Genomic DNA, 143,453 nt, shown 5'->3' with positions numbered 1-143,453 from the left:
CTCTAACTCCACTGCATCTCCACTGCATTTCCAGGGGTAAGCTACAGGGCCTCTCTGACCTTCAGGTTCCTTATCTGTCAGAGCCCATCAGAGGCCTGTTATGGGGATTCAATGAGATAACCACATATCAGGTGCTCAATAAGTGGCTGCAATTGTTATATCAGTGTCTCACTGGTCAGGGTGGCTGTCTAGGGCATGGCCATTTAATAGGATGCCAGAGTCCAGAAGAAAACTTGAGAATAATGGACATATTCCCCATACATACCTGCAAATGAGGAATCTAAAACCCAGGGTCACACAGCAATTAGGCAAGGGAGCCAGGGGAACCACATAAGGATCTATTAAATTCCACAGGGATCCTTAGTCCACTGAACCAGCTTTGTCACATGGGCAGCTTCTTGCATAGCCTTGGGAGGGAATATGCCGAAGGAAGAGAGGCCTCGTGACTGGGAGGTAGATGGAAGGATGGGAAACTCCCTGGGGCATGTGCACACACACACACACACACACACACACACACACACACACAGACACTCTAGAAGTAGCCACGGTGGGAATCCTGTAGCTATTCACTTCTAGGGTTGGGAAATGTAATCTGGAGCCATCAAGTGCTGGACAGAGTGGGGGACACAGATGAAACATCCATGACTGCCACAAGCTTCTGGGTGACTCAGACTGGAAGAGCCTTCAATCATCATCGGCCTCTACCCTTTATTATGAATTCCGCTCTTTTAAATTATGGAATATTTCAAACACATAGAAAAACACAAAAATAATGTAACAAATGCCCATGGATTCCTTGTTCAGCTCTATTAAATTCCAACATGTTGTTGTTTCCTTTCTCCTGCTCCTCTGTCTTTGAGGATCATGTTAGAGATATAGCAGGAACCCCTGGGGTACCTCTCACTGACTGCTCTCCCTCCCTCCCAGGGGAGGTCACCCCCTGAATCTGGAGTGTAACCTTCCCACATTTGTTTTCACACATACATCTGCATCTCTAAACATTACTGCTGTTTGCTTGTTATCAAACTATATAAATGGGGCTATACTGTGTGAGTCACTCTGCAACTTGTATGTTTGACTCAGCCTCAAGTTAGCGAGCTTGCTCTGCACTACTCCACAGAGCTCGAATCCATCCGCTGGCAACCTCTAAATAAACTGCGGTTCATGAGCTCTTCTCACATTGATGGACGTCTAGGCCTTCTCCAATCGCTTGCCCTCACAAATCAGCTGTCCTGTGGGCAAATGTTGATCTGGTAGCTCAATGGCTGGGCACAGGATCCGAGCATCTTGGCTCCCCTAGATGATGCTCTTTGCTTTCCGAGGTGGCAATGCTACTCCACAGTCCCATAGCTGCATGTGAGAGATTGCACATCCTCACTAACACTCGAGGGCAGACCAAAGCCTCACTTCTTAAATGAGGAGATTGAAGTCCACGGAGGAAAAAGATCTGAGATCCTACAGTCAGTGACCAAGGGAGTAAGGACTTGAATCCAGTTCCCTCCATGTTCCAGTTATCTATTGCTAGGTAACAAAAAATCCCAATACTTAGTAGCTTTTAAAAACACATGGTGATTGAGGGCAGCTTAGCTGGGGATCAGGATGGAGTCCTGGTTCTTCTCCGAAGGGCCTCTTCACGGACTGCTTAGACTTTCTCAGGGCTGCTAGGTTCCAAAAGCCAGTGTCCCAGAAACTGGCACAGTGTCATTTCCTCCATATTCTCTTAGTCAAGCAACTAAATTGTCTATGTTACACCTTGTGCCTTAATGGAATGAGTGTCAAAGAATTTGGAAGTCATGCTTCAAAATTGACGCACTTGACTTCTGTAACATGCCTTTAATAATGTGGGTTCAAGATGCTCTAACTTTATTATCAACATTTTTATTTGTTAGTTTACTTTCAAAATCCAGATAACCAGAAAAATGATGAAGTTTGATAACGTTGGGCCCTCATTTCCACATGGCCTCACTAGCTGAGGTGAGGACAATCAACTCTGGTAAATCCTGTGATTGTCTGCAGTCCCCAGCATTTTGAACTGACCCTTCTGGACTCTTAAGTTGGCAAAGTGTGGATAATAATGGTAAGACATTAGAAGGACATTGGGGAATAATCACTCCATGGGGACTAATGTGAACACAATTTGGAGTATATGTATGGCTGAGAGACAAATGTGGGGTACCAATACGAAGCCATTGAAAGATGTTCAACTCTATGGGGAGAATAATCCTGGAAGGCTTCCCAGAGGAGGTGACACCAGAGCTGAATCTTGAAAGATGGGAAGGATTTATAAATGTTCAGAATTCTAGAAGTGTGATCTCCAGTTGGCCTCTGAACATTGAGCTCAGGAAGGACATATCAGCAAAAAGTCTTCCCTGGGTGTCCAACCTACAATCCCCAATCCAGTCTCCTCATTCTCAGGTAGGAAAGAAGAGCAAAAATTGAGGCTCTAAGTAGGTGATGATTTGAAGGACACTCAAAGACACCAGACCCTCAAGATACTGTTCTCATTGGCCAGCCAATGCTGCTTTGAATCCCACCATCAGCACCACCCTGGAGATTGCAACAGTCTGTAGGAAGCACATGTTACTTGCGAGAAAGGACATGTGTTCACATAAATTACTCCCTTGCCAATTAATCCGAGGTGGTACGGATTAATGAACCCAACAGATTAAACTAGCAGAGAGAAGGAGTTCCTGGGAAGGAGGCTGGATGAATAAGAGTTGATAAAGAGAAAAGAGAGAGCGGGTATGAAAATCCCTGGGTGGGGCCTCACAGCTGGGAGCCCTGAGCATCATGAGGTAGAGGAGAATCTGTAGTTCACTATGGAAGGGTGAGACAGAGGCAGGAGTAAGAGGGTAAGAGCCTCAATGGCCACCATTCGGCAGGGCTTACTGCATGCCATGTAGTATCTCTTTTTGGACTGCAATTTTGTCCTCTGCCAAAGAGATCTGAGACAGACCTCTTTACACTGGTGTTCTGGGAGTCTAGGATCCCACAAATCTAATCTTCCAAGACCCTCAGATCCCAAGTTCACATGGATTCCAAGAATTGTGTGATTATCTTATTAAATATTTTCTTTCTGTGGTATTTTTGAAAATATAATCAAAGATACTGCAGCTCAAAGACCACTTCCAGGGCTCCAAAGAGTTTAAGATTTGATGTTTTCTAGCGTGTAAGCATTTAAATCCAGTCATTCTAAGATTTTATGAATCCATCATAGTTTCTCACGTAGACTCATAATTTGTAATGAAGCCAATGAGTTATCTGTATGCTGGCTGCACTACGAGTTATCTTTAAAATTTAAGTTAAATTAGAAACTTTTTCTTTTAATTTAAACTGATTCTAAATAATAATAGCATCTGTGAAATCATGAATTTGAGGGACAAACAACTATTTTCCTAAAAACAAGGAAATAAACTTTGGTAATATAGGGCCCAGAAGCTCCTCAAACCATCTCAGGCACTATCAGCAATTTGGGTACCACATTTCAGAAGCCACTGCCTATGTTGGGAGGTTGGGTGCTCTTCTCTGGAGCTCCCAGCAAGGAGACCTGAGTGGACAGGAAGCACCGGGAGATACTATGCAACATCACCATCTAGTGGACAAAACGCCAGACATGGAAGGAAGGAGCAGAGAGCCGGTGTAGCCCCTGGGCCTGGGAAAGTTGCAGATGAGATAAAATGACAGAGGACTCGAGAAACAAAGCAAGTTGATGGCTAATCAAGTTCTACATGGGCAGTCTAAAAACAGCTTAGTGTCCCTCCATGAGGACTTCTAAAAAATTAGAGTACATCATATGGAATAGAACACGGTCATTGCCAAGGATGCTATAAAGAAATATTGATGATATGGAAAATATGCTCAGTTGAGAAAAGAGCACTGATTAAAGCAATTCCATGCAACTTATGTGAAGTGTGAGTGTAAATTTACTTTGGGTGTCCATCTAGAGAGGATGTCTTTTACTTCCCATCTTTCCCATGGCAGTAAATGAACCTCATCCACACAGCTGCTCAAGCCAGAAAACTAGATATCGCCCAACACTTCCTCCCCACCCCAATCCACCCACTTCTCTTTCTCCACAGCTGTCACCTTGGGCAGAACCAGCATCATATCTATCCTCAGTGACCCAAATTCCAAATTTGTCCCACTGCCTCCTCCACTCCATAGTTGTGTAGGAGAGCTATCCCAAACACCAGCCTCCCTGATTAAAATCCTCCAGTAGCTTCCCATCTCATATAGAATAAAAGCCAACCTTCTTCCCGTGACCCTCACGTGCCAAACTTCTCTTCTACCCTCTCTCACTCCACTCCTGCTTGCCGAGCTGCTTTTGCTTCCTCAACTCCCTTGAATCTTTGCATGTGCTGGTTTCCTACCCTGAAATGTTCCTGGCTCTGCTCCATCCACTCCTGCCTCATTACTACTCAAACCTCAAACCCGGGCACAATGTCACTCCCCTGAGAAACTTTTGTGGATAATGGGATTTCATCTTTATATTTTGACTTGCCTGGGAACAAATATTATTATGATATAATCAGAAGAAAGCAATCAAATTATATTAATTTTAAAATAAAATCAAATGTAGAGACCATTGACACGCAGGGAATTCAAAGAAGGGGGAGGTCTGTGTGGGCTGGAAGGCCAGGTAAAGTTTCCTGGGCAGGTGAGGATTGTAGGAAGGGAAACACTAAGCCTGGGAAAGAGAATATTCCAGAAAGAGAAACGTATGAACAAGGCATGGACGTGGGCAGGTGCAGCTGGGGGAGGTGGCACCCAGTGATTTTGCCTGCTTGGCACATTTAATTCTAGTTGCACATCCTTTTCTCCTCTCAGAATTCACCCTTCCCACATTCTGAGACTGTGTGAGGAGCTGATTCTTAATATGGGTGCGGGAATTAACCTGGGCCAATGAAAGCCTTTCCTGGTATTTCTGCCTCATCTATGGAAAAGGAGTGTTGTGTTTTCACTGTAGCTACCAAGCTGGGAGGATATATGCCAGATCTTCCTTGCCATTGTAAAGGAAGAGCTTGTCTGAGAATGAGCCCATACAGGAGAAACCAGAGCTAAAGATGGAGAGATAACAATGTCTGAGCACCTGGACTTTCCCTCTAGACTTTTCAGATCTGTGAACTGATAAATGTCCCCTCTTTTGAGGGTTGGGCTAGTTTGCCATCTCTCTCTGTCACTCATAACCCAAAGCTTTCTAATTTCCACACTGGTCTGGCTAGGGCAGAGAGTTGCTATGGAAAGCGGGTAAGGGTACCCTAGCAAAGGCAGCAGAAGCAGCAAAAATGGCAGCCCGTCTTTGAAGGAAAGGTCTTTATTCCCAGTAGTTTGAGGCGTCTAGCCTGGGAATTAGAGAGCTTGAATCTTTGAGCCATGCCAGAAATCTGAAACGATAGGCCTTCTCTCCTGACTGCCCCAGAAGCCACAATCTCTCTCATCTATCCAGAAATCCTTTGAAAGGAGATGCAGAGACAGAAATGGCCTGAGGCAGCTCCCGTTCTTGGCTTCCTAGGGCTCTGGAAGGAAACTTTCTAAGTCTTCCCAGACCGCACTGGGAAGGCCAAATATCCACAAGACAACTAGGCAGGGGATGAAATGGGTGAGGGTGGGGATCATTTGATGCATTTTCCACTGCTCTTTCCCTGTTTGTACACAGTCCAGCTGCTCCCAAGAGCCTTTGGTCCCTGGCAGGGAGATGCTGTGGGGGTAAAGGAGAGAGACACAGACCCGCTGGTTCTAGCCCAAATCTGGTTCCTCCTAAGAGCTGCATGAAAACATGACACATGATAGCCCCCTGGGACCCCCAGGGCCCTGGCACCCCCAGGGCCCTGGCACCAGTGTCAAGAGTTGCCCCATGATGCCTAACATAATGCCTGGCACAGGGTTGTATAAAACGGTCTAGTTTCCATTCAGAAAACAGATCCCAAATGCTTGCTGGGCAGAGCAGGAATCTGTGAGGGCTGAGATGGGTGATCACATGTGTCACTGACTTGTCTCTTCAAGGTACCTCATACTCATGCCCTCCTGCAATTATCTTGTCTGGCCCCCATGGGGCCCCAACTCCCTCAGAAACCTCTGGCCTGGTACCAGTCACAAACAATTTCCCACATTTTGAGAGCTACAGCTGTAGATGTGCGCTAAAACCAATAGATACAGAAAAATATTTGTTAAAATTCAATGCCTGTTCTTGATAAAAATCCTCAGGAAAGGGTATCAAACAGAATTTTCTTAATCTGGTATAGGGAATCTGCCAACCATAGAGACACACACACAGAGGCAGACAGACACACACACAGACGCACACACACACATACACACACAGAGCTAACATTATCATTAATGATAAAATATTGAATGCTTTTCTCCTAAGGATAGGACCAAGAAAAGGATGTCCCCCATTAACATTTCTACACAACATCGTAGGGTGGGACCCAGTCATTTCAATAAGTCAAGAAAAATAAAAATAAAACATATAAGGATTGGACAGGAAACCTACAAACTGTCATTATTTCAGATGATAATACTATATATAGAAAAATCCAAATAATCTGCAAACTATTAGAATGAATGAGTAAATTTAGCAAGGCTGCTGAATATAATCAACATACAAAAATTAATTGAATTTCTATATACAAGCAACAGCCAGAAGTGAAAAACTTTAAATATCATTTATAATAATCCTAAAAATCATCAAATATTTATGAATAAATCTAATGAAAGAGGTACAAGATCTCTATGCTAAAAACCATAAAGAGAAACTGAAAAAGGCCTAAATGGAGAACTATACCTTAGTCACTGGTTGGCCAACTTAATATTATTAAGATGTCAATTCTCCCCAAATAGATTTGTATATTCAATGTATATGCAATGTAGATGAATATCCCAGCAGATATTTTTGAGGACAGTGGCAAGTTGATTTTAAAATTTATAAGAAGATTCAAAAGTCCTAGGCAAAGCCAATCTCAGAAAAGAACAAAGTTGGAGGACTTAACACTACCAGATGTCAAGAGTTTTTATAAATTCAAGGGAGTAAGACACCGTGATATAGCATAATCCTGTCAATTAAGCCAGAATAAGAAGCTCAGAAAGAGACCCACACATATTCCAGCAGCAGATTTATAGTAAATATGCACTACAATTTGGGGGAAAGATGATATTTTTAGCAAATAGTATTAGCTCAATTGGATTTCCATATGGCGGAAAAAACAAACCTACCTCATACCATACACAAATATTAACCTGAGATGGATCATAGGTCAAAAAAATAAATAAATAAAGTAAAATGATAAACCTAGAAAAAGAGAAGAATATCTTCACAACCCTGGGATAGGAAAAAATTTCCTAAACAAAACAGGTTGAAAGAAGATGTTTGCAGTGTATCTATGAAAAATAACTCATATCCAGACTATATAAAGAACTTTTACAAATTAATAAGAAAAAGATAAGGACACCTGGGTGGCGCAGTTAGCTAGGATTGGACTCTAGGTTTCGGCTTGGGTCATGATCTCAGGGTTGAGATGGAGTTGGTTTGGCGCTCAGCATGGAGTCTACTTAAGATTCTCTCTCCCTCTCCCTCTGCTCCTCTCCTCCATGTTCATGTGTGCTCATTCTCTCTCTCTCAAAATAAATAAATATTTTTTAAAAATAAGAAAAATATAAATGGGCAAAAACTTGGACAGGCATTGCACAAAAGAAGATATTCAAATGGCTAACAAGAACAAAAGCATCATGAGTTATCATGGAAATGCTAATTAAAATCTCATTGGATACTATCACACACACACCCCCCCCCCACTCAATGGCTAGTGTGCATGTACTGGATCCGAGAGATCTCTCTTTGAGGGAGGGCCTGGGGACGAACCACAGGGAGTGTCTCTTTGAGGGAGGGCCTGGGGATGAACCACAGGGAGTGTCGTCAGCAGGTAGCTGGCAGCTCCTTCAACACCTACCCCTGCTCTGGAGAACCACCTTGTCAGGGACCATGGCCCTCCCAGGGTAGTCCACATCCAGGGACTGAGTGAGACAGGGTTCTAGGTCTGCTGTTTCCACTGAAGTAGTAGCTGGGGCGGGCAGTGCTCACCTGTGATGCCTGCATCACAGATCAGCTTCTCCCTCTGCTGAATTCTGCTCCACCTCTTTATCTTCACAGGTGCTAACCCCTTACAGATACCTTGCAACCCAGACTCCATCACAGCATCTGCCTCTGGAGAAACCAACTGTGACAGCGAAGATATAGTATGAAGCAACTGGGACTCTCAATTATTGCTGTTTGGATGGTAATTTAAAACCACTTCAGAAAACTGTTTGGCAACATCTACTAAAACCAAAGATGCATATACCCTATGACCCAGGGAAATTCTCTTCTGGATAGATACCCAACTGAAATCAGTGCTTATGTCCACTAAAGCCTTGTTCAAAGAAGCTTTAATCATGATAGCCCAAACTGGCAACTGACCGAATGGCCATCAACAGGAGAATGGATAAGCACATAATGGTAAGTGTGTACAATGCCACACCACATGGGAGGTTAAAAGAAAAAAGCTGCAGCTAAACACAACATGAATTTTCACAGGCAATATGTTGAACTGAAGAAGCCAGACATGGAAGAGTATATACTGTATAGCTTCATTTATGTGAAGTCTGAAACCATGGACAACCAATCTACAATGATAGAAGTCAGAAGAATGGAGACACCGATGCTTCAGGGAAGCTAGCAGGGAGCTGGAAGTGCCCCATCTTGATCTGGGTGGTGGTCACATGCATGTATACACATGCAAAAATCTGTCAAGCTCTACAGGTAAGATCTGTGTACTTTATTGAATGTTACACCTTGATAAAGAAAATAAAGTAAAAACAAACAAAAGTTCCAAGTTTTTATGATGACACACATTTATTGAGAATTTACTATGTTCTAGGCCTGGGACCTTACATGCACTAGCTCACTGACTCCACATACAGACACACATTGATATACACACAACACACAGCTACACCAATACATACATGCCAAACATATATGCTAATACACACACACATACAACACACACACACACACACCAACACATACACTGTGTGTGTGTGTGTGTATACAGCAACCCCCCCAAAAAAAGGACACACCATGTGGTACTTGGGAGAGGTCTGGGGCAGACAGCGGTGTAAATATTTGCATATTTACATTTCAGTTTGCAAATCCCTTTCAAGCTTGTGGGGGTAAAGGAGAGAGACACAGTCCTAGCCCAAATCTCATTCCTCCTAAGAGCATTTCTTCTTCTCTACAGCTAGGAGACCATCATGATAATTTTGCCTCCTGAGAAACCATGCTCAGCATGGGGAAAGGAGATAACCAATTGCATATTGGCTCTTGTCCTTTGTTTTTTGGAAAGTGAGGAAAATTGTGATTTTTTTTTTCAAAGGACTGGCAGATTTGGAACTCAGAGAAGCCTTGAATCACTAAATTGGAAAAAGTACAGCCAGGTGAGGTATTTGAGGCATAGAGATGGCAAGTGGTTGGCCCCAGGTTACCCAATGAATGAGTGATGGACCAGAAACCCGTTCAAAAATAAGATTTTAACTAGCTCTAAAACAGGCAGTGCAATGGCAAACCAAAGTGGGGGTGGGAGGAGAAACAAGAACCAGCTCTGCTTCCTCCCCAGCTCTTCAAAGATCCACTTCCCTGTCAACTAGAATCCTCGATGCAGCTCCTATTAGAACAGACACCGAGTCCTGGCCTCTTTTCCTGCCAGAGGATTTCCAAAGATGCAAACAAGAACCACACTCAAGAATTCCTCCACCCACACTCAGAACCACATCCCAGCCAGAGAGAACGGAAGAGAACTCAGAACTCATTAGTGTCACCCCTGGGACCCAGGCAAAACACATTCCTAAAGGTCTAGGGCTTCAGACGGGACCATCTGGGAACAAAAAGATGGAAAATCCCAGATCTCAGGGCTGTGCTGTCAGGCAAGTATCAGCCCATAGAAGGGGCTGTGGGCACAGCCATCCTGGACACTAAACTGAGGCATGGCCGGCATGTGGTTAGAGCTATCCTCAAAGGAAGCTGTCTTGGCAGTGGATGAGAGAAGTTCTAGCAAAATCCACACTTGGTGCCATCCCTTAAGTTTTGAATTGGGCTGCTTATGTGATGATTTAGTAGTTAATCCACTCAGTTGAGACCCCGGGCTTTCTGGCTGCCTGGAAGGAATGGGGGAGGAAGGAGGATCTTGGTCTTGGTTGTTCGGCCCAAGTTCAATGACCATTGGGACATTGTGTAACAGACGCACACCATGCCCGCCCACGGATCTTTCCAGTACACCATCCCCAAGAGATCCTCCTACACCTTTGCTTAATTCAGTCTTAACCCTGTACCCAAGCAAGCTCTGCTTTCTAAATGCTTCTGGGCCCACTGGCACTCCAGTACTTTCTGATCTGAGCTTCCTGATTTCACCACTCCTCTGTCCTGTATGACAGCACAACTCCCCAATGGAGGCAGACAGTGCCCCCACTGGTTCCTACAACCAAGACCTGATGGGTTGGCCCAGGGCTGGGGCCACTGTCCCAAACACAAATGAAAGGTGTAAGAATCTTGCAACACCCTTGAATGCTTCCTTGTAGGAAAAATGAACTGATGTGTCAGCTTGCCCAGTTGATCCTTGCCTGCTGGACACAGGTGTGGAAGATTGGAAGATGAGCCTGATGACAGCAGGTCCCTGCTCTCTGGACACTCTGTCCTTGGGGTGAGGATGGCACACAAAGAACAAATAACCACACAGTTTCGGGGGGTGGGGGTGGGACAGGACTTTTAGGGCTGCACAAGGAAGTCAGCACAAAGGAAGCAGGTCTTCACTGGAAGCAGGCACAGCTGGAGGTTGGAGAGATTCAAGGACAAATATGGCATCCAGTGGTCCCTACAGAGATGTGACAGTGAGTGGTGAAATCCTGCAAAACGGCAAAATGGCTACTTCGCTAGGGCCACATACAGTAATCTAAGATCCTTCCCTTATCTCTCTCTCTCTCTTCCTCTCCCTTCCCCCTCCCCCCTCTGGCTCTTTATCTTTCTCCCAGTCTCTTTTGATCTTCCTTTGTCTGTCTCTCATTTCTCTTTTCCTCCCTCTCTCCATTCTCTTTGTGTCTCTGCTTCTTCTTCTTGCCACCAGCTGGCTTCCTCTGCTTTTATTCGGTTTCTACTCCCCTACAACTCTGCCTGGCCAGTGCCCAGACCTCTGGATTCCTATCCTAGTGCCCAAAGGAACTATGAAAAGGGGAACAATTACCCCAGAATCCTAAACTCAAGAGAATTAGAAGGATTTTAAAGAGAATCTAATTCAATGCTTTAAAAAAAAATTAAGGTGTAATTTGCATGCAGTAAAATGCAGACATTTTAAATGTATAGTTTAAACATATGTGTACATGCATGTAACTGCCACCCAGGTCAAATATAAAATATTCCCAGCTCCTCAGAATTCCTTCACTTCTCTTTCCAGTCAATTCCCTCTTCACCAAAGGCAACTGACCACTAATCTGAATCATTTCACCACAGTTCCGTTAAGTCATCCCAGAAATTCCTTTAAATAGAATCACACAGTATGTAGTCCTCTGAATCTTATATGCTATGAGATTCACCTATATTGTTGTACATATCAATAGTTCACTCCTTTTATTGTTGGGATGCTAAGTAGTATTCTCTTATAGGAATTTGTTGTATGGCTACATCTCAATTGGCTGGTCCATTCACCTGCTGATAGACATTTAAGCTGTTTTTCACTATTATACAGATGTTTTGAGTGCTTACATAAAATCTTTGTGTGGACACATGTTAATCAACAAAGGGCACATAAATGAAAACTCAAATGATGGTCAAGGCTTCAGGCATGGCATGGCTTGATCCAAAGACTCCTAATCTCATTAGCCTCCATTCCATTTCTCTGCTAGGCTCCTAACTTTACCTTTCCGTATACATGGCCCTTTCTCAGACCGTTTGCCCTCTCTTCATCCCACTTGTAACTCAACCTTTCACTGTTGCTTATCCAATCAGCAGACATTTATGGAATCAGTGCTTGCCAAGCACTGAGTTATGAGTGAGAAAACAACAGATGAGTGAGATCTATCCTTGTCCTTTGCCCTCATGCAACCAATGGTCTAGTGGGAGAAATGGAAAGATAGGGACACACAAACCCACAAAAAATTTATATGTAAGCCAGGACCTCCAATGGCAAAGAGGAATTCTGGAAAAGGAAGGGAAGAGATGTCAGTGACTATCCTATTTGGGAACAATAGACTAAGGCCACACAGGTTTTCCTTGCTTTTAGCTCTGTGTGTTTCTCTGTGAAGTCTCTCTGCTATCCAGATGAAATCTTCCAGACATCAGATGTCCACACAGGGGCTGTTTGTTTGCCTCTGATCACAGAGTTGTTTATGAAGGAAGGCTTGGGGAAGCATTCCTTATTCAAATAGATGATTAAAACCCTGCAGGAGAATTCTGTGTCCTTGACGTTGGGGAACTCAATGTTCCACATCAGTGTTAGTCTCTCCTTAAGGACCTTCCCCTCAGCCACCAAGGCTGGTGGGATAGATTATTTATTGTCTGGATTAAATGCGTCCTCTGGCTATAAAACTGGAGCCAGAGTCCTGAGTGACACTTCTAGGGCAAGGCCGATTTGTCCCTAAGGAAGAACTCTAAAGATTGTGGCTTCTTTCTCCTCTCTTTCTCTCTTGTCATTTCAGGACAGAGAGATTCTAAGTGAACATGGATATTCTGCCCCAAAGGGTTTTCGCTCAAGGGCATCCATTCATTTTACATTCATTTTGTTCATGTCTGCTACACATCAGGCAGTGGGCCAGGCTTTGGGCATATATATGAGCAAGACAGACGTAGCTGAGCTCATAGTCTGGTGGAGAAGATAGATACCCATCAAATCATCACTCCTATATTACAAATGCAAAAGTATGAACCATAGCAGCTGCCATAGAAGAAAAGCATAGGGTTTTTGGTAGATATTTCATGGTACTGTGGTTTAGATTAAGGATTCAGAGACATCTGAATTAAAGGAATTTGAAGGGTGAGCACAAGTGACACAGGAAAGAAAAGAAGATGATAGAACAGCATGTGCAAAGGCACTGAGGGGGGTGGAGCAGAGTGAGAATGAGGGAGAAAGATTCAAGAAGATGGAAGGCAGTCAAACCAGGCCCTATAGAGTTACTCTAAGGGTCATGGGTGCTATGAGTCAGAGTTATTCTTAAGGTCATGGGTGCTATGAAAGATGTAAAGAGGAGGTTGACATTGGCCTTTTCCCTCCCTCAGCCATTCTTTTTCCCTGACCCTTCCTGCTTACTGTAGGATCTTTCCAAATCTATTGGTGGTTCTTCACAGTGGACATGAAGTCAAATCTCCTTAGAAGGGGCTTGAGGTCTTCATAATTGGTCAAGACTTTGAAGAATAAATAAGTGAGTGGAAGTTCATTGGAAGTCATTATTTGTTGCCTTTTTTTTTTCTTGTGAATAATGTCCTGCTATGAGCTCCTTTCAGGCAGAAGTCATGAAACTACCTTTTCTTCTGTTCCCAACAGTGGCCCAAGCATGGATACTGTTATTATCACCACTATCATCATCATCATCATCATCATCTCCATTAATTCAACTGATTACTGTGCTAAGCATTTTACATGCTGTATTGGTTAGCTTTTGCTGTATAACAAAACACTTAAAATTAGTGACCTATACCACAATAATTTATTTGGCTTAGAATTCTGTGGGTTGATAATATAGGCTGGGCTCAGTTAGGCAGTTCTGGTATTGACTGGATCTCTAGCATGGCTGTGGTTAACTGCAGGCCAATAGGCTGACTCTGCTTTTGGGGACTGATTGACTGTCAGCTAGGTCAATAGGGATGGCCAATCCTATACCTCTTCTTATTATTCAGGTTAACTTAGAGCTTCTTCATATGATGGTGTCAAGGTCCCAGAGTAAGAAGTTATATTCATTGGCCAGATCAATATTTCTCTATTCATCTCATATTCAAGGGAAAGGAGAAAGAGACTCTATAGCTTGACAGGAGACATGAATATAGGGGAGGGTCAGGATTAGAAATTTCATTAGGACAGGGACCACTGTACTCATTTTGATATTCCCCACAATTAGCACGATGGATGGCACACAGTGCATACACTCTCACCAAATATTTGCTGATTGAATGAACAGAGGTCCAAGGGGAATAATCATTATTAGACCAAGGTCACACAAAATAGGACTAGACCTCTAAATTCTCCAGCTTCCTTCCCCTGGCACCCTCATTACCTGGCTTCCTGCTGCTTTACTAAATTCCCCAAGCTGGGCAAAAAAAGAACAAACAGAAGATTTGAGATGTGCTTCTTTGACTTCTGGAAGGTGCCCCAAACCAGACTCAATCTCCACAATGTACATCTGAGAATACCTGGCACCTGTATGGCACATGGTAAGAGCACTAGGTTCAGAGAGAGGTCCAAGTGTGTCACCCAACTGATGTATGGTCCTGTGGAAGCCACTTAAGTAAGACCCAACTTTCTTCATCTGAAATGTAGGACTATAAATCCCTGCCTACATCCCAGGGCAATGTCAAAGATCAGAGGCATGATGGAAACTGTCTAAAAAGATTGTACCAAATTCAACTTATGGTCCTCTCCAGGTTTGCCCCACTCCATTGGCTGTGCCACCAACCCAACCTCATTTGCTTGTTCAGTGGAGCTCTGGCCCACCACTAGTTCATCTCCTAACTGCTGTGGGCTCAGCCTCCCACACAGTCCTATCTGGGCTTTAGCTTGGCCTCTCCTCACCCTCCACTCGCAAGAAGCACGTGGCCTCAATGTCCCAGTCCAACCAAACTGAATGCACACAGTCTCTTATTTAGACTCAGATGAAGCACTGTGCCCTGGGGTGTCCACACTATGGGGTGTCTTGTCTGATTTCCCTAGCAGCTGTCCAAAGGGGCCATATAACACATTCAGGGGGGTTAAGACTCCCATGGGGCAAATCTAACCCAAGAAAGACAGGAGATAGAAAACCATCAGTGGATAAAGTCCTCTTCCTTCCTTAACCATATACTCTTCTAAGATGTCTAGTTCCACATGGCTTCTCTAGAGACATCTCATAGCTGAGTAACATACTGTGTTTTCTTGTGTACCCGTGATTAGCTCAGCAGTGTACCACCTTGTGTTCACTTTCTCTCCTTCCCTGTTTCCTTTCCAGTTTTCCCTCAATCTGTACTCCCCTCCCCTAACCTGCAATGAAACATCAGTACCTAAGTTACGCCTTCACCTCTCTTATATAGACAACTCAAGCCTAAGATAAAGAGAAGAAATTGAGAAAGCTGTCAAATTGCAACCACTCAGAGACTCATAGGAGGACTGGCTGTACTAAGTATTGGTGAGAATAAAGAGTGATGGCAACTCTCGTACACTGCTGGTGAGAATGTAAAATGGAACAGCCACTTGGGAACAGTTTGGCAATTTCTAAAAAAGTTAAATATACACCTATCATGTAGCCCAATGTTTCCACCCCTAAGTAACATATATCCACACAAAGACTTGTATATGAATGTTTAGAGCACCTGTATTTATAATAGCCCCCAACCAGAAACAACTCAACTGTCATTCAACTAGTGAATGTATAGACAGATGGTATATTCATACAATGGAATTCTATTCAGCAATAAAAAATGAATGAACTGGTGATACATTACACGCAACATGGATGTATTTCAAAATAAGTAGGCTGAGTGAAGGAAGCCAAACAAAGAGTCTATACTGCTTGATTCCGTTTATATAAATTCTAGAACATACAAATTAATTATAATAGGAGAAAGCAGATCAGGGTTGCTGGGGACAAGAGTGGAGGAGGGGTGGATTGCAAAGGGGCACAAGATAATTTGGGGGGGATGTCACCCATTTAATATACAATCCAGGACTGATCGCTTGGGTAAGACTTAAGGCCATGTTGATTGTGGTGACAGTTTCATGAGAACATCTTAATAAAGATGTAAAAAAAAAAAAAAAAAAAGAAAGAAAGAAAGAAAAAAAGAAATCACCAGGTCCATCAGTGAGCTCAACCAAATCCTTAGAGAAACTATAACTTCAATGCTATTTAAAGCATTTCAGTGCACAGGGAAAAAAAGGAAAGCTTCCAAGTTCCTTTTATGAAACCAGCATAACTTTGATACCAAAAATCTGACAAAAATAGCACATTAATGAAGAGTTTGCTGCTCTGTGCACACTTGTGGAGTTATTATTAACTCTGTAAATTAGCTATACTGCATCTGACCTAGTTTCCAGATTTTTGTCTTTGGTTTTCAGAAGTTTAATTACAATGTATCTTTGAACAGATTTCTTTGGATTTAACCTGCTTGGAGAAATTAGCAACCAGGTAAAAAAGGGAAGAGGAGGCACATTGGCCTCTAAGACACATTGGCCTCTAAGAGAAGACTACTCACCAGAGGGGTACAGGGCCAGGCAAGAGAGTTCACACACCCCAGTGTGGTCTCCTTGATGCCTCTCCTAGAACACCTCTCCTCACCTTGACCCACTATGGCTCCCACCTTAGATTGTACTCTTCATCATCTCCTGTCTTTTCTCTAAAACCCTCTGGCAGTCTCTGAGCCTCTTCTCCTTGCAATCCATCTTCCATGATGTGTAGAAATCTAATTACATCACATAGCTGTGATCCTGTCACTGCCCACTCACTTCTTTCCACAGACTCTGCTCCCTTGTGGCCCACAGGATGAGGTACAAACTTCAGTGCACAGCCTCATTCTCCACAACGCTGTCAACTAATGTTATATATAATATTCTGTCCAGTGTTCTAATCGTGCTAAAGGACACCACATGGTTCATGTCTCTGCATCTTTGCAATGCCATTCCTCCTGCCTGAGCAGTCTTCCCTCCCTCTCATCAGCAGGCAGCAGGTCTGCTCCCTGGGTCTGACTTGAGCCTCCATCACCTAACTCAGTGTAACACCTGCCATCAGGCAAATAACATCAAAGATTTGTGGGGAAGAGACACCCCCAGATCTCACTCTATGTGTCTCTTTGTTTTGCTGGTCCTAATCTATACCCTTCATAATACAACTATAATAATAAGTATAACACTTTCCTAAGTTCTGTGAGTCATCCTAGCAAACACTCAAACCTGAGGTGGTCATGTGAATCTCCCAAATTTCCAGCTCATTGGTCAAAATAGTGAGTGACTTGGAGACTGCCGTAGTGTGGCTGGCATCTGAAGTGAGGATAGTCTTACTGGAGGCTGTGCCCTTAACCAGTCTGTGATAACTCTAGGTGGTTAGTACCAGAACTGCATTGTGATATTGCAATAGGCATTAAAATTTCTTAGTGAAAAAAAATGCATACAGAGAAGCCACATCCTTATAATACAATGCCAACTAATACATGTAGAATAGATTATTGAAATGAAGAAATGGGGCAACATGAAGACACTTGTTGCATCTGGGTAAAGGGGATATGGGAGTTCCTTGTATTATTCTTACAACTTTTTGTTAGTTTGAAATTACTTTATAATATAAAACCCAAAATGAAATCTACATTTAATGTTGTTCTATTTGATTTTAAAAACAGATGTACGTATATTTATGCATGTGTGTGTGTGTGTGTGTATATATATATATATATATATATATATATATATATGCAAAATAAAAGACAGCAAGGACAAGCACCAAAAATTTAATAGTCCTTCTCTCTGGTGGTGGGATTTAGGTTCACTTTTTATTTTTCCTCAACATTATTTTCTCATTTTTCCTATTATGGCTGTGAACTCTTCATAATAACAACAACAAAAGAAATAATAAAAGTTACACACAATGAAGAAAATCACTCTTTAAACACCAAAAACACACCAGAAGAAGGTACAAATGACTCATCCCCCCCCCAACCAGCCCCTCCATTTTCTATGTTGTATTGCTGTCTATAAACCACGGTCATCTCTGTCCATATTCATGAGTCCCCTTGGGGCAGACAGCACCATATGGTCTTCTCAGTGGCCTCACAGTGCTGCTACAACAGCTCCATGCAATGTGGGCACAGATATCCCACGCTCAGACAGAAACCAAAATGTCCTAGAAAGAGACTTGGAACAGAATAAGCTGGCAACTTGGGAACATCAATGGGGACAAGGAAAAAAGCCCCAACAAAAGCCTGCTCTCTCTAGCCCAATGGCCAGGAAAAGGGCAGCATAGCAAGCTAGAAAATTTTTAGAGAATAACTGTTCTACCCTAATTAGACATCACTGCAACCACACCAGAAAGGTAAAAGGGAGCTAGATTTTGACATGTGTGAGGCTGTAACAAGGCATCCCAACATCCCTGCTGGGGAGTGTCAGAGAAGGCCAAGCAGGGATCTGGGACTTTCATCTCTGCTGGCCATTAATACCTCCCTGCTGCCACTTCAGTAGGGAGCCTGGAATTCTACCTCCGCCTGGGACTAATTAGGTATTTCTCCCAGTCTCCACCGGGGTGGTGTCAGAGGAGGTCTAGTGGAGAGTCAAGGCTTTCACCATCTCCCAGCAGTAATGAAGCTATCTTCACAAAGTGCCAGTAGAGACCACATAGGGAGCCAGGCCTCTCATCTCAACCTGGCAGTAATGAGGAGCCTCCCTCCTTCAGTTTCAATGGAGGCTGAGCAGGTAACCTGGACTTCTAGCTCCTAATGTCAGTAATGAGGATGTGCCCCCCCCCTTGTCCTGTGGAAATGCTGTCAAAGCTAAACAGAGGTTTAAATAATACAAAAGTATCCAGATTTCAACAGAAAATCACTGATTATACCAAGAACCAGGATGATTTCAAATTGAATAAATAAAAAAAAAAAAAAACAATTGGTAGATGCCAACACCAAGATGACCAAGATGTTAGAATTATCGGACAAAGATCCTAAAAGAGCTATCATTAAAAATGCTTCAACAGTTATGAATAAATTCAAAATAACTGAAATAAATAGAAAACCTTGACAAAGCAATAGAGAACATAAAGGAAAACTAAATGGAAATTTTAGAGATTTAATTTCAAATACAATAAAATAACCTAAATAAAAAGCTCAGAAGATGGACTCAGCAGAGAATAGAGGGGACAGAGGAAAGAATCAGTGAATTGGAAGACAGAACAAAAGAAATTAGCCTATTTGAACAACAGAGAGAAAATAAAAAGGAGAGAACATCAGGGGTCTGTGGGACTATAACAAAAGATCTACCATTTGTGTCATCAGAGTTTCAAAAGAGGAGGAGCAAGGGCATGGAACTGAAAAAGCACTAGAAGAAATGAAGGGCATTATGCACTTAAAAATTTGTTAAGAGGGTAGATCTCATATTAAATGTTTTTTTAAAAGATTTTATTCATTTATTCATGAGAGACACACAGAGAGAGGCAGAGACATAGGCAGAGGGAGAAGTAGGCTTCTTGCAGGGAGCTGGATGTGGGACTCGATTCCAGGACCCAGGGATCATGACCTGAGCGGAAGGCATATGGTCAACCACTGAGCCACCTAGGTGCCCCTTGTTTTAAGTGTTCTTACCACAAAATAGACAAGTAAACAAATAAATCAACAAAAAAAGAATCACAAGGAAAATTTTAGAAGTGATCACTATGTTTATTACCTTGATTGTGGTAATGATAATCCAAATTCACCAAGTTATATACATTAATTAAGTGTAGTTTTTTTTTTTGTAGATCAGTTATACCTAAATAAAGTGGGAAGGAAAGAAAGGCAATAACAGCTGAAAATTTCACAAGTTTGGCAACAGAAGGAAGCATATGGATTTAAGAAGCTTGGTGAATCTCAAGTAAGATAAATCCAAAGAAATCCAAAATAAGACACATCATGATCAAATTTATGAAAACTAAAAACAAAGGAAAACATCTTAGAAGCAGTCAGAGAAAAACTGTGCTTTACCTATAAAGAAAAAGGAATTTGAATGACAGCAGATTTTTCATCAGAGATAATGGAAGCCAGACAAGGAGTGTAGTATTTTTCCAGAGCTGAAAGAAAACAACTGTCAACCCAGAATCCTATAACCAGTAAATATATTCTTTAGGAATGAAGAGGATATCAAGTCATTTTCAGATGAAGGGAAACTAAGAGAATTTGTCACCAGTATATATTTACTCGAAAGAATGGCTAAAGGAAGTTCTCTAAACAGAAAGGTAATCATCATCATCATCATCATGATCATCAGCATCATCATCATAATAGTTGAGAACTTTGAAACATCAGGGGAAAACAAGAAAGAACACAGTAAGCAAAAATATGGGTAAATAAAACAGACTTTTCTTCTTCTCTTGACTTTCCCAAATTTTGTCTGGCAGGTGAAACAGAAATTACAACACTGGTTGCTATAGTTCTACATGTATGAAGAAGAAACATTATAAATAGGTGAGGGTAAAGAGACATGAAGGGCTCTAAGGTTTCTATACTTCATATAGAAGTATAGTTTTCTTTTTCAACAAAAAGTTTTCTTTTTCAACAAAAAACTAGTAAAATGATGACATCAATAGATTGATACATTATGTAGGTACAATTCATTATGTAGAACAACCAATAAAAAGTCTATACAGGGATACACTCAGAAACACTATTGATAAATCAAAATGGAGTTCTTAAAAAATGCTCAAGTAACACACCAGCAGGTAAGAAAAAGCAAACAAATAAATTGAAAACAAAATAAATAAACAAGCAAAATAAAATGGCAAAACTAAGGCCTATAATATCATTTACATTAAATTTAAATAACTATACCAATTTAATAGACAGATTGGCAGAATGGATTAAAAAACAGAAGCCAACTCTATGTGTCTACAAGAAACTCATTTCAAATACAGTGATATACGTAAAAGCCATATGTGAAAAACCCACAGCAAATATCATCCTCAAAGGGGAAAACAGACCTTTTCTCCTAAGGTCAGGAATACAACAGGGATGACCACTCTCACCACTGTTGTTCACATAGTCCTGGAAGTTCTAGCCTCAGCAGTTAGACAACAAAAAGAAATATAAGGCATCCAAATTGGCAAAAAAGAAGTCAAACTTTCACTCTTTGCAGATGAAAGGATACTCTATGTAGAAGACCCAAAAGACTCCACCCAAAAATTGCTAGAGCTGATACAGGAATTCAGCAAAGTCGTAGGATATAAAATCAATGCACAGAAGTCAGCTGCATTTCTATACACTAACAATGAAATCGAAGAAAGAGAAATCAAGGAATCCATCCCATTTACAATTGCACCCAAAGCCATAAGATACCTATGAATAAACCTGGCCAAAGAGGTAAAGGATCTGTACTATGAAAACTATAGGACATTTATGAAAGAAACCAAGTTGGAGGGACACCTGGGTGGCTCAGTAGTTGACCATCTGCCTTCATCTCAGGGCGTGATTCCAAGTTCCTGGGATCAAGTCCCACATCGGGCTGCCTCTCCCTCTGCCTATGTCTCTGACTCGCTCTCTGTGTCTCATGAATAAATAAATAAAATCTTTAAAAAAAAAGAAATCAAGGAAGACACAAAGAAATGGAAAAATATTCCATGTTCATGGATTGGAAGAACAAATATTGTTAAAATGTCTGTTACCCAAGCAATCTACACATTCAGTGTGATCCTTATGAAAATACCATCAATATTTTTCACAGAGCTGGAACAAACAATTCTAAAATTTGTAACCAGAAAAGACCCCAAGTAGCCAAAGGAATATTGAAAAAAGAAAATCAAAGCTGAAGGCATCATAATTCCGGATTTCAAGCTCTATTACAAAGTGGCAATCATTAAGACAGTATGGTCTGGCACAAAAACAGGCACATAGATCAATGGAACAGAATAGAGAACCCAGAAATGGACCCTCAACTCTATGGTCAACTAGTCTTCCACAAAGCAGGAAAGAATATCCAATGGAAAAAAGACAATCTATTCAACAAATGTGTTGGGAAAATTGGACAGCCAAATGCAGAAGAATGAAACTGGACCACTTTCTTACATCATATACAAAATCAAACTCAAAATGGATGAAAGACCTAAATGTGAGACAGGAATCCTTCAAAATCCTAGAGAAGAACACAGGCAGCAACCTCTCTGACCTTGGCTACAGCAAATTCTTACTAGACACATCTTCAAAGGCAAGGGAAACAAAGGCAAAAATGAGCTATTGGGACTTCATCAAGATAAAAAGCTTTTGCACAGCAAAGGAAGCAGTCGACAAAACCAAAAGACAACCTACAGAATGGGAGAAGATATTTGCAAAGTCTTATTGAATAAAGGGATAGTATATCCACAATCTATCACTTATGAAACTCAACACCCAAAAAACAAAAACAAAAACAAAAACCCAAAAAAGTCAGTCAAGAAATGAGTAGAAGACATGAACAGATATTTCTCCAAAGAAGACATACAAATGGCTGACACATGAAAAAATGCTCAACATCACTCAGCATTAGGGAAATACAAATCAAAACCATAATGAGGTACCACCTCACACGAGTCAGAATGGCTAAATTCAGAATGGCTAAATTTAACAAGTTAGGAAATGACACATGTTGGTGAATATGTGGAGAAAGGGGAACCCTCTTATCCTGTTGGTAGGATTGTAAGCTGGTGCAGCTACTCTGGAAACCAGTATTGAGGTTCCTCAAAAAGTTAAAAATAGAGCTACCTTACATCCCAGCAATTGCACTACTAGGTATTTATCCAAAGGATACAAACATAGTGATTTGAAGGAGCACCTGCACCCCAATGTTCATAGCAGCAATGTCCACGATAGCCAAAATATGGAAAGAGCCCAGATGTCTATCAACAGATGAATGAATAAAGTAGATGTGGCATTCCATTGTATATTCAATTGTATATATACAATGTATACTCTATTGTGTGTATGTGTGTGTGTGTGTGTGTGTGTGTATACTGGAATATTGGAATGGAATGGAATATTACTCGACTTTCAAAAAGAATGAAATCTTGCTATTTGCAACAATGTGGATGGAACTAGAGGATATTATGCTAAGCAAAATAAGTCAGTCAGAGAAAGATAAATATCATATGATTTCACTCATATGTGGAATTTTTTAAAAAGATTTTATTTATTCATGAGATACACACACACACACACACACAGAGAGAGAGAGAGAGAGAGAGAGAGAGAGAGAGAGAGAGGCAGCGACACAGGCAGAGGGAGAAGTAGGCTCCATGCAGGGAGCCCGACGTGGGACTCGATCCCAGGTCTCCAGGATCACACCCTGGGCTGCAGGCGGCGCTAAACCACTGCGCCACCAGGGCTGCCTTCATATGTGGAATTTAAGAAACAAAACTGATGAATATAGGGGAAGGGAACAAAAATAAAATAAGATGGAAACAGAGAGGAAGACAAACCATAAGATACCCTTAACTATAGGAAACAAACTACTGGAGGGGTGGTGGGTGGGTGATGGGGTAACTGGGTGATGGGCATTATGGAGGGCACTTGATGGAATGAACACTGGGTGTTGTAGGCAACTGATGAATCTCTAAATTCTACCTCTGAAACTAATAATATGCTACATGTTAATTAAATTGAATTTAAATAAAAAATATTTTAAAAGAAAGCAGAAATAGGCAGAGACTAGGATGTAACTATAACTTAATATGGATTGCTAAAAATGGTAGTTAAAATTTTTTATTAGCCCAGAATATGTCAATAACAGAGTTTGAGAAAAAAATCAACAACACATTTCTTATACTACCTCCAAGTAGAGATATGAAATCTCTATGTTGTACACTGGAAATTTCTGTAACATTGTGTGTCAAGTATACTCAAATAAGAATAACTAAAAAACCCAAATATAATAATAGAGACAGGTTGAAAGCAAAAGTTTGGAAAAAGATAAACATGAAAACATTCCTTAAAACTAATGTCCAGTAAAAGTAGACACCAGGAGAAAGAAAATTACCAGAGACAGAGTGGGACATTATATAGTGATAAGACAACAATCCACCTAGAAGGCAGAGCAATCCTAAATGTGTGGATACCAAATGAAAGCTGCAAAAAATTACTGAACCAAAAAGAGAAACAGACAAATCCATAATTATAGTTGGAGACTTCAATACTCCTCTTTCTTTTTTTTTTAAAAGATTTTATTTATTTATTCATGAGAGACACAGAGAGAGGCAGAGGGAGAAGCAGGCTCCATGCAGGGAGCCTGATGTGGGACTGGATCCCAGGTCTCCAGGATTATGCCCTGGGCTGAGGGCGGTGCTAAACTGCTGAGACACCCAGGTTGCCCCAATATTCCTCTTTCAACAATGGCTAGTACAACTAAGCAGAAAATCAGCAAGGATGTAAAAGAATGCAACACCACCAACCAACACTCTGCCACCACCAGCAGAATACATATTATTTTCAAGTGCCCATGGAACATATATCAAGATAGACTCTATCCTGTGCCATAAAAAAATCTCAACAAATTTAAAAAAATTGAAATCATACAGGTATGTTCCCTGACTACAATGGAATCAGCTGCAAATCATAACAGAAAAATAACATGAAAATTTCCAACAACTTGGGAACTAGAAAACACATTTCCAACCAATCCATGGGTTAAAGAGAAAGTCTCAAAGAAAATAAAAAGTACATTGAACTGAACAAAACCCCACAATATATCAAAAGTTATGGAAAAGAGCTAATGCAGTGTTAAGAAGGAGATTCATAGAATTAAGTGTGTTGTTATAAAAGAGGAAAAGTCTCAAATCAATAATCTAAGTTTCCATATCAAGAACTTATAAAAAAAGAGCAAAATAAACCCAAAGCAAAATGGAAAGAATTAATAAGTAGCAGACATCAAAGAGATTAAAAATAGAGAAAATCTATGTTACACTTCTTAATTTCGAACTATATTACAGAATTATAGGGTCAACACAGTATGGTATAAGCATAAAAACAGACACATATGTCAATAGAACAGAATAGAGAGCCCAGGTAAGCCCATGTATATGGTCAATTAATTTATGATAAGAGAGCTAAGAATATACAATGGAAAAAAGATACTCTCTTTAACAAAAAGTTGGGAAAACTGGACAACCACATGCAGAAGAATGAAACTGGACCCTTATTTTACACCATACACAAAAGTCAACTCAAAATAAATTAAAGACTCAAATGTAAGACCTAAAACTATAAAACTCATAGAAAAAAAAACCCACAGGGAGTAAGTATTAAGGAGAGCACTTGATGTAATGAGCACTGGGTATTATATGCAACTGATGAATCATTAAACTCTATCTCTGCAACTAATAATACACTCTTAATTAATTGATTTTAAGTAAAATAAGATAAAAAAAGAAGACCTACAATGACCAAGAGGTATATAAAAAGGTGCTCGACAGCACCAATGATCAAGGAAATACAAATCAAGCCACGAGATAGCACCTCACACCAGTTAGAATGGCTAATATCAAAAAGACAAGAAATAACGAATGTTGGCAAGGACGTGGAGAAAAAGAAACCCTTGTGCACTATGGGTGGGAATGTAAATTGGTGCAGCCACGGTGGAAAACAGTATGGAGTTTCCTCAAAACATTTAAAATAGAACTGCCATATGATTCAGCAATTCCACTTCTGAGTATATATCTGAAGGAAGCGAAACCACTCTCAGAGATATATGCACTCCCATGTTTATTACAGTATTATTTGCAACAGCCAAGATACAGAAACAACCTAAGTGGTCAATGGACGAATGGATAAAGAACATGTGATTTACACACACACACACACACATACACAGACATATAGGTGTATAAATGTATAAAATGTGATATATACCCACATACAATGAAACATTGTTTAGCTATAGAAAAGAAAGAACAACAACATAGATGGACTTTGAGGGCATTATACCATGTGGAGTGAGTCAGAGAAAGAAAAATACATGATTTCACTCATATGTGGAATCCAGAATCTTAAAAAAAAAATCTCAGGGCGCTTGGGTGACTCAGTGGTTGAACATCTGCTTTGGCTCAGGTTGTGATCTCAGGAGTCATGAGATCGAGTTCTGCATCAGGCTCCCCAAAGGGAGCCTGCTTCTCCCTCTGCCTATGTCTCTGCCTCTCTCTGCATGTCTCTCATGAATGAATAAATAAAATCTTTTTTAAAAATCTCATAGAAACAGAGGACAAATTGGTAGTTGTTCCTGTAGGGGGTAGGGAAATGGGTTAAGAAGATCAAAAGGTACAAACTTCCAGTTCCAAGATCAGTAAGTTCTGGGCATGTAATGTACAGCATGGTGACTATGGTTAACAATACTGTATTGTTTATTTGAAAGTCGCTGAGAATAAATCTTAAAATTTTCATCACAAGAAAAAAATTGTAACTATGTGAGTTGATGGATGTTAACCAGACTTACACTTCAGCATATATCCATACATCAAATCATGTTGTATACCTTAAACTAATATAATGTTATATGTCAATTATCTCTTTTTTTTAAGATTTTATTTATTTATTCATGAGAGACACAGAGAGAGAGGCAGAGACACAGGCAGAGTGAGAAGCAGGCTTCATACACGGAGCCCCACGTGGGACTCTATCCCAGGTCTCCAGGATCACACCCTGGGCTGAAGACGGTGCTAAACCACTGAGCCACCTGGGCTTCCCATCGGTTATATCTCAATAAAATGGGGAGGATGTATTTTAAAATAGAGAAAAATCAATGAAACAATGATCTGATTCTTTGAATAAGATAAATAAATTGTCAAGCCTCTAACAAGACTGGCAGGGAAAAAAAGACATAAATTATCAACATTCAGAGTGAAATAGAGGATATAATTACATTCCTTGCACTTGTCAAAAGAATAAAGGAATAGTACAAACAATCTACCTATGTAAATTAGGCAATGAGCCAATTTCTTGAAAAACACGAACTATCACAGCTCACTCAATATGAAATAATTTCAACAGCACTATAACTATTAAGGAAATATAATATATAATTTAAAAAACTCTCAGAAACCTTCAGGCTCAGATCATTTTACTGGTGAATCTACCAAACATTCAAATAGAAATCAACTCCAATTTTACACAATCTTTTCCTGAAAATACTGGTGTGTATCAGTCAGAATTCAATCAGTGAAAAAGAATCCAACAAATAGATGGATTTATTGCAAGGAATTGGCCTGCACTATTGTGGCCAATTATATTTTATCCCCCTTGATAACTTAAATACTATGATGTAAAGTTAAATATTATTAGTACATCTTATGTTACATGATAGGTAGACATGGACCCATAACCAAAACAAAATATTTGCCTAATAGATCTACACCAAACATATTCATAACAAAATAAGGAAGAAATACTCATAACTATAACAGTCTTTGTTTCTGTAACTGGTCAGGTGATTGCAGCTGGTGTTTCTAACGACCTACTTCTACTAACCATTCCATATTCCATTTGCCTTCAGCTGGTCATGACTCTTTATCAGGTTGGGTGACCCAAGCCTTCACTCCTGAACCATCTGGGCCACATGCAGTTCTGCCTGAATTGGATTGTTGTCGTTTTCCATTTACTTTCATCACAGGATATGGTAGCCCTAAGAGATGCCCTCATGGATCTCTTGTATTCCGGACATACTTTTCCTTGTATTATGCAATGGTCATACTTTGCACATCGGTAGCCACATCAAACGATGGTCTACCACTGGAAATAGAGTCATTAATGTTTTTAAATACAATCACATTAGAGAACCATTTTTGGAAAACCCAGAACCAATTCAAAAACTTCCTTGAGATTGTATTCCCCCAGAACCACTTTTGGTTCTGAAGTCTATATCAGTTAGGGTTTGACCAGAGAAACAGAACCATATGTCTCAGTCTGTCTGTCTGTCTCTGCATTTATTGAAGGAATTGGCTTACACATCTGTGGAAGTTTGGAATCCGAAGGGCAGGCTGTCAGGATTTGGGCACAAACCAAGACTGCAGTCTACAGGCAGAATTTCTTCTCCTTCAAAGAAACCTCGGTTCTGCTTTTAAGGCCTCTCAACTGATTGAGGCAGGATGTAATAGATTAAGATAATCCCCTGTACTAAAGTGATCTGATTATGAATGTTAATCAGATCTACAAAATACTTTCACGGCAACATGTTTGATCGAATAACTAGGGACTGCAGCCTAGCCAAGCTGACACATAAATCTGATCATCACAAAGAGGGAACTCTTCCCAATTCATCTTTAAAGTGAGTATGACCCCGATACCAAACCAGGCAAAGAGAGTACAAAAACGTCCTGGGAAGAGCAGGAGCACCATGGGGTTGGACTCCATCCACTAAGCGGCCTCAAGAGCAGGGTCATATTTTTCACCTGAACATTTGGCTGCCCGGCTTCTATTTCATAGGGGAAAATTTAGCACATTGTGTCAGTTTCAAATTACTTGTGACTAGTTTGGGAACTCCATGCTATGAATAAGAGGACTCCTTTTTTTGTGTTTGTGTGTGTTCATTCATTCATTCTAGTTAACACTTATGCTAAGCTTGTCATGCACTGGATGAAGGAATATAATGTCATGAGATTGTTTTATCTTCCCTGTAATTTGACACAGTGGATACTCTTGGCCCTATTTACAAGTGAGGAAACTGAGGCTTAGCAAGGTTATATCAACAGGCCTGAGGATACTCAGCTGGTGGATTTTGACTTGACCCCAAAGTCTGACCTCTTCACCTCTATTATAGGATTTGGTTCCAGGACTGCTGACTATCCCCTGAACTTGGGCACCTAGCTGCCAGCTTTAAGTTCCTTGAATCTCTGGGAAAGGTGCCCAAAGCTTTCAGTTGGCCAAGAAACACTGTTGATAAACTGTCTGTTCTCAATCTTGCCTTTGCTCACAATGTTTCCTCCGACTTTCCAAGGGCTGGGCAGTGGTAACAGTGCAGTCAAAATCCTAGTTGTTTGGCTTGAGCCAGGTAGCTTCACCTCACTAAATCAACTACTTATCTGTCAAATGGGCTTAATTGTCTTTACCTCATTGGATGTGGTGTGGATAAATGCCACAGTGCAGGATGCCTCAATATGAAATGTGCCTACAAGTTATCTGGCCATTTTATTAAAATGCAGATTTGGATTCAGCAGGTCTCAAGAGCAGCTGGATATACTACATATCTGATATGTCTCCAGGTGATGGCCGTTGCTGCTGGTCCAGGGACCACACTTTGAGTAGCAAGGAGATTTGAGAGCAAATAGCATTGGAATGTACTTAGTGCGATGTCTTAGTACATAATAAATGTCCCATGATGGTAGGTATCGTTAAGATAATAATAAAATTCACCTGTCTCTGGAAACCCAGCCCAAGTATGTTCCTTGTCCTCAGAGGTTTCTCTGATAGAAGGAAATGTACCAGTTCATTAGAAGGGACAAATTTGTTTTTCTTGGCATTGACTTCTAAGAGAAATTTATCACCTAGATCCTTGTATAAGGGACTTGGATCAGGATAAGGTATCATGTCTTCTAGAAACAATTCTGTTGCAGAAGCCAGCAACATGTAAGCAAAGAAAAATTGTCAGACCCGTGTCGTATGCCCAGCTCTGTGTCTGTGTGACCCCAGGGAGGGAGTTCCGCCTCTCTGACTTTCGGTTTTCCTACTGGCTGGCACAGCGTGCACACTTCATGAAGGCGGCTGTACTGCCCTTCTACTCTCTTGTCTGTAACACAGGCCTGACAGTACCCTCTTTGTAAGATTATTGTGAGGACCACAGATATGTATATCAATAGTTAACACATACTTAGGAACTTTAGGTTAAACTATACAAAATTGCTGATGGCAATATGTTCTGACCTGTAAAAATGGCTTGAGCTAATATGTGTGATCCTTACAACAAATCTTTCAGGCAGATATAATTTTTATCACCATCTCCCCTGTTCTACAGATAAGAAAAGTGAGATCCTGCCAAGGGTCACAGGGCTTGTGAGTGGCAGAGCCGGGACTCAGTGCAGGGAGCCTGGCTGCAGTCTCAAGCTTGCTCTGTCACTCTGCCCCACTTTTCCCTAATGGTGCCACAAGGAAGACCCTGAATATGTCTTTCCTCCCACTCAGTTTTTTCTAATGCAAGATCCCTATAAAAGCCAAGGGCCCATAGCTAGTTGTTCTTTTCTGGCAGCATTTCTGCAAGGAGTTGAGCCAATTCATTCTGGGAATGTTGCTTTCTGGTGATCTGGCTGGAGCTTGAGAAGCTGAAGAGGGAAATAGGCTTGACTGGGCCTTTACAAACAACCCTTGTCTGAATAGCTTCTATTCCAGGAGCCCAATATGGAAACCCAGCATCCGTTGTGCATTCAGATCTGGCCTAATGACTATCAACCTGGCCAAATCACTAGCCACCCATCTACACCTTACCCATCCCCGCATCCTGGTTCTGAGATCAGCTTGGGCCCCCTCATCTCTTCTCACATAAGTCTCTCCATGGAGGATGTCAGGTATCATTTCCTGGGCCAGGCACTGTGGTGAGCACCAATTTAATCATGCCTATAGCCAACAAGGAAGGTATGATGAATACCCAGCTTATGGCTGAGGCTCAGCGAGAGGACAGTATTTACTCAAAATCACACAGTGAGTGACTAGCCAAGCCCACTGAACTACCATGCCCTCACATCCAAAGATCCCAAAGAGCCAGTGCCTTCATATCATCAAGAGGAGCTGTGCTGGGGGATCTCAGAAAATGGGGATGAGGACCACTCTCGGTCCATGTGGGTTGGGTGAGTTTACTCAGTAAAAGTCCTACTGGACAGCCCTGGTAGCCCAGCAGTTTAGTGCCACCTTCAGCCCAGGGCCTGATCCTGGAGAACCGGGATTGAGTCCCGCGTCGGGTTCTCTGCATGGAGCCTGCTTCTCCCTCTGCCTGTGTTTCTGCCTCTCTCTCTCTTAGTCTCTCATGAATAAATAAATAAAATCTGAAAGAAAGAAAGAAAGAAAGAAAGAAAGAAAGAAAGAAAGAAAGAAAGAAAGAAAGAAAGAAAGTCCTACACTCATGGCTGCAGGGATTGACTCACTTGGACCAGAGTTAATCCTGGGACTTTTGCTGGAACTATTGGGAAAAATTGCCTTCCTTCTGTTGAGGTGACCAAGCACATACAACGTTAGCCTGGAGCTGCTGGGGGCACCCTGGCCACTCCATCAGGAAGGGTCTACCTGATATGGAAGCCAAACTGGGGGCAAGGGAGCCAAGACATGGAGAGAGACTAATTTCTGACAATCCTTTGTGGCTCTGGATCCAGCCATGCCTCTATATGTTCCTACGTACACAATGCACTTCACACACAGCTCTTCACTTTCCAAAGTAGTTCCTTTTGGTCCTAAGCTGAAACCTACCTTGCTGAAACTTAAACTGACTGGTCTAGTTCTACCAATCTGCGGGGCAGCAAAAGACTCTCATGGTTTCAAATCCCAATTCCAGCACTTATTCTTCAAATCTCAATTTAAAATTGGAATGATGATACCCATGTGAGAAGGATGTTGTAGGAATAAAAGAGCTATTACAAGTGCTTTGTTTTTGTTATCTTGTCATATTGCTGCTGTTTTATTACCAGATTGTGAGGCCCCAGAGAGCAGGGTCCTCGTTTTATTCAATTCAGATTCCCCAGCATTCAGCCGTGTTTGGCGAAGAGTAGTTGCTCAATAAATGCTTGTCGAAATAAATTTGAAGTACATCCTGCCCTCCCATCTATAGTGAGCTACTTAGGGACAGCTGTTCTGTCACCCAGAATCTCCTCTTGTCCCTGCCCTCATCTTCACCATTTTTTTATATAACACGAATGGTTTTCCTCCTGAAAAATGCACTAACTCAATTATTCTGTGAATATTTATCAGTTACAACCAAAGGAATGAAAATAAGCTCCCATGGTACAAAGAACCCAGATGTTTGGGGTTAGTTTTTTTTTTTTTTAACACAATGCACAACTATTTCACTTATTTGATGTTTTTCTCAAGAAGCAAAACAAAACCAATCTGCCCTAAAATTTGGAAATGAGATCCCTTTCTCACAGTGTCTCTTGCTCTCTGTTGGGAGTGGTGTGGGCATGCTTGGCAGTCACAACAGGCTGCTGAAATGGGACAAGCAGGTAATGGGAAACAGCTGCTTGGCCTGCACTGTCTCTAAGCCCCAAACTAGTGACGAGGTGCCGCAGACAAAAGACAGGCAGTTATGGTTTGGGTGGAGGCCCCATGAGCAGTGATTAACTCCTCTTGCCAAGTTCACCAGGCGAAGCAGAGTCTGCTCAGCTGGCCACAGTACACCAGGCACCGGTCCCTGCACAGATATCATCTCTGTCTTTAGAGCAGTGTGCACTCAGAGAGAAGAGTCCACATATCCTCCCTCTCTCTGATGTTGGAGAGAACATCAGCCAACAAGAACTGATGCAAAGAAAAAGCCTCACCTGGGGTCCCTGGGTGGCTCAGTCAGTTAAGTGGCTGACTTCAGCTCAGATCATGACCTCTTCTGGGATGGAGCCCTGCATTGGGCTTTGTATTCTGTGGGGAGTCTGCTTGAGACTCTCTCTCTCTCTCTCTCTCTCTCTCTCTCTCTCTCTCTCCTCTTACTCTGTCTCTCCTCTGCCCTGCTCTCTCTCTCAAATAAATAGAAAAGAATCTTAAAAAAAAAAAGGTCTCACCTTCCTCTGTGTCCTGTAGTACCTTGTAGCTTTATATATGGCCTATATATAGGCCTATATATGGCTTATATATGGCCAGGCTAACCTTCTGAAAATGTTAGTCAGATGAGGAGTCAGCATACTACTCTGTAAAGGGCCAGAGAATAATTTTGACTTGACTTTGCAGGTCAAGTGGTCTCTGTCCCAAACAAGCTCTGTCTCTATAGCATGAAAGCAACCATGGACAATATGGAAATGAATGGGTGAGGCTGGGTTCTAATAAAACTTTATTTATATAAAAAAAAAGGCAGCAGACTGGATTTGGCCCATGGGCTGGAGCTTGTCACTCACTGGTGCCTCTGTTTTAAAGCCTGTATAGGCTTCTTATCTCCACTGAATAAAACCCAAAGTCCTGTTTTTTGTTTGTTTGTTTGTTTGTTTGTTTGTTTTTAAGTAGGCTACACGCCCAGTGTGGAGTCCAACATGAGGCTTGAACTTACAACCCTGAAATAAAGACCCTGAGATCAAGATTCTGAGATCAAGACCCCATCTGAGACCAAAGTCAGATGCTTAACCTACTGACCTGCCCAGGCTCCCTATAAAGCCCAACCTCCTAACTGGGGGTGTCAAAGAGCTACCTAGTCCCGTACCAACCCTTTCACTCTTATTTGGGACCCAGGCCTCATTCACCAGCCCCCACTCGCATGTGGGCATTTGCACTGGCTGTTTCCTCTGCCTAGAACAGCCCACACCCATCCCCACTCCACACTGTCACATGACTCACTCATTCCCATTATTTAGGTCTCAGCAAGAATGTCACTTCCTCAGAAGGGCCATCCCTTCAACTCTCTAATGTGACCATTGCCTCCTGCCTTAATCACTCTTTATCTTAGCACATGTTTTATTTTCTGCAGAGCATTTATACCAGTTTGAACTTATCTCTTTTCTTTGACTACTAAATTTTGTTTTCCTTCTCCCCTTCCGCTTTAGGAGGGTAGGGAGCCTTATTCCCAGTGCTTTCTGCCTGTAGAACTGGAGTACAGCACAGACCAGTTTCTTGCATCCACTTGTTCCTACAGTCCCTTAGCCACTCTGCTGACAGAAGCATCTTTTAAAAATGAATTTCCGATCATGGCCTGTCACTGCTCTAAACTCACTAATAACTTCCCATTGCTCAAAATTCAAACTCCTCACCATTGCCCTGGAGGCCCCACAAAAATGGACTCCTGCCTGCCTCTGCTTGTCTACCTCTTCCCTTGTGAAGAGCAGGCTGCCCAGAGGGTCCATTGATGTGACCCCAAAGGACACCACTTGGCGCTGAAGGTGTTTTTACATTGATATCAGAAAACGGGTTATGTTCCAGGAATTCACTTTGAACAAAAGAATGAGGCCATGAACACCTGACTCATGAGAGGCTGGGAAGGCATCCAGTTTCCTCAAATCACCCCACCCAGGTCAGGCTCTCTCCTGTGACATGCTCTGGGTAGAAAGAGAGAACACGATCTTTTCAGACTGATGCCAAAGCCCAATGGGCCTTGACCTATTGGCTGGGGTGGGGGAAGACTACAGAACATAGAGCTTTTAGTGCTCCTTCTGGCCTGACTGAAAGCTACATTTGAATCAAAGTGAACAAGGTTAGGGATGGGGCCGTCAAGAGAATATGCAAGCTGAGTGGGTAGGATTAGATCCGTGGGCTCCTTACACAACCATACAGTTTACATAGCTTTCTTCACTGCTGCAGTTCAACTAGCTGAAATTCTACAGGAAAGATAAGATCACGTGGATGGCCCACATGGGCCTAATACAGTTTATTGCTTGGGCTATATTGAGATGAAAGATTGGAGAGCTGCCACTTTATGGCTTCTTCTCCAATGGGCCTAGAGAGTAACACAAGTGGCTAAAAGTAGTTCGGATTCTCCAGCTGATGTTGTATGGGAGTTAACAGCGGTATTTTTATTTTAGGTATGTGTGTAGAGGGGGCGGTAGGGGGAATGACTCTTAAGCATCTCCGTTTTTCTAAACTGGCCTTCCTGAACAGGTGCTCCCTGGTGCTCCAGAGTGTGGTGTTAACGACAAGACACAACAAGCACTCCACTACTGGGCATTTTTAAAGCCAGGTGAACATACCAGACATCACATCCAGTCAGGCTTATAAAAGTGACCAGTTAATATTTCTGTCCTCTAATCTTATTTGATCTTGACTTGTTTTCACTTTATCTCATCTCCCCTGTTGTGAATTCTTCTTTTCCTGCCCTGAATTCTCTCTTTCTGATCATCTCTGGATTTGGCTCCTTCTTGACACTTGGGCCCTAGCACTCCTTCTAAGGATTATCCTAGTATGCTCTCCTACCTCCCTTTTGTTCCACTGCCTCCCATGTTCCTAACTGATGATGCCTAGTAGATAAGCCTTGGTCCCAAACCTCTGAGCAGGGGGGACAGGTGCTGCACAAGGTTATGATGACATCATGGAGAACAAGACAGACATTGTCTCTCTACTGGGTGCATCTGGAACCTCTTCTACATCCTATCCATGGCCAGGAAGCTCTCAACTTCCTAGGACTGTCCTTTTCATTTTCTGACAACCTTATCAGAAAGCTCAAGCTGTCAACAAGCTTGAGAGCTGCCCTGAAGTCATCTGTTTCCTGCAGAGTGCTGACGGTGTGGTGTGAACTCCAAGGCAGCTGTCAACATACATTCTGCCTATCACTTGCTAAGACCAGCACTGGAGCATGCGACATAAATTAATCACTTCCACTTCTCAACAGCACAGGCTCCTTGTGCTTTTTCTGCCTCTGGTCATTCATGCTCAGCAGATAACCGATAGCCATAGCACTCTGTGGAACATGGGCATGATTCCGGGCGAGCCAGATATAGCCCATTATCATCGCAGTTACAGTGTGTGGGCTCATTGAGAAGTTACGGGACACTTTATCAATGAGGGAGGTTGTCCCAAAACTCTGGCATTGGGTTTCATGTGAAGGAATGGAGGTGAAGATGAAGGTTGCAGAGATAGCAAGGCCTCCTTATCTGACATATTTTCCCAGTGAGGTCAAATATCAGTGCCATGGCCATCTTCCCAGGCGGAAATAAACCATAGAACACCAGAACTTGGAGGCTTTGCAGAGGGAGAAAATGAGACCCAGCAAGGGGACAGGACTTGTCCGAGCTCCTACAGGGAGATGGTGTCAGAGACTCAGGTCTATAAGAAAAACAAGGGCCCCTTTGCCCTCTGCAAACGAGACCAGGCTTTAAAGGAGAGCAAAATCTTTGAGGATGTGAATGTTTTGCTTTTCTGCCTTAACATATAAAGGAGTGAGCAGGGAGTCAGGGATGAGCTATTTCTGTAGAATCTCAGTTGAGACATGACTTTTTTGTTTATATCAAATGTCTGTATTTAAAAAATAATTTCACTCATTTTCAGTTTCATGGTTTTTTGTATGTGTATGTACACATGAAAAAGAATATGACAATGATATCTATTAGTTCCATTAGATGAAGAACATTGTGGAACATCTGGCTGGCCATTTGGTGGAGCATGCAACTCTTGATCTTGCGGTTGTGATTTTGAGCCCCATGTTCGGTGTAGAGGTATTTAAAAAAAAATAAAATCTTAAAAAAAAACATTGTGAATGTTCATAGATTTTTTGTTTTTTAATGATCATGGTTTTTTAAAAAGATTGTTTATTTTGGGCAGCCCGGGTGGCTCAGTGGTTTAGCGCCACCTTCAGCCCAGGGTGTGATCCTGGAGACCTGGGATCAAGTCCTATATCGGGCTCCCTGCAGGGAGCCTGCTTCTCCCTCTGCCTGTTTCTCTGCCTCTCTCTCTGTGTCTCTCATGAATAAATAAATAAAATCTTTAAAAATTGTTTATTTTTAGAGAGAGAGAGAGCATGAGTGGTGGGTGGAGTTGGGGGGTATAGTGTAGGGGGGGGAGTGTAGGGGCAGAGGGAGAGGGAGAGAGGATCTCTCCAACAGACTCCATGCTCAGTACAGAGTCAATGAGGTTTCAACCTCACAACCCTGAGATCAGAATCTGAGCTTAAATAAAGAGTGGGACGCTCAACTTACTGAGCCACCCAGGTGCCCCAAATGATCATAGTTTTATGTCAATGACATTACATGATTCAGATAGAAAAGTGCTTGGTTCCAATGTTGTTGGCTTTTTAAAATCCAATTCATTGAGTTTCGTTCAGCCAAAGGTACTATGTCTGACATTGTGAGGGCCATTGTAATTTCAGTTTCAAGTTCAAATCTAAAGAAAATGTCATTTATTTTTCAGGTGATAATACAATACTTTTCTGGTACAAAAGTTCAATTGGAGCATAGCATCATGATAAAACAAGGTTTTTACTAAATAAAAATAAGCAAAATAAAGAGCCTACAGAAGGGGTGCCTGGGTGGCTCAGTTGGTTAAGCATCTGCCTTTGGCTCAGGTCATGATCCTGGGGTCCTAGGATCGAGCCCTGCATTGGGCTCCCTGCTCAGTGGGCAGTCTGCTTCTCCCTCTGCCCCTCTCCCTGCTTGTGCTCTCTCTCTCTCTCAAATAAATAAATAAAATCTTAAAAAAAAAAAGCCTAAGGGGAAGTGTACTTAGAATTAATTGTGGTACACACATACTTCATATTTGTCTCCAAAATAAGCTGCAATATTAAATACACAAGTTTGTACATCCCCATAGTTAGAATAACAGAACTAAAAAGAATTCTTTCTTTCTCTTTCTTTTTTCCTTTCCTTTTTTCTTCTTCTCCTTCTTCTTCTCTTCCTCCTCCTCCTCCTCCTCCTCCTCCTTTTGTTTTACAAAACCTTTGTGTCACATGCTGACTTTCAATAGATTAATAAATTGCAGTAAGGGAGCTGCTCTGCTATGTATGAAATACAAAATATTTTCATGACAAACACATGATTAAGAAAAAAAGAATCCCAGGGCAGCCCCGGTGGCTCAGCGGTTTAGCGCTGTCTTTAGCCCAGGGCCTGATTCTGGAGACCCAGGATCAAGTTCCGTGTCAGGCTCCCTGCATGGAGCCTGCTTCTCCCTCTCCCTGTGTTTCCGCCTCTCTCTCTTTCTGTGTCTCTCATGAATAAATAAATAAAATCTTAAAAAAAAAAAAAAAAGAATCCCAGGTCACAACTCTGGTTACTAGATGAGCTCCTTAACATATTCCTGAGGTCTACACGAGAACGATGATAAATCCACTTACTCATTGATTTACGCTATAAATATTTATTGAGTGCAGCCTCCTTGATTCCTTTAGCAGGCCCTGCTCCAGAGGGCTATGGAGGTGAACCAGACATTTAGCTTCCATTTTCATGGAACTCACATTCTAGTCCTGGGAGAGGAGAATGGATAATAAACAAACCAGAATATAAAAGGCAGGGAATATAGAACTTAATTAATATAGAGAAAATAGAATATTAAATATAAAGAATATTTGATGGTGATAAGTGTTTTTGAAAAAATAAAGCAGATTAAAGGCATAGGAAGTTCTGAGAATATGGGGTTGTCAAGGAAGGTGTTATAGGAAAACTGGTATTTGGGTAGAAATCTGAAGAAATAAAGGAGCAAGTCTTGGAGGTATCTGTGGGGAGTACTGCAGGTAGGAAAGAAACAGTCCAAGAATCCTGAGGCAGAAGTGACCTAGGTATATTTAAGGTCCATCAGGGAAAGCAGTGGGGCTGGAGTCAAGGGAGAGAAGTGAAGAGGGGTAGGAGGCGAGGGGAGAGAGATGAGGGCAGATCAAGCAGGGCCATGTGCACTGTTGGTAGGACTTCAGATTTATTATAAGTAGATAAGAGTAGCTGGAGTTTTGTGAACCAAGAACTGACATGACTGGACTCATCTTTTTAAAGGTCATTCAGGCTGCAGGGTTGAAAAGGACTATAGGAAGGCAAGAGCAGAAGAAACTCTCACAGTGCTGATGGACTGGATGTAGGGAGGAGTCAAGGGGGACCCCAAGGTTTTTGGCCTGAGCTAGTAGAAAGGTGAGGCTTCCATTTGCTGAAGTGGAGAAAATACAGGAAGAGCAGGCTGGAGTGAGGAGAGAATTGGGAGTTTGGTTTGGGCATATTAAAGTTGACAAAATCTACAATTATCTAAATGGAGATGGTAAGCAGGCAGTTGAACAGGGAGTATGGAGCCCAGAGAGGAGGCTCAGGATAGGGATAGTGATATTTTTATGCTTGAAAGGGAAGGAAAACCATCAGAAGGAAGAGACAAAGCTTTCTTGAGGGAAGGAGGACAGACATGGTGTGTCTTAGCCTGGGTTCCCCAAGAAGCAGGTCTTGAGCCAAGGATTTGAGTGCAAGTAATTTATTTCATGCCAAGAAGCACCTATAGGGGAGTAGGAACTGAAATAAAGAGGAAGGGAGCTAATAAAGTAGATGGTATCACACAAGTTACCACTGTGGGCAACTAGAGCTTAATTTCACTGGGAACCCTGGGAGCCAGCATAGAGTACAGTGATATCCTGGTATCTTTAGTGATATCCTACCCAGGAAGGGGGAGCAGCTGAGGGCTACTATTAGGGGTAGGGTATTATTAATACTCTGGTACTTTTAGACTGCCATGCTTGTGGTTAGAGCAGGCTCCAGCAGCCAGAGAAAGCTCCCAGGTAGAGATGCAAGTGCTGACAGAAGTCAGGGCAGCTTGCTGTAAAATGCTAAGACTTAAAGAGATATGAGTGGGGCACTGATGCCCTACATTATCCTTGTTGATACTGATTCTTCTAGGTGGTTGCCAGTTATACTTTCTACAAAGAACACAAAAGAGTTTGTGGGACAAGATAAAGGCCCCACTTCTGCAATTGTTTCCAAGGTCATGATTGGTGTTCATCATCTCCTTGTCTCATTCCAGACACCCTCACCCTTGAACAGCACTCACTGCATATTGAGGTTGCTTCTCTGGTCGGGTAACTGGACCCACATCCCTGGGAGGTCTGAGCTCCTGGTCACTATGCACTGGTCAAACTATAATTGCTACAATTGCCCATACTGTTAGTCTCTGTGCAAACACCAAGATGAGCCCTAATGAATCCCCTGAGTTCTAGGCATATTTTTCCCTGATCCTATTATCTACCAGCAGCCCTATCTTTCCATGATAATCAAGATCTAATATCCCTTCCAGTATAGGAACTCCTTTCTTGGCCTACTGCTCTGTTGGCATGAGGAGTCTAAAGTGACATGGGGTAGCCATAGCTTTAGGTGGTACTTGGGATGAGTACCTCCACCTCATTCACTACCAAGCCATGGCCAGGAACAAGACTACTAGTCTAGCAGAGCCAAAATTTAGAGATTCCTGAAGTGAGTCATTGGGCATGATGGTGATAAGGACCCTTCTACTTCCACTCCTTGGTTCCTACGTACTCTACTTGATGGGGCCCCAGCATCATATAATGATAGCTATTTTGAAGTATACATTGAATCTTTTTTTTTTTTAAAGATTTGTTTGTTTATTTGAAAGAGAGAGAATTAGTGGGGAGATGGAAGCAGACTTACCACTGAGCAGGAAGACCCCAACACAGGGCTCAGTCTCATGGCCCTGAGATCATGACCTGAGCTGAAACCAAGAGTCAGATGATTAACTGGCTGAGCTACCCAGGAACCCCTTAAAGTACAGATTGAATCTTAAAAGACAGCACCCCAGAGTGAAAATGCCAGAGTAAGAAACTATAAAATCTCATTCTTCCATAAAAGGAGCAAATAAACTGGCAAAAGTTTTGAGAATCAACTTTATTGGGACTTGAGAAACTAATGAAAAGTTTACAGCAACCAGGAGAATGCTTAATTGAGGAGGAAAAAAACACATCAGAATCTTGATAGTAGAGCTTTGGGGTATGTTGACTGCCCTGACTCAACAGTGGCCTGGAAGACAACAACCTACATTTCTCGTATAGGTGTTGCATACATAAGGGAGCAGAATGGATCTAATTCTCAAAGAACCCTGGTTGTATTATCTGTCTTGTTGCTACCTGAGAGACCAATCCAAAGAACTTGTTTTTATTTCACCTACCATTAAACTCTCAAGACTGAAGTGACCACCCAGGGGGCATTTGTCAAAAATATTTAAAGGCAAAAATATATAACCTGCTGCCAGTTGAGGCAAGTCAAGTGAAAGGATGGGAAAAAATATTCTATGTAAATAGTAACCAAAAGAGAGTTGGAATGGCTATACTAATATCAGACAAAATAGACTTTAAGACACAAATTGTAACTAGAGACAAAGATATTTATCATGATATAATGATTAAAGAGTCAATATAGTAAAGATATAAGAATTATAAACATATATGCACCTAACAACAGAACTCCAAAATATATGAAGCAGAAACTGACAGAATTAAGGGGAGAAGTAGACTGTTCTACAATAATTGGAGATTTCAATACTTCACTTTCCATAATGAATAGAACAACCAGAGAAAAGATAAAAAAGAAATAGGAGATTTGAACAACACTATGAGCCATCTAGAAAAAGAAGGCAAACAGAAAAGAAAATAATGAAGAGCAGAGATTAATGAAATCAAGAATAGAAAAAGAATTAATGAAATCAAAAGTTGGTTTCTTAAATTTTTTTTTAAATTGACAAACCTTTAGGAAGACTAAGGAAGGGGAGAGAGAGAGGGAGAGAGGGAGAGAGGGAGAGAGGGAGAGAGAGAGAGAGAGAGAGAGAGAGAGAGAGAGAGAGACTCAAATTACCAAAAGCAGGTGGAAACAACAAACATAGGATGGTAGTTAAGATTAAGAGTCTGGACTGTGGAGCCAGTAGGGACATTACAAACAACTTTACAGAAATAAAAAAGGATGATAAGAGAAAACTAGGAACATTTGCATTTGCTAACAAAGTAGATCATCTAAATAAAATGGACATACTCCTAGAAATACACAGATTACCAAAATTGACTCAAGAAAAAACAGAAACTCTCAACAGATCCATAAAAATTAAAAGATTAAGTCTGTAATTTAAAACTTCTAACAAAGAAAAGCTCAGGACCAGATGGCTTCATTGGTGAATTCTACCAATGTTTTTAGAATTAATACCAATCCTTCTCAACTCTTCCAAATAATCAAAGAGGAAAAACTTCTTAACTCATTCTATGAAGCCAGCATTACTCTGATAGCAAAGCCTGACACAGACATCAAAGAAAACTAAAGACCAATATCCCTATGAACATAATTGCAAAAAAATACTCAATAAAATACTCATAAACAGATTTTAGCAGCATATACAGAGGATTATATACCATAACCAAGTTGAATTTATCCCAAGAATGAGAGTAGTTCCACATACAAAAGTTAATCAGTGTAACATACCATATTAATAGAATGAAACAAACAAACAAACAAACAAACAAACAAACATAAAACAGTGATCATCTCAGTTGATTCAGAGAAAGAATTTGATAAAACCCAGCATACTAGAGCACCTGGGTGGCTCAGCTGGTTAAGCTTCTGCCTTCAGCTCAGGTCGTGATCCCAGGACCCTAGGATTGAGCCCAGCATCAGGCTCCTTGCTCATCAGAGAGCCTTCTTCTCCCTCTCTTTCTGCCTGCCTCTCCCTCTGCCTGCTGCTCCTCCTGCTTGTGCGGGCTCTCTCTCTCTCAAATAAATAGATAAAGTCTTAAAAAAAACCCCAGCACACTTTCATGATAAAAAATACTCAACAAACTTAGGAAGAGAAGGAAAATTCCTCAACATAATAAAGGAAAAATTAAGGGCATTTATAAAAACCCACAACTAGCTTCATACTTCATGGGGAAAAACTGAATGCTTTTTCCCTAAAATCATAAACAACACATGTCTACTCAGTACTTCTATTCAACATTGAAGTTCTACCCAGGGAAATCAGTCAAGAAAAAAAGGCACCCAAACATGGCAATACTCCCCAAAGTAATCAACAGATTCAATGCAATCTCTGCCCAAATTCCAATGGCCTGATTTGTAGAAATTGATGCGATGACCCTAAAACTCATATGTAATTACAAGGGACTCAGAATAGTCAAAACAATCTTGAAAATGCTACAAAGTTGGAGAATTCACACTTCTCAATTTTAAAACTTACTACAATGCTACAGTAATCAAAACAGTATTCAACCAGCATAAAGATAGACCTAACAATCAGTGCAATAGAATTGAGAATCTAGAAATAAATCTGTACATCCATGGTCAACTGATTTTCAACATTCTAAGACCCTATTCCAAGGAAGAATAGTCTTTTCAACAAGTGGTAATGGAACAAATAGATAACCACATGCAAAGAATGAAGTTAGATCCTTACCTCACACAATATTCAAAAATTGACTAAAAATGGATCCAAGACCTAAATATAAGAGCTAAAACTATAAAATTCTTAGAAGGAAACATAGGGGTTAATCTTCATGACTTCAGATTTGGCAATAAATTCTTAGACATGGCATGAAAGCATGAGTAACAAAAGAAAACAGATAAATTGAACTTCATCAAAGTGGAAACTTCTGTGAATCAAAGAGTACAATCAAGAAAGTTGAAAAAGCAACCTATAGAATGGGAGAAAATATTTGCAAACCACATATCTGATAAGAGGACTAGGATATATAAAGAGGTCCTGAACTGAAGATGGAGACAAGGATCAGGAAACTGAAAGAAATAGAAGGAACTAAACGCATGTGCCCAGGGTCTCAGCCTCACATCTGCTTTATTTCCAGGAAGAAGCAAGTGACTCAGCCCTGGCCAATTAGGCCCAGTAATTGAAAGGGGCACATGTCCTGGTCCAGACTTATCATGAATCCAGGGAGTTGGGTTGGAATTTTGGGCAAGAGGCACAATGGCTAAACTGTGGAATGTCCACTTGGTCCTGCTATGGCCATTTTGCCACCATGAAGGAAGCACCTGGCTGAGAACGGAGTCAACAGCAGGTAAAGCAGAACCAGGGATGGAGCAGGGTAGATTCCTGGTGGTCTTGCTTGAGCTCCTGTATGCAGCCATATCTACAATCTGCTGCCCCTGCTCATTTTTTCCCCCTAAGCCAGCTGGAGCTGGTTTTTGCCAATGAAAAAAATCATGTTTAATACAATCCATTTGTCTTCTATGACTATTCTTTGCCTCAATTATCACTAAAAAAATATGCCCTTAATATTCTGTGTAGACTAAGCATCTCTTCACTTATCTTTGCCCTAATTTATTTATCCCCTCCCCTAATATGACTACTGCATGCCTACCTATAGGCGCTTCCTGGGCTATCTGCTCAAACTCCTCCAGGGTTTATGAGAGATAGTTGCTAGGTGAACCTCTGTGTGTCTTTTGGAAAAACTCTTTTAAGACAGGAACTGTTAATGTTTGTTACCCCATCCTCCCTGTGAAGAAATCATGGCATCAAATCCTCTGAGTGCAGTGCCAGGAAAATATAGGTCTATTACTATTTCCTTTTCACAGTGCGAAATAGGGACCCTGAAAGATAAAGTTTCTTGTCCAAGATCACACTGTTAATCCATGATGGATTCAAACCCATGGCATGTGACTGGGCAAGTAGACTGCCCCCATTCAGTAAGTGGCTAAGATTGCTATTACAAACAGTAATAATCAGTCACTCCAACAAGGCTCATGACGTGATGGCTTTCTTGTCCTGATCACTGGCCCTGCCTCATCTTCCAACTACTCCAAATTTACCTTATAAAAAGTCATCTATAGCTGGATGAGAGGCTAAAGTAACCATGTTAGTAGCCCTATACTTCCAAATGGAGAGAGTTGCTTAGGATGAACTCAAAGCTGTCTTGTTTCATCAATACAATAAGCTCCAGAACCAGTTTATTTGGTACAGTAGAAGCTAGGTCAATGTGGACCTTTTTACCTGGCTCTCTGTTCCAGCCATTTGCCAATCTAACTTGGGCCCTGTGGCTAAGAATTGTGAGCCTAGGAATGAAGAAACATAGGAGCTCCAGGCCTACCTAGCTCTGCCATTAACTATGTACAACTGCAGGTCACTTTTTTCTCCTCTTTGAACCTCACCTCTGCATCCACAAAATTGGTCGGTGTGCTATGGGGGGTTTTGACTACAGTGATATTTCCCAAAGTGTCTTCCAGCAGGCATTTGCCAGAAGTTTGAAAAAAGGAGTTACCACTCCTCATCCTACCCTGGTCCAGTAATTTAGGGGAACACTGGGTAGGATATCGTTAAACAAAAGTATATTTACCACCGGACTTCTTGGAAGCTTCAGTCTGCCCTTGTGCCTTACAACTCTTCCAAACAGGGAGGTAGAGACCAGAGTTCCCAAATTGACTTGACACAGGAACTCCTTCTGGGTGCACTGTCTTGTGGGGGAGTTATTTTGTGCAACAGAATTTAGGAAAAGTTAGACTAGGGGATCCATAGGATCCCTGTCAACTTTGGGAAGTCTTAATTCAAAATTCATTATTTTGACTTAGGGCTCTGTGAGATGCTAAACTACATCCTGAATCATGAAAGCAAAAAAACCAATTACAGTCAGTAAAGTTTAGATGGAGTTCTGTTGTAATTTGTAAAATTCCAGTTGCTGAAAATGAGAGTTTGTGAGTGGAATGGATGATAATGATCCAATAAACAGAATACTCATGAACTTGGACCATCCTGGGCAACAGAGGGAGCTATATTGAAAACTGACCCTGCTATGAATTTCCTTTATGAAAATTCCAGGATGCACAGATTACCCACTCTGTACCACAAGAATCTGGGTTGAATATAAAGTCACAAATTCATGACTGGAGGACAGTGACTTAGAGATTCTGGGTTGTAAAATCATAACGGCATTGAAAGGAAAAACAAATGCCTGGTGGTGTACATGTTGTCTGTAGGAAAGCAAACAAGCAAAAAAGAACTAAAAAGCACCTCACTGAATCTGGCCAGGGAAGAAATTAATTCCATAGCAGCCCTTATTACTCATTGTAAAACTGTGCACAATGAAAATGGCATTCTCTTCAGGGAGCTTTCTTTATTTTCATATTTTGGTGAGTGTGAAAAGTACCTATAGAAATGGACTTCATGGAGGCGGCCCGGGTGGCTCAGCGGTTTAGCGCCACCTTCAGCCCCAGGGTGTGATCCTGGGACCCGGGATCAAGTCCCACATTGGGCTCCCTGCATGAAGCCTGCTTCTCCCTCTGCCTGTGTCTCTGCCTCTCTCTCTCTCTCAATCTCTCTGTCTCTCATGAATAAATAAGTAAAATCTTAAAAAAAAAGAAATGGACTTCATGTATTCATTGTTGACTGAAGTCCTCCAAGTGTATTTTCACTCAAATCTGAACTTTCCCATCATGGGAGTTTTCAGGAGGGAGTGAGGTATGTGGCATTGGAGTCAGACATTGTATTAATCAATGTGTATTGGGTGACCACTATGTGCCAAGTGCTGGGAATACAGTAGCAAACAAAAGAGTCTAAAGTCCCTATCCTAATAGAGCTGCCATCCTGTTCGGTTACTTATCAGCTGCGGGAGCTTAGGCAAGTCACTTAACCTCATTACAAAACCATCACAGGACTGCACCCTATTCAAGGATTTCTGGGAAATAAATGTCAGACTTTACAGGTAGAGTGTCAAGCCTAGGGCCTGGCATTTAAGTGGTTTCTAGAAACAGAAGTCAGTATTATGGTTCTTGCAGCCAGAAGAGGAGAAAGGAGTTCAGACAAATTCAAGGAGGCTTCACACTCGCTACAAGCAGAGCCTTTCGTGAAGATGCAGGGGCATCTGAGAAGAATGGCTTATCTCCCCAAATAAAGTGCTACTTTTGTTGTCTGCCCCTCATCTGATTCCCTTCAGTTTTCCCAGGTTCATCAGAGTGGGCAGCTGCTGGGCTGGTGACCTTGATCCCAGGGCTCTGCCTGCTGGACCACATCCTCACACAGGGAATCTGCTTCCCTGTCAGACATTCAGGTCCTACTACCCTAGCCTCTTGGATATCCTCTGAGATAACAGACATGCCTCCATCCCCAACCTCAGAGCAGGGCATCCCTACCAAGCCCAAAGACATCCAGAGGGGGCTCAGCACAAATCTACCTGAAAGCAATTCACTCAGCACATCCTGGGAGTCTAAAGACAGGGGTTCTTTGTCCTGCCTGCCCTTGCTTTGCCTTGTGCCCCTGAGCTGCTCACTTCCTACCTCTGAGTCAGGATGTCCTTCATAGACTGAAGGGATGCAGTAAGCCAACCCCAGAGGCAGTCCCCCAGTTTTGGCATTCTACAAAGTACAACTATTCCTCTCACAGGCCATCTGGCAGAGATTTGGAGCCCATCAAGCTTCAGTTTGTCTGATATTACCTCCACCTTCTCAGTTGTTTTTCTATCAGCAAAAATGGAATTAATAATGCCTATCTTTATTTTATTTTTTTAAATTTAAATTCCTAACTTTAAATCAAAGCTAGGGACACAATGGAAAGAACATGAATCTTAAGTTGGACAGGCTCGAGTTTGAATACTGGCACTGCCATTGGCAGGACGAGGCACTTCCTCTAGCTACGTGCCTCCGTTTCCCCATCTGTCAGGCAGATAGCACCTAGTTTGAAGAACTGTGCAAGTGGAGGAAACCAAAACATAGCAGATCATCAATAACTTGTAATGCTTATTGTTACTGTGGTCATTATTTGTTCTAAAAATAAGTGCCTGATTAAAAGCTGATACTGCTCCAATGTCTACCACTGTGCTCATCCTCTCTAGATCTTTGACGGTGGGAGTCCTCCTTTAATAAGTGATGGGGCTTCTATGGCTTGAAAGCTACATCCAGTGGGAGCTCAGTGGCCACACCAAATTCCTTTTAGGCTGGAATCCATGGTCCATGCAGCATTCTCTATTGAAAGGTGTGTCCTCAAATGCACAATACCCTACTTAGACTCTTCTAGAATCCTAATTCTGGTTCACGCTTTGTAGCAGATATAAAGCCATCCTTTCTTTGCATAATATGAATCTCAAATTTACCTATGATCTCACCTGTCACCACCTTCATCTGCATGTGTTGTGGCACACACAGCTCCATCTATTCAGAAGAGTCTGTGACACTGAAAGGGACCAAAATCCCTGAGTCTCAAGGTTGGAGGGGAATGAATGTTACTTAGTTGAAGCTCTCTCCTGAGGCTTGAACTTTCTCTTCCCCACCCTCTGCTGAGAGCACATCCCGCCTGTTCTTACCTCCAATGATGGAGAACTTACTAAATGCAAAGGTGGATCATTTCATCATCCACTCAGTGGTCAGTTAGCTGCCCAGCTCACTTGAAAAAAGGTCACCCTACAGCAACAAAAAAGCTTCTCATGGGTAGCCAATTGTGAATCGTAGTTCCAAAAAACAGTGCTGTTTTCTTGTCTACCCATCTCCCCAACTCTGAACTTTGTGGCCACAAAAAATGGAGATGTGACATTTTCCTTTGGAATAACAAAACTCTGTTAATGTGTCTCTTCTATTCACCCACTGCTAGACATTCCCATAAGGAATCTACTTTAGATGCCCACAGAGAATGCATTTTCAATTCTAAACCTCATTAGTTAATTTCCAGAAGGAGAAGAAGAGCATTTATGGGCATAGATAAATCATATCCTGGGCCAAATAACCTCTTCTACTTTCCAACAGGGAACCCAGAGCAATTTCAGGACACGACTCAGGGGGTAACATTGTTTTCCTTGTGTAGCTTCAGAAACCAAGGCAGAGAAGCGAAGGTCACCCAACAAACCAAGGGCAAAAGCATGCACTAAATCCCAGGAATCTGAGACCTCCCAGCATAGTAATTGATCCTCTAAGATAAATGTTTGTCTTGCTAACCAGGGAAATTTACTGTGGTCCTTACAGAGGGATTCTTGAGGCTCAAAATTATAAACAGGGAAATAGGGCCTGGTAATGAGTTGAGTGATTAATTGGCAAAGAAAGCTTTCAAGGAGGGAAAGGATCAATGAGCTGAAGAAAAATTAAACACCCTTCAGGAAGTTTTCCCACTCCCTTACATTGTTTTAATTCTTCATGCTCAGTCTCTTCACTAAACATTTTTTGAAGTGGGTTTTTATTTTGTTTCTTAGTTTTTGCTTTTTTGGTTATTTTTCTGACAAGGTTATTTGATCACATCTCCAACTTAGATGATTTCTCAGGCTGAATTTATCTTGACCTTTGTCCAGTGAAGCAGAACAAGCTCTTGCTTATCTGAAGTAAATGGGACCAAGAGGCCATGGAATAATAAAAAATGTATCAGAAATGGCTGAGATATAGCACGCTCTGTTTCTGCACCGATGAAAGGGGCACAGTGAGAATTAGAGGACACAGGTGGTGTGACAGCTCTGAGGGAGCCACCTGAGGAGTTGACTGACTCACAGAAGCTTCCCTCCCTTGAGGTGGCTTGTCAGCAGCAGTGGGAGAGCTTGGGCTTTGGACTGAGACGTTGGTCACCTTTCTAGCTGTCCCTGTGCTGGCCATGTGATTACAGCAACTTGGGCAACCTTTCTGAGCCTGGATTTTCTCAGTCAGCTCTTGCTGATACACCATGACTGTGAGTAGGGCAGGTGATTATTGTGTTAATCAGTGTTTTCTTTGAGCCTATAGACAACTGGCACTCAGACTGTATCTGCCAAATGAATCAGTGGAAAAAGGTACCATCACCAGTGCTGCAGGATCATTGTGGAGATTAAATGAGAGATTAAATTATAAATAAAAGCCTAGGGCATTTTCACGGCACTTGTTTGCCTCAATCAGTAGAAATGCGACTCATTATCTTGGGGTTGGAGTTTGAGCCCCGCATTGGGTCTGCAGAGATTACTTCTAAAAAAAATCTTAAAAAGAAAAAAAAAATAATAAATAAAAAAAATCTTAAAAAGAATAAAAATTAAAAAGTAAAAGCCCAGGACCTTTTGATGCTCATTAAACAGTAGCTCTTGGGCAGCCCTGGTGGTGCAGTGGTTTAGTGATGCCTGCAGCCTGGGGTGTGATCCTGGAGACCTGGGATCGAGTCCCATGTCAGGCTCCCTGCATGGAGCCTGCTTCTCCCTCTGCCTGTGTCTCTGCCTCTCTCTCTCTGTGTGTCTCTCATGAATAAAGAAATAACATCTTTTAAAAATAATAATAATAAATAAACAGTAGCTCTTACGTTGCCAGATTTTGTCAGTGTCCGGGCTAGGAAGGAGTCTGGGTGTTGAATTAGAGAGCCCCCTTGTCCTGCAGGTGAGAAAACTGAGACTCAGATATATATTCTGTTTGCTTGTTCATTCATTTGACATAAACTACCAAAATGCCTCTTACATGTCAGGCACTGTACAGGGGATGTATCAAGACAGAAAAAAACCCTTTATACTTACAAAGTTTACATTCTAGTGGAAGGAGATAGTAAAGGAGTGGACAAATACATAAACAAGGGTAATTTTACATGCTAACAAAGTGCTACGAGAATAAGAAAGCAGGTATTGTGATAGACAGGGTCTGACAGTGGTGGGGGTGGGGGTGCTCTGTTAGAGGAGGTGACTAGCTGGGGCCTCCATGATGAGTTAATGGAACAACAGAGGCCTGAATGACTGCAAGGACAGAGTCATATAAAATTTGGAAGCAAGTGTCCTGGAACACTGCTTCTTTCTTGGTTTCTTTTGGTGTTTGTTCCCGTAGGTCTTTTTTCAAGGGGGGGGGAATGTGACTTTTATTTTGATATAATTCCAAACTTACAGAAAAGTTCCAAAACAGTACAAGGAATTCTCATCTAGATTCACCAACTGTTTATGTTTGTCCCACTCTCTCTCCTCTCTTCCTCTGTATAAATCTATAATATATACACATACTTTTACACATACACACATACTTTTTCAAAACTGTTTGAGAGTTCATAATGCAAACATACGGCCCCGTTACCCTATACTTCAGGATGTATTTCGTAAAATAAGAACATTCTCTTACATAACCACCATCTGTTTTTAAATTTTGTTGGTTGCTCCAACAATAACCTTTTGAAATTACATACATTTTTTCAGGTCCAGAATCACATACTGCATATACTTCTCATGTCTCTTTAGTCTCCTTTAATCCGGAACAATTCCTCAGTGGCTGTCTCTCTCGCCCTTGACATTTCTTAAGAGTGCAGGCCAGTTATTCTGTGGAATGTTTCCCTTGGGTTTCCTGATAATTTTTGAGAAGTAGATTCAGTTAATGCTTTTTTGGCAGGAATGCCACAGAAGTAATGTTATGTTCTCCTCAGGGTATTGTAGCAGCAGGTATATTGTGTCGGTCCATCCCAATATGGGTGATGTTAACTTTGACTCTTGGGTGAAGGTGGTCTCTCCCAGGTTTCTCCATATCAAGTTACTGTTTTCCCCTCTGTAACTAAGTCATTTGTGGGGAGGTATTTTAGAACATAAACATTCTGTTCCTCAAACTTTCACCCATTAGTTTTAGCATTCACAAATGATTTTCTTACTCCATCTTTCCTTCTATACCTATTAGTTAACATTCTATTGCAAGGAAGTTTTTCCTTCTGTCTCATTTACTTATATGATCATCTATTTTTTAAATAACACTACAAACTCATCACTTTTTATTTTATTCAATAGGTTATAATCCACTACTCTCAGATTCTTCTCAGATTTGGCCAATGAGAGCCCTTTGCAACTGCCCCTACATCTTTCTGACATGTTCCATCATCCTTCAAGAAGTTCCTTGCTTTCTGGCACAAAATATTTCAGGTTCATATTGCACCTTCCTGGCACTAGGTCTGGGATCACCCTTTTCTCCAATGAGCCCAGTTTCCTCTGATGTTAAAAGGTGTTTAGAATCTGAGATCTAGGTACCAGGTGGGCTCCTGCTATCAGTGTGTCATTGCTTCTAGTCCCTCTCAGGGAATAGAGGTAGATAGCTTCTCAAACTTTAATGTGCTTAAGAGTCATTGGGGATAATGTTAAAAGTACAGATTCTGATTCAGTTGGTTGGGTTATGAGCTGGGCTGGTATCAGAGCTTTTCTACAAAGCTTCCAGGTGATGCTGACACAGCTGATCCATAAGCCACATCTTGAGCACCAAGAAGGATATTGGGTAATGGTCCTCAAACCGAGGTATGCATTGGAATCACCTGGAGGGTTTGTTAAAATACACATTCCTGGGCTCTACTCTCAAAGTTTCTCATTCCCTATGTGAGAACTGAGAATTTGCATTTCTAACAAGCTCCCAGGTGATGCTGTTATTGCTGATAACTAGTTCTTTGAGAACTACTAATCTCAGACACTGGTTCTCAAACGTGGCTACACATTGGAATTCCTGGGTTGTTTTGTTTTGTTTTTGTTCTTTTGTTTTAAAAACTGATCCTTAAGGCCCCAGATATATGATTTAATTGGTATAGGATATGGCCTGGGCATCGAGAATGTTATGAGCCCCATGTTATAAGTGGTTCTATTGTTTAGCACAAGTTGAGAAGATTGTTCTAGAAGGGGTAGGAGTAAATACAAAGCCTTTAAGAAGGAATTAGCTTGACATTTTCAAGGGCCATCAAGGACGCCAGTGTGGCTGAACATTAGGAGGGGAGGTCAGAGGTAGACAGGGATGGGATCAGAGGGGATGAGATGGGTCAGGGGGATGAGGAGGTCAGAGGTAGACAGGGATGGGATCAGAGGGGATGAGAGTGTCAAGCCACTGGAGGCTTTAAGAAAGGATGACATGACCTGAATGCCTTAATCATGACCTTCATCTAACAGTCTTGAGGCCAGTTCTCCTGCCAGGCCTTTCTACTCAAGTCAGTTTGAACTGTGACAAAGTATGAAATGGCTTCTTCACAGCCTTCTCAAAGCGCCCCACACACACATATTTTAAGTATTGCCCGTGGATTTTATTTAGAATTACTGTCCAAGGTTTTGAAATCCTTGAAAGGTAAGTTTAGGCACAATTATAAAGTATTATGTCATGGGAGAAAAACTTGGTGGGTAGAGGATGTCTCTAATTATTGATAAAGACATCTAGGAGTGCTTTGCTTTAAGAAAACCAATGTATATTGCACAACAATGGGAATATACCTAACACCACTGCTTAAAAATGGTTAAGATGGTAAATTTTGTTGTGTTTTTTACCACGATTTTTAAAAAAAGAGTAGTACTCATCATACATGTGAAAGACAAATGTGCAAAGCACTGAATTCTATAATTTGTTAAATTTTTATTTGTTCTTCAGGAAACTTACCATGGGTATTTCACTAACAGATGGAAGACTATATCATATCATTAAGAATAATAAGAATTTAAGCCAATTTAAGAATAAGAATTTAAGCCAAGAATGACAAAAAAAAAAAAAGAGAAAAAAAGAAAATGTATAAAACCATGAACTTGGGAAATGGACAGAGTTGGGGAAAATGACTTACTTTAACACAAATATTCTTGATGTGAGGGTTTTTGCATTAGGTTGACCTAAGTAATAGTGTCCCTCTAGGGCACTAAAAACATGATTCACTTGACACGTAACATTGCAGAAACATAACTAGCCTGGAGAGAGAGGATGGCAAAGGGCCTTCTGAGATGTCAAGTCCAACAAAGTGATAATAACTTTGAGATTTTGCTTATCTGTTCCATCCCCTCAAGGCATTGCACAATATGAGTGTGCTTGGATTGGACAGGATTCCTGTGACACGATTCACATTCTATTTTGATTCTGGCAGTTGGTAACCTTTCTTCTAGGAAATGGAAAAAAACCTGTTGGTGATATTCTGTTGTCCTGAACATGTGAGGGCAGCAAGGCTGCCCAGGGCAAACTGAGCAGAGGCAGGTGTGGCCCCTGGGTAATTTTTAGCAACACTCCCAGGCCTGATATTTGATGGTGGCCTGCAACTAGCTCTGTCAACCTGCCACAAAGATGACCTGCCCTTTCCCTCCGTCATTTGAGCCCTGGGTTTTTCCTGGGCAGGAGCTGACAGTGATGTCATCATCTCGTGATGTTGTTGGGTGACCTTGTTCACCGAACTGGTTCCACTCATTTCTCTTTCATCCTCAAGTTGAACTGTGAAAAACGCTACTGAGAACCAAGGACAGGGAGGCTTGAGACTCTGCAAAAGGGACCCCCCCCCGCCCCGGTCGGTCCTTCTCACCTGATTTCCAAACACTTATTGTGATTAACTTTTATCTGACCCAGTTTCTAGCAATCCTCAGCTTGGAAGAGCCATAAAGGAAAAACAATGTGAGAAGAGATCAATGAGATTAGTTTTTAAATGTAGTGGACTCAGCAAGGCAGGAACTATGGCCTCATAAAAATGACTTTGATCCTTGTTATAAAGACAGAGAAATATTTATGAGTGATCTTTTTGCACCATGGGCCAACCACAGAGGCCTGAAAGGTAGGAGGAGAAAGGAAGCACATGATGTGGAGCTGCTGGTTTAATAAAAGGAAACAATAATATACTGAACTCCTACTGCATGCCAGGCCTTGAGCTAGGATATCACTTAAGCCACAGCCCCTCTTCATGAGGTGGGCACTGCCACGATCCTCATGTCATGGAGGAGGAAAGAGAATCAGAGAGGCTGAGTTGGTATTCAACTAGTAAGTAGTGGTGCTGGAATACAAACAGAAAGTTTCTTGACTCTAAATCTGTGTTCTTTTTTTTTTTTTTTTTTTTTTTTTTTTTTTTTTTCCCTGTAAGTGGCAGTTTTATTTTTTTTTTTTTTTTTATAAATTAATTTTTATTGGTGTTCAATTTACCAACATACAGAATAACACCCAGTGCTCATCCCGTCAAGTGTACCCCCCAGTGCCCGTCACCCATTCACCCCCACCCCCCACCCTCCTCCCCCTCCACCACCCCTAGTTCATTTCCCAGAGTTAGAAGTCTTTATGTTCTGTCTCCCTTTCTGATATTTCTCATACATTTCTTCTCCCTTCCCTTATATTCCCTTTCGCTATTATTCATATTCCCCAAATGAATGAGAACATACACCGTTTGTCCTTCTCCGGTTACTGTGGCCAAGTTCAAAAAGGGTGTTGCCTGAGTTCTCCTCTGGGATTTTGATGGAATCTTGTCTCACATTTAGATCTTTCATCTATTTTGAGTTTATCTTTGTGTATGGTGCAAGAGAGTGGTCCAGTTTCATTCTTCTGCATGTGGATGTCCAATTTTCCCAGCACCATTTATTGAAGAGACTGTCTTTCTTCTAGTGGATCGTCTTTCCTCCTTTATCGCATATTAGTTGAGCATAAAGTTCAGGGTCCACTTCTGGGTTCTCTGTTCTGTTCCATTGATCTATATGTCTGTTTTTGTGCCAGTACCACACTGCCTTGATGAACACAGCTTTGTAGTACAACCTGAAATCTGGCATTGCGATGCCCCCAGATATGGTTTTCTTTTTTTAAAATTCCCCTGGCTGTTTGGGGTCTTTTCTGATTCCACACAAATCTTAAAATAATTTGTTCTAAGTCTCTGAAGAAAGTCCATGGTATTTTGATAGGGATTGCATTATACGTGTAAATTGCCCTGGGTAACATTGACATTTTCACAATATTAATTCTGCCAATCCATGAGCATGGAATATTTTTCCATCTCTTTGTGTCTTCCTCAATTTCTTTCAGAAGTGTTCTGTAGTTTTTAGGGTATATTTTGAGAACCATTTGAATGGTAAATGGTTCTCCAACCTTTTATTTTCAGGTTGTAGGTGTCCTTCTGTCTAAAATGAGTCTCTTGTAGACAGCAAATAGATGGGTCCTGTTTTTTTATCCAGTCTGAAACTCTGCGCCTTTTGATGGGGTCATTAAGCCCATTCACGTTCAGAGTTACTTGAACTTCTTCTTAAAGGGGAGTTTTAAGAGTCCCCCTTAAAATTTCTTGCAGAGCTGGTTTGGAGGTCACATATTCTTTCAGTTCCTGCCTGTCTTGGAAGCTCTTTATCTCTCCTTCCATTTTGAATGAGAGCCTTGCTGGATAAAGTATTCTTGGTTGCATGTTCTTCTCATTTAGGACCCTGAATATATCCTGCCAGCCCTTTCTGGCCTGCCAGGTCTCTGTGGAGAGGTCTGCTGTTACCCTAATATTCCTCCCCATGAAAGTCAGGGACTTCTTGTCTCTTGCTGCTTTAAGGATCTTCTCTTTATCTTTGGAATTTGCAAGCTTCACTATTAGATGTCGAGGTGTTGAACGGTTTTTATTGATTTTAGGGGGGGATCTCTCTATTTCCTGGATCTGAATGCCTGTTTCCCTTCCCAGATTGGGAAAGTTTTCAGCTAGGATTTGTTCAAATACATATTCTGGCCCTCTGTCCCTTTCGGCGCCCTCGGGAACCCCAATTAAACGTAGGTTTTTCTGCCTCAGGCTGTCGTTTATTTGCCTTAATCTGTCTTCATGGTCCTTCAATTGTTTATCTCTTTTTTCCTCAGTTTCCCTCTTTGCCATTAACTTGTCTTCTATGTCACTCACTCGTTCTTCCACCTCGTTAACCCTCGTCGTTAGGACTTCTAGTTTGGATTGCATCTCATTCAATTGATTTTTAATTTCTGCCTGATTGGATCTAAATTCTGCAGTCATGAAGTCTCGTGAGGCCTTAATGCTTTTTTCTAGAGCCACCAGTAGCTGTAGAATAGTGCTTCTGAATTGGCTTTCTGACATTGAAGTGTAATCCAGATTTTGTAACTCTGTGGGAGAGAGGGCTGTTTCTGATTCTTTCTTTTGAGTTGAGGTTTTCCTTCTAGTCATTTTGCTCAGTGCAGAGTGGCCAGAAACAAGTTGTATTGGAACACGGGGGAGTATCACTGGCCCCTCTAGCTGGTCTTCTGGGGGAGGGGCCTGTTGCGTTGATTTTCAGGTGTTAGCACTTGGGGGAGCTGCTCTGCCCCTGCCTGCTGCAGGGCTCTGCGGGGGTTGTTTACCCCGCCAGGCCCCAGGAGGAACAGCCGCAGTTGCTATGGCAACTCTGGAAGCCTGGATTCAGCCTCCGCAGGAACTATGGGGCTCGGGGCTCTCGGCTCTCCGTCCGCAGGGCCTGGAGGCTCCGGGGCGGGGCCGCTGATCTGCTCAGCTCGGGGCAGGAGCGTCCTCGCTGTCTCGGGCCCTCCCGGCCTCTGCCTGTCCCGGGGGAGGCCGGATCCTGGGCTGTGTCCCGGCGCCCTGTGCTCCGGGGCCTGCGCTGGTGGATTCGCGCTCCCGCCCTGCAGCTCCCTCCCTGGAGCCGCTCCCGAGCCCCTCCGAGCTGCTCCGGTCGGTCCCGCCGTGCGCGCTGCAGCCCTTAGGGAGCTCGGCGCACTCTCCCGGGGCGCAGGTGTCTGTTAGTGTCCCCGGGAGCCCGAGGGCATCCCCGCTCTCCTGGGTCCTGCTCCAACTCCCTGCGAGCCCCTTTCCGCCCGCCCGGGAAGGTTGGTGCAGCTCCTGCTCCTCCGGGACGGGGCTTTCCTGTCCTGGGGACACTCGCCCCGGCCTCAGCCCGGCTCCTCGCGGGGCCCCTCCCCCTCGGAGGCCTTTTGTTCCTTTATTTCTTTTTCCCCGTCTTCCTACCTTGATAGAAGCGCGGACTCTTCTCACTGTAGCGTTCCAGCTGGTCTCTCTTTAAATCTCAGGCCGAATTCGTAGATTTTCAGGATGATTTGAAGGTTATCTAGGTAATTTGGTGGGGACAGGTGATTTGGGGACCCTGCTCTTCCGCCATCTTGCCCCTCCCCTCTAAATCTGTGTTCTTTACCTAGCACACACAATTGTTGGCTTTCAGATATCATTGCTGAGACTTTATCAGGAACTCCACACTTGGGCTCTTTTCATCAGTGACAGAACTCTCCCAGGTCTTCCCCCAACACAGTGTTTGAACTGAAAGGACACTGGATAGATGAAGACACTGAGGCTTCGAGCAGGTAAAAGAATCTGCTCTACGAAGTGGCGGCATCCGGCCTCAAGCCCTGACAAAAGCGCTTTCCAGCCACCAAACTACATGCAAAGGACAGAGTGCTGACAAAGCCATCTTGTCTGGGATGTGGCCTTGTTGACAACCTCATTTTAGCTGGACAGGATGTGGGCACAATCAGAAGGGCATTTTACCTTACAATGTGATCCCTGTGGCCTAAGCATCATGTTGTTTTCTTTACTTCTTTGCTCCTGGCAGCAGTAGGTACTGTTGGGCTGGATTTCCACAAACTATTTAGATTTAGGAAAATAAATCACAGACTTTGCTGGCCAATATTAACACACGCTGCAAACCAAGAAAAGTTGCAAGTTGAAAAGCATAGAGCACAGCGCCACCTAGTGTTGGCAATCAAGACAAGTCCCTTTAGGTGCCCTTGGCTCAGCTAGAAGCCACTTGACTAGCACAAGCCCCTCAGGAGTAAAACTCTCCCCTGCATTTCCCTTCGTGTGAGGAATTGAGGCCCAAAAGGCTGTGAGGCTTGCCAAAGTTCACAAAACATGAGATGAGAGAGACGAGTCCTGACTGTTTGGTTCCCAGCGTGTCTTTTCCACTGGGCCCAACCTCAGGGAAAGGAGCACAGTCGTTTTGCCCCTGGTAAGCATGGGGTACTAGCTCGTACTGGGTCTGAATGGCAGCTGGTACTCAGAAGGAAGACCCCTTCCTCTGAACAGGAGAGTCACCTTTCTGGTGGTGACAACCTCCCATAAGAACATGACTCTTGCGAAGATCTCCTTCATCTCCTCTCCAGAACAGAAGAGAAACACAAGGAGATCTGGAGATCTCCTCTCCAGAACAGAAGAGAAACACAAGCGCCAGCCCTAGGTCCTACACCCGCTGGATGTGAAGTGGCCAGCATGCTATAAGAGCACTTCCATCCGTAGCCAGGCACAAGCAGCTGCTGTGCTCTCCTCGGGCAGCCCACAGGTGTTGCTTCAGACAGAGGCAGCGCTCTGAACCCATGAGTGGGAAACCATCCCAATAAACACATTTTGGCTAAGAAAAAAAGCCGAGGAGAGCAGAAGTTAGGGGACTGTGTTGCTGCACCAATTACACCTTGCAGAACTCCAAGGACTACCATATGAGCAGAGCTTGTGGGAGTGAGTCACACAGCGGCCCCAGCTGAGGTTTTTGAACCAGATTAGCTTGGATTTGCTTGTGGCCATGGGCAGGGCTCTTTCACAGCCTTGGCCTCTTCCTCCCCACGTGTACAATGGAGGTGCCGAATTATACCTGGCCCGGGATCTGGTCCCTCTCTGACCTCATCTCCTCAGCTCACTCTCCTCCACTCTACTGGCCTCCTTGCTGACCCTCGACTAGGTAAAACTGTTCTAGTCTCAGAGCCTCTGCACAGGTTCCAGTTCTCTGGACGAATGCTGTTTTGCCAGGTCCTAGCAGGGCCGGCTTCTTCCAGCTCTGAATATGTCTGCTCAAATGTCACCTTGTCGGACAAACTTTCTCTGAGCCCCTCCAATGGTCTACCTTCCCTCCTGCTGCTCTTGTGCCCCATCACCTTGCCCTCTATGTCCTTCACAGCATTCAGCACTGTGTACTCATTTTGTTTTGTTTAGTCTTCTATTGGCAGAGCCTGACACTCTGTAGACTTTGATCACAATTTTGAATTGATTGAATTATTTCACATTCATGATTCTCTTGCAAACTATCTAGGGAGAAAAAGACTGGGGACAGTTGGAATAAGATGAGTGAGTGACTGTAGAAAACACAACTGGCCTCCAATACGGCCTCCACTTCCGTGGTTTCTGCAATTGGTGCCTGTGAAGTGACAGGGGGCATTCCAGGCACTATCCTAGGCTGTTTATATAAATGCTTTCCAGTCATTACAGCTGGCCTTCGGGCATATGTAAATTGTGCAGCTGGCACATGGCATGGCTGGATTTAAAGCCAGGTTTATGACTCTATCACACTTCCAGATTCAATGGTCAGTTTTCCAACCCACCAAGGGCAACTCTGTGGAGGTCCTGTCAATACCCAGAGCCCAGATCCCCACAGCCTTGTAGGTGGGTGGGATGGGAGCCAATAAAAAAATTCCTCTAGAGTAATCAATATCAGGAACTGCAATGGGGCATGTTGCTTCCACATCCAGCAAGCTTCTGGAAGCAGCCAAGAAAATAAGAATCTACATGCTCTGGGTATTAAAAGTGAGCAATAGATCTAAAAGGAATTTAAAACACTTGGCCTCGGCTTCCTCATTTCTTAGTGTTCGTTTTCCATGTAAGTTGATAACTAGTTAGGTATCTACAGTTGGCACATACTGCTTAATCTCGGGTAAATGGTAATGGAGACAAGATGGCTAAGGCAAAAAAGTGGGAAGCATTGTCCAGTTATAGGGAGGACCTCACAAGTATCTGGAAAAGTGTGCCAAGGTGAGCTTTGCCATGAATGGATAAAGGAGTGTGGTGTATATGTATATGTGTGTGTATTATTCAGCCTTAAGAAGGAAATCCTGTCATTTGCAACATGGATGGACCCTGAGGGAAGTTAGGCTAAGTGAAATAAGCCAAAGACAAATACTACATGGTACCACTTATATGTGGAACCTAAAAGAAAAATAGTCAAACCCTTAGAGAATAGAAAAGTGGTTGTCAGGGGCTGGTTGTCAGGGAAATAAGAAGAGGTTGGTAAAGGGTACAAACTTTCAGCTATAAGGTAAAGCCTGAGAACCTAGAGTAAGACATGGTGAATAGAGATCATAACACTATATTGCATAACTGAAACTTGCTCAGAGAGAACTTAAATGTTCTCACTAAAAAAAAAACAAAACCAGAAACATGTGAAATGATGGATGTGTCACTCAACTAGACAGTGATAGTCCTTTCACAATGCCTATCAAATGCCCACTGTGCACACTTTACAAATCTTGTAAATTTTTTTCAGTTATACCTAAACATAAAGCTAGGGGGGAAAAGTACCACTTGCCTCTTCCAATGATAGTGTTGTCACTGGTTTTCTTGTGGTTCAATGACTCATTTAGCATTTACTGAAGACAGACTCATGGCCAGGCCCCAGGCCGGGGTTGTGAGTACACAAATTTCTGCTCTTAAGCACCAACCTGTCTGGTGGAGCTCAGTGTTCTTCATTCACATCCTACAGGTAACTGACTCGCCTCAGAGCTCCAAGGACCCCAGTACCTGCTCTCAGCCTAGTACCCTCCTGTGTGGCAGGGCCCGCACCGAACTACCCAAGGAGACTCCAGCTACCATCAGGACCAGTCATGGAACAAGTCTAAGCTCCACTCACATGGACTCCCCCTCAGGATGCTCCAGGGTCTCCTCCTAGATTCCAGAGCAATGGCTTCAAATCAGTATCTCCATTCTAAGGTGTGTTCCAAGAAATTTTTCTTTACCAATTATCAAGTAAATCAAAGGAATTTTTGTCTGTAAATCAGAATACTACAAGTCATTTCAATCTAACAGGTATTTTTTGTCTCCAGCTCCTCTCCATGGTTTCCTTTAGAAAACTATCCTCCACATGCAAACCATATGGCTCAAGCCTCACCAATCAGAGCTCTACATTCTCATGACCATAATGACTGGGGGTGAGCCAGCACACGAACCAACTGAGTGAGGCCACTGCCACTGGCAGGTAGGTTGCAAGCCTGACATGCTGCAGGGTAGGGCTTCCCAACATAGTTCACTGGAAATGAGTGACAGAAACACCAAGCCTCTTGATTCTGCCAGGAGGACTTCCAAAATTTTCAGTTCCTTCCCTGGTGCAACACAGGTGAGCATTGCTCCACAGCTGGCAACTGCTCATGGAAGAACATCCCCCTCCTGACTATAGATTAAAAGCACTGTAGGCAATAGGAATTATTTTTAATAAAAGGGTGTATGAAACCAGTTTCTATCATGGTATACAGAAAGATGATCGCTTGAGTTTATGCAGATCTTTAAAAAAATCACTATTTGAAATGTGTGAAATTGTCCGCTTGTAGCTAACAATTTTTGTCTAACTTGAGATACTCAAGTTACTTGGGTTTCAGTTTGGGCACATTTCATCTCAAAGATAAATGCATGGTCCTACATTTTGTTAATCCATCTTCCTCTGTGGGAAGCAATGACAATTCATAACAATCTCCTTCAGGAAACCAATAAGACAGGGATCTGGGGATAGTGTCTGCTTGAGATGTCTAAAGGAGAAAATCAGAAAGTTCCTCTTGAGCTATGTGACACCATGTTGCAGAAACCTTATCACCAGCTCTAATGAACACGGGATATCCAACTGGCTGGAGCTCAGAGTGCTGTGCAACCTGGGAGTCTAAGGCATGGCTCCAGGATGTCCTGTTACTGCATAAGCCCTCAAAGGGCGGCACTGTGCAGCCCTATAAAGGAAGCCTTGATGTGTGGGGCTGTGTCAGGCTTCAGCTGCCCCTGTTGCAGACTGAGCCCCAGTACCAACCCTCCAGGTAGGTAGCCTGAACCAAAGGGCTCCCCAAACCTATACTGCTTTCTTCTCCTGTTTGGGAACACACAAACGGTTATCTTGCAGTTCATTTTTTATTGCCCCTTTCCCTGTATCTTAGCAGCCAAGAGGATGTTTATGTGTTGCAGCTGAGTCTTACTGGCACATGATGGTAGCTGTGTCAGATCTTAAAGCCCATGGTTTTTAGAAACCTTTGTGTGAACAACAACCCTCACTGCCAAAAGTTCTAGTGTTAACTATCACTTCTAGGAGAAAGGTGACCAAGAATGGAATAGAAGTATCCAGGGTCCAATCATGGATATCAGAAGCCACTAAAAATGAATAAAACCCTGGAAAGAACTGGAGGGTGTGGTAGAGCAAGAGGGCCAGATGGTCAGTTGTGTCACGGCTGTGGCAGGAATTAGGAGCAGTGTACTACCCAGATCCAGGGCCCCACCGCTGCCCTGTCCCAGTAGGAGTCCAGCAGATTCACATCCTACTGCCTCATGCTAGCTGTGGGACCACAGGCAAGCAACCCAAGCAAACCCTTTAGGCTTCAGTGTCTTATAACATTCTGTAGGAGAGCTGTTGTTGTAAGGATTAAATAGGGATACACATAAAAACTGTTTTTGCCTGGTGCACCCTGTTTGATAAATTATGGTAATCATTATCGTGGATCATGAACATCATCATCATCTAGGCAAGAGTTCTATGAGGAAAGGATGATGAAAGGATCGGCCACTTGCTACCACCAGAACCACGGGTCCTATTTTTTCAATATTGAACAAGCTGATGTAAACAGGTTACCTCCTGGACTAATGAAACCTAAAGACAGCGTGGAGGCAAGCAGAAGCAAAGGAAGGTTTTCTCCTATTTACTCACAAAAGGTAAAACCTCTGTCACACTTGTCTTCCCCTTCTCCTTTAACCTGCAGGGCCAAGTACAATAAATATGAAAACGAAACCTTTTCACACAATGCTTACCGAAAGCATCTTTCCTGCACAAGGCTTAAAATATTGTGCATCTGTTCACATATCATGCTGCATAATGGATTAACAAACATATTCAGTGTATTTACAGGCAATCATTCACATATCAGATTTTTTACATTTCAAAATGGTACAACCTACTTAGTAGAGGATGTCAGGTCCTACCTAAGTCTTGTATAAAGTTTTAGAGACTGCAACATACACAAACACTTTCCTCTTTCCCTTTCAAGCATTAAGGGCTGACTGACTGAAGCTAGAAATAAAAAGAGCTTGGTTTTTTAGCCACTTTGTTTTATTGTGCCACTGAGATATGTTGTTGGAGACCTATCATTAATGGTCTGTGATCCAAGAGTGGGTCATAAAATATGGGCAGCATTGGATATATGACCAAGCTGAACCAACAGGTATATAACCACCAAAGCCTAACCTTAGAGATAAATCAGACCAAGTAGAATAGAAATCATGCTTTGTATTTCCTGGCAATGTTAACACATACATACAATGGCACGATACTGCCACTGCCACCGACACCCCACCTGCTCAACCTATTATTTGGTCACTCTTCTGTGCTGTTATGAGATCCTATAGATGTGCTATTCTATCCACACTAATCTCCATTTCCTGCAACTGTTGGTTTAAAGAACTGCCTCCCCAGAAGACTTAGAGAGGACGGGCATTGGTCAACATGTGGTTTTCAGTACTCCACTTGGTGCCTCCAACCTAGCAGATGCACAGATAAACGTGTACAATCAGTACAAAATGTGTGCTCAAAGAATTCACAAGACAGGAGACTGCATTAAAAAAAATTAAAAAAGGAAACATGAAATTTAATTTAAAGGAAAAAAATATCAGAAATTGTCTGAGAAAACAACAAAGCAAATGAATTCCTGAACAAAGAGTTCTGCATCCTGGTGATCACATTTATTGAAAGAGTTGGAAAAAAATTAAAATGCCCTTTAGCTTAAGAATTTTTGAGTTATCTGCAAATCAACTCAATTCAGGAGTGGAAGAATCCTTGGTCATTTCTTAATGTCAAAATGAACGCAGGTTTCTCTTTTGGATGTCTTCTACATTTAAAGAGGCAATCATACAAAATCTCCTATATTCCATACACGATAAATTCTTTGTTTCAGCCAACTCTTAATGGAGGAGCAACTAGCACAACACCATCTCCCCGGACAAAAAGCATCGGAATATTCCGTTTTGTTGACTGGAAGAGGAAAACAAAAACAGAACACATTTATACAAATACACAGTAGTATTATTTATTTTTTTGAGAAATTTGAAAGCAAAAAAAAAATAACATAGATTCATCATAACACAAATTGACTTAAAAAACCTGACCACTTACTTACCTTTATAGCACAAAGAACCACTTTATTAACTGTTTACTTTTCCTGGATGTCTATAATTGGGGCAAAGATTGGAACTATTCACCTAAATCCATTCTCCTCCTCTTCCTGGCACATAGCTAGACTACCTTACTCATGTTTCCCTGCAACCAGGTACAGCCATGGGATTGGGTTTCAACCAATGGGAAGTAAACAGAAGTAATGAAGTAATGACTCATTAACCTTCCATGACCACCTCTCTGTGGTCTTCCCCATGCAACTGGATGGGACTCAGATATAATGAACTCTGGAGATGGCAGAGCCATAAGACAGAGGAAGCCTGGGTCCTTGACTGAGTACCTGGAGGAAAGCTATTGTGCTGAACTAAAACTCCACTCAGGACTGTTATGTGGGTAAGAGATAAATTCCGCTGTGCTGAGCCATTCAATGCTGCATCTGTGTTACAGCACCTGCCTATGTGGAATGAATACCTTGGGGCACTCGCCTACAGGTTGAGCCTTGGGCACAAGGGAAATATATTCTGAAATCCTTTTTTTTTTTTTTTTTTTAAATTTTTATTTATTTATGAGAGAGAGAGAGAGAGAGAGAGAGAGGCAGAGACACAGGCAGAGGGAGAAGCAGGCTCCATGCACCAGGAGCCCGACGTGGGACTCGATCCCGGGTCTCCAGGATCGCGCCCTGGGCCAAAGGCAGGCGCCAAACCGCTGCGCCACCCAGGGATCCCCCCTGAAATCCTTTTATGCCCTGGCAAAACATTAGGTAAAATTGTTGCCTGCAATGACTTGGAAAGTAATCCAAGGGCCTCCCAAACCTATACATTCCAGGGGAAGAAGTTGGAAAAATCCAAATGTTAGTTGCTGATGCTTTCAGCAAGGCAGTATAAGAGATGGGCCCAGGCAAGAATGAGCTGGTTTTCAAGCAGAGATTACAAAAAAATAGGATTCACAGGGTTCGAAGTTTTTGGATCCCAAACAATAAACAAGCAGGAACAAAAGCTTTAAGGACCAAGCAAACCTCCTAAATTAAACAAACTCAGCCCTGAGGCAAGGATCAGGTTAAGGGTGGTGCTTTCTCACCCAAATTTACTTTAGCAAATGGCCTTAGGATCAACATTACTTACATGGAGAGGAACAGGAACAGAGGGAAGAAACTAGAGGCATCCAAAGGTTATGTGTAGGTAAGAACTCTCACCGAGGTTACTGGCCCATCGAATTGATTGGAAATGAACAGGTCAGACACAGGTGAAACCCTAAGCTTTTTAAAAAACTGCATTCAAAGAAAGCATACCTGGATAAAAAAATCCTTTGACTATTTCAGTCTTCCACAAGCAAGAACTTGGCTGTGAAAACTCTGCAGCTCCCATTTAGGGTTGCCAGATTTAGCAAATAAAAACATAGACTGCTCACTTAAATCTGAATTCTAGATACACAGAAAAGAATTTTCTTGGTGTAAGTACATCCCAAATATCACATGAGACACACTTGACCTAAAAGACTTTACTTCTACTACCAGAACAGGGAACATTTCACACCTCCCCAGGGCATTCTGCTCTGTTTCCATTCTTTGCTCTCCTAAAGGGAGTTTTTTTGGCAACTATCCTGTCCCTGCTTTGCAGCAGAGGATGTGGGAAGGGCAATGGTAACTAATTCATCCTTTTTAGGTTCTAGAAATCTGTGCCACAAGTAGATCTGACAGACAGAACTGCCTCTGCCAGGCAGAAAATATTAGTAACAGCTGTTGTAGAGAGCAAGATGGAGCGACTCATGTCACGTAGGGGCCTGTGTCAAGCAATGACACGAGCAGCTAAGTGGATGGCAGCTACCAGATATGGCCGAGACCAGCACCAGCTGGCGACACCTGGGAAGTGACGGTGAGCAGGGGCAGAGGAGGTCTGCAGGGGCCCAAGATCACTGAAATCCCTTTAAAACGAGAGGATTTTTGCAGTAAACCGTCACTCTTCTCAGACACTGACCCCTCCAAAAAGGCAGCTGCTGCCGAAGGCTCTCTGCCCAACTCATCTCCACAAAGAACAGAGATTCTTCACTGAACAGAAGCAGCAGCAAGTGCTGAGAGCTGACCTGGACCGGACCGAGGCCTTATCTCAACTGCGTGTCCACTGACTTGGTGTTTGGTCTGTTCACTTCCTGTCCTCCATGTTATCTTGTTCATTGTGTGACTTGTCTTGTGTTCTGCCTCATGTGCTGTGTCAGAAGTCAAGTTAATCACGTGGTGAAATGTCACTCAGTTTAGAAACCTGAACCAGCTTTGTAATTATGTTCACCTTGCTTCACAACTGCATAAAGTTGACACTGTGGGAAGAACCAACTTGTGTCTTCAGTGTGCACCGTCATAGTGTGCTCATGATGACTGTTTTTATAACTGATTTTAAGATGTAAAGACTATGTTTTATGAGCTTCTTGGGTACTAGAACCTACATAAAAAGGAGAACCCCTTACACTAAATTCAAGTAATACTTGCAAGTTTATTAGACCAAGCTCAAATACACTTACCGGTCACTGTCACCAACGAAGTGCTCTCACGTTTCCCTAGAACACTCTCTCAAGGCAGTAGCTCTCAAATATTAATGTGCATAAAGAATCACCTCTTTAACAGCTCCTTATGATGGTTTTCTAGGTTCCAAGCCCAGTCTCATTTACTAGGTCAGAGTGTGGCCTATGAGTTTACATTTCAAACACGGTCAAGGGTGATGCCAATACTCCTGTTTTAATGAGCATACTCTGAGAATCAGTCTCAAGAAACAAGTGTCATAGGACTCTTGTCTGTTATGAAGCAGTACTTCCTTCTGGTTTCCTTCGAGTTGGAAAAGGTGCATCTAGTTCTAGGACAGCAAGTTCAGTGAAAGTCTGCGCTCAACAAAATAACTGATGTATTTATTTTACTCAAATTCCTTACTCGGTGGTCCTATTTCTGAACTAAAAAGTTCCTTCCCTTCTTATGGAATCCACTTCATCTGTAATGATTTTCCATTAATTCAATTAGTTTCCTGGAGATTCAGTGAACAGAAACAAACAGGGCAGCATTTTCCAAGACAAGTGGCGCTTTATGATCCCTGTGCCTCCTGGTGTTCACATCCTTGTGAAATCCCCTTTTGAGTATGGGTGAAACCTATGCCTTGCTTCTAACCAAGAGGATACTGCAAAGGTAACGGGATGTCACTATCATGATTACATTACATAAGAAAGTGACTTCCATCTTGCTAGCCAACTCTCCTGCCTGCTAGGTTTGATGAAGCAAGCTGCTAAGCAGTGGAGACCCATGTGGCAAGGAACTGAGGCTTTCGGTCCAGCAATGCTCAAGGAAATGAATCCTGCCAACAACCATGTAACTGAGATTAGAAGCAGATTCTTCTGTGGCTAAGCTTTCAGAGGAGACTCCAACCCTCGTGTAACCTCATTGAAGACCCTGAAACAGAAGACCCAGCTGTGACTGGACACCTGACCTACAGAAATGGTGAGGTAATAAATGTATGTGCTTTTAAGTCTCTAAGTTTTGGGGTAATTTGTTATGCAACAATATATATTCTTAAGAAAGAAAGTACTGTGGTTATATATATATATATATATATATATATATATATACACACATATATATATATACGTATATATATATATATATATATATATATATAGAAAATTTATTTCTTCATGAGAGATACAGAGAGAGCTAGATTGGGGAGGGGGGGGCGCAGAGACACAGGCAAAGGGAGGAGCAGGCTTCACGCAGGGAGCCCAATGCGGGACTCAATCCCAGGACTCCAGGATCACGCCCTGAGCCGAAAGCAGATACTCAACCGCTGAGCCACCCATGCGTCCCGGTTATATACATTTTGAAAGCACTGCATACTATACACTCTTCTGGAGAGAGTAATACCAATTAGCTTCAACCTACACCTATTTTACTGAGCTGTTAGAATGAAATATGATTATGTAGAATGGATAGCATAGTGCTTAACATATAGCAGGCATTCAGCAAAGCTGAGTTCCTCAACCTCCCCATTTCCACTAGAGCACTTTTTCATATCTAGTGTTCCCTCTCTCAAGCTATTCTGCCTATTTGTTCACATTCAAGGCACCCACAATTTTCCCACTTTTTAAATTAGATGTTAAAGCCCAGGATGGCAGGGACCGAGCATGATCTTCCAGATCCTGGAGATTTACAGGACAGGAAGTCTATCCATGTTAGCTCAGCCACTGCTGAGCTCTCCAGAAGAACTAGTGCTGCCTGCTAATTTCATGATTTCACTGTCCATCAATTCCATCAACTACTTGGAACACCAGGCCTTAACACAGAGAAATGAACTCTCCAGGCTTTGAAGCCAGTTAGGCTGGTGTTGAAAATCCTAACCCTACCTTTTCCTGGCTGAACCTGGGTTTCCTCAGCTAGAAAGTGGGAATAACACCACTGGCCTCAGTGTTAACCAGATTAAATGTAATAAAACTTGGAAATCTTCAGTACACAGCAGTTGTTCAACATATTAGTTTCAGTTCTCTATTCCAATCCTGGACATTTTCTACTTTTTATTTCTTTTTTTGTTCTTTGAGTTATTTTTTTTTTTTTACTTTACTGTGGTGTGAAAGCAAAAAGCATTCACAAGTAACTGTAGTTCAATATCTGAATTTTGATCTGTTCCTGAGCTTAGTAATTGCAGTACAACAGCAACAGCGGCAGTAGCCACAGCTCCCGATCAGCCATGTGACCACAAGGGTCAATAACCAATACACACATCATCATTCTATACACATACAATCATCCTGTTTTTCACTTTCAGTACCGTCTTCAATAAACTACATGGATCATCCAACACTTTATTATTATAAAATAGGCTTTGTGGTAGATGATTTTGGGCAACCCCAGGCTATTACAAGTGTTCTGAGACTTTTAAGGTAGATTATGCTAGGCTATGATGTTTGGTAGATGTAATACATGTATTTTCAACTTACAGTGGGTTTGTCAGGCTGTAACTACAGTAAGTTGAGGAAGATCTATCCTCTGTTATCTTTACTCCCTTCCCTGCCCCACATTCCTCTAACAACCTGCAAATGTACTCATCACCTGTAGCTAACATGGCAATATGGGGAAAAGAATGAATAATGTCCTGGGCTCTGCTATAAAAACAGCTCACAAGATGAAAAGGAATACAGAAATGAAGAGTCAGGCACCTGGATGGCTCAGTGGTTGAGCATCTGCCTTTGCTCAAGTCATGATAATGGGGTCCTGGGATCGAGTCTCGAATCAGGCTGCCTATGGGGAGACTGCTTCTCTTTCTGCCTATGTCTCTGCCTCTCTCTGTGTCTTTCATGAATAAATAAAATCTTAAAAAAAAAAAAAAGAAAAAAGAAAAAAAAAAAAGAAATGAAGAGCCAGCAAGATCAGTGTCAGCTGAGAATGCCAAAGGTTAGAAGGTCCAACCAAAGGAGCAAATGACCAAAGGAAGAAAGAAGGTCCAGATGGTCAGAGAAGGAGTCACTGAAGAGTTAGGACTGAGGCAGTTCTTGAAACAGGCTTTGCAGGAAAGAGACAAGGATGATGGTTCCAGTTAGGGCACACACTATGGGAAAAGACATAGAAGCAGGACTAGAAAGGACACTCTGAAGACAGCAAGTGGACCAACTTGGCCAGAGTAGTCATGAGAGAAGACACTAGAAAGTGTCAATCCCACAGTGGAGGGTCTTAACCTAGCCTGAACCTGTGCTTTGCTCTCTATAAGCCACAGAAAGCCATAAATGTCTCTAAGCATGACTATAGCAAATGAAAGCATTATTTGAGGACAATTATTTTGGCAGTCACCTGTGCATGGGCTGAAATGGAGGTGGACATAAGGGAAGTACCTCAGCTAGAGTCATGGCAACAGGAAGGAAAATGACACATTTCACTCAACATGAAGGAAGAAATCAACTCAGTTATTGACTAATGTGACTGAAAGAGGGAAGTCCAAGAAAATTCTGAAATTTATACTCTAAATAACAGAAAATCATGAACAGAAGTAGGGAATTGAGAATGACCTTGTTTTGAAGGTGAAGAACACTAGCAATTTAGCTTTAGATGTCACTGAGTTCAAGATAACATCCAAAGTGAAAATATTTTTAATTAGAATACTGGATATGAAAGAGTAAAGCTGAGAAAAGGAAAGAAACTGGAGACACATCACAGATTTATCCACAATCATAATGGCCACCAATCACATGCCAGAGCTTTACACATACCGATTTAGCACATCTTGCTACAATCCTGGGAGGTGGGCACATTTGTCATTTTACAGAAGTCCCTGAGGCTTAGGAAGTTTCTATAACTTGCCTAAGGTCATGAAACTAATCACCAGCAGGAAAATTTGAGCCCAGATCTGTAAAGAGCTCAAGCTTTGGTGCTGTACTGATTACTGGTATGGACTCATGCCTTATCACATACGACAGATACTACATGACATGTCTGAGGGGGGAAAATGTAGATTAAAAACTTAAAAGCCCATGTTCACAGGGAGAAAGAAAGAAAATTTGCAAAGGAGTCAGCAGTGGTTGAAGACAGAGGGAAAGCCAGAATAAAGCAGAACAACAAAAACCAAAAGGCTAACAGTTGAACACTTACTATGTGCCTGTGCTAATTTAAAGGTTTTTCTTGTACCCTCTCAATGAATCCTCAATAGCTGTATAAAGTAGGTCCTGTTACTGTCCCCATTTTATAGACAAGGACACTTGTCAGACAAGTTGGATAGTGTGGTACAATTAAATAGCTGGTACGTAAAGGAGTAAAGATTTAAATCCAGTCCTGCCATCCGAGTCTACATTTTAAACCACTATGCTCTAGGAGGGTTCAGAGACTGGCTTCCTAATACTTAAAAGACTTAAGTGTGATTTTCTTTTTTTTAATATTGAACAATGAAATTTACCAACATTCAGAAGATCTGCCTAACTCCACGAACTAATATTTTCCAAATGACCAGTGCTTGATGTTACAGAATCCTGCATTGTAAAAGATACACTGAAAGGACAAAATAGACCAACAAGTTTGCATATAACAAGAGTATGAAAAGATTACTGATATGGGGGACACCTGGGTGGCTCAGTGGTGGAGCGTTTGCCTTTGGCTCAGGTTGTGATCCTGGGATTGAGTCCTGCATCAGGCTCCTCACAAGGAGCTTGCTTCTCCCTCTGCCTATGTCTCTGCCTCTCTATCTCTCATGAATAAATAACTAAAATCTTAAAAAAAAAAAATCACTGCTATGGTCTCAGATTCCATATTGCAACTGACCTTTAAGAAACTACTGCGTCTTAAGAGTTTTAACATAGCATCAAAGGCAAATATTCACAAAAAATACTTTTTTAAAAAAGATTTATTATTCATGAGAGACACAGAGAGAGAGGCAGAGACACAGGCAGAGGGAAGAGAGAGAAGCAGGCTCCACACAGGGAGCCCAATTTGGGACTCGATCCTGGAACTCTGGGATCATGCCCTAGGCTAAAGGCAGACGCTCAACCACTGAGCCACCCAGGTGTCTCTACTCCTCGCTTTTCTAACTACATCTCTGTGAGGCTGGATTTTCTTCAACTATAACATATCATAACAGATTAAATGCACAGCAAGATATGAGACTCTAGATGTCATCAAGGTTACATTGAAGAAATCTGCAAAAGGTAAAATAAAGACGCTTCTTATCATTTTATTTCCATAGTTACTATGAATGTTGTTTCCGTTAATAGGTAATAAGCTTACTGTTACTTTGAATATTTTTAGAATTTCTCAGTTTTAGTTTTTATTATTGATACTCAAAGCCATATCAAACAAAAGAATATTGTCCAGTGTTTATATACTTATATACTAGCACAAATACGCATCTTATACTGTCATTTATCAGTGAATCCTGGCAACCCTATGAGGTAAATGGTAGTATTCCTGCTTAACAATGAGGAAATTAAATCTGCCAAGTTAATTCCCTGGCCCGACATACCCCAGGTAGGATGTGGTTATACCAGTACTGGAAACCAGGTCTGTCTGACCTCAAAGTGTTTGCTCTTGGTTGTTATGCTTATTTACTGAGTCCAATTAGGTACCAAATCATGACAGGCTTCCCATAAGTGTGAAGCTGCTGGATATTAAGAACAATCGACATTTTATTTTATTTTATTCAAATTTTTTTTTTAAGTTTTTATTTATTTATGATAGTCGATAGAGAGAGGGGCAGAGACACAGGCAGAGGGAGAAGCAGGCTCCATGCACCGGGAGCCCGACGTGGGATTTGATCCCAGGTCTCCAGGATCGCGCCCTGGGCCAAAGGCAGGCGCCAAACCGCTGCGCCACCCAGGGATCCCCAATCGACATTTTAAAAGTGAGAAACAGAACCGCATGACTTACTTTATATATCTCTTCATATGTTTCTTCATCAATTTCTATAGTAGTCACAGTTTCTTCCACATCTCCCAATATCATATTTAAATGCTGATCATATGCCTGAAGTGGAAAGGGAAGGGACCAAGATATTTAATAATCAAGAAACAATGAACAGGGCTCATACACAATACTTACACCACAAACATTTATATGTAAGTAAAAAATAACTCTGCTGTACTAATACACTGTTTCTTCACAAATTATCTCCAGCGATAATTTAATTGACCTGATAAAAATGCAAAACTGTTTATATGATCCAAATTGAATTTACTCAAAAGAACTTAAAAGTTTTAGTTTTTTAAAAGTGTCCACCCTACTGTTCATCCAAGGCAGTTATATCATTTATAATATTTAACTATGAAAAAAAAAGCAAATTTATCACTTTTCAGCAGACTTCTTTTAATTCCCTGTATAATAGGAAAAATTCAATGAAGGCAATAAAATTATTTAACTGCTAAGATGAAAGCAATGCAGTATCCCAAAGGCACAAGACACTGCCATTCAACTCTCCCTGTCCCACAGTAGGCATCATCATGTAAAGTAAGTAGGGCACCCTGCCCATTTAAAACCTAGCCAAAATTGGGAGGCCTGGGTGGCTCAGCGGTTGAGCATCTGCCTTTATCTCAGGGCATGATCTTGTAGGACAGGATCAGGACAGAATCGAGTCCCGCATCCGGCTTCCTACGGGGGGAGCCTGTTACTCCTGCCTGTGTCTCTGCCTCTCTCTCAGTGTCTCTCATGAATAAATAGATAAATAAATCTTAAAAAACCAAACAACCTACCCAAATAAACTGCGTGGGCTCAATCAATAAATGTTGCAATTCTGATATTCAGGGATGTCCCCAATCCAAACTCCAAAGCTCATGTATTTTACAAAGGTGAAACTCCAGGGGCCTTGTTCAGAACCCACTTGGGCTTACTTCAAACAAAGTTTAGAATGGTTTACCAGCTTACATCTAAACAGAAGTAGCCAGTCAGCCATGTGGGGAACTGCTAGCAAAACACACTAAGAAGAGCAAAAATCTATAGATGAGGGCCAGAAAACACACAAAAGGACATGGGTCATTTAGTATAGAGGCAATCAAGTCTAGCAGGAAACTGAAGAAGACTCCCAGAGCTTAGACAACATATTTGTCCTAGGGTGTTTCTCCATGTGCCACTGGCCCATGTGATTAAGCAAAATTCTATTTTTCTTGGCAAAGTTGCCACTATTCCATTTCCTGGGGTTCTGCCTCTCGTAAAGCTAGCTGTGTATTAAGACCATTGTCTCCCTAGGTCCCTACTTCCTTTCCAAATACAGGAGGTTCTTTACCTTTTGGTTTTGTGGAAGGTACAGAGTACTTAGGAGTGGGGCTGCAGTCATACTGCCTAGGTTCATATTCTGGCTCTCCCTTTACTGGGTGTGTTACCTTAAGCAAGTTAACTTCACCTTTCTGAGCCTGAGCTGCTTCAACTGCAAAACAGGACTAATGTTATCTACCCCTCATAGGGTTGTTATAAAGGTTAAATGGGGTATCACATACAAAACACTTGAGCAGAGGGAGAAGAACAAGTGGATTCTGTGCTGCGTGTGGAGCCTGACGTGGGGCTCAATCCCATGACCTGGAGATCACGACCTGAGCTGAACCGACATCAAGAGTTGCATGCTTAACCGACTAAGCCACTCAGGTACCGCCAAAAAAAAAAAAAAAAACACTTCTAATAAAAGCACCTGGCATGTAATTAATGCTCAATAAATAAATATCAGCTATTTTAGATCACTTTAAGGTAGAACGGCAGTAATAAATATACTCAGGAAAGTGACAAGTTGTCAAGAAAAGGCAAAACATTCAGTATACTCTCTTTATGAATAAATAAGACCACTTCAAGGGACCAACCCTATAGAAATATTTGCAGATATACACATAGAAATATGTATAAAAATGCATACTGCAGCATTACTTACAGTAGCAAGAAATAGAAAACAACCTAAAAACCACTATTACCATATACAGAATTCTATACAGTCATTAAAAATAAAGATTTATACACACTCATGATCAATAATTTTCAAGAAAGATAAAGTGAAAAAGAAAGGTGCTCAAAAATATGTATACTAAGATTCATTTTTATTAAGGTAGTGTATACAGTGCAAATACATGCATGTAAACATATAGATATATGTGCAAATATACAGAAAAGATCTGAAAGACCACAGACCCAATTTTTCAGTGGTTAGCAAAAAAATGGGATTTCATCTTTTACTGTATGAACTTCTGTGCTATTTAACTTTTCTCACAAGGAAACAAAAATTTATGTATGTATCAGTAACTGAAAGAACACTGAAATTAGAATGGAGAGTAGATGCTATTTACAAATAAAGAGAAAAAATGAAAGAAATGAAAATATTCTTAATAAACACATCATTTTCTGTTAAGAGAAAACATGTTAAAAATACGAATGCAATGCAGCTATAATTGGCTTGTACAAACATGTGTAACCTTCTATCCTCTTCTTATCTACATCCAAAATATTATTCTGCATTGGACAGTGTTTATATTTCAAAAGGTAGGGGGTAGGAAGAAATGACAAGGAAATAATCTGATTTCACAGTAATTCAATAAATTTACTTACATGTAATCTGCCTCGAAGCTCTCGGTCATTTCTCATTTTCACATAAATTCGCTCATCCAGGCTGAGCCTGATGAGATCCAGGGGCTCTTCTACGGTGTTGGTAGTTTGTTGCTGATAAAAGAAACAGGCTTAGTAATATAGTACTAGAAGAGTGCAGTGTTCAAATCACTGCTATACTGTGTGACTGTGGGCAAGTTACTTAACCCCTCTGTCTCAGTCTGACCTCATAAAATGTAGGTAACTAGAGTGCCTACTTAATACTGCAGCCGTGAGGCTTAAATGACATATATGAAGACTTTGAACAGAGCCTGGATTGTAGTAAGCGCCATATAAATGAAGGCTGAAACATACATACACAGGAAGGAGTTACACAGAAAACTGTGTAACTGTGACGCCACTTTGTTCCCTCAAAATCCACACTGCCTGGCCCAATTTCAGTTATAGGAAGTCACTCTCTGGGACTTTAACCATATTCCATATGTCTTTTAGTGACCTGAAAAAATTCCCTTAATGATAACCACACACTACTTAGAATGCTAGGTAACGATGAAAGCTTGAAGGACGATTATGAATTCAGTTTGGCGCAGGTTGAGTTTAGGGTGCCACCTAGCCAGCAAGGTGAATATATTTAGCAGGCAATATAGAACACTGGTTGAAAGCACTAGCTTTGAAGTCAGGCAGTATGGGTTCCATTCCTGATTCTGATACTTACGAATTCAAGCCTTATTTATTTATGAGACAGTGCGTGTGAAAAGAGCGAAGGGGGAGGGGCAGAGGGAGAGAGAGTCTTAAGCAGGCTTCCCGCCCAGGGCAGAGCCCCATTCGGGAGAGAACATCACCACCCTGAGCCGAACTCACGAATCAGATGCTTAACCAACAGAATCACCCAGGCACCCCGTGATACTTATGAATTCAGATTAAACATAACACCATCTCTCGTTATCAGCCTCTCTGTTTGGAAAATGAGGAAGCCTTATCGTCCCTTCATGATTGTGAGGCTTAGATGAGCTAATGTATTAAACTAACATATTTAATGTATTTAAGATAGTACTTGGCAACCCGAGAGAACTTAGAAATGGCCCCTGTTATTATCAATTAAAGAACTGTGAGAGATCAGGGCTAAGATGACTTGGAGTCATCCGAATGCAAGGGATGGTTGAAGCCAGGAGTTGATGAGATTATTCAAGAAGAGCTTCTTCAGTGAGTACGTTCGACTACTGGAGGTACGTGACTGAATGTTACAGGTTCTGTAGCCTTAAAAAGCTAGATTGGGAAAAACAAACAAACCTGCTTCGACCTGGTCCTTATCCCCGACTAAACAGGTGTTTGTTAAGGACCGGCCAACCAAGCACTAGATTACCATAGAGTGGTCAGTCCCCGCCCTCAAAGAGTTCATTCTAGTGGGGGAGAGTCATGTAAACAAACGTCCAGCAATACTATGAGAATATATACACCACAGGGCCCTAGGGCTCCTCTAGCCTTAGTCTAGAATGCCCACTATCCATACTTTTCATCCTGTAGCTTTAAATACTGCCTTTTCAAAGAAGCCTCCTAGATTAGCCAATATATTTGCTCAATAAATTATCTGCCCAGTGTTTCCAGCACTGCTGTAAACAGAATGGTCAGGATGGTGACCACAACTCCTGCCCTTATGATACTCACATTCTAGTGGGGGAGAGAGAGGCCACTGAACGACGAAGGGTATGTTTAATATGAACAACGTGAAAAATCAAGCAGGTTGACAAAGGGTGCTATTTTACGCAGGCAGCCAGACGAGTCCTCGCTGATCAGGTGAGAGTTCAGGAGAAAGCTGAAATTGTGGCTCGATCCACAAATACAGCTGAGGGAGAGCATTCTGGGGGAAAAGCAGCGCAGAAAAGAAAGCCCGTGGGATCATCAAATCACTCTACAGGCCGGCTCCTTGCTGGCTTTCGTCCTACCACGCCACAGTTCCCACGCACAGCACTGTCTGTGCTTACGTATCTGCCCTTCCCCAGAACAGAAGTTCCAAGTGGGGACAGAGACCACGTTTGTCAGCGCCGGCGTCCCCGCTGCTGAGAACGGTGTCTAACCACACAAAGCTGACGTTTGCTACATATTGTTGAATGAACGACAACGGCTGCGCTCAGCAATAACAGCCGCTAAACTTTATTATCACGCTTTCTATCAGAATCCGTGAGGCAGGTAGGGAGAACCATTCCCATCCTGCAGAAGACGAGATGCAAGAAAATGAAGTGGCCAGCGCGAAGGGTAACTAGTTTTCGGGCGGGCTTCGAGGAGGAAAACCTCTCAGGGCCTGAGACAAAATTCGGAGGGGGCGCGGTTACCAAGAGGCAGCTTAACTCCGTCATAACCCAGAAACAGGCGGCACGAAAGACCACCTTCCGGTGAGTGTGAAGAAAGCAGTCCCGGTACGCAAAGCCGAGCAGGACCAGGGCTGGGAGTGCAGAAAGGCCCTCTGGAGCGAGCCCCTCAAAACTCACTCACCTGGTCCACGTCGTCCGCCATCTTTCAAACCCTGCGCCTTTCCCGCCTCTCGCGAGACTACGCGAGCTCCTCACTGTCGCCTCCGGAAACGCGAAAATGCGATGCGCCGGAAGGAGAAAGCAATCGGCTACGTCAGTTCGGCTTCGTACAGTTTTTATTGGTCCTTTGGGGCTGGGGCGGAGCTTCGTGGGCGTAGACGGGGCGCGCAGGGAAGGGGCGTGGCCGTGCCTCGCCCCCCCCTCCCCCTTCCTTGGGGCGGAGTCCTACTCGGCTTCCCGCGGTTCGGTGCGTCACGGTCGAGGGGAGTCTTGCCCGGGCAGCATGGTTCGGAAGCGCGCGGCCGGCAGGGAGCCGCAGGGACGCGAGCCGCGCGGCCGGAAGGCAAAGGGCAAGAGCACGGCCGCGCGTGAGGCGGCGGCGGCGGCGGCGGGTGAGAGCAAGCTCTGGGGGAGGGCCGGGTGCGGGTGCGGGTGCGGGTGCGGGGAGCGGGGAGGCCGAGCTCCTGGAGGTGGGGGGCGGGGCCGCGGAGCCGAAGCTGCCCAGGGGACCGCTGCCTGCAGGGGCCGGGGGCCGAGTGGGGACAGGCGGCGGTGCGCCGACCCCCGGGTGACCCCTGCAGTTGTCCCACCCGGAGTTCCACGTTCGGGTTCGCCCTGACTTCTCCGCCCGTACGCCCACCAGGCTTCTTGCATTGGCCAAGGGCAAAGCGAAGCTCTTGAGTTTCCCGTCTTAACCTGCTCCTTCCCGCGCCTTTTCCCATCCCGCGAGCGCGCCCTCCTCCCACCTTGTTAGGGTGAAGCCCTCCTTTGCCCTACGCGTACACGTCAGTCCGTCGGCAGCTTCAAGCAGTTGGACCTCGGCGCTGTCTTTATTTCCATGGTCCCCGTCCCTCTTCAGTCGAACCATTGCAGGTGCCTCTTTACTGGTCTCCCTACTTTATCCCCCTGCAATGGTTTCCCCACCCAGCCCCACACGTGATTAAAAAAAAAAAAAATCAGATCGTGCCATGTTCCTAATTCAGACCTGTTGCTTCCCATTGCTCTTGGCCTAAAATCCAGATTCCTTCCCGTGGCCTGCAAGACCTTACATGATTTGGCTGCTGCTACTTCTCTTGTTGTCTCTTAGGACTCCTTTCTTTGCCAGATGCCTCCCTGGTCGGCTTCCTTTCTGTTCCCTAAACATGCCATGTTATTTGTTACCTTGAGCCTTTGCCTTTGATCTTCCTTCTTCAGTGGCTCTAGGGTAGCATATTTCGTCTGTTCCTTCAGAATTCCCAGCACCTTGAGTGCCTGATGTAAGGTGTTCTTTGCCAGGTACATCACAGGTACATCACAGGCCCTCAGGTACATCACAGGCCCTCACAGCCAGCCTCTGTCATATTATGTAATGATCTTGTTGATCTGCTTCTTTTTTGATGGCCTATCTTCCCACGATTTAAGTTTATGAAAATGTTTTTTATTTTTTGTTATGTCCTATATTTTCTCCTTCCTTGCATTTATTCAGTGCTGAATAAATATTTTAAGTAATTGCATTATGCATGCTGTAGAAGGGATTTCTGGGCTCCTAAAATAATCTGGATAGATAAGGTAACCAGCAACGGCTCCTATGGCACTAAATTCAGTAATCCTGTGATTATCTATATAAGTTCATCATCCGTTAGTAAATAGTTAGATGGAAGTCCTTTCTAAACTGAGAAGGTGATTTACCCCACAATTGGTGCTCCATTTTATTCCTTTTATACAGTTGCACTTTATTCATTTATTCATTCACATAACATTTTTTGATATGTACCACACAAGTGCCTGCACAAGTTAGATGACAGGGGAGATAGAGATTACTTGGAGGAGCTTGGAGTGCCATAGTGTTGACATTTACAAAAAATATTCCAAGACAGAGTGTAATATCTTGGAAGAAGGTAGCAGGCTTTGTGGCTTCTGAAGGAATGAATAATCAAGTTTGGAGAGATTGGGAAGTGCTCTCTGAAGGAGTTACATTTGATCTGCGACTTTAACAGTGAGTAACATTTCAGCAACTGGCTGTTAAAGGGGCTTTTATTCCAGTCAGAAGGAATGTATTCTGAATATGTGGCAGTTCAAAAATTAATAGTTGTAATCTGATGGGAAATTCCGCCTGCCTGGGTACCATTCCTTGTAGCTGAACACTTTATGTGGATGCCAGGTTGGTGCAGCTTCAACACTTAGCTGTTAATATGCAGTTGCATAAATTATTTTGCACAAATAATTTAGCCTCTCTTAACATCATCTCTGAAACATAATACTGTTTTTCAGGGTGGTTGTGAATTTTCAGTGAGATAACTGCTCCTGCCATGGTCCGTGTCAGGTAATCAGATGGGCTAGCCAATAGCAGTTCACCCTAGGTGTAGGTAAGGATGCAAACTTACTCAAGCTTCCCTCAAACTCAGCTACAGGAGCTACCAGTAAGTTCCCAAGGAGCTTCCCAGGAAGAGTTACAATCTTTCTTGTGGTTGGAGGGAGGAAAAATCTGCTTGTGGTTTGGGTTACAGTTGACACTGATTCAGTGAGTCTCAGTGTTGTTTCTGACAGCACCTCTGTGCATGCTAAAGAAGGTGACACTTGGCTGCATTCAGCATTTTGGGACAAAGAAAACAGTTTTCTACATTATTTCCTTGTTTCTGTTAGGGCATCTCTAATTTCCTCATGTTTCTTCTTTGTGTTAATGCTTTCATTGAAATGAATCATTCATTCCTTCAACCAGTATTTACTGAGCACCTGCTATTTCCAGGGACTGTTCTAGGTGCTAAAATTCTAGTAGTGAACAGGACAGTCAAGTTCCCTGCTCTCATGATGTCTGTGGGGAGGGGTTGGTAGGATAAGACAATAATACGTTAAGTAAATTCACACGGTGATGAGGGTTTTATGAAAAGAGTAAAAGAGGTAGAAAAACTGACGTGGGGGTGGGGAAGAAGTGGCTAAGTCAGAATTGGTGGTCAAGGAAGGCCTTTTTGAGGAGGTGATCTTTTGAACGAATAACTGAATGTCCTGAAGGAGCTATTCAAAGGAGGTTCTGAGGGAAGAGTTCTAGGCAGAGGAATCATTGAGTTTGAAGACTTAGGGAGAAATGAAATGAGCTTGGCAGGTTGGCTGGCCTCAGTGAGTGAGGGGAGAGTGGTAGGAATTGAGGTGGGAAAGGTAGGCAGGACTATTAGTTTGGAGACCAAGTTAAGGAGTTTGTATTTTATTCTAATTGCTATGAGATGCCACTTGCCATTTTAAGCAGGTATTTTAAAATCTCAGTAGAAGGCCAAGCAGGCCAAAGTGATAATTCCTACCCTTCTGAAATTATCATATTGAGCATAAGGAGACTGTTTAGGTGGCTCTAGATCTTGGAGAGTCCTAGAAAATAGCCTCTGGATTCTCTGGTAACCAAAAAAGTAAAGAATAATAATAATTTAAAAAAAGTAACCTATATTTCTACCATCCAGAAATAATGTTTTATTTCATTCTAGTTTGTTTTTCGAAGTAGAAATCCTACAGTAAAAACAATGTTGCATGCTTAGTGTTTTATCATATGTCACTTTCCTTTGTCTTAAAAGATGACTGAATTATATTCCAGTATGTATACATAATGATTATGCCATGGTTGGGCATTCAGATTTTTAAAATTTGAGGGTATTGCAGTGGCCTCCTCCTCATCCTCAGCGATACATTCCAAGACCTCCCCCACCCTCAGTGGATGTCTGAAATGCAAGTAGTACTGAATCCCACATGTACTATGCCTTTTTTCTATATACGTATCTATGATAAAGTTTAATTGATAAATTAGGCACAATGAGAGATTAATGACGACAATAGTAAAATAGAACAGTTAAAGCAATATACTGTAGTAAAATGAATGAATATGTTCACTTTCTCAAAATATGTTTCTGTTCTGTACTCAGCCTTCTAATTCTAATGGTGATGTGAGGTGATAAAATGCCTAGTGTTGAGGTGAATGACTTAGGCTTTGTGACATAGCCTTAGGCTACTGTTGACATTCAGGAGTTTGTCAGAAGGAGGATTACCTGCTTCCACATACCAGTTGACCACAGGTAACTGAAACCACAGATGAGGGGGAATTACTATATGAAAATGATACTATGGAAATTTTTTTGTTTCCATTCTTATCCCCCTTTTAACTCTTCTAACCCTCTCTTCAAAGCACAAAAATACACGGTTGTGCTTTTGAACCAACCAAATAAGTTTGGTGAGGAAGACACGGTGCTTTTGAAGTATACTCCCACCTGTGTTTTTAGATTAGCAGAAATGAAGTGTTACATGTCTTTGTTTCACATCTATTCATAGAAGGCTAAAAAGCATTAAAAGTAACCCAAAAATCCTGATTTCAAGGCCATCCTACTCAATCTGTCAAGTCATAAACCTGTAGGCAGCTTCTGGCCTTGGAATAAGTGTCTCCAGATTCTAAAGAATTTTGAAATTTTTTGTGTTTCCATTAAAATGTTTAAAACATGAGGATGCATACGTTTTGTAAAATATTCTAAGGAAACTGAACTAAATCAGTGATTTTAACTAGTGTTAGAACAAATGTCCCGCTATTATGAGAAATTTATTAAAATTTTTATTTTATTTAGATCAAAAGGGAGAGCGTTTCTCCATGCAAAAGTATATTCATAGGGAATATAAGTATTTATCCATAGTTAGTAGGACAAACCATAAATGAAAGGAATCAGGGACGCCTGGGTGGCTCAGTGGTTGAGCGCCTGCCTTCGGCTCATGGCGTGGTCCTGGGATTGAGTCCCGCTTCAGGGTCCTTGTGGGGAGCCTGCTGTTCCCTCTGCCTGCTTTTTCTGTGTCTCTCATGAGTAAGTGAATAAAATCTTTAAAATGAATGAATGAAAAAAAAGAAAGGAATCAATCTCATATTAGGTTAATACTGCTGCTCCTTTTGGAACCTTAAAATCTAAAGTATTTTTGTTTTTCCAAAATTAACTGAAGCAGAGTCATGCAAAGGCAAAGGAAGATGCGTTTAGATTCAGGATTATTCTTATGGATATATTTGCAAAATAGAAGATACCTTCCCCTGCTGTGTTAGTTAATTGATTTATTAACCTTCCAAGGAACAGACCATATCTTCAGATGCCCTAATTTAACTAAAGCCAGCAGCTTGTGCACTTTAAAAATTTCCCTTTAACAAAAACCAATAATAATTATTCTAAGAAAATAAAGGTATTTTTAAATTACTACTGTCTTATTCCAACCCTAAACTTGCTGAGATGGTTGGTGTATGAGTATACTTTTTTGGATTAGATTGGAAAGGTTTCGTGAAGTATGTCTTGAGCAAGGTTTGGTTTTGAAAGATGGCAGAAACGTGGATTAGTAGTAGTAAGGTTGTGGAAAACTTGGACATGCTTATGAACTCAATATTTCACTTAATAATGGGTTATTCCTAAAATAACTAGTCTCAGCAGGTAATAAATAAGCAGGGTGTTAATTAGCAGATTGATGTATTTTTCCTTCCCGGCTATTAGCTGAAATTTGAGATTTGGAAGCTAGATTTTATTGGAGTCATGTGGCAGTCTGTGTAATCCCAGGAGGAGTAGAATACGACACTGATAAAAGAAGCTGGTTTTTACTGTGAGCACAGGGTGTAAACTGGGTTAGAGGCATGAGGAGGCTGTAAGCTAGTTGTTGAACAAATGGGGACGGTGACCCGGTGATGGGGGATGTGATCTGGAGGGAGGTGACAGAAGGGGGCTTTTCATCACCTGCCCGTGAAAGCACACTGCCTCCACCTTTCCTGTGTCACTTAATCTCGTGTTCTGTGTGGTCATCTAGATATCTCAGAAGATGAGAAACCTTTAAAGAGGAGCCTTCTCTCCAAAGTCTCACGAGCAAAGCGGAAGAGAGGCTGCAGTGGTTCTGGGGGCCCTGCCCACAGTCCAGCCAAAATGAAAGTGGCCAAGGTGTCTGTTAAATCTGAAAACCCCAAAGTTGTGAAGGATGAAGCCCTCAGCGACGGGGAGGAGTTCAGGTGAGATGGCTGACAAGCTTCCAGCCAGGTCTGGATTGCTGCCCTCAGGGAAGTGTGAGTCCTAACACCTGCTCTTTCTCCTCACCGTGGTCTGTGCTAAAGATGGGGTCTTTAAACTCTTCCAGCTGGAGCTCAGACCACTAGTAAGATTCTTCTTAGCAATTAAAGTAGCCCCTTGAATAACCAGGTTTGCACTGCATAGGTCCACTTATATGTGGATTTTTTTTTTTTTTTGGTTAAATACAGTAAGCACTGTAGGTATAGTTTTTCTTGTGATTTTTAAAAATAACACATCCATTTCTCTAGCTTACTTTATTGTAAGGATGCGGTATATAATACATATAGTATATAAAATATGTGTTCATCGCCTGTATGTTACTAGTAGTAGTTAGCAGTTTTGGGGATTTGAAAGTTCTGTGTGGAATTTTGACTGTGCAAGCGGTTGGTGCCCCAACCCCACATTATTCAAAGGTCAGCTGTTTTACAGTTTACCTCCCAAACTTTTCAGATGATCGTGACAGCTTGCAGAAAGTGATTTGTTTGTGGTTACACAGCAAGATGGTGGCAAAAACCAGGTCAGATTTAGGCCTTCTGACTCCTGGTCCAGTGCTCTTTCTACTGCACAAAGGTACTACAAACATAAACTGTTGGCTGGCCGTTCCAGCTTTCTTTTGGACTGCTCTCCTCAGGTTCACTCTGCTCCCCCCAGGATAGACTTCTGGTCACTCACTTGCCACATGCTCATACGGGGCACATCAAGGATGAGTTGTGCTCATTCTTCCTTCTACTTGGAATGCTTTCTTCCACCTTGAAGATGTGGATCACAGTCCATCCACTTGACAGCCTTCATTGATCCTTCCCCTTTGCCTCCTCTGAGTTCCTGTACTTACTTGTATCTTGCCACGTCCCCTGTTTACTACCCTGCAAGCTGTCCCTGAGGCCTGGAACCATGCCTGGTTCATTTTTGTATGCCCTGTGGCATCTAGGGCAGGGCCTTTTATTTGGCAGAAATGAAACAAGGATTTTTGCGGTTGAATGAACATGCATAGTAATACAGGGTGAACAGTGAATATGAGCTGAGTGAACACTTGATCGTCCATCTCCTAGGAAGGTTGTGTGTGGGGGAGTGGTCAAGAAAGGAAGAACAAAGAGGTAGTAGTGCCTTCAGAAACCAATCTTCCATCTTAGTCCTGGCTTTTCTGCAGTCCTCACAGAGGAAAGGAGCCCAGGAGGGGGCAGCAGTACGCAGGAACATGAGGAAGCGTGGAAATTTTGCACTCAGGTCATCTCTTTTCCTTTATTTTCCTGAGAATGCATACCTCAGAGCTTCCTCCTGCCCAGTTGCTTCTCCCTACCAGTTGAGTTCTTTCTCCAGAGAAATCCACACACATAGACCAGGATTCTGCTACTTAAAGCTCTGCGGCCCTCCCTTCCCTCTCCGTTGAGAGTCGACTTGCAGACAAACCTGTAGCCATGGACATTTCCACTACATTTATCCTAAGGAGAAATTTTTGTTTCTGTGGTGCTGAAAGTGGTCTGCTGAAGGGGAGTGCGTGTATTTTTAGAGCTAAAGACGGGATTTTACTTGTCTGAGCTGAAATTTTAGGTGATGGTCTCACTGAGAATACACATCAGACCTCACAGAAGCTTAAAGTAACTGCTCTAAACACATTTTGCATATGAAATAGCAAAAATAGATTACATATCAGTAACCACTTCATCTTCAGCCAATATTCAGCTAGCTGTTTATCTGTGTAGTGACCTACTTAACTAGCTAGGTATCAGTACTTTTGGTATTATTTGTGACGTACTCGTGTATGGACACATCCCTACATACCGTAAGGTTAAATTTCTACCAGCTTCTGTATACTTACATGATGGAGGTGGGCGGAAACAGTCATGTGACCATCAGCAAATGTGAATTCCTTCTACTTTTTTTTTTTTCTTTATAAAGGTTTTATTTTATTTATTTGAGAGAGAGCAAGCACAGAGGGAGAAGGAGAAGCAGACTCCCTGCTGAGGAGTCTGATGCAGGGCTCCATCCCAGGACCCCGGGATTATGACCTGAGCTGAAGGCAGGCACTTAACCGACTGAGCCAGCCAGGCCCCAAATTCCCTTTTCACTGTGGTGTCTACCTGCTTGTGTATACACATAGATTTCATAGCTTTTACTTTTTTTTTTTTAAGATTTTATTTATTCATGAGAGACACAGAGAGGCAGAGACACAGGCAGAGGAAGAAGCAGGCTCCCTGTAGGGAGCCCGATGTGGGACTTGGTCCCAGGACCCTGGGATCATGCCCCGAGCCAAAGGTAGATGCTCAACCACTGGCCATCCAGGCACCCCACAGCTTTTACTTCTGAAACTCATATTATTATGGTTTCTTCTAAGTTTTCCTGTACCACACTTCCAGACACAGCTGTGTTTTCCCTCACACAGCTCTAGGCTCTGGGTTCATTGCCTTTCTTCTGTTAAAGGCACGTCTAGTGTCAGACTGATGATCAGAGCATGTCTTGAGCCCTTGAGACACACCAGTGATGGAGGGAATGAGGCTCAGAGCTCACATATTATCTTTAAATAATTGCCATAGGTTCTCAGTCGAAGAAGGAGTCCTTAGAATTCCACTTAGCTTGAATGCACTAGGACGTGTGAGCCTTCTTCACCTTCCCTGCTATGATCTTTACACAGGGACTTCGCCAGTGTTCGGAAGAAGGCACACCCTTCACAGAGAGAGGCTGCTGTGGACAAAGGCAGCTGTGAAGATGATGAGGAAGAGAGTGAAGACGAATGGGAAGAGGTAGAAGGTACAAGAGCTATGTGATCCTGTTTTTCCATTTGAGTCGGCTGGGAGTCATGTCACTAAGTTGCAATCTCGTTTCCTTTTGAAACTAAGTACCACCAAATAAGGTTGTGGTAGGGACTTGCTTTCCATGCAAGGAAAAATTCATGACCAGGTTACCAAAGAAGGGGGTATATTTTCTTCCCCTTTTGGCTGTCAGTAGTTAGATCATTTCGTAGGAAGCACACAGGTTTTAAGAGTAGTGAGATTTGGGTTCAGAGCCCCCTCTTAGCATTTGTATAGCTGTGTGAACAAGAAAATCCACCTGTCAGAGCCGTTATTTCACAATAACAGTAAGCACAACAGTAAGCACTGAAGGCTCACCGTGAGCTGTTCACAGGGTAGACTCCCAGGATTATAGTGGGGGAGGAAAGGTTTGCAATGTAATCTGCCTAAAGCACCCTGTACTTACAGTAAATGGCAGCTAATGTTATCATCTCTGATTCCTTCTGTCTAGCTTGACTTCATCCCAGCTTTTGATTTTGAAATGGTTTTTGAAAACCTACAAACCAATTTAAAATGTAGCACATTGACTCTTCACCTAGATTCAGTAATTTTAACATTTGCCATAGTGAATGTATCTTTCTCCAAATACATATTGTGCACAGTGTGAAAGTAAGACGGCAGACATCCTGGCACTTTTCATGCATTTCCTGAGAATAAGACCTCCTGCATGATAAATATTTTCACACTTAAAAAAAAATGAAAAGGCTCTAATTGTTACAAAAATATGCTTCATAGCTGTTTGTTTCTAATCCAGGATCTAATCAAAGTGTGTTACACCTCTTTAGTCTCCTATAGTCTAGAACAGTGCACCCCATCCAGCATCTTTTTTTGCTTTTTGTATCACTGCTGTTTTTGAAGTTTTGGCTTTTTTCTTTGTAGGATGTCTCATACTCTAGTTTTGTCTGATAAACAGGCATCTGAGGATGTTTCAGTATCCCCTGGTTTCTTACAAACTGTAAGTTCAAATTTGATTGAACTTAGGTTAAACTTTTTTTTTTTTTTAAAGATTTTATTTATTTATTTGAGAGAGGGAGCAGGAGAGCACAAGCATTGGAGAGGGGAAAGCAGGTTTCCTGATGAGCAGGGAACCCGAAACAGGGCTTGATCCCAGAACCCTGGGATCACGACCTCATGACCTGAGCCAATAGCCACTTAACCGACTGAATCACCCAGGTGCCCCTAAACTTTTTTGGGGCAAGAATACTTCACAGCTTTGTACTTCATACTGCATCCATTAAGAGGCACCTCACATCAGGTTGCTCTACTAGTGTTGCTAAGTTTGAGCACGTCATGTGGTACTGCCAGATTGTGACAATATAAAGGCATGTTTTCCCGCTATGATTAACCTTCTTAGGTGGTACTCTGATTCTGTGTGAACATCTTATTTATTCTAAACAACTTTTTACTTAATGGTTTTTATTATGCATGGATCTTTACTGAATCAGAGATTATTACATTGAGCATTCCAGAATGGAATATTCCAATTCTCTCATCTCATATGCATTTATCAGTTGACTTTGATGTGTAAAGAAGAGCTCTCTCTTTTAAGAATTGTATTTATTTTGAGTATCACTTAAAGATATTTAAAAATTCACATGTTATCGGTTATTATCACTATGCTTTCTGATCTTCAAGTTGTCCCAGTGGGAGCCCCTTTAAGTCAACTACCCTACTATTTGACATGGTCTCATTTGTTTTTGAGAACATTCTGGTTTTCTGGCACAAGGTGTTACAGGTCCACCCTATACTCTTCTTGCTCTAGATGTGTAGCAGCTTTTGTTTCTCCAGAAAGCCCTGGCTCATTTTAGTAGGGACTGGTATGTAGTAAACCAGATCTTGACATTAGGTGTGTTCATTGCCAATGGGGTGTCACTGCTTCTGGGCCCAGAGACTCTTTAAAAGGGTCTTTGCTTATGAAGTTCACAAATCCAGCTCTGAATTCAGTTTATTTTAACTATGCTTTACAAGTGATATAGAAGGTAAAGAGATTAAAAAAAGATGTGTTCCTTATTATAAGTTTGTGATTGGGGCTGGAAGGCCCCTGAGTCATGCCTGTATACAAAGCAAATTATGATACGCGTTATTGTAGTAATACAGAGAATAGGAAATTGTTCTTATTTGGCTTTTTTTTTTTTTTTTTTCTTGGAGAAAGCCTAAGTCTCTACTAAAACACTCATGAGCATCAGCTCCTTGATACCAGAGGTCTGGATCTAACTCAACTCAGTTCAATATCCCTGTGCCTCAGTTTCCTGCTCTAAGGGCTGTTTCTCTGGGTTGCTATTCAAGTTAGATAAGAAATGTAAAACAGCTTAGTCTGTGACATTTTTGAGGTACTCAAAGCATGGTACGAATATGGGTCTTCTACCTTGGATCTGTTCCTAACTCCATCCCATCAGAACCTCCATTTTGTTTAATATGAAAGCTAATGTAATAATTATTACTGTTTTTTTTTTAAAGATTTTATTTATTTTGAGAGAGAGTGTGTGCACATGTGTGCGTGTGGACAAGGAGAGGGAGAAAGAATCTCAAGCTGACTCCATGCTGAGCACAGAGCCTGATGTGGGGCTTGATCACACAATCCTGAGATCATGACCTGAGCCAAAACCAAGAGTTAGACATTTGACCAACTGAGTCACCCAGGTGCCCCTATTATTACTGATTTTAAAATTTCATTTATTTTTTTTTAAAGATTTATTTATTTATTTTAGGGGGGAGGGGAAGGGGAGAGGAAGAGAGAGACTCCCAGGCAGACTCCCCACTGAGTACAGAGCCCAATGTGGGGCTCAATCCTAAGACCTGAGACCATGATCCAAACCAATATCAAAAGACAGATGCTTAACTGACTGAGCCACACAGGCACCCATGATTTTTAAAAATTATTATTATTGGGGCATTTGGGTGGCTCAGTGGTTGAGCATCCATCTTTGACTCAAGTTGTGTTCCTGGGGTCCTGGGATTGAGTTCTGCATTGGGCTCCCTGCAGGGAGCCTGATCCTCCCTCTGCCTATGTCTCTGCCTCTCTCTCTGTGTCTCTCTTGAATAAATAAAATCTTTAAAAAAATAAAAATAAAAATTATTATTATCACTAGAACTTGGTGAGCCTGTGCCAGGTGATGTGGGAGAAAATGCAGCCTTCTCTAAATCCGTTCTGCCTGTGAAACCAGTGGAGATAGAGATTGAAACACCCCAGCAGGCGAAAGCAAGAGAAAGAAGGTAAGATTAGGCACTTGTCTCTAGATTCCAGTCACAAATAATCAGCAAGGGCTGCTACTTAATGAAAGCTTTTGAGAAACACAGAGGAGACTAGGGCTGAGTATCAAAGTGGTCAGGAGCCTTCAGTGAGTGTCCTGGGTTCACTTTTTGGACTTGAACGAGAATCTTGGTTTGTTCTCTGGCAGGGGAGGACATAGGAAGAGGAAACTCTTACCTATTGGGTATCTGTTAAGTGCTGAGGGCTCTGCAAGTTGTCCATTATCTTACATAAACTTTAGTGTGTGAATGAGGATCTGGAGGCTCAGATAAATTAAATAACATTTCAGGAGTCACTCAGCCAGGAAGTGGATGAGCCAAGATCTAAATTCTCTCCTGCCAACTCGACACTCATGCTTTTGCACTATGTCACACTGCACGATTTGAGGCAGTGCCCCACTATGGTAGGGAGCCCCCATTCCATCCCAGGACCACTGCCACTTCTGGTGGCTTGGGAACATGGAACACAATGTCTGGTGGTTAATTGGCTAAAGAGTACCACTCTTTGATGGGCATGTTATTAGACATGAACGAAGGAGTTGATAGAAGTCATTCAGGAAGCATCAAGTTTTCTTATAGGTGCATGGGACGTAGGCATGGAAGAGATTTTACAGCAGAACAGCGCATACCAGTGAATGTGTGCCAGTTTAACCCAAAAATACTGGTGCTAAGGAGGGAATTGGGAATTGAGAGGTCAGACAGGCAGGCAAGACTCCTTGGCGGATGTGCACTTCAAAGCATGTCTGTGAGGCATGATGGGTAGAGAGTGTCCCAAGCCACTGTGTTGAGGTGAGAAGGACCAGAAAAGTCTGCAGAGAATAGCCAGCTTGCAGATTGGCCCCAGTGGCACAGCCTTGTGCAGGAGAACAAGGATAGTGATTTCCGAGCTGTTACACATGAAAGAAGGTAATTGGAAGCTGGGGTAATTGAAGTGTCAGTCTCCCACTTCATTCTCCCGATTTTTTCAATAATGCCTTGCAGCGAAAGGATAAAAGTGGAGTTTGAGACCTATCTCCGGAGGATGATGAAACGTTTCAGTAAAGAAGTCCGTGAGGACACCCACAAGGTAAGGGCAGGGGGCGAGGGGATAGTGTCCTCGCTGTCGAGGCAGGGTGGTGTGGTGCCCTCCCTCCATCTCTCCTTCCACCTGTTTCATAACCTCAGTTCCCATCTCTACTGAAGAGACCACGGCTTTGACTTCATCGGGTAGTTACTGAACTGTATTATGGACCTTGCAGGGTACTTGGCCTTGTGGGGATAGAGACTCATATAAAGCTCATTTCCTGCCATTAGGGAGCGTCTGATCTCCCATATGGAACAAGACAGACTTCAAAACAGGAAATTCAAGACTCAGGACCAGGAAAAGGATCAGTGTGGGTCTAGTGGCTGAGGAAGGTGGCTTTATTTACAACAAAGTCCAAAGGGATTGGTGGTGGGGAGGCTACCCTCGCTCACTTCAGAGGGCATGGCAGGACGAGCTGTGTGTCTGTGTCTTGGAGGGATGTGCGGTAGAGGCCTGTGCTAAGTGAGGGAAGGGCACTTTGATGTCCCTCTGCAGTGGGCAGCCAGAGTGGGTAGAGCTGGCAGGCAGGGAAAGAGATGGTGTCTGCAGCAGCCGCAGAAACCTGGAGGTGAGATGAGCATAGGACAATGAGGAGATGAGATACCTGCCTCCCTGAGCCCTTGAGGAACACCTGAGATAGCTGCTTGTACCTCTCGGTAGAGATGAGAGGAAGGGAAGAATTCATTTGACTCCAAGATGAGGCAAGAAGAGCGGAGCTGTTGACTGAAATGGAGAGGCCATAGGTAGGGAGGAAGGCAGACTGTTTTGAAGGGAAAAGGATGTAAAGTTGTGGAGAAGATGGGTTGGAGGGGGAGTCACATGACCATCTCTGGAGGTTGGAGAGTGGTTGGAGCTCATGTGGGGGGATGGCCGTGGGGTCTGGAGAGGAGGAGGCTGGGTTCTGGCACCTAAGGGTGGAGAGTGGTGTGGTGAACCCGCACCCTCCCCCAGCTTGGACGATCACTGGCGTTTGCACATCTCCCTTCTCTCCCCCTACTTACTTTTCCTCCCAATCTTTTTGGAGCAAATCTCAGACATTGTAGACTGTCATCCATAAGTCTGCAGCATGTATCTAAAAGACAAGTCCTCTTAGAAAGAAAAAGTTTGTGTTCTGCAATTTTGAGATTTGGTTGTATCTTTGAGGGTTATATCTCGGGAGAAGATAGGGTGAAAGACAAAGTCTTAGGAAATGGGTAACATTGGGATTTTTACTTCCTTATGTGTTGAAAGAACAGCAAATAATTCCTGCCCATAAAATGTCTCTCAGTTTGGCAGCAAAAACCCCTCTAGTTCTTGGCCTACCATCTTCCCCTTCTTCCCAGGTTCACCTGTTGTGCCTGCTGGCGAATGGTTTCTATCGAAGTAACATCTGCAACCAGCCAGATCTGCTTGCTATCGGCCTGTCTATTGTCCCAACTCGCTTTACCAGAGTGCCACCTCAAGACGTGGATGCCGGCTTCCTGTCAAACCTGGTGAAATGGTATGGTCCTCTGGCCCCTCCTGCAAAGCCCTACTGTAGGACTTACGACTCTCAGAGGCTGGGGGCATGTCAATTTCACAGACCTTCCCTGAGGGGATCCTATATGTCGGGCCTTGGGCACAGCATTGCGGATAGAGAAACGTCACGCACTATCTCTGCCCTGGAAGACCTCCCAGATTGGCCGGGAGACAGCTCCACCCCAGATTATCAGGGTAGCATGAGGAGTGCTTAGGAAAGGGTCTGCTGGGGACTGTAGGTGCACGTAGCAGCTGGGGTCTGGAAGGCTCCCAGGGATGTGAAGTCTGCGGGGATCTTCAGTGGTGAGCCGGGATCAGCCACACAGACTTGGGAAGATTAGAGCAGAGGTGGTGAGGCTCACTATTCCCTTCCAAGACTCTCCCTTCTGATTTTCTTGGCTGTGAAAGAATAATGGGCATTCCTCTTTGCCCTGAGGGAACACCTGGTTTCTCTCCAGGTTTGTTGGTACATTTACAGTTAATGCAGACCTCTCAACCAACGAGCAAGATGGCCTACAGACTACGTTGGAAAGGAGGTTTGCTATTTACTCTGCTCGAGATGATGAAGAGTTGGTCCATGTAAGTGATTCCCCCTGGCAGCACTATTTTTTAGTAGGTAATGACCATGGCAGTCACGTGCAAGATACCATTCCAGTGTTTTATGTCTTCTTCTTTATTCAGTCCTCATAAAATAAAAAATAGGTTCTGATGCTCAGAGAGGCCAAAGAACTTTCTTAGGGTCATTCTGCTGGTAAGCACTGGAGTCAGGTCCAGGACCAGTATGTGGGTGGAAAGCCTGCACTGTTTCTACTGGTTGGTGTCCTGGAGTATTAAGCACTTAATTTTTGGTCAGGTGCTCTAGAGTTGTTTCCATTAACTATTCAAAAATTATGTTCAGAGGTCCCAGGGAAATGCTTTTTTGAACATTGACTGCTGAAATCCATCAGAAAGCGTATATCCTTACCTTCCAATTTGAGAAGTGACACTGGCCGGCAGCTGGGCAGTGGGGAGAGTACTGTCTACCAGAAATAGAGGTAGAAATACAGCTGTATCCCTGAAAGATTCTTAGTAATTATATATACTCCTATCTGAGACCCAGCTTTTCTATTTGTTTAGGGAAAGAGACCAGACTTCTTGGGCCTGAAAAGCCCAGATGATTGGCACCCTTACCTCTTTCTGAAAAGTCTAAGAGACCTGACATGGCCAGTAATTTTGCCATAATACTACCACCCAGAGAAAAGCATTGATAGTTGAGTGTTATCCTCTAAACTTTGTTCCTGTGTGTATTTCCAAAATATTTTACCCACCCTAAAAGGATACCATGTGCCCATTAAATAGTTACTTCCCATTCCACTCCATGCTCCGCTCCCTCAAGCACCCAGCACCCACCAGTCTGCGTTCTGTCCCTGTGGATTCATGTATTCTGGATGTTTCATGAGGACGAAGTATCATATGTGACCTTTTGTGTCTGGCTTCTTTCATTTATCGTAGTGTTTTCAAGATACAACCATGTTGTAGCATGTGAGCACTTTGTTCCCTTTTATGGTCTGTTGTAGGGATAGACCACATTTTGCATCCATTAGTTGATGGACATTTTGGTTCTTTCCACCTGTTGGCTGTTGTAAAGAGTACTCCCATAAATGTGTGTATGTGTATTTATTTGAGTACTTGTTTTCAGTTCTTTTGGGTATATACCTAGGAGTGGAGTGCTAGGTCATTTTATGTGTAACTTTTTGAAGAGCTGTCAGACTTTTCCACAGCAACTGCACCATTTTACATTCCCACCAACAATGGACATGGGCTCCAGTTTTTCCAGATCTTCCTTTTTTTTTTTTCTTTTTTTTTTTTTTCTTAACAGCCATCCTAATAGATATGAAGTGGCAGTTCATGGTGGCTTTGATTTACATTTCCCTAGTGGCTCATGATGGTTATCGTGCTTGTGTGCATATTGACCATTTCTTCTTCGGAGAAATGCCTATTCAAATCCTATCCCCATTTTTAATTTTTTATTATATTTTATTTTAAAAGATTTTATTTATTCATGAGAGACACAGAGAGAGAGAGAGGCAGAGACACAGGCAGAGGGAAAAGCAGGCTTTACCCACGGAGCCCAACGTGGGACTCAATCCCGGGACTCAGGGATCACACCCTGAGCTGAAGGCAGCATTAAACTGCCAAGCCACCTGGGCTGCCCGTATCCCCATTTTTTAATTGGATTCTTTATCTTTTTGTTATTTAGTTGTGAGAATTCTTTCTATATTTTAGATGCTACACCCCTGTCAGATGTGCACATATTTTCTCCTATTGCAGAAGTTGTCTTTTCCCTTTCTGGAGAAAGTCTGTTGATGCACACAAGTTTTACTTTTGGTAAAGCCTGCTTTTTCTATTTTTCTTTTATTCCTTATACTTTTGGTGTCTCATCTAAGAATTCATTGCCAAATCTAAGGTCATGAAGCATATCTTCCGTATGTTTCCTTCTAAGAGTTTTACAGTTTTAGTTCTTACTTGTAGGTCTTTCATCCATTTTGAGTGAATGTTTATATATGACATGAGGTCGATATTCAACTCTATCCTTTTTGCATGAAGATATCCTGTTGTCCTGGCACCCTATGTTGAGGAGACTATGCTTCCAGCTGTTTGTTGTCATTATCTTCACTACTGGTTGGAGAGACAAGTTTTTCAATGGGGATTGCATGGCCTTTGCACCATCGTTAAAAATCAGTTGGCTGTTGACATATGAGTTACTTCTAATTTTGTTTAGCCATCATGACTCCTTCAACTCTTTCAGTCTGGCAGTTTCTGGGTTTTTCTTCGTCCTTCATATCTTGGCACTTTTCAGTATACTGCTTAGGAATTTTGTAGAGTGTCCCTCAATTTGGGCTTCTTTGATGTTTTTTCATCCCCTGCTGCTTTCAATTCCAGAAGAAATAGGCAAAATTAATTATTATTTTTTTTTTGATAGAGCACGGTGTTTTGCAGAAAACCTGCCCTCTTGTTTCTTGCGCTCTTGTTTGGGCATTGCAGTAATTCCTGAGACTCTGAGATCTGCATGGGAAGATCTTGATCATGTGCTTTATCACTGTCTCTGTTTTGGACATTTGTTCCCCTGAGGAGGCTCCACTCCTTACAGGTTAACAGAATTTTTAGAACTGCAGCCTCCAGTAGAAAGCCTTGTGGGGAAAATGGTAAACGGAATAGACTTTGGAGATCTGGTGGTGATGTTTTCTACTTTTTCTTCTCAAAGTGGTCTTTCGTTTATTTTTATTTTAACCACAAGTACGAACACCTGTTGAATACAAGAGTTAGGTAAGCTGAAAAAAAAAATTACCTGTGATCACCTATAACCCCAAAACAGGTCCTTTTCCAAATACACGTATATGTTTATATGCTTTTTTTTTTTTTAACAAAAATTAACCTTACACACTAAAAACCAAACTTCTCTTTTCCTTTACCATGTAGCGAACATTTTCTCTTTTTTTTTCCTCTAAAGATAAATCTCTTCGGCATCATTTTTAATAGTGTGCAGGGTTCTGAGCTCCTGTTGTTTGGTCCTTTCTAACTTTTCCCTGTTAGAAAAAACTACCATGACAAACAACGTGGAATTAGCGAAATCCTCAGTTTTTTTCCTTAGGATAAATGTGTCATTCTTTTTCACTGCAGATATTTTTATTGATCCTGCGGGCCCTCCAGCTCCCGACCCGACTGGTGCTGTCTTTGCAGCCACTTCCTCTGAAGCTACCTACAGCAAAGGTGGGGTTCTCCTGGACAGCGGTTGGCTTGGTGGGGAGGGAGAAATTATCAGACTTCCAACAAAAAAAAATTGGTCATTAAACTATTTTTAAGGGCTGATATTCATGGAGTGTGGGCCCCTGGGAGCCTGTCATGCTCAACCCTGTGTTGGGAAGACAGGACACCTTTGGGCCTCCAGCAGCCTAAACCTGGTCTGGAGAGAGGTCCCGGGTCCCCCATGGGTTAGTGCTGTATGACAGCAGAATGGCCACATCCTCCTCCTCCTTGGCCATGTGGAGTAGTAGTGGGTGAAGGACTCTGGGTTCTGCCATCATCTAAGCAGGAGGCTTAGCACTCTGAAACTTAGTGGTCCAGAAGTGGATTTCATTCTGTTCATGAAGCAAGTTTACTAAGTGTATCGATATTTGTTCATAAGACACATTGTGTGCAAGGTGGGTATTATTGCTGAGGAAACTAAGACTCAGAGGTTTATATGTACGTAATAAATATTTAAGAAAATGTAAATTAAATGTATAATTGACTGAAACCATCTAATGAATGAGAAGCAGAACTGGAGTTGAAACCCAGGCTTGTCTGTTTCTGGTGCTCTTTTCCCTGGGCCAATCTCTAGAGTGGAAAGTGTTACACTATGACTTATCTAAGATGCTATAGATTTTTGTGAATACATTCTTATATTTCTAAAGGATTGACAGCTGACCCTCTCTGAGCTGGGGACATCGGTGGTTGCTGGTTCTGTAGCCAGTGACTTAGCCCTGGCAGATTATAGGCTTTCTATCATATCATGATAAATTTCCTATTGTTTAAGGGAAAGAAAGCTACCACGGAGAGATCTGCAGAGGATCCTGGCAGCTCCTTGGAAACTTCCAGCCCAGTTGCAGAAGGCCAAACCAAACCTAAGACCAGCAAAGGAACCAGACAAGAGGACACATCTTCTAAAGGCCTTGGCAGTACAAGTGCCAAAGGGAAGAAGGGCAAGGCAGCTGCAGTTGGGAAGAGACGGAGAGAGCCCTCCTCTAGTGGGGAAGAAGAGCGCAAGGCAGGAGGACAAGAGGAGGAAACCCAGAGACGTCGGTATGGCCGGGAGCGGCAGGTGGCCTCCAGGGTGTCTTATAAAGAAGAGAGCGCAAGTGACAAGGGCAGCAGTGGCTCTGACTTCGAGCTTTCCAGTGGGGAAGCACATCATTCATCTGATGAGGATTCTGAGCCTGTCCTTCCCAGGCAGAGGAGAGCCCCAGGCCCTCAGAGGACAAAGGCAGGGTCCAGGACTGACTCCAGGACCCAAAGTGGAAGACCCTCTAAGCATCCTGGATTTCCAGCAGCATCCACAAGCTCTTCAAGCAGGAAGAGTAAGCAAGGCAAGAAAATCTCCAGTGATGGTGAGGGGGCAGAAAGAAGGAAAGCAGCTGGTGTAGACCAGTGGCTAGAGGTGTTCTGTGAGCAGGAGGAAAAGTGGGTGTGTGTGGACTGTGTGCATGGTGTGGTGGGCCAGGCTCTGGCCTGTTACAAGTATGCTACCAAGCCCATGACCTACGTGGTGGGCATCGACGGTGATGGCTCGGTCCGGGATGTCACCCAGAGGTACGACCCAGCCTGGATGACTGCGACCCGCAAGTGCCGGGTTGATGCCAAGTGGTGGGCTGAGACCTTGAGACCATACCAGAGCCTGTTGGTGGAGAGGGAGAAGAAGGAAGATTCAGAGGTAAGGCCTCGGCTGCCATGGCCTTGAAGGCCCATCTTGGCACACCTTGTATATGCCTGGCCCTGTGTGAGGGCATCTTTCTGTGTGATCTTATGTAATTATCACAGCACTATAGACCTGGGATGACTGTTGTCTTAATTTGCCAGTTAAAAATGAAGGAGCTGAGAGATTAACTGCCCTGGTATTTGAACCCATGTCTATCTGGCTTCGAAGCTATATACAGTATACTTTTAGGTTGTTTCCTAGTTGTAAATTTGGAACTTTAAATACTTTATGCAGTCACATAAATTGCACTGAGTGGAAGAAAGAAAAAGTCATTAATGCAATGGTCATCTGTATCCCCACCCCACCCCTGCGTGCACACTCACAGAAGCACACGCACAGACATCCCTTCCTGGATCTAGAAGAGTCATCTGGGAAGAAAGGGATTGGGGAAGGTATCCTGGAAAGCAGGCTGCTACAGCAGTACTTTGTGTCTGGGACACCACCCCCCACCCCCACCCCGACCCATGCTCCGTGTGCATGACAGTCGTGTTCAGTGGAGCTCGGCGTTTGCCCGGATTCACCAACGAATTAGTCCCACTTTGTGAGGACAGGTGAAGCTTGGGTTTCTTCAGCATTCCTCGTGGTGGGGCAGTTCATTCTGCATTGAGAATCTGCTCCAGGAGTGTTCCTGGTCCATTTTACTTAGAAGTGACAGGGTGAGTGGGGATCATGCAGATGGTGTCAAAATTGACTAATGAAATTATTGGCAGTGGAGGCTGTTCATGCTCCTGCCCCCTGCCACCTCACCTGGCCAGTGCTTTCTAATTTTCTGGGGGTATTGGAAGAGCTGCCAGGGGAAGGTCAGGAGAACTTGGTGAACAGGATGTGAATTCCACAGTGGAATTGCCCACTGAGAAATCAGAATCTATAGAGAACTGCTGAGACAAGTATTAGGGACAGTGGACTCGGAAGAGTTACATGGTGCAAATGGCCCGTTTGAGTTTCCTGGGAGACCAGGATCAGCTAGATCCAAGTTGCAGAGCAATGGCCTCACTGAGAGGTGAGGCCTTCTTCCAGAAGAAAGCTGCATGTCTTCTCTGAGGACTAGAGCGGGCAGTGACCTGCCAGGGCTGGTCAGGGTGTCTGAGCACTGAGAACGACTAGGTTAGATAACTCTTCAGAGTTGCCACAAGCCACAGGATTCTATGCTCCTGTAGCTTTCAGTGTGTCTAAAACCTACTTAGTACCCTACGGCAGACGCAATGTTATGGTCATTGTTGCTCATGAAACCTCTGCTCCACTGTTTCCTGACATGGTGGTGTAGGGGTCACCTGCCTCAGACCTCACCTCTTCCAACCATGCTCAGCATGGTCTCTCTGGCCTTTGCAGTTCCAGGCAAAACACCTGGGCCAACCTTTGCCTACGGTCATTGGCACATACAAGAACCATCCTCTGTATGCCCTGAAGAGGCATCTCCTGAAATACGAGGCCATCTACCCTGAAACAGCTGCCATCCTTGGGTACTGTCGTGGAGAAGCTGTCTACTCCAGGTGCGTGAGGCTGCCCAGTGGCTTTGTGGGCTTCCTGATGGCCCAGGACTGGCAACCTTCTGGGGCAAGGGGCTGCTTACATCAGCCCTTTAGTCAAATGTGATGAGCTTTATGGCGTGTGCCCGCCATCCTGTGTGGTGCATGTGTAGAAGGTATTATAGCTTGAAGATGAAAACAACAAGGATTAAAAGACCAGCAGGTGTGGAGCACCTGGGTCTTTGGTTGAGTGTCTGCCTTTGGCTCAAGTCATGATCCTGGGATCCTAGGATTGAGTTCCATATCAGGCTCCCCACAGGGAGCCTACTTCTCCTGCCTAAGTCTCTGCCCCTCTCTGGGTCTTTCATGAATAGATAAATAAAATCTTTTAAAAAAGACCAGGTACAAAAAAGTTATGGGGGAAGAATTAAAAGTACAACAAAGTTTACATGGGGCAATAAAAAATACACCCCTAATATGTAAGTTACAAATATACAAAAGGAGGGAATACAAGATATGATCATGAAAATTAAAGTGAGTGATGTTTTAATGGCGACAGAGCTTCTGTTTGGGAAGATGGAGAAGTTCTGGAGGTGGATGATGGGGATGGTTACTTAGTGTGAATACACTTAATGCCTCTGAATTGCACACTTAGAAACGGTTAAGATGATATATTTTGTGGATATTTTGTCCACACTAAAAAAAAAAAAAAAAAATTCCAAAGAACTGGGGAAGGGAATAAGAGTTAGAAAAAGAATGTAAAATATCTACAAAATTAAAACAAGTTTTTTTTAAGGTTTTATTTATTTATTTAGAGAATGTGGGCATGTGAACAGGTGGAGCAGAGGGAAAGAGTTGCAAGCAGACTCCCTGTCCGAGCACAAAGCCCGACGCCCAGCTCCATCTCAGGACTCTGAGATCAAGAGATGCTTAACTGATTGTACCACCTACTTGCCCCTAAAACAAAATATTTTAATAATGTCAATTTAGGGTGAGGGGGAAAAATGAAGAAGAAGAACTTTCTTTTTAAGATTTTATTTGAAAGAGAGAGCACGAGCAGGGGGAGGGGCAGAGAGGGAGGATGAAGCAGTCTCCCTGTTCAGGGGGGATCTTGATGTGGGGCTTGGTCCCAAGACCTCGGGATCATGACCTGCACTGAAGGCAGATGCTCAACCAACTAAGCCAACCAGTTCTCCTAGAAGCAGAACTTTTAAGATAGAAAACCATAGAAAGAAAGAACTAAAAGAAGTGATTTTTTGAAACATTGGAATGAAAGGCCAAAAAATAGAGTAGATGTTTTTAATAAATTGGAGAAGAAAGAGAAAACAAGGCAATCACTTGGGTAGGTGATATGAGTCCTCTTAGTGGGGACGTCCTGCATGGACTCACCCTACACCCTCTGTTCAGGGGCTGTGGCAGGGACTTCTGTTCCATGTCAGGAAGCGTCGTGCTGGTCAGGGCCTCAGTTACGGACAGTCTGAGACCTCAGAGGCTCCCCGTGCCCAGCTGCCTGGGTAGAGGCCGCCCAGGTAGCAGTCATAAGGCAGAGGCTTCCTCAGATGGTTGAGGGGGAGCTGGTCTGGTGGAAAGAAAGAGGAGCCCTCCATAGGGACCACCATGTCAGTCCTAGGAGAAAGCATTAGAGATAGACGGTTTTTGTTGGGTAGTAACATAAAGTCTACCACTTAACCGTTATCTGTAAGCATATCGCTCAGTGGTGTTAGGTATGTTGATCATACTGTACAACCAACCCATCAGCCGTCTCCAAAAGTTTTTCATTTTCCCAAAATGAACCTTTGTCCCCATCAAAAAGTAACTCCCCATCCCTCCCCCAGCCCCTGGCAGTCACCATGCTGCTCTGTGTCTTCTGCATTCGACTCTTTTAGGGACCCCGTAAAAGTGAGATTAAACAGTATTTGTCATGTTGTGACCGGTGTTTGTGGATGGCCACCTGTGTAGCTTCCTCTTCTGACCGCTGTGAATAACGCTTCTGTGAATATGGGTGTACAAATATCTCTTTGAGATTCTGCTTTCATTTCTGTTGGGTATATGCCCAGAAGTAGAACTGCTGGATCATATGATAATTCTGCGTTTACTTTTTGAAGATCCAACCTACTATATGCCACAATGGCTGCATTGTTTTGCAGTCCTACCAGCAGAGTACAAGGATTCCAATTTTTCCACACCCTCGCCAACACATATTTTCCGGTTTTTTGATAATAGCCATCCTAACAGGTGCGAAGTGGATAGAAGCTGAGATTTATTCTGACAGGGCTGTGTCCACTTCCCTGCTGTTCTGCTTGTCGTGTCCAGACAGTGTCCACCTGCCCCTCCTCTCCTGTGTGAAGACCATGACCAGGACATAATTGCTCCTTTGGGCAGTCAGAGCTGTGCAGCCTGCTGAGGGAGTATGGGTGGAGGTCCCTGCCTGGACAGGGATGCTGTGGGCGGAGCAGCACTGCTCCAGTGCCTGGAAAGTGGTCTTTGCACAGCCTGGCAAAGCAGAGAGGACCCAGCTCATTATCCCTCAATAGAGGACAATGCTGAGGGTCAGGAAGGGAAAGTGCCTTGTGCATGGTCACCCTGCTAGGCTGTGGCACAGAGGAGGCACGCACCCCATGCGCACAGTACTGTGCTGAAAATCAGCTCAGCCTCAGCAGGAGCTGGAGGGCCACACTGGAAGGGAAATTGGTGCCCTTGCTCATTAGACCCTGCTCTCTGGCCAGAGTTGAGGCTGCAAACTGAGGAAGAGATGAGTGCTCCCTGGCTCAGCAGGGAAGGCAGGTCCCACAGTTCCCTCAGGAGCAGGGCTTGAGGAGAGAATCAAGGGCTGAGCCCTTCTGGGAGGCCCTTCTGGGAGGTGGTGTAAGGTGTACATCCATGCACTTGGTGCCCCTTCGGCCAGCTGTGAACTGACTTTGCCATGTGTCTCTTCCTGTTGGCCCCCACAGGGATTGCGTGCACACCTTGCATTCCCGGGATACCTGGCTGAAACAAGCCCGTGTGGTGAGGCTGGGAGAAGTGCCCTACAAGGTAACCACTGGGGGGCGCGCTGGGGGCAGAGGCATGGGCACAAAGGGCTGCTGAGTGCACACCCAGGAAAGGCATCCCGGGTAGACCTTTCTGGCTTGAGAAAGACTGGAGGAAGAGAAAAGCATACAAATATGTCTTACTTTAATGAGGAATTTGGAAGTTGGATCTTTCAGATCATGCAAGAAATTTTACGTTTTTTAAAAGTTATAGAATAGAGGCTGTATGTGATCCCTTACGAGAAGCCTGTTAACCCCTACCCTCCAGGCAGCTGGTGTGCCCAGTGCCCATCTTCTGCCCCACCCAGACCACTCCTCTTTGTAGCAGTTACGAAGCCTGCTTGCTAGTCCTCCTCAGTGACAATTGTGGCTGCTAGACATCACCAGGGAATGTCTGAGGGGTCCCAAAGTGTCAGTGCCTTCCAGGGTGCATGACCCGGGTGGTTACTAATTTAAATCCTGGCCTTGTCATTTACCTGGCCATGGGACTTAAGTGACTTCATCTCTGAGTCCCAGTTACCCTATCAGTGATGAAAGTGTAGGACATGGTATGGCCAGTAAAAGCATGGCTCTGGTCCTCAGGACCGTGCTGTAGGAGATGGTTTACACCTCCCAGGCTGCTCATCTGTATAGTGGAGACAGTGTTAGAACCTACCTGCTGGGTTTGTTGACAAGTTATCTGAGTTAACACACAGAAGCTCTGGGCACAGTGCCTAGGGCAGGGAGCACTCTGAGGGGTTGGCTAGTGGTAGCAGTACTCGAGTTGCTGGTGGTACTAGGGGTTGTACAGGGGATAAGGAGCACATCGTCTTGGGTTCATCGTGGCAGTTAAATGAGGCCACAGGTGTAAAGCACTCAGCATAGTGCCCAGTACACAGTAAGTGCTTAGGAAGTGGGAGTCTTTTTGAAAACTGGCTGTTCCCTCTGGCCTAGATGGTGAAGGGCTATTCCAACCGGGCCCGGAAAGCCCGCCTCGCCGAGCCCCAGCTGCAGGACCAAAATGACCTGGGCCTGTTTGGCAAGTGGCAGACGGAGGAGTACCAGCCACCCGTGGCTGTGGACGGCAAGGTAAGGGCAGCAGCGCCTGGTGGGGTCAGGACCAGCCTGCTTCATCCTGCAGCCATCTAGACCCAGTATGCCACTCCCTGCAGGTCCCCCGGAATGAATTTGGGAATGTGTACCTCTTCCTGCCCAGCATGATGCCTGTCGGCTGTGTCCAACTGAACCTGCCCAACCTGCACCGCGTGGCCCGCAAGCTGGACATTGACTGTGTGCAGGCCATCACTGGCTTCGACTTCCATAAAGGCTACTCCCATCCCATGTGCGTGAGGGACCTTCCTGGGGGCCGGAGGTGGGGTGAGACATCCTGGAGAAGGGGCAAGAAGTCGATGTGGGGGTTGAGGCCATGATCCGGGTTTTACTCTGGATTTGCAAAATCAACCTTAACACTTTACCTTTTACCTTCACGCTTTTACTCTGCCTCCATGCTAGGGCATCAGAACTAATGAAACAGCATGCTAGTGATGCTAGGTGAAAACCATTTCCTCGGGGTGGTGACGGGTGAGCCAGCAGTGTCAGCATGCTTCCTGGTCAGGTGGCTTCTGTCCTCCTGTGGGGTTGGGCATCCCTTATCCCAGCTCCCTTAGGCAGGCCTGGAGAAGAAGACAAGGTGTCGGAGTCCACAGGCCTGCTTTCTGCATGGGTGGCATCTGTCAGTAGCTGTGGCTGGGATTATGGACGGCTGATGCAGGGAATCCATCAGGGCTCTGGGCGCTTAGGAGCCACCTGCTGGCCTCTGCAACGGAGAGGGGAGAGGCCAGAGCAGGCAGCAGGATCAGGTAAGACCATCCGTGTTGCATCCTTACAGAACTGATGGGTACATTGTCTGCGAGGAATACAAAGACGTGCTCCTGGCCGCCTGGGAAAATGAGCAGGCACTCATTGAAAAGAGGGAGAAGGAGGTGAGCAGTCCGGCCAGGGTGGGTGTGGGTGTGGGTGTGGGCTGAGGTGCGTGCAAAAGCAGAATGGCAGGGGCACACAAGCCCCCAGGTGGGGCAGGTACTGCACTTGCAGAGTGGTTAAAAGGAGAGGCCGTGTGCTCCAGAGCTATTTCCAGCTCTCGGACTTTGTGGAAGGCACCCTGTGGAGCCAGCCCCTGATAAACAGGGTCCTGTCTGCACCTCACAGCCCACCATCTCTGGCCACTGTGTCCCTGGATCCTGGCTCTGGGGGCTGCTGCACCTGTGGCACACACCTGCCTCTGCTGAAAGGAATTGCCCATGGTCCCAAGTCTGTGTGGCCTCCTCCTTGAAGATGGTATAGTCGCTAACAGCTAAAAAGAGGCTTCGGACTTGCTACCTTTTATGTGCATCACTTTATAAATGACAGTCATTGTAAAATGGCCTTGGCATGGTTGAGAAACTTTCTTAACTAAAAAGTCTTCTTTTGCACCTTTATATGTTCAAAGGTTCCATCTTTACATTTTTCCTGAAAATGGAGGTACCTAACATTTTGTGATCCATTTCATGTTGCCTGCAGAAAAGAGAGAAGCGGGCCCTAGGGAATTGGAAGCTGCTGGCCAGGGGACTGCTCATCAGGGAGAGGCTGAAGCTTCGTTACGGGGACGAGGTCAGTGTGGCTTGCTTGGAAAGAAGCCCAGGCAGGAGAGGGGGGGTCTCAGAACCGCGGCCCCAGAGTCTGCCCATAAATGGCTTATGTTTTGACACCACAGTGTACCTGCCATGGGTCTGATCTGGGGCTAAACCCATCCAGGGAGGGACGAGCCTTGTCCCGCGTTTCTCTGTTTGACCCACCACCCATAGCCTTGCACTGCTCCCTGTGGCCATCCTCCCATCCTGGGGTTGCTCATTCAATTCCCATCTCATGGCACCTGCTGGCCTGGGCCAGCCTGTGGGCGCAGGTGCAAAGTTGATGGGCAGCCCTCATAGGGCTCCCATAGGGGCAGAGGCCCCTCCGCACAGTTCTGTGGTGAAGTCAGCATTGGGCAGACGCAGAAATGTGCGCTGGGAATAGCTATAACCACACCTGCTTTCTCCCTGTCTCCAACCCCACATGCTGCAGATTGTCTTTAAAAAATATTTTTTCATGCTTCTCCCTCACATCCCTTTGGTGACCTTTAACAGGCTTTGTGTTGACTCCATCCACTCATGTGCTTTCACCTTCTGCATCCAAACCCTCCATGCCTCACTCTCCAGCCCTGCTGGCCCCATGGTCAGGGAACACCCCCCCCCCCCCCGAGCATTTGGCACTGAGAGGTGGTCTGTGCAGTTGAAGACATCGGTGCACTTTTGTGCGGAAGTGAGGTAATATGTGCAAAGCCCCGGCCTGGCGATCTCCTAGATTTGGTTGTATGCTCCTTGAAGGCAGTTTCCTGCATAAACATCTTTGCATTTGGCAGCACTGAGCCCAGAGCAAGATATCTAGTACCTGCTTGGAAGAGGCCCCAGTGTGAGGAAGGGTCTCCCCCAGCCCCACACGGTGCCCTGCCTTCCCTGAGTTACTGACTCCAGGAAGGGCTGTTGCTGGGGGCTTTGCTGCCCCGATTGCTCCCTTCCATCTGGTTGAGGCCTGCGCTTCCCCTCCATTGTCCCTCTCTCTCCAGAGTGGTACAGGAGCTCCCCAAGCACATGCAGGTGGTGGACTCTCTTCTGATGAAGAGGAGGGGACTAGCTCTCAAGCAGAAGCATCCAGGATCCTGGCGGCCTCCTGGCCCCAAAACCGAGAGGCTGAAGAAGAGCAGAAGCCAAAGTGCTCTAAGAAGACCAAAAGGGAAAAGAAGGCAGCGGCCTCCCACCTGTTCCCATTTGAGAAGCTGTGATGGGTGTGGCTACCCGTCAAACCCTTGCCACGCAGGCCCAGGTGGTGGCAGCGGCATCTCCTCTAAGAAAGCACAGAAGCAGCATGTGCTGCCCATGAGGGCCCGGGGACAGAGGGGTGACGCTGAGGTGGTGCCATGGGTCTGGTCTGGCCCAGGCCTTGTCATATGTACCCAGAGCAGGGCTTTCAGAGCTGTCTCATGCCCCTTTGGTTTGAGCTATGGAACCCTTCGCAGGAGACTCCCCTGCAGCCTACACAGCACTCAGCCCCTCTTGGGAAATGAGTTAGTTTTCTTACAGAAACCACTGGGTGATTTAGAATCTGCAGGTGAATTCTTCATCTGTCAGACTCTCGTGCTTTTGCCTCTTGCAGACTTGGGACCCTTTTCCCACGGCCCATTCATTTTGTCCTCAGCCGGGTTTACTAATACTGCCTCAGGCTGCCTCCTTGTGGTGTAGGAGAGCGGGCAGGTGCTAAGTATGGACACCTTCCATTACGATGTTGGGGTCTACTTTTCAGGGTAACACTTCAGGGTGGCAGAAGATGGAACAAAGAACTAAAATCAGGAAAGAAAAGGAGAAACACTGAGAGTTAAAGAACTGTTGGTCAAAGTGGATCAGTGTTAAACTAGATTTTATTCATTGCTGGATAAGTTTATAAACGCTCTATGCATTGCCGATATTCAGGAGAAATAACTTTTGTAACATTTTGAGAAAAAATAAAACCTTTATCTAAAAAGACATAGCTTTGCATTTCCTTCCAGATTTGCTGCCGGCTAAGAACACCTGCATGATGGGGTGATCTGTCCACATGTTAAGACTAAAGACCAGGTTTTTGTTCTCAGGTAGACCGGGAACTCATCATTCCACACAGGGAACTTTTTCTTTCTGCGTTAGCAAGGGAAGATGTTCTTTAACCTTTGACGGAAGCCATTAAAAATTTGAGCCAGTTCTATCCAAGGGAAACAAACAAAACACTTGCGGTGTGACTCATCTGTAGCAAGAGTCTGGCTGGAGGGCTGGTGAGAAACAAACAGAGGTTGCCTTGGAAACCGCAGAGCCTCCTGCTTCCGGCACCACAGCCCCCCCTCTCCTAGAGGTAAGCCACCGGTTATCTGGGGAGATGTCCATTCCTCGGAAGCATTGTGGAACTGAACCTCAGATTTGAGAAATAGGTGGTTTTGGGAAATCACCTACTTCAAATCTTGTCACAAAAAGCACACAGTGTTAGCTCCAGAGTGGACAACCAGCAGCTGCCCATTGCTTCAGAACACAAGGCAAAAAGTGAAGAGCTAATGTGGCACATGTCAGGCACCTCATGGCCTTTAGCTCACTGAGCCCTCACCACAGTGCCATAGGGAGAAAGGCATTGCTGCCATTTTCTAGATGAGAAGCAGAGACCAAGAGATGATAGGCTCGCCACCATCGCACAGCCAGGCCATAGCAGGCCTGGGGCTGGAGCTCGGGTCTGTGCCAACAGAAAGCCTTGGGGGAGCCCATTAGACAGTGTCACTCTGGCTCCAGCCACCTCTTCTGACGTGTTCTGAAGCTGGTGGAGGTCTGAGTCCTTTACATCAATCCAAAACAAAGGGCTTTGGTCGGCAAGGCTCCTAAGTGCTAGAAATATCAAGTTGCCCATTTAAGAAAAATTGAAACCTACTTAGAACGGAGTTCTAAAAGTTCACCCAGTTCTTAAATTAGTTCTATGGCTGAATTATTTAAGAGAAAATTTCAAAAAAAAAGTAACGACAAGGTCTTATAAAAGCTACTTTTGAAATTTATTTTGAATTTTTATAAAAAATACAAAGATAATACAAATTTCATGGTTTCCCAAAGATTTCAAATATTTCTTAACATTATTTTGCTCTTGAAGAACACTACTGAAATTCGTAGTAACTTAAAATCTGTACTAGAAAAAGTCACACAGACCAAATCCCATAGATTTTGTATTTAGCTACTACCTAGTTGTACTGTTTTCCAGAAGCATCCTTTAAGAGCGGAGAGATACAGTGACAACTGCTGTGTAATAAGCAGTAGTGAATACTATTTCAGTTCTTAAATCCAGACAAGTCATCTCTGGGACTGGCTGTTTTCAGCATAAAGAATCTCCAGTCACATCACAGACCTCCCAGGCTAACAGATTGTGAGGCTGCTTGTTTGAGGAGTTTCAATCACTTACTCAACCACCAACTAATTTGCTAAAGCCACCACTCCCAGCCAGGCCGAACAAGTCCAAGGAACAAGATAAAGGGTATACGAAGGATCTTTGAAACCATCAAGGTGACAACATACTTGATCTTTCATCGAGTGTGAGAGGAACGGAGTGAAGTGTGGGTAGATGGTATGTAGGAGTGAAGCTGTGGACGCAGGATGTGACAGAAGCCACTCAGAGGCAGGCACCAGCCCCCCCCCCCGCCCCCCACCATGAAAGGAATGAGGCCTGAGAGCTACACAAGCCTCAGGCCTCCGACTCCTGATTTGGGTTGGTGGGGGTCACTACGAGGGAGTCCACTTAGGATCAGAAAGCTTCCAGCCTTTTCCTTTAATGGCTGACTAAAAAATTCATCTTCAAGTAAATCAACAGTTTCTGATGCCAGAGGATGAAAGCAAATGCCTCCTCCACCTCATACAAACTCCCATCTCCTCCCTGAGTGTAATCCCTTGGCTGACACTGGCTTCAAAAGTATCCTCAAGCCTCCCACTGGCCCCAAGTAGACGGCCCCAAGTGAAACCACTGAGTCACACTCTTGTTTAACACTCTCCGAGCCTGAATCGACTTCAACAGATGGATTAAAAGTTTTTCTGTAACAGTCTGAACTGCTCATCATTCAAGCAGTGTTTTGTTTCTTTCAATCTGATTTGCAATAAATCCCTCTTCAGGTAGGAGAATATGTTACATACATGGAAGTATGTAACAAAGGAAAACAACAAACAGGACCTTTGGAAATCCTACCCTTGAAGTTTCTGGCCAAACCATAAGATAACATGTAAAGCCCAACAGACGTCCAATTTTCCTTGCCATGACACAAGTGGTGTTTCTAAGTACCAAGGCAGGTTCTATGCCCAGGCTGGGTGTGTGGCACCCTGGTTAGGGGGTGCAGGCCAGTGTGACGGGCACTCCAGCACGGCTTGGAGGTGCCTGATGAGGCTGGCCCTGCGGAACCATGGAGCAGGAGGTGGCCGTGCTGGAGCCCTGGTGCCTGTCTCCAAGGATGAGGGGCAGTGAGTGCTAAGGCAGCAGGTCTGTGTAGTGTCACCACCTCACTGTCTACAGACATCAGCTAAGCAAACATGTGAGCTGGCTACGCACAGTCCTAAGAGAGGAGGAAGCAAGGAGAACGCCTTCGGCTCACCAGAGTTGCCCACGGGTAAGAAGACGTGAACTGCTGAACACCAAACCTGACGTCCATGCACACTGCCAAGTCTGACCCCTTGAGGAGCAGAGCAGCACTGTCGTGGACTCATGCTTGGGTGAGGGGCAGGGGAGGGCGAGGCTGGGGGAGCTGGATCCTGAGGACCATGTGGGTATTGGGCGGGGGCCAGGGCCTGTTTCACTCCAGCTTTTTGGCTGGCACCCGTGTCCGAGCAATGATGATGGGCACCAGGGCCAGGCAGCTGATGAAGAGGGCGCACAGGGGCCGGTAGAAGAGCCAGCCAGCAGCCACGGTCAGCAAGGTCAGTGAGGTGGCCACACAGAAGGCAAAGGCTTTCAGGCCGATGTCGACCAGGTCTCGGAAGACGGGGAACCAGTCCACTGTGAGGAAAAGAAAGGCCGTGAGGTTTCCGAGGCCACCACGCTCTGTGTCATAGGAGGTGAGCGGATCCTTACTGTCTACAGATGGGGAAGGGTCCCTGATGCCCAGTGAGGACAGGACAGGGGTGGTGGTGGGAGGCAGACAACCTCCTGTGAGAGCTGGCAGGTCCAGAGGAGGGGTGCACACCTCGACCCATGCACCGCTCCAGGGGAGCAGGCAGGAGGAAATGCCTGGTAACCTCTCAACTATGAATGTGGCTGTCAGTCTGAGGCCAAGAGAAGACATGTGCCCGTGATGGTGGCAGATTCTGTTTGCTGCACACTCACAAAGGGGACTGCACAGAACCTTCTACGGGTGCCTCTTTGGGTGCCTCAGCCATTCCTGGAGGAGTCTGTTAATTCTAATTCAAGTCATTACCAATTATCTCTGTGCCCAGCTCTGTGCAGGGCTGAGGGAAACAAATTAGCCTAAGCTGCCCCCCCCCCCTTCCCGGTCAAGGATCTCCCTGGCTGCTGGCCCAACATGGGAAAGTCTGGGATACAGCTAATCCACCTGGACTTAAGCTGTCCTTGGCCTGTCGACCCCTCCAGGTTGGCATGCTGAAGCTGACGTCTGTCTGTGGGGGGAATCTTCACTTGGTTCCAGGAGGCCCTGGGGGTCTATTGCCACTGGGTTTGCAGAGCAAGGCCTGCTGCCCTGCCGTGACTCCAGGACCCTGCAGGCCACCTCTTGGCTCATCTTGGTCTGTTCAACTCTGTGGATCATCTCCCCAAATCCTCCTGCCTGCCCAGGGACGCGGGTACAGTTCTTATCCTCATTTTACCAACAAGGTCACCGAGGCCCAGGGAGTTCAACTTGTCCAGTGTCCTACAGCTAGAAGGTGCCAGAGCCAGGATCTAAACCCAAGACTGAGCCCAGAGCCTGAGCTCTTAGCTATGGTTCTGAGCCTTGAGAGGACAGGAACCTTGTCTGTCCTGCTCACTGTTCACCCTAGGGCCTCCAGCGGTGTGGTGCACACAGCAGGTGCTCACTAAGTCCGTAGGGACCAAACAAGAGCAAAGGAATGCTTCTGCTCTGTAGCTTCCCCCAGGCCCTCCACCTGCACTTCTAGCCCCTCCAGGCCCTGACCTCTGCCCTGTGTCTGGAGCATCAGCATTCCAGATGAGGGCAGAATCACAGGGTCCTCTGACAGTGGGGGAAGGAGGCTCCGAGTGGGGAAATGGCCTGCCTGGGGTCACACAACTGTGAGGGGCTCAGTGCAAAGGGAAGTTGGGGTTGGGGGATTCTGATTGGATTCTGATCTCTCCCAAATGGTGTGCAAGATGCCAGCTGTGGTGGTAGGGGGGACAGTGTCCTTTCCCCTCCTAGCCTGGGAGGGATGTGGCCAGGCCTCTTGCCAGCTAGAGAGAGTAACTGGGGGAGAGGTTTCTGCTGGGGCCCAGTGTGGGCTGGATGGGATCATCTGGGTAGGAACACACTGGGGTAAGGTTTGCCGCAGGTCCCCTGGGGAGCACCATCTCCCAGTTCAACACCGTGGGCTCGGACTCGGTCACCTGAGGCCTCAGCCTTCTGCCACATGGGGACCTAGCAACTGAGTCTGGCCCCATGAGCAGCCCAGCACTCTGCCGTGCGCTCCGACGTGCTGGCTGCCCCAGATCTAGCCCAGGTCTTGAGGTGAGGAGGGAAGCGTTATGGTTTATTTTTTTTTTGGGGGGGGGGGTTCCTAGTTGCCAAACATTCACAAAACTCCGCCCTTGAGGGTGAGGTAACTGAAGCTGAGGCAGGAAAGGGAACGACCCAAGTATCCAGAGCTCTGACGTGCAGACTTCAGGTCTGGCTCGCTGCAAAGCCTGGCTCGTCTCCTCGCCCGCTCACTTGTGGAATGAAGAGCTAAAGGAATGAGCAGGTGGGCTGGGGACAGATCACAGGGGCTACGCCAGCCCCCCAGGAGCTAATCCCCCTCCCTGGAAGCCCCGTCTGCCTTCCTCAGCCTGTTCATCTCAGTGTTGCGGGTGGGACACAGCCCCGGTTTCCGCCCTGAGGAGCACTGCAGCCGGAAGGCACACTGGTGGTGAGAGGCACAGAGGTGGCACACGGGCTGCATGAGGGTGAGCAAGGTCCCCCCACCTGTCTCTGCACACCTACCCAGGGTATAGACGATCCTGGTCATGAGGTTGAGGCCCATAAACATGGCCAGCCAGCCAGCTGCCCGCAGGCCCCATGTCTTCAGGGAGTTGCTCTTTCGTTCTCTATGAAACACCTCCTGTGGGATGAGGTGGGGGAGGGGTGTCAGGTCTTGTGTCTCTGAGGGGCCACCGGCCTCCCCCATTGGCAGGGCAGGTGCCGAGGGGTCCATTCCACGACAACTCAGGAGTCGCTGGCTGTTTCTGAGCAGACCAGGGGAGGGGAGGGCACATCCCCTGCCTGGGCCTAAGTGTCTGCCGGTCGCGCACAGCATAGGCCGGGGCAGAAGGGACCTCTGGGGCAGGCACGGAGTCCTTAGCCCACTGCCTCATCTGGGATGAACTGGGCCCTTCTCCCTCCTGGGGGGACGAGGGCGTCCCGTGTGCTGCTTCACCCCCGACACCCTTCCCTCGCTCTCTGCTTCCCCACTACCCCCACCCACCCCACTTCTCAGGGCCCACGGCTGCGCCCCCCTCTGGCTGCTCTCCGCCCTCCCTGCAAGCCCCATCCACTTCCTTGGCGCTTCCCTGCCAGGGCCCCTGGTTTCCAGCTGCAGCCCTGGGCATTCTGCTGCCCATGTGCCATCTGACAGGACCCTGCAGCCTCCCTCCCAACCTTTCCCCTCTGTCATGTCCACCTCAGTGAACGCCACAACCACTTACCACCTGCACAAGCCAAAACAGGTGTGTCACACTTGGCTTGCTCCTCCCCGCAGGGCCCACCTCCCATCTGGTCCCAGCAAGTCCTGCAAATGCTGTGTCCACGTTTCCTTAGATCTCTCACACTGTCACCCTCTCCCAGCAGGACCACTGCAGGAGCCTCCTCCCTACTGGCCTCCCTGCTTCTACCACCCCCTAGGCCCTGCTGCCTGTCTGGGGACCAGGTCAAGTGTCCTTCTGCCCCGGGGCCTTTGCACATGTGCTTGCTCCACCTGGAACAAGTTTACCCACAGTCAAGTTTGCCCACTGACATTCTTCTGGTGTCAGCCTTAATGCCATTTCTTTAGAGTCCCCCTGTCATTTCCTAGGACAATAACAATACACCACTTACTGCCTGCCATCTATCAGTTGCTGTCCTCAGTGCTTTACAAGTACTGCCTTTCTTAATCCTCAGACTAACTTCACAAGGTTGACACCCTTACCTCCAGTTTACAGGTAAGGACATTGAGACTCTGAATAAATGAACAAATAATCTTGACAACAACCAAATCAGGTAATCATAATTCTTCTCATCCTAAAGGATAAACAGCTGGCTCAAGGCCCTATAGCCCTAGGAAGGCAGCGCGGGGCTTGAGTTGGGGCCACCCCAGTGTCCACACTTGTCCACACTGCCTCTGGGACTGGAATCTGGGCATCCTGACTTGCAGGGCCCTCGCCACCTCCTTAGCTCAGGGCCTTCTCTCCCTGCTTGGCAGAGATGCCAGACCCTGCACCGGAGGCCCCGGGTGGTCAGCACGGTCTGAGCCTTCCCTCCTGGGAGCACACCTCTCTGGGGGACAGCTCTGAGACCTGGGCCTCCACCTGCAGGAGGTAAGTGTGGGGAGGGGCCAGAGCTGCAGGAGGGAGAGGAGGCCTGAATGGGGCCTCCTAATTTTAGTAACTCCCAGAGTCACCAATGGAAAGGATGACTCATGCTCGCCCAACTGGGAGGTGGCAACCCCGCCCTGAGGCTGGTAACAGGCTGCGAGCTGCCTGCCACACCCTGGTCCTGGCTGGATAAGGGGGAAGGTGAGCCCCATCCCCCGCTGGGGCTGGGGCTGGGGTGGGAAGGATGGCAGCTGAGCGCCTAACACCAGGGTCAGGAGGCCCCCCCCCCATCCCAAACCTGCCCACTTATGGGTTGAAGAGTCCCACAGCCCTCCAGGCAGGAACAGAACTACCCACTGCTGACCGCTGTGCTGTGCGGTCAACAATGTGGAACTTAAAGACACGGGTTTTGCCTAGAAACGAGAGGCTAACTTTTAAGGGCTGCAACTGAACTAGTCACCATCTGCACAAAGAAGGTGTTTACAGATGGGGAACAGTGCCAGCCCTCCTTCCAGTGCCAGGATCAGCTGCTCTGATCCCTGCACGGTCCCCAATGCTCAGAAAGAGGCCCCCACCTGTCACGGGGGCCTCCCAGGCCCATGTCCTCTCTGGGTGGCAGCTGCTGCTCCTGTTCCTGCCTGACCCCAATGCTGCTGGCTCTGACCCCTTTCTCGTCACTTGTAACCCAGCAAAACTGTCACTGGGAGAGGCTTCCCCAGAGTCCATCTCCCACCTCCGTTTCACAACACTCAGTGCAAGGCATCTTCACTCCTCGGTTCTCCTGGCCAAGTCCCTTCCCCCCAGGAGACGGGAGGCTGGAGAAGGAGGGGTCCGCTGTGTCCCCCCTTCTGTCCTCCGTGCCATGCATGGTCTGCTGCACACACGGGGAGACGTACTCCTGCCACCTTCTCCCCTGCTCAGTGTGCTGGCTGTGCTCCCAGTGGGGGCGCTTGCTGAATAACCACGGGAGGGGCGAGGGAAGGGGGAGACGCCTGCCCCTCCATCACACAGATGGGCAGCAGCAGCTCACCTCTGCCGAGAAGTCCCCGTGGTGCAGGAGAAGCAAGGTGTCCCCTGACTTGGTGGAGTAGGGGACCAGCTGGTCACCCCGCTGCCGGGCAATCACAGTGACCTGGTCAGAGACCTCAGGGTTAGAGCTGAGGGGATCAGGCAGCCAGGCCCCGGCAACCCTTGCACCATGTGCCCGCAAGGAGAGTGAGGAGATCCAGCCCACTCACAACTCCAGGGAGGACCTGGCGCAGAAGCCTGTGTCAGGGCCGGGGCCAGGGGTGAAACTGCATGTGACATGTGACAGGGTCACAGACCTGAAACCAAGTATTTACAGAGCAAAGCCTGGGAGCTGGGGGGAGAAAAGGAGTGTGCGATTGGAGGAACTCTCCCAGGAGGGCCCTCTAAAGCAGCAGGAGAAAGGCCCCTTATCCTGGGGCCCACGGGTGTCCATGGATAGCTGTGGTGCACACAGGGCTGAGGCCGCTCAAAGGCACGCCTGCCGTGTGCCCGCGGGAGTGCATGCACACAGGAAGGGTCCCATGCGCTCAGGGCCCCGTGCACAGCGGGAGGTGAGGTGGCTCTGCCTGGGTCTGCGCGGGGAAGCCGGTTACCACGTGAGCCGGGCCCAGGTCCGGGTCGTCGCCGCTCAGCCCCGCGTAGGAAAAGGACACGCGCACGTCTCCAACCTGGGAGTGAAGAGCGGGGGGCTGTGTGAGGCCCGGGGCAGCCAGCCTGGGCCCATGTCCCCAGCACCACCGAACCCCAAGGCTCACACTGCTCTCCCGCCTCCACACCGTGGCCCAGGCGCCCCCTCCAATTTCATTTGGCCAGGTGGATTAAACTGAACCGAATCCGAGTCCCAAACAGGAATGTGCGTCCTCTATGTTGTGGGGCGGGGAGACGGGGGGAGGGGCACTCCAAGGCCCTGATCTCCGCTACATGAACAGCCCAAAGCCCTGCGTACCTCTGGGTACTTGGGGTTTTCGCTGTGGTAGAAATAGTCTCCCCTGCGAATGATGTCCACGTGCGGGTCGTCCAGGTTGGCCAGGCTCAGTGGTTTGAAGTTGTCTACTTTGTCAATGAGGCCTGAGGAGTGTGCAGCGGTTACAACACTGGTGTGCAAACAACCTCCCAACCATCCGCACACCCCACAGCCTGACCTCCTTCCCAAGGGGAGCGCCGGGATCTCCAATCCCTCCTTCCCTAGTGCTGCCCCCTTCAGTCTCCATCTCCTCTAGGAAGCCTCCCTGGCTGCGGCTTTGAGAACAGCCTGAGCCCCTGTCTGAGCCTGGCTCCCCGGCTGCTTGCATGACACTTGAGGCCAGGGCTGCCAGGCACAGCAGCCAGCAGCACAGCAGCCACACGAGCCAGGCCGTAGGGCCAGGCCTCTCCTCCCTTGCCCTGACTGCGCTGGGCCTCCACCCCTCCTCCCTACCCTGGCTATTTGGGGCCTGTGTTCTCTCCCACCCCAGGAGTCACTGTGGCCGGCCGTGCTGCCTTGTCCCTGGAAAGCCTCTGTCTGGAGTCACTCGGAGGGGCCTGCAGTGAACTGCTGCACGCTGGGTGGGGCTCAGAGGTGGAGCCCGTGGGGGGCAGCCTTGTCTCTACCGCTGGCTCTGGGACCGCTTAGGAAGGGCTCTCAGCTCTGTCTGGTCAGACCAGGCACCAGCAGTACTTGGAAGAGACCGCCTTCAGGGGAACCTGGCTGGGATGGGGCTGCTCTACACAAGTCTCCCACCTCCCGGGGACCTACCTGCCTTCCCTCTGGCCCCCAGCCCAACGTATGATGCCGGGAAAGCGCAGGCCGATCCCACACCCGGGGCAGCGGGGACCCCAGCTCCTACGAGGCGGCCAAGTAGAAGCACACGGCCTCTGGGTGCTGCTGGGTCATCTGAAGGGGCCAGAGACTCACCTGCTGAGAGGAAGAACCTGCCAATCTGCACGAAGGGGGCTGTTGCCGTGAAGGACTCCACCGCCATTGCGCTGTGGGGCAGAAGGAGCTATTGGCAGAGCAGGGTACTGGCCAGGAGCCCTCTGGGTCTCTGGGTTGTGCCAGGCAGGGTTCCCACCCAGGCGCTCCTGCCAGTCCAGACCAGCCCAGGCACTGGGGACAGCTTGTGTTTACCAGACCTGCCCCTGGAGGCTCCTGTCCCCCTCGCCTGGGTGGAGCACCCTCTTCCTGTCTCCCAGAACTTCATACCTTCTCACCTAGGGCCCCTACTGGCCTTCCCCTCCCCAGCCACCCGCTGTCAGATGGACTTCAGACCCTCCCAGGCCCTCCCCAGCCACAGGGAGCTCCCGTGCCAGCCACGGTGCAGACTCAAAGCCCCTCCCATGGCTCCACCACTAAGCCCATCTCACCACCCCCATGTCTCTGAGCTAACTGCCCTCTGCCAACATCCTACAAAGGCCTACATCAAATCCATGGCCTCCTGAAAGTCCTTCTGATTGTCTTCCCACCCCCACAGCCGGTAACAGAATGCTTCCCTGGCACTGGATGTGCAAATCCCTTCAGGCACTCAGTACAGGCCTCACATTCACAACTTGAAGGGAGCCTGTGTGGTCTCAGGAAGTCAGCTCTCGCCTCCATGTGCCTGGTGCCCAGCGCAGGAGCCGGCCTCAGAACCATGTCCCCGACTTTCATCAACTCATGAGGCAGAAGCAGCTCCACGCCATCACTCAGATGGGGAAGCTGGGGCCGGGGGCCTGCCACTGGCAGGCAAGACTATGCTCAGGCCTGGGCACCCAGCTCTCACCTGGGGTTCTTGTGGCCGATCTCTCGGTCAAAGTTTCTGCTGTTGACGATTTCTGACCTCCATTCAGTGTCTGTGACAGGGAGAGGGAATAACTCGGAAACCATAGTAAGAGTGGCCACTGGTCTGAGGGCCACTGGCTCTGTGTCCTTTTATCTAAGCCCATGGCCACTGCAGGGCGGAAGGGGTGGCTCCTAGAGCCTCACTGGACAGATGGAAGAGCAGGACTCCCAGGATGGGCACCCAGGGCTCCCAATGCCTGGTTCCATGCCTTCCCTACTGCTGTCAGCCTTGGCTAAGGGCAGAGACCACGTGTGTGCAGGAGGGTGGGGGTGGTACTCACTGTAGGAATACCTTGTCTCTGTCTTCACCTGCCCGTCTTCCGTGTACTCCCTGCAGGGAAAGCACAGGCAGCCCCAGAGTCAGCCTATCACCCCTGAGGCATTCCTGTCTCTGAGTATCTCCAGCTGGAAGCAACACAGGGCTGCCAGGTCAAAATCCCCAAATGGAGCTGACCTTGTCTACAGCAGCCCAGAGACCAGGTACTCACTCCCAGCCACACAGCCAGCTCCGTCCTTTGGAGGCCCACGCTGGAGAAAAGAACTTTCTCATCCTGAGATAAAATGTGCCTCCACTTGGCCACCCTCTGGACTCAGAAACCTGGCTTCACCCTGTGCTCTAGCACAGTTCCCTGAGCCACCCCCCCCCCCCATCCCTTACTCACAGTCCAGGCCACTCAGCTCTAAGCGACCCTCGCCTAATGACAGCTTGTGTTGGAACAGACAGGATGGAACCCGGGGCCACCTCTGCTCTGGCATGGGAGAGACCATGGAGCCCACACAGAGGAAAGCACCGTTTGCAGCCTGGATCCAGGCATGTCTCGAGCCTGCCCATCCCTGGGTGACTTTCTACCACAAGCAGCATCCTCCCTTCTTTGAGCCACTTGCATTAGATTCCTGCCACCTCCACACAAAAGATCATTGACTAAGAACTTTGGGATAATTTGACATTTCTCTGAGTGGAAGATTTCATACTTTAAACTTTGGAAGTGTCAAAATAAAAAGCCACCTGCAACGTATCCTGCCACCTGCACTTTCTTTATCCCTGATGGACTGTTCACTCCTCGGGGCCTCACCTGGACTCCTCTGTTTCTACCCACTGGTACATCTCTACGTGCCGCCGCAGCTTCACAGCCGGGAGGTGGACCCCATAGTTTGGATCAGACAAGAGCTTCGGAGAGAATCAAACAGAGAAAAAAAAAATAAAATATAGGACAAGACTCACGTGAGCCCAAGATGCCAGAGAAAGTGGGACTAGATGGGAAAGAGGTTACAGCGGACAAGGAGAGAATGAAGGCCACCATGGCTGCTTTGGGCAGGAAGATCAGGTAAGGCTGCCTGTCCTAAGTCCTTGACACCCAATGCCCAGGACCATGAGCCTCCCGGTCCTGCTCGGGCTGCACGGCCCAATGGCATGGTGCCAATGACAGTGTATTTAGAGCTCAAACAGGAGGTCCGATAACCAGAGTACCTTTCAGCCGTACACCAGCCACACAGGCTTATCATCATCACTGAAGCACCCACTTGTAAGGCCCCTGCCCTGTGCCCAGGACCGTGCAAGGAGATTAGCTATCTAATCCTATGGACTCTTCAAAGCTGTTCCCACCCCCGAGTTGTTACAGTTATCCTCTGCATTTTATGAAGGTGCTGAGATGCGGGAGCAATCGGTCCACGTGGCTGCTGAGTGGTGCAGCCGGGAGTCACACCCATGTGTCCCTCACCAGAGCCCGGGCACTCAAAAATCCTCAACCAGACAACATCTAGCAACGTACCCTGAGTGTCCGGTGGGGCCAGCAACCTTCACCACACCTACCTTGGACGTCCGCAGGGCCCCGATGATGTGCACTAGCCTCCCCTCATTCTCCGGAGCCACACTGTGGATGCTGTCGGGGGACACAACAAGCGAGAGCCCCTCGGCCAGGGAGGTTGCTGTCTTCAGTGCGCGGCCCTGGGAGCAAAAGGGAGTGAGGATTTCAACTCAGGTGTGGTTCAGCACAGTTGTGCTCACTGCAATGTATCTTGGCAGGAGAGGGCCTCAGGAAGCATGAGGACTTATCTCCCCATTTTACAGTTGGACAACTGAGGCCTAGCAAGTGGCATGGTTGGAACTAGAGCCAAAGCTCCTGCTTTTCCAGGCAGCTCTCTTCCTGCTGCACCACCCACCCCACACCCACACCCTCTAATTCTCAGCACTACCCCATGCTGGGAGCAGCTGGTCCTTTTGTCTGCTGTGTGCTCCCTCCCTGTCTTCCTCCACCCTCTTGCCTGCCTTCTTCTCAGTTCTTGTGGTTTATGGGGGGCGGGGGCCTCTGTATCATGTGACTTAGGCCGAGCCAATCAAACAGGGGTCCACTGTCCACAAATATTAGTTCAGAGAGAGGACTGAGACAAGCCAGGACACTGAGACCTCTCTCTGCAACTTTTGCTATACTGATTTTGAAAGAGATGGGGCTGCTAAGCTGGTTACATGTGACCCTGGAGTTGCTGAGCCACCTTTACCACCACAAAGGAAGAACCTGTCAAAGAAAAGCCCACAATAGAGAAGCAGAGGCAAAAGATGGAAAAATGGAGATTCCTAGTGACCCAACATGAGCACCTGGATCCAGCCATGCCTGAAGCTAGTCCTACCTTAGGATTTCAGGCCTGTGAACTGATCCATTCATCTTCCTACTTAAGTCAGTTATGAGATAAGTCACACGAGAAAGATTCTGATTAATTCAGCACCATCACTGTCCCCCTCCATCCCACCTGTTGTAAAATCTGGGCCACATCCAACCTCTGGATTCACACCCTTTGCTAGGAAGACTATCCTCCAGGGACCCTCACTTTGCACAGCGGGACTCTAGACATTTTACCTCATTGGTGAAAATTAGGTAGAAGGAGAGCAGGAAGGTCATGAGCCCCACAAACATCCCACCCGAGGTCTCGCTGAGCCGCTCCAAGAAGCCTGGCTGGGGCTTGGTCGTAGTTTTGACATGTTCTCTCCTGTTACTCGTACTGGAATACTGAGAAAAAGAATATTAAAAAAAAAAATCAAAATGAAAATTAGTTTTTTAAAAAATAAACTGAATTTTGCTATTTGTGTATACTGTTCGAGTTTCGATTACATACAGTAAAAATGCAGATATTAAGCACCTGGTTTGATAGGCTTTGACAAATGCTTACTCCATTTGACCAGCATCCAGATCAAGACAGGGATTGTTCCTATCATCCCAGAAAGTTACTTTGTGCCTCTTTCCTGCCAACACTCTCCTCTCCCACTCCCTAGTGTTAACAACGATTTGAATTTGTATCATTATAGATGAGTTGGCCTCTTATGGAACAAATGGGGCCATCACACACCACAAACTCTTTCTGTCCAGATTCTGAGGAGGGTCATCTACCCTGTGGTGTGTATCAGTAGCTCACTCCTGTATGTGGCCGAGTAGCGCTCCAGCCATGAGTATACCACGTTTGTCAACTCATTCACCAGTGGGTGGGTATTTTGGTTACTTCCAGTTCTTAGCTATCATGAACAATGCTTCTATGAACGTTTTTGGAGAAGTTTCTGTGAAGACGTAGGGCTTTCATTTCCTTGGGTACTAGGTAAGGAATACCCACAGAGGGGTGAGATCGCTGAATCATAGGGAAGAGGTGTGTTTTTATGAAACCGTCAAACCGTTTTCCAAAGCCGTAACTAGGCATGTGTTATTCATTCAATTCAACACACGGTGGCTCAGCTTCCCAAGGGCCGTGCTGGATCTTCTAGGAGTGAGGGAAGGGAAGATAGGCTGCAGGGCCAGTGAGTTGCAAGCATGCACGGTACTAGGCCATGCTGAGTGTTTGGTGAGGAGCAGATCCAGGGCTAAATGGGTGACCCCTTCCAGCTGGGGATCTCAGCAGGCTCCCCAGAGGAGGGGCCGTTTGATTGGGATCTCAGAGGCAGACCCTGGCGTAAAGCATCCCTCGGAGGGGGAACTGTTTGAGCAATGGTGAGGAAGCAGGAAGTAGTTCTGGGAGCAGAGCTCTGGCTGGGTTTGGGGAGGCACAAGGTGGAGGGAGATGAGGGCAGCCAGACACATCCAGGTGGGTTTGTGGTAGGCCTCAATCTCCAGAGTCAGTGGGTCAGGTTTTATCCAGCTGATAACAAAAGCATGGTTTGAGGTGTGTCCACTGCTGACGGAGAATCATCGTCAAGGGACCCTGGAGCCAGAGTGCTGGGTCTGTGTTCAGGCTATGAGACCTTGGGTGAGTAATTATCCCTCTTATGCCCTCCATCTCCTCAGCAGTAAAATGGGATGAAAATCCAGTACACAGGGTTGTGGAGAGAACCAAAGGACTTAATTATCAGGCAGCTCAGTGCCCAGGACACAAGGTGGAATGTACAGGTGCTAGCTGGTGGGAATGCTCCCAGCTTTCTCTGTAACGGGCACCCGAGACTGGTGCCACGGCTGGGGGTAAGCTGACAGAAGTCACAAAGGTGGACAGTGGTTCTGAGATGCGCACTTGGAGTGAGCCAAGCGCCTGGCACAGGGGACCAGAGGAGAGATTCAGGTCAGCCTCTGCCCAAATAAGGCTGATGCCATAATCTCTGACTGTCCCCCAATGCTCCAGCAGGGACCCGCAGGGACCAGATGTTCATTACACTCAGAAACGGTCTAACTTCCAATTCCATTGGGAAACGTTAATAGAGCAGTTCACTGCAGGCAGGTAGGTGGCCATCCACCATCATAATGATGGCGAAGGCACCACGCCAGTCTATCACAGGCCAGTCACTGGCAAGCCATTGCTATCCCATTTCAGAGCTGAGAAAACCAAGGCTTATCAGTTAAGTCACCAGCCCAGATCACCCAGCCTCTGAGAGGGAGAATTAGGTTTCATATCTGGACAGACCAGAGGCCACTCTTCTACCACTGTGCTCCAAGCCACATTCCTCACTTATTGGGCTATAAGGAGAGCTGAATGCTGGGAGCCAGCAGCAGAGAGTGTCAGGAAAGGGAGTCCATCCTGCTATTAGCAGTGCAGCCCCCAACTGGGAAGCCAGAGGGCATGACTTCCAGAACTCTGGGCCTCCCCTCAGCATACATCTAGGAGCCACATCTAGGAGCTCATGGAAGACCTTGAAGGGAAGAAAGAGAGGCACAGGAGGGTGCAGCTCAGGCAAGGTGGGCACTGACATGACACACTCAGCCCACATTCCAAAAAAAAAATCCAGTAAACATGGATGGTCTTGGGATGGAGGATCATAGAGATTTCCTCCACCCACAGCTCACTACCCACTCTATTTCCCTAGCCTGAGGGCCACCCTCCAATGCCTCTCTTCTCCCCCTTCAAGGCCACCTCTGAGCCCCTTATCTTGATGTTGGCTCCTTGATATGTGCTGAATACATATGCATGTCCTCAATGAGCACTCTAGGCTCCTGAGCAAGAGCAATGAGTGATGGAACAGAGGTTACACACGGGCCCTGAAAATTACCCTGTATTACTTGCTATCTAACCTTCTGATCCTATTTGCTCACTTGTAAAATGGAGATGGTTCACAGAACCTCTGTCCCAGGGCAGTTTCGTTGCATCGATGAAGAAATCATGCCACCTCCTTGCACCACCCCACCACCTTCAGATCTTTCTTCCTCACCAGGCCTGGTGGCTCCTGTAAACGTGCAGCCAGCCCCGGGATGACTCAACAAAGGTTTGGCTGCAGAAGATACCCACATTCATACACATTCCTTGGCAAAAGACAGGTGCCAGTACACCCAAGAGAGTCTCTGCTCACCAGGGCCATCTGCGGCAGACTGTGAACCTAGATTTTTTTTTTTTTCATGCATTAAGTAAGCACCCTCTCTGCACCAGGCACTGTGCTAGTCACAGGCTGACTCCCTTAAACTTCACACTAACAGGTCCCACGAAGAAACACCGGCCCAGAGTGATTAAGGCCACACAGCTTCTCAGAGGAAGAAACTGGATTTGCCCCCAGGTCGGCCTGACTCCAAAGCCTGCTCTCTTCAGCATCTTCCCATGCAGTAGCTGGCCACGCAGGCTGTGAGACCCCAGGCAAGTGCCTGCCTAGTGGGCAAATCCTCAATCTGTAAAATATTGTATGAGGGCAGACAGGGGTCTACCTCTGGGGGCAGGCTGGTCTCCTGACTGTCCTCTCCCCTGGCAGACCCTGGGTCTTGGGCCACCCCTGAGGCTTTCCTAGGCGCAGCATTCATGACTTCTAGGTCTCCCAGGCAACTCTGGCTGAGGTGGAGCCTACTAGGGCTGTGGGTGATACAGACCCTGCCTCTCCAGGGGCGTGGAGGGCAGGGAGGACCCTCGGGGGCATTAGCGGGGGCATTAGCGAGGCCGGAAAGACGGTGTAACAGGCCAGGGGCCAGTGGCTAGGACACTCCAGCAAAGCAGGAGGGAGGGAGTGTGCTGGGGCTGGCAGGGCACCAGCGCTGGCTCCAGAAGCACTTCCACAGAGGAGGGGAGTGGTGAGTCACCAGCCTTCCCACACCCAGCACCCTGGAGGGAGGTGCTGCTCGGTTTGTTGAATGAATGCTGGGCGTGAATCGCAAAGTCCCCGAGGCAGGCCGGCTGCGGGGAGACCCGGCCAGCAGGCCTCCGGAGGGACCACCTTCGGCCAGGGCCCCTCTAGCCAAACACACCCGAGGACACAGGGGCCGGGCCGTGGGTACGCTTGCTCCCGGCCCCCCGCCGCCCGCGCACTGCAGTCGGCCCGCAGAGGGGCCCCACCCGGGCGGTACCGGCTTCCCTGGCGCCTCGGAGGTCGCGCCGGCTCTCGCAGCCCCTGCAGGAGGAGCGCAAGGGCCCAGGCGGGCACCGAGAGCGGCAGCAGGGGCTGCGGGAGGGCGCCTTGCGCACAGACCCCGACGCCGGCACCCACCGCACCTCCTGAGACCCCGCCCCGCAAACGCGCGGCCCGGACAGCCGGGACAGGGCCACGCAGAGGGCGCAGGGCCGCACGCGCCGACGAGCGTCAGGCCGGCAAGTCGGACCCAGGCGGCCGCTACCAGGAGCGGGGAGGCCTGGGTGGGGTGCGGCGGACCAGGAGACACTCACGTTCGCGGCCATCGCGCGACCCGGTCGGCTGGGCGCTCGCCCTCGCTCTGCTCGGCTACGGGAGGGGCTGGCCGCCTGCGGGCAGAGCCCGGCGGCCTCCCGCCTGCTCGAGAGCTGCGAAAATTCGCGTGAACCCCAGAATCAGGGAGGACGCGCAGCAGTCACCGCCCCGCGGGCCACCGCCCTCCGGCTCCAGCGCGCCGCAAGGCCTCCTGGAATATGTAGTTCCGGGGCAGGCGCCGCAGCCACCACGCGGCATCGCGCCGCGGACCTCACTGATGCGCCTGCGCGCCGCAAGTCATTAAGGGATATGTAGTTCCTACTGCCCCGGAGAGCCGCGAGCCGCGCGCGCGTCCCTGGGGAATGTAGTTCCCAGCTGAGAGGGGCCGGGCTGGGGCTGGGAGGGCGCGGAGGCAGGCGCGCGGCGGGCAGGCCTGGAGGGGGCGGGTCCGCGTGGGCCTCGGAGCCGCCCGCCCTGCCTAAGAAGAGGTCACCGCGTGAGCCCGCTGCCGCCTGTGCCGCCGCCACCGCTACCGCCGCCAGGTCTGAGCCCCGGGGCTGCAGCCATGGCCTACTGCCGGCAGGAAGGTAGGGAGGTAGGGAGGTCGGGCTGCCTTGGAGACCGGCCTACGAGGGCCTGCAGGGGACATGCGGGGCTGCCCCCCCCCCCCCCGCGGCCGTGCAGGCCCCGGCGTCCCGCGACCCCATTGCGGGCGCGAGCGGCTCCAGGGGCGGCCCGGGGCCCCCTCTTCGGGACCCTTGGGAGGGCCTGGCGGTGGGGCCGCCACCTCCGCCTTGCAAATGAGAGAACGGAGACCGGGAGGAATGAGGCTGGTCCAAGGTCACTCTGAGCCTCGAACCCGGACCTCAGTAGGATCGGCACGTGGGAGCATTGTAAACTGGGGGGGGGGGGGGGGGCACGGGAAGTGCTGAGCCCGCTTCCTCTGGCTTGTAATTGGGGATTTATTGTTTTTACTACCGCTTTTTTTTTTTTTAAATTTATTTATGGTAGTCACAGAGAGAGAGAGAGAAAGAGAGAGGCAGAGACACAGGCAGAGGGAGAAGCAGGCTCCATGCACTGGGAGCCCGACGTGGGATTCGATCCCGGGTCTCCAGGATCGCGCCCTGGGCCAAAGGCAGGCGCCAAACCGCTGCGCCACCCAGGGATCCCTTTACTACCGCTTTTAACCACACATCGCGCGTTTTCCTTCGCACGCGCTGCACAGCAGTGCTAAAAGTGCCACCCACGGGTGCATTTACCGAGCGCCTACTACGCCTGAGGCACCGGACCCCGTCGGTCCTGGAGCTGGGGTTCGAGCTTCCGCAGTCTGATCACCGCCCCGTCTGGCGCCCCTTGGATTCCAGGAGCTCTCAGCTGGAACAGCACCACCTCCACTTCCACCTCCACCACCTCCACCTCCACCTCCACCACCTCCACCTCCACCTCCACCACCTCCACCTCCACCTCCACCACCTCCTCCTCCTCCACCACCTCCTCCTCCACCTCCTCCTCCTCCACCTCCTCCACCACTTCCACCTCCACTTCCACCTCCACCACCTCCTCCTCCTCCACCACCTCCTCCACCTCCTCCTCCTCCTCCACCTCCTCCACCACTTCCACCTCCACTTCCACCTCCACCACCTCCTCCTCCACCACCTCCACTTCCACTTCCACCACCTCCACTCCTCCAGCAAAGTGCCCATCTCCTCCCACCTCTCTCTGCTTTCCTTCATCTGTTCCTACCTCTGCTGAAGAACCCAGGAGTCCCAGGGCCTCCCCACTCACCGCCACTAACTAGCTTTCTGTCCCTGAGCTGCCATCTAACCAGGCCCCAGTTTCCAGTCTTGTAAGATGAGAAGTTGGTCTTCATTCATTTAACAGATCACTCGTGGGCATCTTGTCTGTGCCTGTTGATAGGGATGGTGGACACATGAGAAAGTAAAGCTACACAGAGAGTTGGAACTCACCCAGAAATTCTTTGGTGAATAGTCAGTCTGGTTCCCTTAGTTTGTTTCGGGGATCTGAAGACCAGAGGAGATGACCTACCCAAGGTCTTTCATACATCCTGTTAGAACAGCTCAGTCTAAAATGTCAAGCTTTTTCCCCAGTACCTCATTCTGCTTTTGGACCCACTCCTTTCTGGGGTCATAAAGCCATAATACTATGATTTTCTAATACTCACTGATGTCTCTCCTGAGTACTATTTTTAGTGATAAATAGTGGTGCCATGAACAAAAGTTCTCTGCCCTCACCACTTTGTTAGTAGACCTCTTTTTTTTTTTTTTTAAATTTTCTTTCTCTGGGTTTCTTTTTTTTTCTTTTTTTTTTCCTTTGGGTTTCTGATTTACTTCATTTAGCAAATAATTTTGAGCTTTTTAGATATAATGAGGCTATGCAGACGAATAAGACCTCTCCTTGCCTATAAGGATATCTAGGAGTCAGGTTTTTTGGGAAAGGAAAGGTAGTTTCCATCTGCCACCAAAGCATGGATCTTTATCTTTTTCTGGGTCAAAAATCTGTCTCTAATTTGGGGATGAGAATTGAAAGCCCCTACCTTATATGGCTCCAGCCTGACTGGTTGGTTGATTGATTGATTTCTTTTAAGATTTTATTTATTTATTTGAGAGGGGGAGAGAGAGCACAAGCAGGGGGAACGGCAGATGGAGAGGGAGCGGCAGGTTCCCCACTAAGCAGGAAGCCCAATGCATGGGCTCCATCCCAGGACCCCGGGATCATAACCTGAGCCAAGGCAGAAGCTTAACCGCCTGAACCACCCAGGTGCCTCTCCAGCCTGATTTCTAACTACCCCAATCATTGCTGAGCCACACTTGCATCTTGGTTGTACTTTGCCTGATACCTCTGTCCTTCAGCTCTTCCCACGGCTGGCTCTTCATTCTGAGTTCTGAAACAGTCACTTGCCTGTGCAAATTTACTTCAAGGGTCCCCCCCCACCCTCCAGCCTTCGGGTCAAAAGTTTTGGCATCCAAGGTGTTACATAGTGTGGACTCAGCCTTTCTCCCTGGCCTGAGACCACTGCACTTTTCTGTATCAGTGATACACCAGTCCTTCTTTTTGTTTCCTCTTTTCTGTTGCTGTCTGCTTTCTCCAGTTCCTCAGCAAACATTTATTGAGCCCCGGTGGTGTGCCAGCCTCTGAGCAGGTGCTGGTGAGCACAGATGACATGATATGCTTCTCTTAGCATTGGGGAAGAGATGTGCACTCTTTCCGGGTTGGATCTGCTGAAGATTTCGACATGTAAAGATTCCGTGTATTCCGTTCCCCTTTCTGGGAGCAATGAGACCACCCATCCAAGGTTGTTTTGCTGTAATCTACTGAATGTTAGTAATGATTCTGTCTTCCTGTTCTTTGCTGAGGTCTTCAGTTTGGTTTCTCCGTTCTACATTTATTTGTTCAACACATATTGATTACCCACCATGTTCTGGGCGCTGTTCTAAGCTCTGGGGATACTTCAGTGAATGGAATAGACAAATCCATGCCCAGGAAGAGCTGATACTTCCATAGGGGTGACAGGGGTAAGCAAATATATGGTAAAACATCAGGTGAGGAAAAGCACTGGAGGAAAAAGCCAGGCCAAGGGAGATGGGGAGCAGTCAGAGAAGGCGGCATGTATGAGCAGGAGGTATGAAGGCAGGGAGAGAGTGGTTGTGAAGATATCTGGAGAGTGCTTCCAGAAGTGAGGACAGCCTAGGCCCAGGCCTAGAGGTGGGTGTGCACCTATGTGTCTAGTAAAAGCAAGGGGGTGTGGGAATGGAGGGAGTAAGTGGTGGGAGATGGCCTCTTAGAGGTGTGGGATGCAGATTTTTCTGCCTGTATTTGAAGGTAGAGTGCCAACCAGATTGGAAGATGGAGGTTGAGAGAAAGGAGTCAAGGATGGGAAAAACTACTGAATTGGAGGTGTCTTGGTATCTAGCTGTTCAATCAGTCTTCCTATTTTCAGCCTCACCCTTAAGTCCTGCTTTCCGAGTGGGCGCTTCGGCCCCTGATTCCTGACCCTTACCAGGGTCCAGGGGTGACGATGGATTTTCTTCTAGCTGACTTCCCCTCCATGTGACTTTGGGCTCAGCTTTGTTAGATCAGAGAGCACTCTGCTCTCAGCTTGCCCACTTCTCAAACTTTACTGACCTTTCTAGTCTGTGATTATCTCTTTTTGTGCCCATTCTATCCTTGTCATTTAATGCCATTTAAAAAATTACTGTCTTTTGAGTGGAATTTCAGGTGAGAGCAGAAACTCACTTCACCTGTTTTGTTTAAGCAAAGTCTTGTGGTTCTTGCCCTGACCATGGGAGGAAGAGGCTGAGCTGCTGGGGGACCTGTTTCCTGAGGCCACAAGAAGGTGCTTGAGATCACAGCCTGTTATGTGCTTAAATCCAGATTTGAACCCCAGGCCTAAAGCTCTGTGGTATTGATGCCACTGAGCCAGACCTCCCAAAACTGGGCTTCTGTCTCAGGCTCAGAGCTGTGCTTCTGTTCTTTCTACAGATGGTTTCTAGCCCTTATTATTTGTCCATGTAACAAACAGCACCATCTGGATACCAGGATTAGGGATGCAAAGATAAATCCCTGCCCAGAAACCATAGATCACCTGGGGGACCTTCTTTCCCCCAGTTTTAGGGTATGAATGTGTCCCCGCAATTTCATAGGTTGAAATTCAGACCTCCAAGGGTGATAGTATTAGTAGGTGGGGCCTTTGAGAGGTGCTTAGGGACTGAGGATGGAGCTTTCATATATGGGATGAATTCCCTCATAAAAGAGGCTCTGGAGAGACCTCTAGCCCCTTCCACCCTGTGAGGACACAACAAGAAGGCAGCTGCTGTGACCCAGGAAGGGACCCTTGTCAGAAGGTGACCAGGCTGCGGCCTTGATTTTAGACTTGCAGCCTCCAAAGCTGTGAGCAATAACTTTCTGTTTATAAACTACCTCAGTGGTGGTATTTTGGTATAGCAGCCCGAACAGACCAAGACATCCATCCAGGGTAGGAAAAGTGCTGCTCAGCGAGGCTCAGAATCCTTACTTTTTCTTTCTTTCTTTCTTTCTTTCTTTCTTTCTTTCTTTCTTTCTTTCTTTCTTTCTTCTTTCTTTCTTTCTTTCTTTCTTTTTTTTTTTTTAAGATTTTATTTATTTATTCATGAGAGACACAGAGAGAAAGAGAGGCAGAGACATAGGCAGAGAGAGAAGCAGGCTCCATGCAGGAAGCCCGATGTGGGACTCGATCCTGGGACTCCAGGACCGTGCCCTGGGCCGAAGGCAGGCACTAAACCACTGCGCCACCCAGGGATCCCCAGAATCCTTGCTTTTTCTGCCAGACAGAGCGCAGCGGGCCCATTCTCCCCACACTTCATTTCTGTCTGTGAAGCCTGTAAGACTTAGGTGAAGCCACCATAATCAACTAAAGGTATCCATAAACTGCAACTTTATTTAAAATGTTTAAATAAACATCCACTAAGTAAAAAGACTGGTGGAGGAGGTGAGGAGCAGCAAGACCCAGTACTTTGCTCTCGAGGCTCTTAGAATCTGAAGGATTTCCAGATGAAGCTAATTTTGCTTGTGTGATGACAATGCCGACGAGGCCACCAAACGTCAGTCAAAGACCCACGGGGGCTCTATGGTGCTCTCACGCGAGCAGCAGGTGGACAGGCCCTCGCTTCCTCTCGTGCACTCCCCAGTTGTGTGGCCTTGGCTGGGTAGAGGAGTTGAGGCACCCATCCTAGTTGTTCACAGTCAGGGACAGGACTGCAGCTGAGCGCATGGAGGGAGAGCTCACATGTGACACGCAGGCAGGAGCTGCTCATGGGACGGCAGCACCATGGGTGGGCTGGAGGCCCAGTCCCCAAGCATGCCAAGGGTTGGCCATCCTTAACTGTCTGTTACCCTGTGAGGGAGACCCTGTGGAGGCATAGAAGGGTGCCTTCCCTCTGTCCCCTGAACAGTTGTCTCTGGAAGTGTGGCTCTGGCTTTAGCTCCAGTACTTTCCCCACGCCTATTCCCTAAATATTCCAGCCCAGTGCGGTGGAGTGGACCCACATCTTTTTCCTTGGTCTCTCTTAACAAACATGTGACTGAACTTTTCTAAATGTGAAGGGAAAACAGCTGCAATACTGAGAGAAAATGCCAGCAGCTCTGAGAGCCATGCTTCTGCAGGCCCAGTATCTGCCCTCATTGTAGCTATCACTCTGGGCCACTGACAAAGGCCTTGTCCAACAGCCAGTTTGGATGAGACCTGGAGAAGTCTTAAATGCCAGGTGTCTCCCATCCCATTCCAGATGAGGTCCCGTTGTCCCACATCTCCTGGATGAGAATGGGTAGTCATGGGGTCACTGAATTTGTCCTTGCCTTTCCCCAGGTGAGCACCCAGTAGCCTAGAAGAAAGCTCCCATTTATTCACTCGGCAAACATTCTCTTGATTTTAAGCTTCTTGGGGCTTTATTGTACAAAACATTTATTCCTGCCCTAAACACACAAAGCTTTCAGGACAGAGTCTGAATCATGTTCAGGACCCTGTGTCACCTGTTGTTTTTATGCTTGTGTGTCTTGAGGTAGGGGACATGGTGAGCCTAGGTAAAGGATCCCCACAGCATGGCCTTTGGAGACACACAGAGCTGGGTTCAAATTCCAGACTGGTGTGAGCTCAGGCACATTACTTCCTAGGGCCTTAGGCTCACCCCTATAAAATGGGGCTCCTCTTGGCTCCTCTCAGGCTAGTGATGGGACGGCAGGAGCTAGCTGACATGCTGGCCCCAGTCTGCCCTCCAGGGACTACAGGGGAAACTGATGACATGCAGAGTGTGTAGGGTGCTGAAGACAAAGTGCTCCCAACCACAACAGGAATATCAGACAGATTCCTGCTGTGTAGTTAGCTGATGGCCACTGGCTCTAGGAAGGTAAAGTAATGTGGACAGCTGTAAGGTGCAGGGGAGAGAGCCGGAGGGTGCCTGCCTTGCCATTGCCGGCTGGTTGATTTTGAGTAACCACTCCGGGCTGGTTTTCTGATGTATAAAAAGCCATGGATCACACCCATCCCAGTTCAGTCAACACTGATTCCCGTTCCTGTGCCCACACAGCCTCCCATGAGGAGACGCTCCTCACACAGCATGCAGTTGGCTCCCACCACTCAGGAGGCTCAGGACCCCCTAGCAGCCAGGCACATAGGGCCAGGGGCTCTGGCCTGATCAGTTCACAGGGTTCACATGAAGCGCTGGCTTCGCGATGCTACTCCTTGCAGGGCCTCCTGCTGACCCTGCCGCTCAGCCTGTTATGTTTAGGTTTGGTGATTGTTCTAAAAAATAACAGACTGCAGATTGTCATAGAAGTGGATAACATCAGCACTTCATGAAATGATCTCTCCTCCCCCAGTCATTCCACGAGTTGGGAAACAGCCCCAGGCCTCATGGGCCATGGCGAATGGCCACAGCATTCTCCACCATAGTGACCCCTTCTTTTTGGCCATGATTAGGGGCCAAGAGGCCAGAGGGAGTCTTGTGGGTGCTTAATTGTGGGGCTACCTGTGTCCTGGGCCTTTCAGAGGCCAGTTTTAATCTCCCACCCGGCACCTTCTTGGACACACTTCAGTGACTACATCAGCCAAGTGGGCTGCGAGGGGATGCTGGCCGGGCACCCACATCACTGCCGTCTCCTCTTGTGAAAGGTCTCTCTCTTCAGACTTTGTGTGCATTCTGAATGGTGTGGGTAAGCCCATGGGGGGCTAGAGACAAGTCTTTCCCTGCATGCATTTTTCCCAAACCTCCACCCTTTCCCCACCCACATTCATTCAAGCCCTAGTGGAGCGGGGTGGGGTGCCCAGTGGCAGGTACTCCGAAGGCCCTCACAAGTCATCTTCATTCCATTAGAGTTGTCTGAAGGCTGGCAAGCTTGCAGCTCCCTGCTGGGCCTGGGGAGGATAGGAGACACGATAGGTTGATGCGGCCTTCATGGGTTGATGGGACATAATGGGGACAGTTGGAATGCCATGGGCGTTCTGAGATGGGACTGCCCCTTTCTTGATGGGAAGAGGGAAAAAGTTGTTGCACCAGAGTAATCAAATCTGTGGACTACAAGCAGCTGCGTTTCATTAGATCAGGCATTTCATCTCCTACCTGGAGGGTGCATATGGCATCTTCTTCCTCACCATGACCTTGGTGGATTTACTGTTTTGGTTGCAGGCACGGAGTAGAAGTGGCTGCTAGAACATCACACAGACTCAGTGATGCAGCTCAGGGAGGGCAGTTTGATGGTCCCCTCGCTTTGGGGTTTTGCATAGGACAGTCTTAAAACGTGGTTTGTGTGGCTTTTTTTTTTGGGTTTGGGGCAGCTTGGCTGCTCTTGAGTGAGATGTTTCTTCCTCTATTCTCCAAATACTAGGGAAGGATCGAATCATATTTGTGACCAAAGAGGACCATGAAACTCCGAGCAATGCAGAGCTGGTGGCTGATGATCCCAACGATCCGTATGAAGAGCATGGTAAGTGACACAGGCCTCCTGGGGACCCACAGACCCTTCCTGGGGAGAATGCCCAAAATTCCTTTCCCATTTTGTCCTGGCCAATGTTGGGCTCTCAGGTGTCCTTCCCAGCCATGGACTAACTGTGATTGATGATCTATTGCAGTTCTGGGTGCCACAAACCATGTAAGATGTGGAATTTAATCAATTAATGTTATGATTTAATCAATATATGTTCTGACTTTTCTACCAACTGGCTCTTCCTTGTCTCTCCCTCTCCTCGGGTCTCCCCATTCCCTGACATGGCAGTATTATTAGGCCACTTAATAACCGATAGTGGCCTCTAAGTGTTTGAGAGGGGAGGTTGTGCAGCTTGTCACATCACATCAAAAGTTAGAAGTGATTGAACTTAGTGAGGAAGGCATGTCAGGAGCCAGGATAGACCGAAAGTTCGGCCTCTTATACCAGTTCGTCAAGTCTTGAATGCAAAGGAAAAGTTTGTGAAAGAAATTAAAAGTGCTACTCCAGTGAACACATGATAAGAAAGTGAAACAGCCTCATTGCTGATAGGAAGAAGGTTTTAGTGGTCTGGAGGGAGGATCACACCAGCCACAACATTCCGTTAAGCCAGAGCCTAATGGAGGCAAGGCCCTCTTTAATTCCGTGAAGACTGAGACAGGTGAGCAAGCTGCAGAAGAGAAATGTGAAGCTAGCAGAGGTGGTTGCTGAGGGTTAAGGAAGAAACCGTCTCTGTAACATGAAAGTGCAAAGTGAAGCAGCAGGTGCTGATATAGAAGCTACAGCAAGTCATCCAGAAGATCTAGCTGAGATCATTAATGAAGGTGGCTTCACTAAACAGATTTTCAACGTAGATGAAACAGCCTTCTGTTGGAAGAAGATGCCATCTGGGGCTTTCATAGCTACAGAAGAGAAGTCAGTGCCTGGCTTCAAAGCTTCAAAGGAAAAAAAAAAAAAGCTTCAAAGGAAAAAAAAAAAAAAAGCTTCAAAGGACGGGCACTCTTATTAGGGGCTAATGCAGACTTGAAGCCAGTGCTCGCTATTCCAAAAATCCCAGGGGCCTTAAGAATTATGCTAAATATCCTCTGCCTGTGCTGTATAAATAGAACAACAAACCCTGGATGACAGCACTTCTATTACAACATGGTTTGCTGAATATTTTAAGCCCAGTATTAAGACTTACTGCTCAGAAAAAAAAGAAAAAAAAGATTCCTTTTAAAATATTACTTCTCACTGACAATGCACCTGGTCACCTAAGAACATTGGTGGAGAGGTACAAGATGAATGTTGTTTTCATGCCTGCTACCACAACATCCATTCTGCAGCCCAGGGGTCAAAGAGTCACTTTGATTTCAAGTCTTACTGTTTTAAGAAATACATTTCATAAGGCTATAGGGGCCATAGATAGTGATTCCTCTAATGGATCTGGCTGAAATCAATTGAAGTCAAACTTTTTGGAAAGGATTCACCATTCTAGATGCCATTAAGAACATTGGTGATTCATGCATGGGAAGAGGTCAAAATATCAACATGAACAGGAACTTGGAAGAAGCAGATTCCAAGCCTCATGGAGGACTTTAAGAGGTTCAGCACTTCAGGGGAAGAAGTAACTGCAGATGTGGAGGAAATAGCAAGAGAACTGGAGATTAGAAGTGGAGCCTGGGAGCTCAGTCCATGCCTTCAGCTCAGGTCATGGTCCTAGAGTCCCAGGATCGAGTCCCACATCAGGCTCCCTGCTCAGCAGGGAATCTGCTTCTCCCTCTACCCCTCCCCCCTGCTCATGCTCTCTCTCACACTCTCTCAAATAAATAAAATCTTAAAAAAAAAAAAAAAGTAGAGCCTGAAGACATGACTGAACTGCTTTGATCTCATGATCATGCTTTAACTGATGATTTCTGGGGATGGAGTGAAACAGGTGAAAGGGATTAAGAGTATACTTACCCTGATGACATTGAGAAGGGTATAGAATTATATATATTGTACACCTGAAAAGAAATATAGCTCTGTATGTTCATTATATTTCAATTTTAAAAAAAAGAAACCTTATCAGGAGAAAAGTTGCTTCTGATTAACAAAGAAAGTGGTTTCTTGGGGATCCCTGGGTGGCGCAGCGGTTTGGTGCCTGCCTTTGGCCCAGGGCGCGATCCTGGAGACCTGGGATGGAATCCCACGTCGGGCTCCCTGCATGGAGCCTGCTTCTCCCTCTGCCTGTGTCTCTGCCTCTCTCTCTCTCTCTCTCTGTGACTATCATAAATAAATAAAAATTAAAAAAAAATTTAATTAAAAAAAAAAAAAGAAAGTGGTTTCTTTAGGTGTCCACATCTGGTGGAGATGCTATGTAGATGGTTGAAATGACAACTAAAGACTTAGAATAGTTGATAAAGCAGATTGATTTCAGTTTGAAAGAAGTTCTGCTGGGGGGTAAAATGCTATCAAACAGCATCACATGCTACATGAAAGGAAGAGTTCGTCGATGCAGCAAATTTCATTGTCGTCTTATTTTAAGAAATTGCCGCAACTACCACCCTGATCAGTCAGCAGCCATCAACATCCAGGCAAGACTCTCCACGAGCAAAAATTTACAACTCATTGAAAGCTCAGATTATGGTTAGCATTCTTTAGCAATAAAGTATTTTCATTTAATGTATGTACAGTGTTTTTTAGACATAATGCTATTATGCACTGAATACACTACACTGTGGTACAAACATAGCTTTCCTATGCACCAGGAAACCAAGAAAGTAATTTGATACGCTTTATGTGATACTGGCTTTATTGTGGTGTCTGTGACCTAACCCATAATATCTCTGAGGTGTACAGATGTACCTGTACCATGCTGGCCTGCGTAGGGAGAGGTGGTAAGATGTGGGGGAGATAGCTTGGCCTCTGGGAATCCTTTGGGCCCTGGCTGTAGTCCTGACTAGACTCCATTGCACGACAAAAATTTCATGTGCAAACTGCGATTTGTAGTACATATTGAAGAAGGTTGTCAAAAAGACTATGTGTTTTACCACACAAACAGGTAGTTTGGTACTTGAGTACGTGCCCTGCAGCTGCTGATGGTCTAGTGGTGAATTGCCTGCTGGGGATGTGCTACCCACTGAGATGCCCACTGTTAGCCCATTTTATAAGTAAGGAACTGCAGCCGCAGATCTGTTGATCATTGAAGTTTTCTGAGCTAGAATGAAGAGGCAGGGTTCAGCTTAGGCCAAGGACTTTGGACACTAACTCAGAGTGCCATGCCTTAGTACTTGGTTGGAGTGAAAAACTGTGTAATTTCACTGGGCATTTTAGAGTCTTAACAGAGTGCCCTCGGTCCTGTAAAATCAGGTAAGAAACTTCTATATGAATCCTATTTCCCTGTCTATTACGAAAGGAAATGAAGCCATCATCTTGAAAGCATTTTGGAAAACCAGGAAATAGGGAACCCTGGGTGGCGCAGCGGTTTAGCGCCTGCCTTTGGCCCAGGGCACGATCCTGGAGACCTGGGATCGAGTCCCACGTCGGGCTCCCGGTGCATGGAGCCTGCTTCTCCCTCTGCCTATGTCTCTGCCTCTCTCTCTCTCTGTGACTATCATGAATAAATAAAAATTTAAAAAAAAAACAGGAAATACTATTTTTTTTTAAGATTTTAGTTATTTATGCATGAGAGACACAGAGAGAGAGAGAGAAAGAGAGAGAGACATAGGCAGGGGGAGAAGCAGGCTCCATGCAGGGAGCCCGACATGGGACTCCATCCCAGGTCTCCAGGATTACGCCCTGGGCTGAAGGCAGGCGCTAAACCGCTGAGCCACCTGGGGTGCCCCCAGGAAATACTATTTAGATGTGAATAAGGTTCAAAGACAAGAAAGGGTAGAATTCAAACGTAGGGGGGCCTATAGAATATTGCAACTGATAGTCTGTAGGTGCACCCCACCCTGATACACATGTGCTGTTTAGCAGTTTGGTTCATATGGTTAACATCCCTCTAGATTTTCACTGTTAGGAGACTAGAACCACATCATCTGGTATGCCACTAGCTTTGTCCTTACACAACATGTCTTGGACATCTTCCTGTTGGTGCAGAAGGCTTAGACTCCTCTTTGCCAGTCCTCACACTGAGCTGAGCTTCTGAGGATGGTTGTAGAGCCAGAGGGGCTTGACGGGGTGGTCTGGTCCTGATCATTTGAACAGGAGCAGAGTAGAGAACAAAAGAAGATCAATACCTAGCTCAAAGTGTTGGGGCTTTGAAAAGGCTTCTTGTTAACCAACCCAATGATGGCTTCTTCTTTGGATTAAATGGTTTCCAGTGTTTAGCTCTGGAGCACAGCCACAGCCATCGCACTGGGAGGCTACTGAGAATATATAGTGCATGGAGAAAGTTGCCAATGATGGCTTCTCTCCAGCCAAGCCAAAGGATGCTGCATTTGCACCAAGCATTTGAACCCAATCTAAATCGAATTGTAGATTCACAGGGAAGGGTGTACCAGGCAGCAGTTCCTACTGTTTTGTACCTCCCAAGTAGCTTTTGAGTACTGGACTTGGTTTTGCTTTTTCAGAAAACTTTAAGAGCCTGTCTCACATTTTCCTTGCCCATCTTCCTGTTCTAGGATTGATCCTGCCAAATGGAGACATTAACTGGAACTGCCCGTGCCTTGGGGGAATGGCCAGTGGCCCCTGTGGGGAACAGTTCAAGTCAGCCTTTTCCTGCTTCCACTATAGCACAGAGGATGTCAAGGGGTCAGACTGTGTAGACCAGTTCCGGGCCATGCAGGAATGCATGCAGAAATATCCCGACCTCTATCCCCAGGAGGACGAAGAGGAGGAAGAGGAGAAGCCAGCAGAACGTTTAGAAGAGACAGCTGCCACTGAGGCCACTACAACCAAAGAAGAGGAGGGGTCAAGCTAATAAAGGCCACAAGGCACTGGGCTCCAGTCCTACTGCTTCAGAGTGATAAGAACCTTTTGCAAAATGCCTTTTGGTCATTCTCCGAGAAAGTGTCTTTCCCTCTGTTGTTCTGTGCACTATATAATGTACAAAATAACTTATTTTGATGATCAGGGATCTTGGTCCTTTGACATATACACTGGAAAAAATGTATGTGTGTCTCACATAAACCTATCAGCAAATGTAGCTGTCACTTTTGAATTCTCAGATTACCCTGAATTTTGCCACTTTGAAAATAATGTGCTGACTATACTCAGCAACCAAAAATCATTATCTGAGTGTCTTGTGAGTGAGCTGATTTATTCTGATTGATTATATCCCTTTTAGTAGATTTTTATACCCCTTTGGGAAATGAAATAGAAACAAAGCCATCTTCCTTTAAAAATGCTGGACTGGGGCCATTCCTAATACAAGAGGCCAGATGCTCAGATACTTATTTCTCAAGAACCATCTTGACCTTGAGTATATGAGGAGGTACTATGTTTCATTTCTGATACATTTTGGTTTTAATTTTTACCTTGAGCTCCCATGTTTTCTGTGTTTGGAAATTGGAGCTTTAGACCCTCTGACTCATAATCCCTTTCTGAGTGAAGAGAAAGGCTGGTTTTGCTGTTTGTGTTATTCCAAAAGCCCTGGTTTGGGGCCTGTGTTCACACTGGTTCTGTTTCAGCCTGTTCAGATGCAATGTTCTTGAGAGGTGGGGACCTAATTGTTACCAAAGTAGCAGCTAAGAGAAGCGGTGTGAATTAAATAGTCAATTAAAGGAAAACATGATTTTTACCTGATGTTGAATGTGTCCTTTGTTTTTACTAATTAAAAATGTTTTTGATAAGGAAATAGAAATATGGAAATCTCCCTGAAATTCTTCCTTGAAGATACTGGTAAGCTGGTTTGAGTCTGTTAAAATTTTCTGTGTTGAATTCCTAGCAAGCCAGCTGGTTTTGTCAATGAGCAGATCCTTCATACAGATACTGCTGTTAATTTGTGAGGTGGGGAAGGCTCTTCCCATCTTGAAGATAAGGACCTGCAGCCCTTGCAGGTTAGATAACTAGCCCAAGGCAATTGCAGGACAAATTTAGGCCAGGATGTAGCAATACCTCATTTGTCCCTGGTGTATTAGTTACCTATTGCCATGTAAAAAATTACTTTAAAACTTAGCAGCTTGAAACAAACATTTATTATCTCACAGCTTCTGTTGGTCAGGGGTCTGGGCACAGCTTACCTGGGTCCCATGGCTCAGTCTCATGAGGCTGTGATTGAGGTGTCAGCCAGGGTTGTGATCATCTCGAGGCTTGACAGACCTCCAAAATCACTCAGGTAGTTTGGGGCAAAATTCAGTTGCTTGTGGGTGGTTGGGCTGAGGGCTTCAGTTTCTCACTGCCTGTCTGCCAGAGTCCTCCCTCAATTCCTGGCCATGTAGGCCCCTGCTTAGGGCAGCTCATAACATGGCAGGCAGTTTCTGTGAGAGCAAGTGAAAGTAAGATGGAAGCCGTGACTCAGAATCACAGTGATTGGCACCAGCTACCCACACATGCAGTGTTTTCTGTCTATTTTCTTATTTTGTGATGCAGGCTGATGCAGCTTATCAGTCATGCTTCTTAGCAGAATATTGTTCTGCTTGCATTGTTTTTGTTCTCAGTAAGTTCTATGACTATAAATATTAACATTTTGGTAACCCATAAATGTTATTAAGATTTGGGCTACATTTTAGTAGCCCAAACTACTAGAAAGGAGCCCTTATATAAAATAAAACCCTTGGGCAGGCCCGGTGGCGCAGCGGTTTAGCACCACCTGCAGCCCAGGGCGTGATCCTGGAGACCCTGGATCGAGTCCCACGTCAGGCTCTCTGCATGGTGCCTGCTTCTCCTTCTGCCTGTGTCTCTGCCTCTCTCTCTCTCTGTGTGTGTGTCTCTATGAATAAATAAATAAAATCTTAAAAAAATAAATAAAAATAAAAGCCTTTTCATTCACCAGGAAGAACCAAAGAAAAGTCACATGCATTAGATAATTTCACATATAACTTTCAGGATCTGATACAGGCCCAGAATTGTACTTGTAGAAATCACTTGTTAGTGTGATGTAAGTAGAAAGACTTTTTCCTCTTATCAGCCAAAGAGGGCAGAAAAAGCACATAGTTCCTCAAAATTGGGCATTAGGAAGATAGTAGGGCTGTTTGGTGCTCAGTGCACCTTATCAATAACCAGGGTTGTGGCTGGACCAGCCCTTATGTTTCTTATATGTTTGCAAGATCTCCTGCATCAGTAACCATCAGGAAACTGGAAAAATTTTTTAAAAAGCTTATTACTTAGGGAACCTGAAATTATATGTGCCACACAGTGAGGTTGCGGGGAAAGAGGGAGAGAAGGTCAGAGAGGGAGTGAGCAGGCCTAGGGTTCTGCTTTTATCAGAGTTGAGGGTGGGGCCTAGGGTTTCATGGGTTCATTTTTATTGGTGATTGTAAAATGTAAGAGTGGGAATTTAAAGTGCAGGAAGAGAAAAAGCAAATGGCCTAAGGGTCAGTTATAGAAACTGACTAGGATTCCTAAAACTAAGGAGCCTAGAGCAGGAGCGAGTACACCTGGCTCTTTACAGTGTGGCTGGCGATATGTTTATTAAAGACCACCATCTTTGAAGTGGATGTCTAGGTAAAAAAGCTTCAACCAGGCACTCACCTTGGAAAAAAAAAAAACCTACAACATTCAAGACTTACACTAAAAGTAAGTTCACTATCTATGAACTGTTAATTGAATCACTCTAATTTCATATCTGTTTGAAACCTTCCATAATAGAAAGTTAAAAAGCATATGCTAAGCAAGAATGCTGCTCATTACCTCAAGCCAGTGGAGGCTCATAGCCTAATTATTACTGTCCAAAATGATGATCCTATAGATATTTCTCTAAAGAAGATATGCAAATGGCCAACATGAAAAGGTGCTCAGTATCAGTGGACATTAGGGAAATGCAAATCAAAACCACAATGAGATTACCATCTCATACCCATTAGGATGACTTTTTTTTTTTTTAAGATTTTATTTATTCATGAGAGATACACAGGCAGAGATGCAAGCAGAGGGAGAAGCAGGCTCCATGCAGGGAGCCCGTTGTGGGACTTGATCTTGGGACTCTGGGATCACACCCTGAGCCAAAGGCAGATGCTCAACCTCTGAGCCACCCAGGTGTCCCAGGATGATTGTTATTTTAACAAAACACAAAAGAAAGTGTTGGTAAGCATCTGGAAATAGGAACCTTGGGAGTTTCTTCTAAAAGTTAAACACAGAATGATCATATGGTCCTACAATTTCCTTAGGTGTATTTCCCCCCAAATTGAAAATGAGTATTGAGTCACTTGTTCATTTTTTTTAAAGATTTTATTTATTTACTCATGAGAGACACAGAAGAGACAGAGACACAGGCAGAGACACAGGCAGAGGGAGACGCAAGCTCCATGCAGGGAGCCTGATGTGGGACTCATTCCCGGGACTCTAGGATCACACCCTAGGCCTAAGGCAGGTGCTAAACCTCTGAGCCACCCAGGGATCCCCGAGTCACTTGTTCATTAATGTTCATAGCAGCGCTCTTTAACCAAAAGTTGTAAACCACCTAAATATCCATCAGTGAATAAATGGATAGACAAATTGTGATATATACATACAGTGAAATGTATTCAGCCATAAGAAGGAATGCAGTCCTGATGCATACTACAAAGTCAACAAACTTCAACATCATGCCAAGTGAAAGAAGTCAGGCACAAAAGGTCACATATTGTGTGATTCCATTTATATGAAATTTCTAGAACAACCAAATCCAAAGCGATAGAAAGGGGATTAGTGGTTGCCAGGGAGTAGGGGGGAATTGGGAGTGATTACTTAATGGATATGTGATGTTTGAAGGTGATGAAAAAGTTTTAAAACTAGAGAGAGGTGGTGGTTGCACAACATTGTGAATGCACTGAGTTGTACACATTAAGACAAATGTATGTTATATGAATTTTTCCTCAATTAAAAAAAATTGAAATCCCAATTGTAGGGAGAAAGGAATCAAGTACAAATGGTACAAGTACAAAATGGTACATTTTGGAAAAAATGTTCAGCAGTTTTTAGAAAGTTAAACATACACTCACCATATGACCCAGGCCTTTCATGCCTACCTATTCATTCAAGAGAAATAAAAGCATATGTCCATACAAAAGCTTGTGTAGACTATTCATAGTAGCTTGATTTGCAATAACAAAAACCTGGAAACTACTAAAAAGTCCATTAACAGGTGAATGGTTAAATTATGCTATATTCATATAATGGAATACTCAGCAATAAAAAGTGAAATGTTGATACAACATGGATGAATCTTCATGAAGGAAGCCAGATAAAAAGTACATTCCATGTGCTTCTATTTCTATAAAAATTCTATAGAGTGCAAACATAATGATAGAAAACAGATCAGGGGTGCCTGGGTGGCTCAGTCAGTTGATTTCAGCTCAAGTCATGATCTCAGAGTCATGGGATCAAGCTCTGCACTCAGCAGAGTCTGCTTGTCCCTCTCCCTCTGCTGCTCCTCCTGCCTCTTAATCCCTCTGTCTCTTTCAAATAAATAAATAAAATCTTTAAAAAAAGAAAGAAAGCACATCAGTGGTTGCCTGGAGATACAGTTGAATCAGGTGGGAAGAGGCAATTCAGGAAACTCTTGCAGTTGATGATATTTTAATTGTGGTGATAGTTTCATGGGTGCATACGTATGTCAAAACCCAGCCAGTTGCATGCTTTAAATAGGTTCACAGTGTATGAATTATACATCAATAAAACTTTTTAAAAAAATTTTATCCCGGGGTGGGGGGAACCAGAGTATATTCCATTGTACATATAAACTACATCTTTATCCAATCATCAGTCAATGGACATGTGGACTGTTTCCTTAATTTGACTATCGTAGATAATGCTGCTATAAACAAGAGAGAGACAGACAGACAGACAGACAGACAAAGCAAGAAATAGACTCCTAACTAGAGAGAACAAACTGACGGTGGTAGGCAGGGAAAAACATGGGTGAAACGGGTGAAGAGGATTCAGAGTACACTTACGATAACCACTGAGTATCCGTATCGAATTGTTGAATCACTACATTTTATACCTATAACTAATATTACACTGTATGTTAACAGGAATTTAAATAAAATCTTTTTAAAAAGGGGAAAAAGCAGAAATAAATACAAGTAGATCTGAAAAAAATGGAACACTTAGAAGTATAAAAAGATTGTTGAAAGGAAAAATTATTCAAAAGTTGAGTTCAAGTTTAAGCCAGTTACATCACTAGTGACCAGTGATTTAATCCATCATACTCACATAATGGAACCTTTGCGAAATCCCACAAATTATGTGATTTGATGAGCTTCTTTACCAGAATGCAGCACAGTTATATACAGATGTTTAAATTTTTTTGTCCAAAGGTAAAAGTTCCACACAAGTAGAGAAGCTACTGATAAATCAAGAATAAAGAAAAAAAAAATCTTGGTGCCTGGGTGGCTCAGTGGTTGAGCATCTGCCTTTGGCTCAGGGTGTGATCCCGGGTCTGGGGATCGAGTCCCG

General features: G+C 45.2%; 4 protein-coding genes across 4 annotated transcripts; 2 read left to right on the top strand and 2 right to left on the bottom strand.

The window, feature by feature from the left end:
• Window positions 1–63,699: 63,699 nt before the first annotated feature.
• On the bottom strand, window positions 63,700–77,719 carry LSM3 (LSM3 homolog, U6 small nuclear RNA and mRNA degradation associated). The gene is made up of 4 exons (XM_055342755.1): window positions 77,656–77,719; window positions 75,169–75,279; window positions 72,520–72,615; window positions 63,700–64,010 (listed from the first exon to the last, which is right to left on the bottom strand). The coding sequence occupies exons 1-4, from the start codon at window positions 77,674–77,676 to the stop codon at window positions 63,930–63,932; spliced, it is 309 nt and encodes a 102-aa protein (XP_055198730.1). The 5' UTR covers window positions 77,677–77,719; the 3' UTR covers window positions 63,700–63,929.
• Window positions 77,666–106,885, top strand: XPC (XPC complex subunit, DNA damage recognition and repair factor). Its single transcript, XM_055342753.1, has 16 exons — window positions 77,666–78,085; window positions 83,469–83,664; window positions 86,352–86,467; window positions 89,598–89,721; window positions 90,739–90,823; window positions 92,143–92,300; window positions 92,776–92,896; window positions 95,978–96,067; window positions 96,873–97,766; window positions 99,141–99,301; window positions 102,229–102,310; window positions 103,240–103,374; window positions 103,458–103,627; window positions 104,174–104,267; window positions 104,845–104,934; window positions 105,929–106,885. Exons 1-16 carry the CDS (start codon window positions 77,752–77,754, stop codon window positions 106,142–106,144), a joined length of 3,066 nt encoding a protein of 1,021 aa, XP_055198728.1. The 5' UTR covers window positions 77,666–77,751; the 3' UTR covers window positions 106,145–106,885.
• Window positions 106,886–107,896: 1,011 nt separating this feature from the next.
• TMEM43 (transmembrane protein 43) lies at window positions 107,897–124,650 on the bottom strand. Its single transcript, XM_055342754.1, has 12 exons — window positions 124,475–124,650; window positions 120,286–120,435; window positions 119,244–119,378; window positions 118,507–118,601; window positions 117,715–117,764; window positions 117,375–117,444; window positions 116,531–116,601; window positions 115,583–115,704; window positions 115,230–115,304; window positions 114,638–114,739; window positions 112,043–112,160; window positions 107,897–109,896 (listed from the first exon to the last, which is right to left on the bottom strand). Exons 1-12 carry the CDS (start codon window positions 124,484–124,486, stop codon window positions 109,694–109,696), a joined length of 1,203 nt encoding a protein of 400 aa, XP_055198729.1. The 5' UTR covers window positions 124,487–124,650; the 3' UTR covers window positions 107,897–109,693.
• Window positions 124,651–124,882: 232 nt separating this feature from the next.
• On the top strand, window positions 124,883–138,654 carry CHCHD4 (coiled-coil-helix-coiled-coil-helix domain containing 4). Its single transcript, XM_055342664.1, has 3 exons — window positions 124,883–125,062; window positions 132,852–132,950; window positions 137,537–138,654. Exons 1-3 carry the CDS (start codon window positions 125,041–125,043, stop codon window positions 137,833–137,835), a joined length of 420 nt encoding a protein of 139 aa, XP_055198639.1. The 5' UTR covers window positions 124,883–125,040; the 3' UTR covers window positions 137,836–138,654.
• Window positions 138,655–143,453: the final 4,799 nt, after the last annotated feature.

The sequence above is a fragment of the Nyctereutes procyonoides genome, unplaced genomic scaffold (genome assembly GCF_905146905.1).
Source record: "Nyctereutes procyonoides isolate TBG_1078 unplaced genomic scaffold, NYPRO_anot_genome, whole genome shotgun sequence".
NCBI lineage: Eukaryota > Metazoa > Chordata > Mammalia > Carnivora > Canidae > Nyctereutes > Nyctereutes procyonoides.
This window is presented reverse-complemented; position numbering and strand designations above follow the sequence as displayed.

What these genes read in the sequence shown, in the direction of transcription:
- XPC (XM_055342753.1), top strand. Translation starts at nt 77,752, where the DNA reads ATGCGATGCGCCGGAAGGAGAAAGCAATCGGCTACGTCAGTTCGGCTT. An exon ending in GGCGGCGGCGGCGGCGGCGG is followed by an intron (nt 78,086 to 83,468) that starts GTGAGAGCAAGC and finishes GTGGTCATCTAG; the next exon opens with ATATCTCAGAAGATGAGAAA. An exon ending in TGGGAGAAGTGCCCTACAAG is followed by an intron (nt 102,311 to 103,239) that starts GTAACCACTGGG and finishes CCTCTGGCCTAG; the next exon opens with ATGGTGAAGGGCTATTCCAA.
- TMEM43 (XM_055342754.1), bottom strand. An exon ending in ATCGGCCACAAGAACCCCAG is followed by an intron (nt 116,602 to 117,374) that starts GTGAGAGCTGGG and finishes TCTGCCCCACAG; the next exon opens with CGCAATGGCGGTGGAGTCCT. An exon ending in ACCTGGGCCCGGCTCACGTG is followed by an intron (nt 114,740 to 115,229) that starts GTAACCGGCTTC and finishes GTCTCTGACCAG; the next exon opens with GTCACTGTGATTGCCCGGCA.
- LSM3 (XM_055342755.1), bottom strand. Translation starts at nt 77,676, where the DNA reads ATGGCGGACGACGTGGACCAG. An exon ending in TGGCGGACGACGTGGACCAG is followed by an intron (nt 75,280 to 77,655) that starts GTGAGTGAGTTT and finishes TTCTTTTATCAG; the next exon opens with CAACAAACTACCAACACCGT. An exon ending in CATATGAAGAGATATATAAA is followed by an intron (nt 64,011 to 72,519) that starts GTAAGTCATGCG and finishes TTCCTCTTCCAG; the next exon opens with TCAACAAAACGGAATATTCC.
- CHCHD4 (XM_055342664.1), top strand. Translation starts at nt 125,041, where the DNA reads ATGGCCTACTGCCGGCAGGAAG. An exon ending in GGCCTACTGCCGGCAGGAAG is followed by an intron (nt 125,063 to 132,851) that starts GTAGGGAGGTAG and finishes TCCAAATACTAG; the next exon opens with GGAAGGATCGAATCATATTT. An exon ending in CGATCCGTATGAAGAGCATG is followed by an intron (nt 132,951 to 137,536) that starts GTAAGTGACACA and finishes TTCCTGTTCTAG; the next exon opens with GATTGATCCTGCCAAATGGA.